This window comes from Tachypleus tridentatus, chromosome 6, assembly GCF_004210375.1.
Source record: "Tachypleus tridentatus isolate NWPU-2018 chromosome 6, ASM421037v1, whole genome shotgun sequence".
NCBI lineage: Eukaryota > Metazoa > Arthropoda > Merostomata > Xiphosura > Limulidae > Tachypleus > Tachypleus tridentatus.
The window spans coordinates 81444854-81562124 of record NC_134830.1 but is presented as its reverse complement, the minus strand read 5'-3'; the positions used below and the strand labels follow the sequence as shown (position 1 = coordinate 81562124).

At 32.8% G+C, this 117271-nt stretch overlaps 1 protein-coding gene across 4 annotated transcripts; it reads right to left on the bottom strand.

Moving 5' to 3' along the window:
• Positions 1–24677: 24677 nt before the first annotated feature.
• Positions 24678–99207, bottom strand: LOC143252913 (cAMP-dependent protein kinase inhibitor gamma-like). Of its 4 annotated transcripts, none has more exons than XM_076505758.1 (3): positions 98411–99207; positions 43502–43688; positions 24678–26938 (listed from the first exon to the last, which is right to left on the bottom strand). In XM_076505758.1, the coding sequence occupies exons 2-3, from the start codon at positions 43677–43679 to the stop codon at positions 26847–26849; spliced, it is 270 nt and encodes an 89-aa protein (XP_076361873.1). In that variant the 5' UTR covers positions 43680–43688; positions 98411–99207; the 3' UTR covers positions 24678–26846. The 4 variants fall into 4 exon arrangements, with proteins under 4 accessions (XP_076361873.1, XP_076361874.1, XP_076361875.1 ...); XM_076505759.1 differs by having other exon boundaries at positions 99050–99205; XM_076505760.1 differs by lacking the exon at positions 98411–99207 and adding an exon at positions 78755–78811.
• Positions 99208–117271: the final 18064 nt, after the last annotated feature.

Sequence of the window (117271 nt, the reverse complement as noted above, 5' to 3'; positions counted from 1 at the left end):
AATGGGAGGATAAGGTAACCAGAAGCACCCAGAATTTGATACTATGTAGTAAAATTCCAAAAAGAAAATGTTACATTAGGTGAATTATCAATAAATCAAAAGTTCAGCCAGGTGTGTAAGTTGAAAAAGGGTCACAGCTGCCCATTTCGAACTACTTATGCTTAGAGACTGAATAATCAAGTAACATTTCTACAGGGTTCACTTGTACTCACGCTCTAATTGCTCATAGAACACATATCTCCAGCAGTTGCGAACTTTTCAGTTTTTAGTTGACCAATAAATTGTTAGGAATACTGTCCCCATCCTGACCATATCCTTTTGGAAATATAAAACTTTCTAGATTGAAGATTGTTATTATGTTTTATATCTCCTTGTCCTGCTGTTCACGCCATTATGTAAAAAGAAAGAAAAGAGGACACAAAAATTATCACTTCCTTTAACAGTATTAAACAACTCAATCAAAATCTCTTTGATATCCCCTATTCTCAAGGTAATTTTAGAGATCTTACCCTGTCTTCATATTATTACCTTTTCATCCCAGGTATCATCCTAGTAGCCCTCCTTTCAACCCTTTTCAATAATTCGATATTCTTCTTAAAGTGAAAACCCCAAGACTGAAGTGTAAAGGTTGTTCAACTTGGGGTATGATGATAGGTAAAACAAAATATGTGGCCTAGCTAACTAATGAATGAATATTCATTGTACCATTATTACATAACTAACATAAGTTACCATTCATTTCTTAGTTTATCACCAAATCTTAACATCCATGTCAAATCCTTGTTTTTATTCCAATGTGGCTTAATAGCTGTATTCATTAGGTAATTGATTGTGTAACACGATATGCGTGTATGACTTCATGTAATGTTTTAACATGCACGTGGAACCACACATATGTATTTGTTTAGACACCTACATTGCCATATACATTCATTACTATTACACATTGTCACATACATTAATATTTTCCAACGTAATTCCTGTAGCTTCCACTACCCAAAGTATTTCATAACTATCTCAGCTTACTTTCCAAAATTACTTCTTAGTATTTGGGGTCTGGTAAAATACTACAACCTGCAAACTGTTAAACTCAGAAGGTTTTATTTTCAGTCATAACAAAACAAATAACCACTGACAGAATTCAGATGAATTGATACTTTCTAACTTAAAAAATATTAAATTATTATCAATATTTGTACTGTTACTATAACATAAATCATTATAACTCCAGCAGAATACCACTCTCGCACTTCTCTTGGATAAGTTATGTACTTTTCAGATGAACGAGAAAAAATCGAGCAAGTAATTTGTAATACTATTCATAGAGGCCTTACCACTTAGCTAGATTAGATGAATAATTCTTGAGAACTGTTTTGAATGTTTTGTCCTGGAAAGAAAAAAATTACAAAGTATTACTGAGTTTTCAAACTTTTAGCTATCATATTCATTTGTATAAACTATCGATGCATTAAGTATTAGATCTGCCTACCTAACTTCTTTGTAAGCAAGTGGAAATCACACATTGTAATTTATGTATTACACGTTTAAAATTACTTGATAGTTTGGGAACCAAAGGCAACTACTTCATTCAGTCATTGATATCTGAAACAAATATCTTTAAAACAAAAAGAAGTTTCTGGGCTTCTTACACACATACCAAAGCCACACCCAGTTTACACTTTGATGCATTTGCTTTCTCACTGTTTTATGAAGCACGTATTCTATTGTACGAAGACATTTTTTCCTGAGATGTACAGATTCATGCTTTTCTGCTAATGTAGACTTTAGCCACTCTGTATATTATTAAGGACGCTGAAGAAGATTTTCTTTAGCTGAAGAACCATATGTCATATCCACACAGGGCAAAACGACTTGGTCAGATACAAACATATTGGTGAATATTCTGTTTATTACTGTTAAGTTGTACAGGATTTTATAAGAGCTCATTCCAGTCAGTTTGGTCAGATTAACAAAACAGCAGTCATATACTTCACAGACTGTAATGCCTATTCACTAAACCATCAGAGTAAGGTTACAAAGGTAAAGTGCACCTAACACTTTACCAACTCAGAGAACACTTTGATGTTAAAGTTAATTTTCTGGTCCATTTGATCTCTTAATTTACTCTTAACTGGGCTATCTAGTACTCTACTACTGCATTAACTATGCACTGTGTAGATGTATCGATCAGTGGTTAAGTCTGAGATAACATTACTAAGTAGCAAGTAATCATGAGTTACAGATGATCTAATTAATACTCTGGGAATTAACAAGTAATATCTAGGATTCTTTTCAGAAGAAAAATGTCAACAATTCTTTGCTGGAGCTTAGTGTGTTTAGGTACACATCATATAGTATTGAAATTAGAGTTGAACATACTCAAATGCAGTAGAACAAAAACCACAGTTAAATATTAACACAAGTGCGTGTAACATCTTGGTGCTCTCTAAGTCCTTGTATTAAACAAAGTCAATCTAATGCCTTAAAGCCCTGGAGGCCACTAACTAATGACCATTGCTCAGTGGTTGATAACAATAATACTGTAACATTTTCCTGCTCGTATAGTCACTCAAACAAATATCAGATGCTATAAAAGTGTGTGTTATGTTTCTCAATGAGCTGTTTCACATTTTATATTATTTCACAGCAAGGGCACTAATGCTAGGGTTTTGTTATTTATTTGCTCTTTACAGAGGTTTTGAGGCATTAATAATGATTTTCATACACTAGTAGAATTTCCAACTTTATGACTCTTATTGCTATGCTAGATATTGCTATGCTAGATATTGCATAAACACTTCAGGATCAAGGTATAAATTAAATGGACAGGCTATCACTGTTTGGCAAGACAATCCGTCTGCACTTATATGCTAGGGACCTACGTAATAATGTATGATTAAATCATATTCCTGCAATTTTGTTATCGAGTGAGTGTACTTCCATTCTTACAAGATTTTAAAAATTCATCAACTATTTCAATGACACGTGGTTTGCTCAAGAGATGAACTTTTTATCATTCAAATAGTGCCAAAATGTTTTATGAAGACTAAAACTACGAGTAATTCTGAGCTTCCACTAAAGCACAATTCAAAGACAAGAATGCTTACTCAACTTTCTCACTCCATTTGAAACGCATCTCTCTCTCAGAAAGAACCAAAGATAACGGCAAAAGAATTAGAAGTTGGCCACAAACCATTGGTAATATAATGCAAAACAAATAAATTGCAGATGTTCTTATTTGGTAACAGGTAAAGACAAATGTAATACTATTTTTATTTTAGCAGGATCCCTGGAGATTCCTTCTCTATTAACAATATGGCTAAGAAATTCCACTTGCGTGAGTTTGTTCTTTTTATATGGTGAAATATTATTCTCAGCCATAAATTTTAATGTGAAACCAAACATCAAGATGTTGTCAACAAAAATTAGGTACTTTTACATTGCAACCCCTTCATTGTCAGTTTAATAGTTATTTGAAATGCTAAATGGGCTAATGCAAAATTTTCACATGATATTTCTCATGCTAAAAGCATTCTTAGTCCTGCTCTAGTCATACATTTAGTTTCTAGTGTCCAGAAACAATATTTAGTGTACTGATTAAATGTTTTGTTGTGGCTGTAATTTGTCCTCATTGGTTATCAGGTCCTATAAACACACTGACGTATTATGCCAACAAGTCACAGAGGTACTGCTGTTTCATTAAAGTTTAAATTTGAGATGTGTTCATATCAATAAATTTATTTTGAGAAGTAGCATGACGAATGCAGCTCTAGTGTTACCATTAACATTAATTACTTTCATGTTGTTTATTATGCCTATTACCGTTCCATATGCCATGTTTTACTTATTGAACCAACAAGCTCCTTCCAAATCACTTAGACATTCATGTATTCATGGTGATGAAAGCAAGTCAGTGAGAATTATCGTGTTTATCTGTCCAAAATCAATGCAGATCCTGGGTACTTTGCACTTCTTGACAATCCCTGTTGGAGTTGACCAAGCACTTTCTGAAAGCTGTATGATTCTGTCCTTTAAAACATCCACTATATTCAACATTGTGTAATCCCAGTCCTCAAGGGAAGTCTGCATAATAATGTTTTTAATTGGCTGTGTCCACTGTAAGTATGCGATATTGTTTGACTGCTACTTGACTTAATCAGCCATCTAGTTTCATAAATACATCGGTATATTTTGCCATAAAATCACCAAATTGCTGCACAATCCCCAACTAGTGATATTAGATATGTCTGTACCAGAATAAATACTTTGAAATGTAGTATGTAATCAGGTGTTACCACTAGTACCAGTTATTTTTACTTTGTATGCCATCCCAGAATTCGGTTGGATAACTTACTACCCATAATTGTTTTATACAGTCTGATCTACAGTATACACCTACTTGAAACACTTCAGAAAATTGTCTAAATTTTTCCTCACTCTACCCTGGAATATCAGAAGAGTGATGTTTTTGCCTTATTCAAGGGGGACAATGATTATGGCCAGATGCCTTCCTTCATAACTTCCTAGCCGCTACTTGAGCAACATGTTCTTGGCCTTGTTGACACAGAGTGTTAGAGGCTGTTAGGGGCCCGAACACTCTGGTGTATGGCAGACCTATGTCCTAGGACAGCAAAATTATGAGATACACTTTACAGCTAATTCGACAGTCCAATTCAACCCCAGGCTTCTCCATAGTTTATGGTTATCTCGGCAGTACACCTCCTATGTTTGGGGAAACTCCTTGTTGTCTCATAATCCACTCACTTCCTATTTGATACCCACTATTGGTATGTTGGTAAGGTAGCTTCAGTTGGTGTATGTTGTCCACCAAAGCCACCTTCAGTCTCTTTCTAATGTTCTTAGGACTAGCTTTAACCAGATATTTGGTTGGATTACTTTCTGTTGTAAGTTTGGGGGTGATATACAAATTGATCCTTTTGAGTTCATACTGATCAGTTGATAGATCATTATGACAATCCTCAGCTGTCCACATTGATCTTACATCAATGTCAGTTCTAAGGAGAAAAATACAGGCAACCATTCAGGGTGCACCAGATATTGGCGTTTATCTCCTAAGTCATTGATTATAGTGATAGATCACTACTTGAGTGATTCAAGTACACAGCAATATGCATACCACTAAGGAAAACAAATGACAAAAACGAAAAATGTTGTAATGCTGCAAAACACCTATTCACATCACTTTTTTGCATAAAAACACGTCTAGCTTTAGTATCTTTGCAACTAAGAGAAACTATCCTCTCGCCTTCAATACATGCACACCTCATGTTTTTCAAAACATTGTAAACATTAAGAAAGAAAGAAGCCATGGACCTTCAAAGTATCAGTGAAAGTCTTACAACAAGGATATAACTTCTCCTAAAGCTGAGAACTTTCAGAAAAACAACAACCTTCTCCCAATGGCCAATTCTTCCTCTTGGTCGTAAGCCCTTCGAATCATTTTTAAACTTATATCACACAAGACTAGGAGCAAAAGGCAGTACACACTTCAGTATATATAGCATATAACACAATATTATATCCCATGGTAATGCCATTAAAATTAAAAACAATAATTTAACAAATTGTAAAAACAACTAATCATTGTTCCTGTATTAACAATAATTTTTGCTATGAGGGGAGTTATGACATGCGCAATATAAGAAAGAACATGAGATTTAGATAGTAAGGTATTGAATGCTGTAGAAGGAAGATGTTAAAAAAGAGCAGCTAAATGCTGGTTTAGCTTTGGGTCGTTTGGATCACTACCTCTATAGCCTCTACACACTCTGGAAAGATCATCGAACATTGCAATGACTGATGGTTTTCACGATTCAGACAGACAGATTTAAAGGTAGCTTCAGAGGGTTCAGGAGTCGAGTATATCTTTAATGTCATATATTGCACTCGATGGAATGCTCATGTATTATTCCAAATACCTTGTATTACTTGTCAATATAAACACTGCGAAAAGAAAAAAAACACAAAATAATAAAGACAACAATCCTAAAATACAATTGAGTAGAATCTAAGATAAAAGTAAACATATGTAGTCTGACACATAACTGAAAAATATTCAAGCAAAAGAAATAAGTATTAACTCTTTGAGATTTGGTTGCATCATTTCGATGTATCTGTTGTTTTATTTGTTAATTAAAATGAGAAACAATTATTGCATGAAATAGTTAGAAATTTCAGAATTACTGTGTAAATATTGTATAGCTTCTACAAATAAAATATCGTATTGTTGTTTGTGTTATTTGTATAAACTTACACTGTATTTTTCAAGTTTCAAAAACATTTCATTTTGAACTTTTCTAAAACAATTAAAATGGGTACTTTTGTTGTAAATTTTAATTGCTGAATTTGATGTCTTTGTAGATTGTTTTAAACTGTTAATAAAAAGGTTTCAATAATATATCTAATGAGTTTAAACCTATTTTACATTTATTTATAAATTTAACTTTTGTAATTCTTTTCAGTGAACACTGAAAAGGTCTAACATAGTGGTGTTGTTACTGAAATTAAACTTGATATTGTAAAGTACAAAATAAATTTAACTAAGCAAACATTATCTGTTACACAAAACATTTACTTTCCTATCATATTTAATTTAATTGAAGCATATAATGTTAAAGCATGTCTTTTGTAACCTTTAAAAAAATCAGGACTATAATCGTAGTACAAGTTGTCCATGGACACCTTTTCTACTGGCAATATATTGCTCTATTCTATACTTTCAATGTTATCATTTAGTTGTTTGCTAGCGAGAGAGCTGCTAAACACAGAAGGTTATAAAAGTATTACTAAAATCTAGAAAGTTCTTTTAATTTCAGATTTTATTGAAAAGTGTTGTATTTGAAGTTGAGAACAGAGATAAATGCGGGCCCCCCGCTAGTACAGCGGTAAGTCTAGAGATTTACAACGCTAAAATCAGGGATTCGATTCTCTCGGTGGACTCAACAGATAACCCGATGTGGCCTTGCTATAAGAAAAACCCAATCCAAATTAATGTGGCTATAGTAAACTTAAAGAAGAAATAAATTAAGTAACTGTTATGTTAACTGGATATTGCACTATTTTTGTCGAGTAATACAAAAATCTTATTAAAGGACAGAACAATGTTACAGAAATGGTATTACAAGTAGGATTACTTTGCTGAATTTTGGTTCAACTTTAATTTACTACTCCTACAGCAGACTAGTTTAGCCGAATAATTTCGCGCAGAGCTATACGAGGGTTATCTGAGCTAGCCGTCCCTAATTTAATAGTGGAGGGTAGGCAGCTAGTCATCACTACCCACCGCCAACTATTAGGCTACTCTTTTACCAAAGAATAGTGAAATTAACCGTAACTTATACCGCCCTCACGGCTGAAAAGGCGAGCATGTTTGTTGTGACGGGGATTCAAACCTGCGACCCTTGGATTACGAGTCTAGTGCCTTAACCACCTGGGTTTTGGTAAGGAAAATAAATTTGTTAAATATATTAACCAATGAGTCTGCTAAATAATAATGGATAATTAAATGTGACGATATATCATATGTTGTACAAAATACAAGAGTCACTATTTGGTGAGGAAAAGGAATTTTTATTCTAAAATGATGTCAGCTCAAAGCTGAGATATGGCCAATTACATCACTTCATTAACTCGAAGGTGAAGGAGCAGTTATTGGTTAAAAATCAATAAAATTGTACTTGCGTTCAAGGTAGAAGAATAAAATAGCGCTATTTTGTTGAAGACTATTATCACTTTTCTTATGGCGTGAATGTTTTTATGTAGGCAGCAAAGCATAATTATAGTTAATTATATTTGTAACAAGACATAGTGTTATGACAACTATATTATGACTTTTCTCTTATGGGCCAACCAATGCCATATTATACTCGCAAAAAAGTCAGGAAATATTTATACACTAATAGTGTTGTTAAGAGTGCGTAGAAACCAGCCAAAAATCAAAACTAGCGATTATTTTTCTTCTTTAAATTTAAACTTATATAGATAAAATACTTGTATTGAATAAATTTTAACCCCGAAGTATTGCATCTTTTTTATGTGGGAGAATGGTTACAGCTTTATTTTACATATTTTTAATCCAATGATGTAATTTTTGTCTTCCGGACAGACTGAACATGAGTGGGCATCAAAACATTGAGATAATTATTCAGTGACTCGGGAATAGCGCAGGACAACCTTTATGACAAACAGTGGCTCAACATAGAACATAACTCAAAGACAAAGATATCATGGGCATAGGGGATTTGTTATTTCTATGAGAAGGCTTTCTGTGTTGGATATAGAACAGTGTATCTACACAAAAAGTATAACCATAACTGGAACTTTTACAGCTACTACTACTACAAGCACTATAATCACAAGTGCTCCACAACCTTAGAATAGGTGGACACTTTGATGTTAAGAAAACTAAAACATTTGTTTGATAGGCAATTAGGCAATGATGACTTTTTGTACTATCCTTAATAAGTATGCTGAATAACCAAATAAGGGTATGAAGAAATTCAGATCACAAGAATATGTACTTAATTGAAAGAAAACTCCACGACTAAAAATATTATAAAGAAAATATCTGCGGTGTATCTAAAATCAACAACTCACCAGAATGTTTAAGAAAGTTTAAGGAGTGGATGAGATATCGCATACAACGTCTGTGAAGGAGTTCAGAGGTGAGGAAGTAATGAAATATTTAAAGGAAACTCAAGTCATAGAAAACAAGATACTTGTGCTTGAGGAATGTATGCAGGCCATAAGTAATGTGTTCTGGATTCTAGGCGTGCCTGGGAATCATCAGTTCATCCCTTAAGTAATGTCCGATTGTAGGTTCATAAAAAGAGAAAGAATTTCAAACGTATTTAATGTTGCTTAATCAATAATGTATGTTCGTCGAGAGCTTCATGCAATGGGTTTCCATGGCGAGAAGCCGCACGCAAGCCTAAGATCACCATGCGCAATGCCAAGCGTCGGCTGGAGTGGTGTAAAGCACACCGCCATTACACATTAGAGCGGTGAAAACGCGTTTTTTGGAGTGATGAATCACGCTTTACTATCTGGCAACCTGACGGACTAATCTGGGTTTGGCGGATGTCAGGAAAATGTTACCTGCCTGAATGCATAATGCCAATTGTGGAGGAGGAATAATGGTCTGGGGCTGTTTTTCATGGTTTAAGCTACGCTCCTTTGTTCCAGCAAAGGGAAATCTTAATGCTACAGCATACAATGACGTTCTAAATAATTGTATGCTTTAAACTTTGTGGCAACAGTTTAGGGAAGGCCCATTTTTGTTTGAGCATGACAATGCTCCCGTGCACAAAGCGAGGTCCATAAAGACATGGTTTGCCGAGGTTGGTTTGGAAGAACTTGACTGGCCCTCACCTCAATTCCATTGAACATCTTTGGCACGAATTGGAACGCCGACTGCGAGCTAGGCCTTATCGCCCGACATCAGTGCCTTACCTCACTAATGATCTTGTGGAAGAATAGGAGCGAATTCCTACACTCATGTTCAAAAATCTAGTGAAAAGCCTTCCCAGAAGAGTAGAGGCTATTATAAAAACAAAGGGAGACCAATTCCATATTAATGTCCATGATATTGAAACATTATGTTCAAGAAGCACATATGGGTGTGATGGTCGGGTGTCCACGTACTTTGGGCCATGCAGTGTATTTCTTCGAAGTTCCTAAAGAAAAACAAAATCAAAATGTAAAATACGAAGACAAAAGTTTTCATCACACGTTCCAGACAACAGTAATAAAAAGTCTTATATGATGGCTCGCTGTGCCCCAGTGGCATAGCTGTATGTCTGTGGAAATATAACCCTAAAAACTGAGTTCTCGATACCCCTGGAGGGCAGAGCACCAATAACGTATTGTGTAACTTTGCTTAACTTCAGTCAATCATGGGTCGAAATTTGTAACGTGGGTGTATATTTTTTCTCTCTTGTGCGTAATGAACCAGCACCAAAATTTGAATTTAAATAAAGCTGTACATGTGTTACAAAGTGGTAGAAACAACGTAGATTGTATTTTGATCAATTATATATTTGAATGTTTCACTACTACGGCAATAAGCATGATATAGACGGAAGCAATAGTTAATGTTGTTTTAATTTATTAAAATTATAATATATAAATGTCAAGGTACAGTGTTTATTCGTATATAATTTAAATATATAATAATTTTTCAACAAACAAAAGATAATGTTATTTTGTGTTATTTCGTGAAACAGTTTCAATGCTTCATAATTTTTAATAGTTGTAATAGGAAATACTTTCACAAAGTGATTCTAGTGGTTTATAAAATTGAAATTATCAATACGCTTACCATTCCTACCGCTTCTCGATGGTTTTGTGGTAAGTTTATGGATTTAAAAGGTAAAATACAAGGGGTTTTATTTCCTGTGGTGAACAGGGAGCAGGTAGTCCATTGTGTAGCTTTACGCTAAAACAAACACACAAACACTTCATACTACGGAAATTGAAAATATTTGATTATTTCCCTTATATATATATATATATATCCAATTGGAGGTAATCAGAAAAATGCACAGGCTATATACATACGAGAATATAAGAATACTTTCAACTAAATACTAAACTTACCGTTAGTACAATACATATTTACAGAAAATGAAAAGTGAAAATTTTGTAAAATGCATTAGATTTTATATTTGGTTTTGATATAGCAGTACATCTTGTTCCGATAAGTTTAATAATAATAATGCTTATATCAGGACTATATACAGGTCGAGCCGTGATTGATCTCTTTCCCCTTTTTACTACTGTTTCAGAACGATTGTTAGATAATGAATCTCTGTCTAAAACGGTCCCCCGCTGGTACAGCGGTAAGTCTACGGATTTACAACGCTAAAATCAGGGGTTCGATTCCTCTTGGTGGACTCCGCAGATAGCCCGATGTGGCTTTGCTACAAAAAAACGCACACTGTCTAAAACGTCTCGTCATTCCGAGGAAATGACATGATATACTTATATCTGTTAGCAGTCAATGTTTCATCAATCTAATGGAGGTATCCCATATCACTGGGTGAGACTTAGATCTGAACGCTTCAATGTTATTATACTGTTCCTTTTAACAATATCGGTACTGTGTTCTTGGTGAATCAGTGACTCTTTCTTGGTTATCTAATAACATCTATGGGTTTTCTTAACATTCAATGTGAATATTTTAATTTATCAATGGCTCTTTAGTTTTTGTTACCCAATCAGTGAACGCTATTTTTTCTCAACATCGCGGTGGGTTGAATAAGTTGGTCATTCAAAATTTATGTCCTCACAATAATTGTATCAAACATTAGTAAATTGTGTATTTCCTTATACTGCAAATAGAAATCACAGACAGATAGACAAGCACGTGCGGCATATTAAAATTCTGCTGCACTTTGGTAGCAAGTTCAACAATGGATTTGATATCATGTTGATTAGCAATAAAATACTATAACCTAATATTGTTGTTGAGAGATTAAGAGCTGGAAGTATAAAGTGACATTATAAACAACGAAATTGAAAAAAAAATGTTGTTTTCTAATTTAGAGGCTTCATTACTTAACGAGGTTTGTTTTTATTATTTAAGTTGCTCCCCGCTAGTACAGCGGTAAGTCTAAGGACTTATAACACTAAAGTCAGGGGTTAGATTCCCCTCGATGGGCTCAGCAGATATCCCGATGTGGCTTTGTTATAAGAAAACAGATATTTATTTAAGTTTAAAATCGGAGGACAAGTCAGAGGGAAGACTACTTTTATAAAAATATTACATTCCGTATAGGAACAACAAAAGTATATAGATTATACTTTTAAGCTAAAATGGTTCAAAATACACGTAGTGACATTATTATCTAGCATAAATCAACCTAATAACCCGAGGAATGATTGTATGTGTGTGTGTGTGCGAGTGACCGTCATAGCTTCAAGAGAAAAGAACCCAGAAACCTGAAGTTTTGCATTAATACTAAGTGAACTTCGAAAGTGTGCGCCTGGATATTATTACTTATTCACATGCATATCTTTTTGTGAAGTAAGCAAGCGGAAAACCATACAGTAAAGAATATGTCACAGCCATAGCTCCAAAAGGTAAGAATCTAGAATCTTAAAATTTTGCACCCATACTAAGTGGACACTTAGGGTGTGCATCTGGATGTTATTACTTATCTATCTGTGTGAGCGTTTGCTTCATTTTTTAATGAAGCAAACTAACGAAAATACACATAAAAAGAGAGTGGTTCATTATATTATAAACTAGCAAAATTATTCGGCTTCGCTCGGATTATTAAGTTGATAGTGTGTGTATTCTGAACCCATTTTAGCATTAAAGTATCAGGTTATTCCTTAAATAATGTCCGATTTTAGGTTCAGAAAAAGAGAAAGGATTTCAAACGCTTTTAATGTTATTTATTGAATAATGTATGTTCCATTATTATTAATTACTTCCTTCTAACGATTCACAAGCTTCTGAATGCCACTTCTAAAAAATTATTGGGGTTTGGAGGAAAAGAATGTAGAGAGGGTAGTTTTGACATCTTCATGCATTTCAAGCTCTTTTCCATCAAGATAGTTTTGCAAACTTCGGAAAAAAAAATGATAATCAGATAGGGCAAGGTCTGGAGAATAAGGAGGATGTGAAAGATTTTTCCAGACTAGCTCTTCAATCTTTGCAGATGTGATCCTTGCTGTTTGGAGCCTTGCATTATCCTGGTGTAACACAACACCTTTACAATTGATCAAAGTAGGCATCTTTTCTTTCAGTGCAAACTTCAAGCACTGTAACTGTTGACAATAGAAGGCTGATCTAATAGTTACATTGAGTAGCAACATCTCAAAGTGAATCACGCCAACAAAACCCCACCAAACGCTTAACAAAATTTCCTAGGGTGGAGATCCATTTTGGATGCCCCCCGGTAGTACAGCGGTATGTCTTCAGATTTATAACGCTAAAATCAGGGGTTCGATTCCCCTCGGTAGGCTCAGCACATAGCCCGATGTGGCTTTGCTATAAGAAAACACACATACACCCATTCTGGGTTGTGCTTTAACCAGTTTACCTGCACTGAGCCATTGTATGCGGCGCTAAATTTTTTTATAAAACATCTATTTTTCATTTCCAGTCACTAACCTGTTCAAAAAAAGTGAGCTACGTTCACGAGAGTTGCTCTAAGATTGGCTTCTGTCAAATCATGGGGACTCATTTTCCAAGCTTGGACACCTTTCCAAGCTGTTGCATTTGACGGTGAACTGTTGAATGGATTGAATTAAGCTTCTGTGCTAGTTCCTCAACTGTTACAGCACAATCGTCATCAAGTGCAGCCATTCATCATTAAACTCAACAGGACGACCTGAACGTGGCGCATCACTTAAGCTACAGTCACTTGATCTGAACTTTTGAAACCATCTTCGAAATTTTCTTTCATTGATAGATTCTGCACCATAGGCACCTTGAATGTTTTGTGTAGTTTCTCCTGCACTATTGCCTTTTTTAAACTCATAAATCATTATATACCTAAAGTGCTCCTCAGACACATCCATCTTCATAAGGGTTTATTTGATCAATGATTTGAAAAAGTGAAGTTGAGCTAGTTTCTTTTATTTCTCTCAACAATTTTATACATTTCCTACTATTTATTTTAGTCATTAAAGCATTCTACAAAGACAAAAATGATGATGCACTTTCTGAATTAAATTTTCGGACATTACTTATGAGATGATCTGATATAATCTATGTATTTTTATTTTTAAGCAACATGGAACGTATTGTTACTAAAAACTTCTGGCTTTTCTATATATTAAAAGCTCTTATATAAGGAACCACTTATTAGCTACTTGGTTTTACACTAGCTTGCCTTATTAAAAAGATGTGCACTGGCATGCGCGAACACATTTGGATAAAATAAGTAATACCCAGGTGCAAACCATCGGGGTCCTCTCATGAGTTCAAAATTTCAGAATTGTAGTTTCTTTCCTCTTATAGTTATGTCAGTCACACATAGACACGCCCTTTTATTTCTAGATATTACAAATGTAAATCTGCTAGCTTTCTATCTTAGAGACTGTTGTGAAAGAAAAAACCTTTTGTACTAGCGTCTACATATTTTCTTCCTATTGTGTTTGTTTTCACTAGAGGTATAAATTTATTTACTGGAAACAATTTATCAAAACCTCTTAGTGTGATGGATTTACTATGATATATCTTTTTTAATACAAATGTTTGTTTAAGTTAAACATACTTAGAAATGTATATAACTTATATTGTTAAATCTGTATTGCGAAATCTCTGCCTATCCATTAAAATTACAGAAGGCCTTCAAGTGTAAGAATTAACAATATATTGTGTATATAAACACTGATGTATCATCTGTATTGTTGTACAAGCTGAAATTGCAAGAAACGCTCCTCATAACCAAAACCACCTGCAAATAAATGGCTTAAGTATAGGCAATCCCATGCCACCAGTTCTGGCCAACATTTTCATGGCACAGATTGAATCGCAAGTGATTAATTCAGCCTTACACACACCACTATACTGGTACAGGTATGTTGATGATACAATTGCGGGATTCACATCTACAGAACACTAGAGTATTTAGTTTTTCAACTACGTTAACTCTTTACACATTAAGTTCACCTGTGAACAGGAAAAAATAACCAAATAGCATTTCTCAGTCTTAAGATCACAAGAACCGACGCACAATTCAAACCAACAGTGAAATCACCCATACTGGACTATACATTCCCTGGAACTCAGCGCATGAAACAAAACAAAAACTCAACATACTAAGAAACCAAATAAACATAGCCATAAAACTTTGCTCATTAGATAAAATTAACGATGAATTAGACAAAATAAAACAATACTTCATCAACATCAATAAGTTTCCTCCACAAACGGTAGAAAACATTATACGCACACACCTAGACAGAAAGCAAAATCAACTAACAAAAGTAAATATATCCTACGAATTAAAAAAAATCACGAAACCATATACTGCTGCATACCATATATTCCCGACATCAGCAAACAAATAACCAACGTTTGATAAAAATTAGTAACAAAATATGAAATTACTATTAATACCAAATTTATTCAAAAACCAGGCACAAAACTAAGGTCCATACTATGTAAAAAGTACACTGACAAACACAACACCAACATTATTTACAAAATACAATACAACAATTGTCACGACTTCTGTGTTGGAGAAAGAAGCAAAAAATTGAAACCAGATTAAAAAGACAAAAAAAAACAACCATCGCACGTTTATGAGCACTGTAAATCAAATAAACACAACATAACCATAGAAGACACCTATATACTAACTAGGGAAATAAACATAAACACACTCAAAATCAAAAAAGCCCTACTTATACAACAACTTAAACCAAAATTAAACCAATATAATGGCTTTATACCTATACTAATTAATAACATATACTGCAATGCCTCCTACAATCCCGCACCCGTTTACACTTTCGTCTCTAAGCTATAAACTCTGTTTGTTAACCTGAAGATGACTTAAGAGGGTCGAATCGTTGTTCTCTATTTTAGTTCCGTAAAAAATTTAATACTCATACCAGGCATCTTGAGATACAATTTTACTTTAAGTGGGTTTCTCGTCATCACGAGAGACACTACTTTTATTGCTTTGCTATAGTTAAGTGCTATAAACCTTGGCAGCTATGACTGTGATTGATATAACGTTTATTAGTCTGGAACTTCAGATATTTGACCACAAACGTTTATAGATTTCAAACATTACAAAACATTTAACTTCAGCGTATTCACATCGAACATTAGTATTTCCAAAAAAACATTACAAAACTTCAGCAGTGGATACCCCTCGGTGTGGATTCCTGTACGTGGTGAGGGGACCTCCCAGGGAAGGTTCTGTTCTGTCTGGTTACCTTCTCTGGGATCTAAACATCCACCCACGTGTTTGCCGTGCGTGGCGACCCGTGAAGGGGAGGAGAGGATCCTGGTGGTTAAGGGGTTTAACCCTAACACACCACTTTGGCCTTGAATTCCTGTAGACGGGCAGCCTTTGGGTGGCTCTCCTTTGGTCAATCGGCTGGTTCACTTGGAGTAGAGTCAACCAAGTACCAGTGTTGAAAGTTTTCAACGGGTGTTGTGGACATTGTGCCTGATGCTGGTGTTTGGGTATAGTGCTCACGAAACTCTGGCTTTGTTACATTGTCCTTGCATGACAATGTAGTGCGTCAACTCGTAGGGCTCCATGGTGGGTGGGGTCAGTGGGTACCGAAATTTTTCTTTTTTCCTTTGAATCCTCCTTCAAAAACTTTAAATAAAATTGTGAAAAACATTCAATAGGTAAGCGACCACGTCTTGAAGACTCGGAGTAGCAATCTTCAACATCTGTAACACACGTACCTCATTTTCTTATATTACATTCTCTTTCAGAAAAACCTTTAGGGCAATTGTTCCCCTTTTTTATTCAGAAGGGACTAGAGGGTCTTGCTGGCTCTCCAAAGTCAGTAAAGAAGCGTCGATCTGGAGATATATTGATTGAAATATCCACATCCCAACACAGTGAACTTCTTTTGATTTCAAAGGCAATTGGGGATGTACCTATTGAGGTTACCCCTCATGCTACCTTGAATTCATCACGAGGAATTATTGTTGAGAGGGATTTGAAGAATGTCCCTGAGTCAGAGATTCTCGCTGGTCTCTCCACTCAAGAAGTTTCTGCAGTGAGGCGCATCTCCACTCGCAAAGATGGAGTTACACTGCCAACAAATACCCTCGTTTTGACATTTACATCATCACGTGCACCTGCCACCGTCAAGGCAGGTTATCTAATTTGCAGAGTACGGCCATACATTCCAAACCCTCTCCGATGTTTCCAATGTCAGAGGTTTGGGTACTCAAAGACATCATGTCGTGGTTCCCTGACATGTGCTTGTTGCGGTGGCAAGGACCACGATGCCTATGAATGTGACATGGACCCACATTGTGTCAACTGCAATGATTCCTACTTTCGTTCTTGCCCAAAATGGTTGGAGGAAAAAGAGGTGCAGCGTTTGAAAACGACTCATAACATTAGTTATCCTGAGGCTCGGTAATTGCTGCCCGCCACTCCATCTCGGACAGATGCTGCTGCACTTCGTTCCACAACTACAGAGGGAGTGCAGACAGAGCTCTCTGTGCCTCCAAGAGAATCGTTTTCAAAACAAATGAAAAGCCTTTTGACCTCCATGGTTAAAAAGGTTGATGAATTGACTTCCACACCCATCTCTGTTCCTCCCATACATTCCAACAAACCTCAAGATCCACATCATTCAGTTTCAAATACAGGCATTTCTTCTGATACATCTTTTTCTCCCACCCCAAGAGGCAAAGCAATCATTCGTTCGCGTCCTTAGTCATTGGAATCCCCTTCCACTAACAAAGACCTGCCCAATCGACCCAGGACAGGATACATGGAGGTTGATAGACCTCCTCCGACTAAAGACAGTAAGGAAAAAAGACGTGGTCGTAAACAGAAGGGTTCTCCAGCCACTTTGCCTACCCGTCATTAAAAATGGCTATCTTGATACAATGGAACTGTCGAGGTGTACGTTCTAATCTGGATGATATCAAAACACTAATTGCTTCCTACCATCCTGTATGTCTTTCCTTACAAAAAACATTTCTCAAACCTGCTGATACAGTCACCATTCGGCAGTTTTCTCTGTACAGAAATGATAGGCTGTGTGATGGACGAGTACATGGAGAGGTGGCACTATTGGTTGATCAGCATGTGTCTACCGTGTCTTTGTCACTCAACACACCCTTGGAGGCCGTAGCCATCCGTGTTTCCTTGGGTCATACCATCACTGTTTGTTCTCTCTACCTGTTCCCTGGAGAGACATATAATCAATCAGACATTGATGCTCTCATTGAACAGTTGCAGTCTCCCCTTTCTACTCCTGTGGGACTTTAATGGACATCATCCCCTCTGTTATTGATGGGAGGGGTCACTCTGTAGAGCGTCTGCTCTCTGATCACAATCTTTCTCTTTTCAATACTGGTTCTTCCACTTATTTTCATGCACCTAGTCAGTCCTTTACCGCTATTGATCTCTTAGTTTGCTCCCCTTCATTATTCTCCCATTTTTCATGGAGGGTTGACAATTATCCACTAGGCAGTGATCATTTTCTTATACTTTTGAGAGATACTGGCCGTGGTCGATGCCACCCTACCCGCGTGCCCCGGTGGAAGCTGGATCAGGCAGACTGGTCCACTTTCACTGCTCTCGCAGAACTTGATCCTGCCATCGTAAATCAGCCATCAATAGACGACTGTGTGGCAGCGGTAACTGGCTGTATTATACAAGCAGCTGCTCAGTGTATTTCTAAAACCTCGACACGTTTTCAACGATATTCTCGTCCGTGGTGGAATCCTGCTTGCCACTCAGCACGGAAGGCTCAAAAACGGGCTTGGGATACTTTTCGTAGATATCCCACACTTTCGAACCGCGTCGCTTTCCAACGGGCCCGTGCACATGCCAGGTGGGTAAGACGTCAAAGCTAGAAGGAATCTTGGATTAAGTTCACAACTAGCATATCTTTTACCACCAGTTCCAAGGTCATATGGGACAGGATTTGAAAGGTCAGTGGGCACTACAATTCTGTCCCCCCTCTCAATCTTACTCTCTGATGGTCAGGAGGTGGCTGATGTCCAGAGCATCGCTAATACTCTAGGTGAAAGCTTTTGCCGGGTATCTAACACTTCTGCTTGTTCCTCTACCTTCTTGGCCATCAAGACTCGGGCAGAGCGTTCACCTGTTTCCTTTCGAACTGACTGTCTCTTTGACTATAATTGTCCCTTTACACTGGTGGAACTGAAAATGGCCCTTCATCGGTCTGGCAGTACATCTGTTGGACCAGATGATGTACACTATGACATGCTGCACTATCTATTTCCTGCTTCTCTTGATGTCCTTCTAATTGTTTTTAACTGGATCTGGCAGGAGAATGTTTTTCCTGATGCCTGGCGTCAGGCTATTATTTTACCTTTCTCTAAGCCAGGGAAAGATCCCAAGATTCCTTCAAACTACCGTTTGCTTTGACGAGCTGTCTCTGTAAGACCTTAGAAAGGATGGTTAATGCTCGTCTTGTTTGGTTCCTTGAATCAAACAACCTCCTCTAGCCCACCCAGTGTGGGTTCCGACTACAGCACTCCACCACAGACCACCTAATTCGACTTGAAACATCAATCAGAGAAGCCTTCTAAAACGCCAACGTCTTGTATCAATATTATTTGACTCTGAGAAGTGTTATGACACAACATGGAGGTATGGCGTTTTGCGAGACCTCCATACATATGGGTTACGTGACCATTTACCCATGTTTATTAAAAAAATTTTAATGGACAGAAGATTCCAAGTTCGTGTGGGTTCGACACTTTCCCGTTCTTTTGTGCAGGAACTTGGAGTCCCTCAGGGCTGTGTTTTGAGTGTCACACTTTTCAGTATAAAGATAAATACCATCACTGAACAACTCCCTCTCACTATTGCGAATGGGCTGTATGTCGACGACTTTCACATCTCATGTTAGTCGTCGAACATGAGATATATTGAGCGGCAACTACAAACTGCCCTCAATCGTGTACTGAAGTGGACCACAGCAAACGGCTTTAATTTCTCTCTCTCTCAAACCGTTTCCATGCACTCCAGATTTTTTGTTCTCCAGATCTTAAAGGCACGTTTAAAATAAAAATTTCCAGTGTTTGGCCCATCTATTGACAGACACATCACAGCAGCACCATCAGAGCTGACACTACATAAAATTTTCACTTCAATACCCTTCTCTGATAACATACTAATGACTTTTGTAAAAATGTTCTCAGCATTAGCTTTGTAAAGCTCACAGATTCCAAGGAAATAGGTCTGTGGTGTCACTGTACCGAACTGATTCATCTCTAGTACACTGATGTAGCTGACAAGGTTCTGCTTTACTGAAATGTCTGTACTTTCATCAATCATGATGCTGAATTTTCCATTTTTGGCTAGTTTGTTTTTTAAATTTTCTCTCAACACTTCTGCCATACAATCTTGGAAGTCACTAATACTAGTGTTGTGTTCATAGGTAGTATGTTGGTCTACTACCAGATACTGGAGCTGTGTTACACCCTAGAATTAAAACAAAAAGAATAAATAATTTGTGGGAGTAGTAACTCTAAAATATGAATACATAAATCAGTAACAAATTTCATCAAGAACAACGGAGAAATTCCACTTGTAAAACATTAGCTGATAATCCTTCGACAATTTAAGAACATAAATATTGTATTATATACATAATAAATAATTTGTGATATTAGTAATTGTGGAACATGAATACGTAAATCAGTAACTATAACAAAATTTTCATTAAGAACAACAAATAAAATCCACTTGCGACAAGAACAGAAAAATTGTATTGTATACATAAAACTTACCTGCATCATACATCGTCTGTTTAGATCTGGAATTAGGGAACTTGGTAGGTCATGCTTTGCTGCAAAGTAAACATTGTGCATTGCAGCTATGATGGCAGTCTCACCTTTGTTTGTGGTTGAGACTGTGGTCTCAGTCATCGCTGTAGACAGCTTGGACGCCTCCATTGCATCTCTATGGTCTGAAATAAACCGTTTATATTGATGCTAGCTGAAGGTTATGTCGTTGACGTTAACAACTGGGTATACTTAACTGTCGTGTACAAATGTGCTGAGTATTTCATGATGCTATGTTAGTAATTATTCTTTTTTTTTTAATTTACCGTGTAAAGCTATTCGAGGGCTATCTGCGCTAGCCGTTTCTAATTTAGCAGTGTAAGACTAGAGGGAAGGTAGCTAGTCATCGCCACCCACCGCCAACTCTTGGGCTACTCTTTTACCAACGAATATTGGGATTGACCGTCACATTATAACGCTCCCACGGCTGAAAGGGCGAGCATGTTTGGTGCGACCGGGAATCGAACCCGCGACCCTCGGATTACGAGTCGAACGCCTTAACACGCTTTGGCCATGCCGGGTCCACTATGTTAGTAATAATGAAATTTTGTTCTCAAACAATGCACTTTTTTCTACCCCATTTAGGCTGTTTTTGAATTTTAAATTTTGTAGAATGTGGGATACCTCCAATACTTACATTTTAAATGTTTATACTTAAGGTTATGATGATTTAAATATATTATTTATTACTTTTGTTATATATGACTTTTAGTTCGTATAGATACCATACTAATGACATAGTTCACATTCATGTGGTATCAGTTTTTCTCGACTCTTTTGCTGTAAATAAATACAAGTTTTTAGGTTTGTTTACAAATATATATTTTGGTTTCTGAGAAAATGATATGTAATATTTACACAAATGTATGTCACTTAATACGCAACCAATTGTAATTAAGATAAAGACAATAAGCATAGTTCACAATTTAATAAAGAGCATATGCCTTGCATCTAACTTATGTTACATGTAAAAATAATTGGTTTATTAAAAATATATTTGCTCATTAAAACTTCATTTTGTGTTTAAGAAATGTTTATTTGTTCATTAATATCAATTCAATTCTCTGAACAAATTCATCTGTTTTTGAGTTATATTGAAAATATGCAGTAAAAATGTTTACAGTTTTTATCGAAACTTTTATCAGGATTCATAATATACTGTGTACGATTATTGAGGAAGTTTTATAAATGACAGCTGCACATTAATCCTGCAAATTTTCAACTTCATAGTATGTTAATGATATGTGTATTAGGAAATTTGAGAAAAAGAAAGAAAGTTTACTGGCATCTTGCCATGAAGTTCATTTTCTTCACTTGACAGCTTTCTAGCAACATACAAATAATGCACATGTGTATCATGAAATCTGGAAAAAAGAATGTTTACAGGTTTATTGCTATCAGGTTACATGTGCTAAAGCTTATTATAAGTAGTAGAGTAACTGGTGAGTGTGAGTTCTATGCAAAACCTAAGAAATATAATAAAAATGCAGAGATCAAAATGACGATCTCTGATATGAAAAGAATCGTTTGTTGAAGTATAGTGGATATTATAGTGACTTTCCTCAGTATCTAGTGTTAGGTCAGCGTTTAAGTTTAATAGTGCAGCACAGACGACAAGAATGTCATCGGAAAGTTTAAGTAAAGATACTGGCGTTGTGCTGCTTAATATTTTGTAAACTTTCAGTCTGCTAACGCCTCTTTCTACATGGATGCGTGCATGAACAATACATCTTGTGGTTGTCATATCCTCGGCATTTAGTTGTGTCTTGTAATTTGTGAAAGCCGGAATGTTAAGTTTTACTCTTCTTGGGAACAATGAGTTATCAATACTAAAACTACTGTCTGTTATAATATTATCTCTAGCAAGAATGTACTTGAAATATGTACTTTTTACTGCAATAAATGAAATTTAAACAGGATTAAATAGGAACAGGTATTATGCAATTGCATATGTATTCATTTTGTGCGATTGTTTGAACAACCATTAATTACGCAAGAACTCCCTCCACCTTTTTACATTTTTCAGCGCTCCCCATGAAAATCATAAAAAGAAAAGATAAAAAAAAAAGTAAAAACAAAACGAAAAAATGATATTGTTTTGCTTACAACACGTGCTTTATCTTTCATTTTTGATAGGGCGGACGTACACGTCATAGATTAATGGCAACGATCATGGAAATTAGGTAGCGCGTGAATAAGTACATCAATAAAATATTAATAAAAAACATATAACTTTAAATGTTCAAAATAATCTGATTTAATCTGGCCGCTTCGGTCCAAGGAAACTCGCAAAACATTGTGAAATATTGTTTTACTACTATTTAAATTAGTTCTAATTGGGTGTCCAATATCCTATTAGCGGTTTGTGTAAACTAGTTTCAGTTCAATTATTTTTGTGGCCATATAAGCCCATCCTTCGCCAAGATGGGTAATAAATCTAATAAATATTGGATTATAAATTAACAATTGTGCACAATGTATTTTTATTTAATTTGTGAACTTTATGACTAGAGTTAGTAATTATGCAACATTCAGTACAGCACCCTACTCAGTTTTGTTCAGGAATCGTTCTTCCTCGATCTCAATGGAGAGCTGGTATAAAAATAATTTACTCTCTACAAAGTCATTATGATTAATTACAGTTCATTTTTATCTACCTGTACATTACAAGTCTATCATTAAGTCCACGGAAAGTAAAGCAAATGTGTTACCAAGTCTCGATAATGTTTTTTCTTCATTATCTTTCTCTTAACAAAGATTTATACATATTAGCAAATTTCGGTAAAAAATATATACATTACCAAAGTTCAGTAAATTTTTTTGTTCTATTCGGAAGGCTACGGTGAGCTAAAATTGATGCATTACTAGGACTAGGCAACGGTTTTTTAATTCTCTTTACAGTAACTAAACTAGATACATTACAAAGTCTCGATAATGTTTTTTTTTCTATACGGGGAACTATACGCATTACAAAATCTCCGTAATGCATTTTTTTTCTGTATTGTTGAGACTCAGTAATGTGTGGCTTTTACTGTAAGGTAGACTAGAGACATTATAAACTTTCAGTAATGTGTGGTTTTATTTTATTCGATAGTCAACTGTAGAAGTCAACTCGTGTCTTATGAAACTTTCAATATTATCTCTTAAACGAAGGAACTTCATTTCATGGTTTTAAAGCTTAGCAAAGTCAAAGGAGGGTGATTATGTCGATCCAATATGACAGAGTGAGTGTGTATTTTCTTATAGCGTAGCCATATTGGGCTATCTCCTGAATCCACCGCGGGGAAACGAACCACCTGATTTTAGCGTTGTAAATATGTAAACTTACGGCTGTGCCAGCGGGAAACTATTGAAATAACTTATGTTGAATAATATATCTTATAACTTTATCTTAGTCTGAGACAAAGAATGTAATATTTTAATATCCAGTATTTTAATTTTAAAATGTCTATTTGTTTCATGTAATCAACACTAAAGTCAAATTAGTCAAGTTAAAAGCTGTCTTTCCAAAGAGAAGAGTTGTCGAATTGTAATGTAATTAATTACTCACAAAATGAAACTCCTAGCGATTATATCTTATTATTACAAAATACAACTAATTTTTCACTGACTTTTATGTATTGTTGATTGATTAATAGGAGAGTTTCACTAACGTATACAACAAGTTGTACTTGTTCTACTTTGATGCAGAACTATTTTCAAGATGGAAGGATTGTCTCAAAGCGATTTCCATGAGCACTCGTAATCTTAATGTCCAATCTTACACAAAGAGATTATTCTTGAGCAATAACATTTTTGGTTACTACAATCATTTTAAAATTAGCTTCAAAACTAAACACAAAATTAAGCAAAATCTAAATGTTCAGTAAAAATCGTGTTTAATTGCTAAACCTATTCATAATTTTAGTCTGAAAGACACAACTTTGTAAAATATCAAACAAATAAAAAAAGTGTGGTGTTCATGTTGATTATGATATATTAAATAAGTGCAGCAAAATCGTATCACAAAAATATAAATAAGAAAAATATATTTAGATACTTCCCTTGTGAAATTTAATAGAAATTATAAAGCTAAGTATATGTCACAATAATAAATATAATATAATGTGTGCAAGTTTTGAAAGTATAATCTTCTTCATTAAGAAAAAAAGTTGTAGTGTTATAGATCACATTATTTGTTTATTCCTCGAATATAATACATTCTGTGACAGTTTTCTGAAAAACACATGATTATTTTACGATGAATAACACTCCAGTAAAAGACAGAAAATAAATAAATACAGGAATTTAAGATATTAGATTTAAAGAATAGTCATGTGTACCACATTACGACACAAAACCCCTACCTACATATAAAACAAGTAATACCCATAGCTATTGGAAATTATAATGTTACAATAAGGTTTATATTGATTTTCTTTTCGCAATACCAAATAATAATTTAGCAAATAGTAATAACGAGAAAACGTTTTTCTTTTTCTGATAGACTAAAATAATTGTAAGTAAAATTTCTAAATTTTTTTATAATATCATTCATTTATACAAATATGAATTACAAAGCATAATTATGCAGTGCTTTTCAGAAGAAACTTCCACTGAGCAATCAGTTAGTGTTTAAATGGCAACAACTTGCGATAATATGCATCAAATTGTTGCACGTAGAAATGTTTCTATACATGAGTACTTCTCATATATATATATATATAGGTTGTAAAATCTTGGAAGATACTAATCTGAGAAGGCGTCTACCTTGATTGGTAATGCAATGAATCTCAATAACATTGTTTATAAATTAAATACATAAAAGTAGTGTTTATAATGGTCGCTAACTTTACGGTTGATCTCTTGCCCGCAATTAGTTGAATGGAAAATAGTTTTATCTAACTAAAATGTTTGACAAAAACTGTTGACCAATTTAAATGATTAAATGAATTTTGAAATTTGTAATGTAAGAGTTCATAATATCTACATGTTATATACACAGGCCTATGCACTTTACTAATACGCAGTATTAATTTTGTATATAACTTCATATCAAACTATTAAACAAACAAAAACACTTAGTTTTATTTATTTATTAAGAAGAAAATTTTAAATGTAGTTCTTATAATTTTCTCTCGATTTATATTGAAATTTAAAAGTTTTATTGCATTCATTCGCATTAAATTTTTATTGAATACCAATAAGTTATTATAACGAAAAGTTAGTTAGAATTTTGATGTTACTGAAATAATAATATTATTGTAAACATGAGAACTGATTACGCTAAAATTTTAGGTTTGATTCTTGCGGTGGATACAATGTAAATAGTTCATTATGAAGCTTTACGCTTCACAACAAACAAACTGTTTTTTATTGCAGCATGACTTTAAAAAAAATGCCTTACTAGAAGCGATGTTCCTATTACAACTTTCGACTTAGAATCGTGCTTGACAACAGTTAATGGAAAACTACACAACATGAAGAGTAAAATGACTAACATGACTGAGGAAAATAAAATAACATTTTTTAATAACAAACCAAAAATCTCACGATTTACAGCTAGAATAAAATCAGTCTTGAAAGTAAGGTTAGATAATTCCATTTTAGTTACTTTACTTCTTTCTATTTTCGAACACCGAATTAATCGAATGAAATACCCAGTCTTTACAAACATTTTATTCTTCATAAATTATTCTTGTGATAACGCGAATTCAATGCAGCAATCTATACAAAATCGCAAGATACTCAACTTATATATAACTTACTTCACAAAGGTATACATTCAACAATGAGAAAAGTATTTTGTAATTCCTCAATTATTTATCTCCCTCGAAAAGCAGACAGACACACGCATCTGAATAAATGTCTCACTTGTAATACTAAAAACCTTCCAACCCATGATTTTTATTGTGCTGTACCATAATAAACATATGTAATGTAACATATTCTTTACGAATGCTGTGGCTTATATTATGTGGTTTCCTTAATTAAATCATTTATTAATTAATAAATAGCTCCAGAATTCCTGTTATGTACAAGTATTCTTGAGTTTAAAACGTCAGTTTCGCAGAAAAAAAGAAATACTCAGAATTTTCTTGTTTTACATTTCGGTTTTGTTTTCAGTGTTGGTCAATAAAAACATCTTGACACAATCACTCCTCTGTGACATGTCGCAATAATTAGTTTTATCTGCAAGTACTTTTGCTGACGAAGGCTTGAAAACTTGGACGATATATTTTTTTTTATTATCAACAAATCTTATTTACTGTATTTTCTTGAGGTACACAAATCAATAAAACAGATGCCAGCCTGAAACGTGTTTCAAACCTAAATGGAACTAAAATGTTTTTTGCTACGATTTTGAAGAACTCTCTGAAGACTTCGTAGATGGCAAAGTTGATGAGCTTGGTTGTTCAATGCCACCTGTAGCGCCTTCTGGTTGATCTACAAAAAAACAACAACACAAAGCTAAATGTCTTTTTTATGCTTTTCTTATTTCGAATTGCACGAAAAATAATCCATATTGTCTACCACAATATGTTGAATGCATTTATTAAAAGTAACAAAGATGGAAACCATTATGTAATCTAATTTTAAAGATCAATTTATAAGGCTTAAGGCATGAGCTTAGGACACGTGATACATACTTAAGATGTTAAATGTATATTTTTTATTATTTTCGAACTTAAAATAACCGCAAGGTATCTAAAGAACCTATTGAATTCAATACTCAACACTTAAGACTTATTTTCTTGAAACAAATAAAATACTCACAATAACTAATTAATTCAAAATAATAAGTAAATTAAATCAACAAGAAAAACGTGTCTTCTACGCAGTCTATTATGATTGTGAAAGTATTACTTATATATTTTATATTCGTATTTAAGTTTTCCCCCAATAATTCTTGGAAGCTCTTATTATTTATAAGGTTCGTGTCAGCGAACTTACAACTCTCAGAGCAAGACAGTTGACTGTTAAATTTTCAGTTTTATTTCTTTTTATTATTAGGAGAACGGCGCCCTCTTCCGTCCCTCCAAGATTCAAGAACCTGAGTCCTGAATTCAATTTCTATGATTAAGTTTGTAGGAAAGTGTTAAAGTATCAAAGTTGTTCTGAAAAGGCTTTTTGTTTTGGAAATGTACTGTTTATGATGTTCAATTTCAAAAGTATTATCCAGAAATAATTTTTATTAGTATGTTGTACATAGATGCAGAGAAAAAAAAATTAAAAAAAAAAAGATGATGAGACATTATATTTGTCCTAGTGTGTAACCGTTGGAAACTTGCATACTCGTAATTTACTAGAAAAGTACACAAACTCTGTTGATGCTCAATTTTCAATTAGCGTAAAGAGATCAAACAAAATTAGTAAATGAGTTGTTTCGAGGAAAAAACTTATGATATCTTCTTTAGAGGACCGTATAAATGATACTATACTTTATTATTGTACATGTTAGTTTCTAAGCTATTGTTACTATTATACCTAAGATATTCATTTATTGTAAAGAATTGAGAGTTAAAAGATAGGTCTACAGACAAACGAACTCAAGTCGTATTAAGCTGTTTGTTTTCGAATTTCGTGCAAATCTTCACGAGATTTACCTGCACTCGGCGTCACTAATTTAGCAATATAAGACTAAAAAAAAGGCAGGTAGTCATCACCACCCACCACTAACTCTTGGGCTACCCGTTTACCTAGGAATAGTGGGATTGAACGTCACATTAACACTCACCTACAGCTGTTTGGGGTGACGAGGATTCGAACCCGCGTCCTCATATTACCAGCGGAGCGCCCTAACCACTTGGCCATGCCGAGCCTTTGTATCAAAATGATTAGGTTAATAACCCTAGCCAAGGTAACGTTTCGCACAATTGGTTTATTTTTGGCTTGTCGTCAAGACAAACCATTTTTATCATCTTTAGGATTATCTAATAAATCACAAACACTTAAACTGATATATTTATAAAGCAAAAACAATGATAACTGCCACGACTTCTATATTGGAGAAACAAGTAGAAAAATGGAAACCAGATTCAAAGAGCATAAAAAGTCACCTTCACACGTTTTCGAACACTGCAAGTCAAATAAACACAACATAATCATAGAAAACACTCAAATACTAAATAAACAAACATAAACAAACGCAAAATTAAAGAAGCCTTACTTATACAACAACTTAAACCCAAAATAAACCAATATAAAGGAACGCCTTTATACCTATATTAATATAATAAAATAAATAAAATTATTCAAACATCTAATACCGCCCTCTACATTTCGACACACAGTTACACAACCCCTTTCAAACATGTGGTCAGCTTCCGGTCAGTTACCTCTTTCTTTGTGAACCTGACGATGACCGAAGAAGGTCGAAACGTTGTTCGCTCTTCTATGTAAAATATTTTCTCAACCCAAACGAGCCGTTTTTGCATATAAATATCCTGTTCAATACTTAGACCCACAACGTATCATTTCTTACTGACTTTCGCTGTTTGCAGCCAGTTGTAGAAACTTCAATCTCTCCTCATATTTTCATAAAGAGGCAGTTGTTAAAAATATTACAGTAGAAAAAATAATTTTCTTTATGAGTTAATGAATTATGAAAAGGACTGGCAATGAAAATGTTTTCTCTTTTTTATAGGTTAGATACTCATAATAGGCATATCGTTGTTTTTTTACAATCTTCTATCACTGTTATATAGTGCTGAATTAATCGCCTATAAATAATTGATGTAACATTTTGACGCCCCCGTAGCTAAAAGGGTGAGCATATTTGGTGTAACTGGGATTTGAACCTGCGATTCTCAGATGACGTGTCGACCGCTCTAAACAGTCATTATCAGGCTAAGGATCCAAGAGTTTTAGGTTTGAGAAGTGATGTCACTGAAAGAGTCTGTACTTTCAATTGTGTCTGTGTTATAAGAGTGACAGTCAATTTCCCTATTGGATTAAGAGTAACTGTGACAAGCTTCTGGTTCTGACGATTGATTGCCTTTTCTCTGGTCTTTAATACACAATTAGGGATGGCCGCGCCTGAGCCATAAGAGTCTCTGATCTGACTATTACGTCCATATGTGCATAAGGTGTAGTTCTCGTGAAGAAATAAACCTTGTCATTATGCATTCTGAGTAATAAGAAATAAGAAAGCTCGGCCTTAAGAATTCAAAAAAATATATTTTCCTCCTATTAAAGTATGTAAAAATATTTTACATCATCACTCCTTGATTTGTACTCATCTCATAACTTACATTTTGAGTATTAGCTTTGACATCTTTCACATTTAATAAAGTAGAATTAAATTTACATAAGTTAATTTTGATGTTAAAAATTGTTACTGTTTATTTGTAAAAGATTTTAAAGTATATAGCACTGTTGTTAAGAACTATATATCCCTAAGAAATTTTTTATAAATGAGATAATAGAAGACACAGTAATATTGCCCCAAAGCTAATAATTAATTTCATCTTTAGCGCAAAGCAAGAACAAATGTTCTTAGTACATGATAAGCGAGTTGCTACTCTCATGCACTGCGAATCAATATCAATATCATTTAAATTAATCAGTGTGAGATGAATGGGAAACCTAAGTAACTGAAGTAAAACATTAACGGCTCAATAGTTTTATATAAGATACATCTTTTTTTGTTATTCTAGTGAACTATATCACCAAATTAAAAAACAACAACAGTATCATTACCGATGTAATTTCTTGTAATGCCATTTAAAAGTAGAATGAGATTTATCTAAAAACAAATTATCGAGTATCACAGTAACTTCAGTAAAAGTATGTCTACTTAACAAGCTCTATAAAAATCAAAGCATACAAAACATCACATAATTCATTTTTAGCATTTTTTCTCAGTTGTTTTACATAAGTACGAACATTTTACGCAGATTTTATTCTATGATTTGTTGAGGATTTGTGTCAGGGTTTTATATATATATATATGTGTGTGTGTGTGGGCTGAGAATTCTTCTGCAGTAGGCGTTTGTGACTTTTTGGCGATAAATCCATCTGTTTTATATTATCGACTGAACAGTAATAAATGTCTTAGTGACTGTGATTTTGTTTGATAAAAAATGAAATATTAATTTATGAAATATCTCATCTGTCAAGTGACAAAATATTTTACACTAATTCAATACATGATAATTACGTACTATTTTTATTACTATATAGACAAAGGTACACGAAAACATATCACATAAATATCACGTTCTAAATATATAAGCTTATTTCGGCTCTTGTATGAGGCACAACATTTCTTACTGACAGTGGTATTACTCTGAAAGAAGTCTTCATTAATCTAAACACGGTTTGCGTGACGTTTTCATACATAAGGACAAGATCGCTACCAATGGCACCTAGATATAACACTGAATGTCATCCTGGTACTATACAGTTTTCAAAGAGTCGTTGAAGTTGATTTAGCCTTAGACCCACGGATCTAACTATTATGTTCAATTATTAACTCTTCCGTTGTCGTCGCTAGGCTGGTATGGTTTCCTGTAAAGTCACGACGATATTTTAATTCTTGATTATTCTATGAAAAGCATTGCATCGAATTCTGGATAGCTTAAGCCAAGTGGCTTTGAATCCTGTTTCGATGGTTATGCAATGAATCTGGGTGAACGATATCTTAATAGAAATTATCTGTGACCGAAACTAGCCTCTCCGAATCTAGTAGAAACAAGTTAGGTTGATGCAAAAGATCTAGGTTTGTTTTGAATGTCACAACAGAGCTTTTATACAATTTTAAATGGGTCTTTGTGAATTTGTATGGTGAGGAAGCCATTTTGTCGTGGGTTTGTCATTCTGTTTAATCCTTTTAATATGCCACCCCTTCAAACTTTCATAGATCCTGTATTGTATCTCAGGACGGCTGGTATGGGTATCAACAACACTTTCTCTTTGTCAAACTGAAGAAGACTTAAGAAGGTCGAAACGTTGTTTCTTGCTTTATTATTAAAAGTGTTAATACCCTTACTAGCCGTCCTGAGGTACATTTTGACTTCAAGTGAGTTTCTCGTCATCAGGAGATCATGTATTGTTTATAACCATGGAAACCAATACCCTGATTCATATCTAAAACATCATCATCAAAACATTGAGGTACTCCAGCTTATAGCATAATAAGGCCATATTTCAGTTTCTTTGGGTTAAATTATTTGGTATAATTGTGCAAAATATAGTTTAGCAAAAATCTGGATGTAAAAACGGCTCGTTTGGGTTGAGATTTTTTTTTTTATGTAGAGAAGCGAACAACTTTTCGACCTTCTTCGGTCATCGTCAGGTTCACAAAGAAAGAAAGAGGTAACTGACCGATAGCTGACCACATGTTTTAAGAAGGTTCTGTAACTAAGTGTAGGAATGTAGAGGGCGTGCTTAGATGTTTGAATATATATATGTATTAATATAGGTATAAAGGTGTTCCTTTGTATTAGTTTATTTTGGGCTTCAGTTGTTGTATAAGTAAGGCTTCTTTAATTTTGAGTTTGGTTATGTTTGTTTCTTTATTTAGTATTTGGGTGTTTTCTATGGTTTTGGGTGTATTCATTCGTGTTAATTATGACTACAGCGTTTCCTTTATCTGCTTTTAGAATTTTTATGTTTTTGTCTTGTTTTAGGTTTTTAATGAATTAATGTATCTTTTTGTAAGATTGTTTTTAGCTTTCTATTTTGTGAAATTATATTGATGGTTTTGTGAAAAAATTCTTTGAAAAAATTGTTTAAGATGTTGTTTTTAGATGTTTCTGGAATATATCCAAAAAATGAAGAACATCCTATCAGACACAAACAAATTTAAACCAATACACACAAATTCAACAAAGACACACGAAACGCAACTAAAGAAAATACTACTAAAAATGAAAAAAGCCAACACAATTTCAAAAACACTTTATTCCTACCAACGCAAAACCGACTCACGCACACCACAAATACCCTGAACCTCATAAACTAGATTGTCCACTATGACCAATAAAATATACATATGAATTGTTTAATTACAATCTTGGTAAATACATAACATGGGCATTCTCCAAATATTTTGTTTTGTTTGTTTTTTTTGGAATTTCGCACAAAGCTACTCGAGGGCTATCTGTGCTAGCCGTCCCTAATTTAGCAGTGTAAGACTAGAGGGAAGGCAGCTGGTCATCACCACCCACCGCCAACTCTTGGACTACTCTTTTACCAACGAATAGTGGGATTGACCGTCACATTATAACGCCCCCAAGGGTGGGAGGGCGAGCATGTTTAGCGCGACGCGGGCGCGAACCCGCGACCCTCGGATTACGAGTCGCACGCCTTACGCGCTAGGCCATGCCGGGCCTTCTCCAAATATGTAGCATCTGTCAGCTCATTCATCAAAGACTCTTTTAATTTCAAGTCTAATCTTAATCAACTTAATCATAAAGCCTTAATGGCCAGTTTCGATGTTATATCCCTCTTTACCGAAGTCTTAACTGCTGAAGCCTGCAAGATAGCTTTGGAACTCTATATCCGAGACCCTAATCCATCACTAGACATTCCCAGCAATAAATTGGCAACCCTCATAGAATTCAACACGATGAAGACAAACTTCATGTTCAACAACCACAACTTTATACAAACAAATAGCATAAGAATGAGCAATCCAGTATCAACAGTTTTAGCAAACATTTTCATGGCACAGATTGAATTGCAAGCGATTAATTCAGCCTTACACTCATCACTATACTGGTACAGATATGTTGACGATACAATTGCGGGACATCTACAGAACACATATTTAGTTTTTCAACCACGTTAACTCTATACACATTAAGTTCACCTATGAACAGAGAAAACTGACCAACTAGCATTTCTCAGTCCTAAGATCACAAGAACCGACGCACAATTCAAACCCATCGAAAAATCACCCATACTGGACTATACAGTCCCTGGAACTCAGCGCATGAAACAAAACAAAAACTCAACATATTAAAAAACCAAATAAACACAGCCATAAAACTATGCTCACCAGATAAAATTAACGACGAATTAAATAAATAAGACAATACTTCATCAACATCAATAAGTTTCCTCCATAAACCGTAGAAAACATTATACGCACTCACCTAGACAAAAAGCAAAATCAACTAACAAAAGTAAATCACGAAACCATATACTGCTGCATACCATATATTCCCGACATTTGGCGAAAACTAGTAACAAAACATGAGATTCCAGTTAATACCAAATTTATTCAAAGCCCAGGCACAAAATTGAGGTCTATACTATGTAAAAATATACACTGAGAAATACAACACTAACATTATATATAAAATACAATGTGATAACCGCTACGACTTCTGTATTGGAGAAACAAGTAGAAAAATGGAAACCAGATTAAAAGAACACAAAAAGTCACCTTCACACCTTTTCGAACACTGCAAAACGAATAAACACAACATAACCATAAAAAACACCCAAATACTAAATAAAGAAACAAACATAAACAAATGCAAAATTAAAGAAGCCTTACTTATACAACAACTCAAGCTCAAAATAAACCAATACAAAGGAACACCTTTATATCTATATTAATATACATATATATTCAAACATCTAAGCACGCCCTCTACATTCCTACACACAGTTACACAACCCCCTTCAAACATATGGTCAGCTATCGGTCAGTTAACTCTTTCTTTCTTTGTGAACCTGACGATGACCGAAGAAGGTCGAAATGTTCGCTCCTCTACATAAAAAAAATTTTCTCAACCCAAACGAACCGTTTTTATATATATATTTTTCTCTACAAGTGGGTTTTCTCGTTATCATTGAATGTTTAGCAAAATTCCTTTTACTTGAATTTACTTCAATGGTGATAAACGATAAATTACCAATAGCGGCAATTACTCAATCATTACTTGAAGTTAAAGTTTACAGCTTCCCATAACCTTCAAAGACTTAAAAATGTATATACATTGGATATTTGTTAGCTAGAAACACTGAAGTCTAGTAAAGTCTGAGTAGTAGATTGAATAAGGATGTCCAAGAAGGGATTACAAAGACAGGTTTTGAAGTAAGATGCTTTCATGAGAAAACTTATATTGGTTTATCTATTAATTTTGAAAGTCCCAAGTTCTTCAAGCTTAAAAATTTGACATTCTAAACCTTTCGTCTCATTAGCAATTTTTCTCTTTTTCAACAAGAACTGCAGAAAGAACAACTTATTTCTTTCATTTCATCAATGGCAATATTCAAACAACTCTGGATAAACTTTCAAGTAAAAAAAATATTTTTCGACTGTAAGTAAACTGAGCATACTGTTGATGTTATCATATATCAGTGACAGATAATTTATCTTAAAGTATCAACTTATACAACTTTTAGAAAATAATATCCACAGGTCATTCTTCTTACTATTTTCAGAAATTATTTCATAATTGCTAACTTTTTTGCATACAAGGACACATTTTCTAACTTCAAAGATCAATTATAGTGTACAAGTATACATTTTCCACGATTCTACAGTGGATAAAGAATCATAATTGAAACAAATATTTAAAAATCATCTGTTAATTATTTTGTTGGAAATTTATACTTTATTGTGAGAATCTACAATGTGCAATAACATGTCTTGACGATGACAAAAATGGCCAATTTGTTATAAATCCAATTCAGTTATATTGTTTGAGAAATGCATTTTTAGGTCAAATTCACTCCTCTGTTTGCATATTTTCTAAGTGAAACATATTGAGAGATGGACTTAAATAGTTGTACATGTAGAATAATGAAATGAAAAGGTACAATTTGTTTTCAATAAACAAAATATCTGAAACACTATATTAGACTGATGGAGTATATTAAATAAAACTGCAACCAATATTTGTATATAAAATTAGATAAAATTCGTATTCACAATATAAAATCACATTTTTATTAAGAATCGTCTAAACCTGTGTAAGTAATCGATCTGTGTTTTGCAACATTGCAATATAGTTGAGAACTGATGATACAGTAAATTATAAAATTAAATACATAATATAAATATTGTAACCTTTAGAATCTCGTGATAATTTCTGTAGAAGCAACAGACAATAATCATTTAGATCTATTCGTAAAAAACAAAACATTCTACGTGTAGGTTTACAGAAAAGTAGCTACTGTATTAAAATTATATACGAAGATCTAATACTTAAATTTTTTTACTATCTTTCGTAGTGTATGTTTTAAATATTTTTACATTGACCCATGGCCAAGCGTGTTACGGCGTGCGATTCGTAATCTGAGGGTCGCGGGTTCGCATCCCCGTCGTGCCAAACATGCTCGCCCTTTCAGCCGTGGGGGCGCTATAATGTGACGGTCAATCCCACTATTCCTTGGTAAAGAGTAGCCCAAGAGTTGGCGGTGGGTGGTGATGACTAGCTGCCTTCCCTCTAGTCTTACACTACTAAATTAGAGACGGCTAGCACATATAGCCCTCGAGTAGCTTTGTGCGAAATTTAAAAATAAACAAGCATTGACCCATATCTCGTGCACATTATAGAAGTAAAAAATACAGAAACATTTTGGTTTATGATATGGTCTTTAAAAAATATTTCAGTCTTATAGACATTTTTCCTAGATATATTAATAAAGTGTTTACTGAAGCTTAACAGTTTTATCAAAACTGAATTTTAGTGGTACCTATTGATCACAAATTTAGGACTGTCACATTAGAAAATGTTATTTATTATTATAGAGTTACATGTTTTATAATTGACTCTTTCTAATGTCACAAGTTTATTTATATTAATAGATTAATGTATAACTATAGCCTTATAAATAGTAAAATGTTTTAATTCGCTCATTGTAATGTTTTGTCGGGGAAATGTTATGGTTCCAAATAAACTAATCTATGTTTATTATAAAAACAAACAAACGAAACAATCCACCACTGATATGAAATGTAGTTGAAATATATATATATATATATTGGAATTGGAATATTTAGGGTGGGCTAAACGTTTAAGTCAAAAAATATGCCTGGGAAGACAGACAGTTAAAATAACCTACTACCATAATGATTTAGTACGATTCAGACACTTTGAACTGAATAACAAAATTAACTGCCACTTTGATCTCGCGCCTATCGCTATCCCTTCCCCCTCCCTAGTGGTACAGTGGTATGTCTATGGATGTGTACTGCTAGAAACTGGGTTTCGATATCTGTGATGAGCAGAGCACAGATAGCCCTTTATGCAGCTTTGTGCTTAGTAACAAAATAAATGTAAAAAACTGAATGTGAAAAACGCATTCTACATTAACGTAAAAATTATATAAGAGGCGATAATCTCACCATAACAAAATCCTATGGTTTACATTTAATTTCAAAACAGAGCTAAGAGGAACTTCCAATGCATATGAGTTATAAGTAGGGAGATATCAAAGTACTATATCTCTGACAGCTTTTAGATATTCCTATTGCTATACTTTAAATAGTGACATTTATGTTTTGTTAAAATAAAATTTAAATTTGCAAGTTCTGATTCAATGAGTTTAAACGATCTTAAAATATAAATACAGTATTTTATTAGCTAGATAGCACCCGATAGGTCAGAGTAAGTTTACAAACTTGCAATGCTAAAATCTGGGGCTCGATTCGCCGTAGTGAACATATCGCATATAGTATGGTATGTAATTTTGTGCTAATAAGACAGACAAAAAAGCAGCTACACATAAATGTTTTTCAATACAAAGTCCATAATAAAAATCTACAGAATGCATTAGTTTCATTTATAATTAAACAGCTATCTCTTTGATGAAAATGTGCCGTTTCGTTCAAATTATAGCAAGGCGATCGAATGAAAAGATATCCAACACGTGATTGTATAACTTCTCAAGCACCAGAAAATACCATTTGCGCGATTATCATTAGGAAATTATGGATTTTGTACGAAGAATACACATCATGCAAAAAAAGAAAAACTATACTGAACCAATAGTAGGTATTAAAACAAACGTATAACAGTAAATCCGTTACATTTTCATAAAAGTTACATAACAGATGATTGTCTTTATTTTACTTAAAAGGTATTTTTCATCATAGATACTTACAAAGCATCAAATAAGGTTAAGCTATTACATAAATGTTTTAGTTGCGAAGACTCAAACCTATCCCCCGCTGGTACAATGGTAAGTCTACGGATTTACAACGCTAATGTCAGGGGTTTAATTCCCCTCGGTGGACTCAGCAGATAAGACGATGTGGCTTTTCTATAAGGAAAACACAGGTAAATCTTATTTGGTTGAAAATATTTGTTTCTTTTAACCAAAAGTGTAAATCTGTCAGTACATAGAGAAATCAACACATATTTTTATCTATGGGCGTGTGTGTTTTAAGATAGTAAAGCCATATCGGGCTATCTGCTGAGTCTACCGAGGGGAATTGAAACCCTGATTTTAGCGTTGTAAATCCGTAGACTCACGGCTATACCCGCGAGAAACTTTTATCTATGGAAAATTCCTAATTCTACCATTATAAACAAGTATTTGCAAATTTTTAGTTAGGAAAATATTTACTAACCAGCTTGTCTCATATTTATATAAAAAGATTCAGTGCCTCTGTGTCATGTAACTCATAAATCGTTGGTCTCATCGACATCTGAGTAGTACCAAATGAATCGTTTCAGTTTCGGGGTTTGCATAAATTAAAAACATTCCACCCCGTTCCTTGGAAAAGACAAGGATTTCTCGAAAACCCTTTCTCTTAAACTGCTGGGCTTACAAAATTTTCAATAATTCTCGGCCACGAAGTTTGCACAAAGGTAAAACTATCCACTCAACCCCTTAGGGAATCCTAGTGTTTCGCGGAAATACTTTTATTGGGATTCACCGAAAGTGAACACTAAAGTTTTACATTAGAACACGTAAATAAATAGGTCTACTAATTACAGCTTATAACTTTGTTAAAAAAGAAACTTGCATTATAGCGGCCCTGTAAATGTGGACCATGGCCCACGGGTTTGCTAGTAAGATAATGGATTTGTGTGCTAACTGAAAGTGTGAGAATCGACATTTAGCCCTTGATTTTTTCTTATTTTTATGCAATATCGCTTGAAAGGAAAACACTAAAAAACTTAAAGGAATTTATCGGAAAGTTACGAAGAATATATGATAAGATTAATCAAGATATGCAACATATTTTTGGAAGCTTTTTAAGTTAGAACTAATAGGCTAAATATATACACCTGCTCATTTGTTAAACCGCTAATGATTAACTATTTAGCTGTAGTTATATTGCACACGGTTAATTTAATATGTTTCCAAATATTTTATAACTCACTTAAATGATAATTACATTACGTATATTGACGTGATACTTGTAAAACGTGTCATACGTAACGCATAAAATTTAACATTCTGTAAATTTCCGAAGCTTGACAACGTTATGTTCTGTCTTTATGTTAACCTTCTTTAACGATGATTCTTTGTTTGTTTTTAAAAGCTACACGAGAGCTATCTGCGCTAGCCATCCTTAGTAGTGTAAGACTAGAGAAAAGACAGCTAGTCATCACCACCCGCCACCAACTCTTGGGCTACTCTTTTACCAACGAATAATGGGATTGACCGTAACATTATAACGCCCCGACGGCTGAAAAGGCAATCAGGTTTAGTGTGACAGAGATTCAACTCGCGACCCTCAGATTACTAGTCGAGCACCTTAACCACCAGGCCATGCCGGGCCCTTTAAAGATGTGATTAAATCACTAAATTAATTGTAAAATATATTGTATTTTAAAATCAATAATCAAAGTCGCAACTCAGAAGCAAAATCTTTTTATTAACTATAAAACCGTTTGAATCAAATATTAATGTAATAATAGTGTCTGTAAATTAGTTTTGAATTGATACTTGTTTAACTGTGAATGTTTATATTAAAATCTTTACTTTAAGATGGTTCTTATAACTAAGAATTACAAATGTTTCATAAACCTAGCGTGTGTAGAAAGATTATTTAAAAGAAAATGGGCATTTTATGGTAATTTTTTTTCTCATGACGACGCAGGTGCAAGTTAGCCACAACAATGTAAGTTTAAATCCCAAGCTTATCTCATAAAGTTAATTTCAAGAAACATATCGAAAATAAAGTAACATTTCTAACTGCAAAGAGTATCAAATTAAAAATTTAGGATTATAAAGCCTAATTCGAAAAATTGCTTTTCGCCATAAATTGTTTTTTTGTGAATTTTGGGAAACCAACATATTTCCAGCATGAGAACAGACTGGTTTAATCTACTTACAGCAGAATCTCTCACAACCAGATCCTAATAAAACCAGAAAATTTTTCTAATTCCTGAATTTTCTTCACGTTTTAATCAATATATGTAAAACCAGTAAAGCAGAACAGCTCATTATCGGAAACAGGGTAAGTTTTCAGATTTTTTATTATTTGTGTTTCAACTGAACTTTCATCCCTGACAACATGACAGTCTTTCTCTGGCCTCAGTTTTTGAAAGCACACATAATTAATTTAAATTATGGATTGTTAATCCATAATACTATATTGGGATCTATTCTCTGCTTTCGCTGTTTCTTCAAACTCGGCATTGCCAGGTGGTTAAGGCACTCGACTCGTAATCTGAGGTTGCGGGTTCAAATCCCTGTCACACCAAACATGCTTGCCCTGTTAGCCGTTGGGGCGTTATAATGTCCCGGCCACTCCCAAAATTCGTTGATAAAAAAGTAGCCCAAGAGTTGGTGGTGGGTGGTGATGACTAGCTGCCTTCCCTGTAATATTACACTGATAATATTAAGTGATTAATTCCTGTTTAATTCATTATTTGACTTATTGTAACTTTGAATTGGCGAGTATCTTCCACAAGATAAGAATAAAAGAGAAAATGTTGGGATAATACATCAGATGTAGCATTTTAGACAGAAAGAACAAAAATTATTAACTGAAATAACAGTTACATCCTTAATTAATTTACCTTTTTTATCATTATGATGCAATAAGTTTTTATAAGTGTGTATCAATTAATAGAGCTTACAATATTTATTTATTTATTTTAGCGCGAAGCCATAATGGGTTTTCTGCACTCTGTCCACCACGGGGAATCAATTGTTGTAAGTCAGTAAGTTTAATGCTGATCCACCAGAAAAAAAAGAAAAAAAGATTATAACAAATTGCTTTATGATATTCAGAAATATTTGTGACATGTATGAAAACCACATAAGAGTACGAGCTGTAATAGGGAGCTTACGTTATATTAATAATTCCATTTGTTTAGCGATGCTTTAATAAGATAAACTAAAATTATAGTATGGGAAGTAGGAAACGTCTCCGAGGTTAGTTATAAAATAATGTTGTATATTTGGTATAAATCTTTGAAAAAGCCTGCATGGAATAACTCAGTCATAAAAACAGAATAGACATGCAACTGAGATAGTGTGAAAAGTATGTTCTACGATAACTAGTAGACAGAACAAATAGCTTTTTCTGATAAGCCTGACTGTTTTACTCCTTGAGGATTAGAAGCTAGACTAATTGCACATTAGCGATGCGAGGGTGGTGGTCTGAAATAAAACTTTTCTACATCAAAGTTTTAACGTTATATACAGCATTTGAAATATTTATGGAAAGAGTAACTAAAATGAGTACAAAAAGAGAATATTCTTGGAGTGCTCCTTCTCTGTTGTGTGAAAACAATCTACATTACAGCACAATCACGTACTGTGGTTGGCTGTTTTCTAATCAGTCAAACAATGCCACATCAATATAATGTTTATACAAAGTATATAATGTTTTCTAACCAGTCAAACAACACCACATCAGTATAATATTTTTAGAAAATATATAATGCATAAGTAGAAATCAAAGTTTTGATTGTTAAAAGCTTCTCTATGCAACAGATTGAAAACAATTTTAGGTTTAAATAGGAGTTGTATGGAAGCTCTAATGAGAGTATGAAAGTAACACTGATGATGATAGTGTTGAGGCAGAAAGCATACAAACTGTCCAAAGGGAATGTTTAGTAACTCAAGTTACAGTCTCTACACGATATACGATAAGCCGATGGCAATTTCAACAATGATATGTGAAATACTTGTATTACCTACAAAATTAGCATGAAGTGGCTCCAGTGGATGTGAACCTGTTCAAAACTCACGGCTAATGAGAGATAACCAAATTAGAGAAAAAACAAACTGAAATAGACATACACCAGGCTTTAAACAATAAAACAAATAGACCTGAGAGAGTATACTCTTTATGGATGAGTCTATATGTTAATTGTTTGGCAAGAATTAACATCAGTTTTTTCAATGATAAGTAAGAGAACGATATCGCTGTCAAAATACATTTAATGAAGCATGCTGGTAGACAGTACAAATATTGGTTGCATTTAAGCCAACAATGTTGGATATCTACATAAAATTGATTACATTCTAACTACAGACAGTACGATTCGATTATTATCCATCCTTTCATTCCCAGATAGGCATGGATTCATCTTGTAGAAAAAGAGTGATCCAAAGCAAGCGATACGTGGAAGAAGTTAGAACATAGATTACAACTAACCGTGACTTGATCTGTACAAAGTCTCTATATGAATATTGGTGAAGCTTTATGAACTTATATGGAAAGTAAAAAGGGTCAAATGAAAAACCAACTAACATGGCTGAATTGCGGGAAGTAATACGGGACATTTGGAACAATATTTCATAATCGTAAATTGCTTAAATTTATGATAGTACATAAAGAGGTTTTCTGCTGTATTTACAGAAAATAGATACCTCGTGCATAACACGACTTATCCGGTTTTTGATATTTTACCTAAGAATTTATTCTAGTAATGATGATTTGAACTATTCAGTTGTAATTACCTATTGTTTTATTACACTTTTACGTGTATCATCTGTGCGTTTCCTTAATTATTTCCAATATTGTACATACGAATATGTGAGTAGTGTATGTCATCTTTTTATCGTAAAGAATAACTTACAATAAATAAAACAAGTAAAGGAAGATATGCCACAATATAAAAAATGTACTGCTAAGTACACTAACATATTCATAAAACTGATTTTATCAGAAGTCGTACACGAAAGAAAGAAGAAGTATGGTCGACACTATTATTTCTTGATATGGAGTTACAGATGTTTAGGTTAAGAAAGCTTTTTTGCGTTCTGAAACATACTGGAACATTTTGACAAACGCTCGACGCGAAATGGTGGGTGTGCGATTTGAGTATTTTATATATTGTTTTGTATGTATGTGTTCTACTGTAGCCTATTTTTCTTGATGTTTTTCGGTTTAATCTTTCTATAGCGTTCTTAAGTTTCAAAAGGGGTTTGTTTTTTTCCAAAATATTTCACTGAGCAAACACTACGCTCAACTGCATATGTGACCGATTAACTGATTAAAGGTGAAAGAGCCATATGATCAAATGAAGATAAAGGTGCTACGTATCTACTTAAAATATTGTGTGATAAGTTTCAATTAAATTTGTGTTTAGTTAAATCCTTTAGGTACACCAGATGTTAAACAAGTAGCGGATTTAAGGTTTTGTGGGCCCTACATCCCATATAATTTTATATAGAATAAAATTATCGATAGACTTACATTAAGACTACAGGCACTGGGGCTTAACATCCTCTAGCCCCTACCTAAATATGCCACTGTGTTAAACTATTATATATACAAATAAAGAGGTTAGAGTAAAACATTACATATCGCCATTTTTCCAATGAACATTTTTCAAGAGTTCTTGATTTTTATACATTAAACACTCAAAAGCTATGCTAATCAAAACATCTAAAACACATTTCAACAAGTATATAAGCTGATTAATTTAAAACATCACAATTTGTGTATTCTCCCTTTCTCTCATTTTTTGTCTAAGACTTCTTGCCAATAATTGTTCGTTTTCCATAAAATGTAGCATTATAATAAAACGCCCATATTATCTAGCTTACTACCTCGCCTACAATTTCAAACAAAATGCTCTTCTTTTTATAAAATAACATACATAATATCAAATAGCTAAAACCGACCTGAACATGACATCTTCTGCATATCTTCTGTGAGTAAAGTTACGCCTGCATGACTCTCCTGACTGCGTATGTCCGGTACAGCGTTTCGTCGACCAGTACGACCAGTCTGAAGAAAAGCGCCAAAGGACGAGTTCTCCTTGGCCTCTGTCCCTGTGCTGGAATCATGGTTGACGTCCATTGGCCGAAGCTGTACAGAAAATAAGAAAATAATATTTTAAATGAAAATATTCAAGATCATTTGAAAATTAATCTAAAATCAGTCAAACTAAAATGTAAGGAAATGGCAACATCACATGACCTGAAATTATTACAATTTTACAAAAAATAAACATTTCACAGAAAAACTAGTTGTAACTTGATTACAAAGACATGTTATTTATCAGATTGCAAAGGGAATTAGAAAATTAATGATTTTTTAACATTCCCTTCGGTAGTTGGATTTCATTTTGAAAATTCAACTTTCAAGATATAAAAGTTTTGTTCCCAAAGAATAAACAACATAATAGATAAAATATTGAATAAAACAGTATTTTGTCAATCAATATGCTGCAGATTTGTATGCCGTCGATTTACTAATTGAGTTTAATGTTTTTCTGAATACTGTTACAAAGTAGAACAATGAATGTATTCATTTGTTATTTATCTCGTTATTGACTGTAAAACGACGTAAAATCAATTCTATTTTTTCAGTGTTCTTAAATCCTTATTTCATATCTATCATAAATGTTGTAGACTTTAGTCTAAAACAGGGGTGGTCAAACCGTGGCTCGCGAGCCACATGTGGCTCTTTCTCATATAATGTGTGGCTCGCGGAATTATGTTGGCTGAACTCCTTTTTGCATAACAATTAATATAAAGAATAAATAAAAAAAATTCAAGCTTTATAATTATTCACTGGATTAAAACGTAAGTTTAATGTTCATGGTGAGTAAATATATTCAAGAATTTAAATCCTTATTTTAATGATAGATTTGAGTTGGGGATTAAAGAAATTTCGGATCAGCAAGGATTACGGAGGAATTTTACTGGATAATCAGTAATCGTACAAGCCGGTTCCGATAATGTTAGTTTTCGTGAGCATGACTTGCGATCGCGGGATTGTGACGTGTGTGGCTGTGTTGCGGGCAGTGAAATTAGCGGAGTGTTAGGGTGATACTGGGCGGTGTAGAGTTTGGTTGCGTTGCGCTTGTTGGAGCTTACTGTTTCTTTTACTTTGTTTTTTAGAAGCGTCTGTGAAAATTCTGTGAAGGAAGATAGTGTCATCAAATTGTAAGAGGCGAAAGTATGAAGATGAAAACAGAAGATTTTAAACCAGAGTGGGAGGAAGATTTTGCACTCACCGTTAAAGGAGGTAAACCTCAGTGTCTTATCTGCAACGTGTTACTCAGACATTACAAAGCCAGTAACTTGAAACTCCACTATGAAACAAATCACCAAAACTTTTCGTCTGATTATTCATCTAAATCAGAATTACAGGAGAAAACAGGTTAACTGTATTAAAACCATCACTAAATAGCCAGTAGACACTGTTGACAACGTTCAGTAAGAAAGTTGATACAATGACTGAAGCTAGTTTTGATATATCATGGTATATTGCTCGTGCTAAACGCCCATATTCTGATGGTGAATTTGTCAAGAAAAATATAGCTAAACTTGTTGCAGTATTAGATCCAAATAACACAAAACGTCAGCGACTAATAGCACAAACACCAGCTTCACGCCACACAACAGAGATATATCTCCCACATCAGTGCTGATGTTGCAGGCAAAATGCAAAATGATTTAAAGAATTCCCTTGCTTAGCCCTTGATGAATCTACAGACATACAAGACAACGCACAACTGGTGGTATTTGTTCGTTATGTTTCCTCTGATGTAATTGTGAAAGAAGAGATGTTGGACTTAGTGGCACTAAAAAAAGAACTCTGGTGTTGACTTTAAAAATGCGCTTAACAGAGCCGTAACAAATGCTAATATTTCACTGGGTAAACTCGTCGCTATTGCAACAGATGGAGCACCTGCAATGGTGGGAAAAAATGCAGGATTAATTGCACTTATGAAAAGTGATCCCAGTTTTTTAGAGTTTCTCCATGTCTGTTGTATTATTTATTAATTGTGAACACAGATACTTAAAGTAAGAAGATGTTATGAAATTTAAGTCAATTTCATAGGCTTAAATGGGAAGACCCACCGACAGTTCAAACATTTTATTCAAGAACTGGTGCTTGAAGATAAACCCAGTGATGTCTGTTTGTGGATGTCTGAATAGGTTTGTGGAGCTGTTGGAACCTATTGTTATTTTACTTGAAGAAAAGAAAAGATTCTATTCTCAACTGGGAAATGATAAATGGATGCAAGATATAATGTTCCTTACTGATATAATGAATCATCTACAAACTCTCAACTTGGCATTCCATGAGAAGGATACGATTGTTTCTGATCTTACTCAGACAATTTTCAGCTTTCAGAATAAAATAAGACTTTTTCAAAGAGACATATTGTCAAGAAACTTCAGTTACTTTCCCAATCTCAAAAGGAGAGTAAATACATTCCCTGATATTGAAATATACCACAAACTGGAAGAATACAAAGATAAAATACAGGGACTGCTTGATAGTTTCCTAGACAGGTTTGAGGATTTGCAGAAGCTGAAGTCCTGCTTCGCCTCTCTTGTAAATCTATTCATGGTTGATGTGATCAATGATGGCTGTCCAATTCTCAAATTTTTGGTTACAAAATTATCTGCTGTGGAAATAGAACTACAGGAGGACTTGGGTTTAAAGATGGTTGATGTTCCTTACTGATATAATGAATCATCTACAAACTCTCAACTTGGCATGGTTGATGCCAAATTCATGGTTGATGTGATCAATGATGGCTGTCCAATTCTCAAATTTTTGGTTACAAAATTATCTGCTGTGGAAATAGAACTACAGGAGGACTTGGGTTTAAAGATGGTTGATGTTCCTTACTGATATAATGAATCATCTACAAACTCTCAACTTGGCATGGTTGATGCCAAATTCATGGTTGATGTGATCAATGATGGCTGTCCAATTCTCAAATTTTGGTTACAAAATTATCTGCTGTGGAAATAGAACTACAGGAGGACTTGGGTTTAAAGATGGTTGATGTTCCTTACTGATATAATGAATCATCTACAAACTCTCAACTTGGCATGGTTGATGCCAAATTCATGGTTGATGTGATCAATGATGGCTGTCCAATTCTCAAATTTTTGGTTACAAAATTATCTGCTGTGGAAATAGAACTACAGGAGGACTTGGGTTTAAAGATGATCTATAAATCCCATTCTAGAATTGAGTTCTGGAAGCAAGTTCCAGAAATAAAATATCCTGAACAGAAGAAAACCAGTGTGCGACTCATCTCAGTTTCAGTACAACATACTGCTGTGAATCACTGTACTCTGTAATGAAGTTTGTGAAGTCGAAGTATCGTGCAATCCTTATAAATCAACACCTGACGGAGCTAATTCGTACAGTCTTGACAACATATCAGCCGGAATTTCAACGACTCACAACCAAGATGAAAACTCACAAGACCTCTACTAACAGTAAATAGCCTGATAATTGTATCAATGTCTTTTTGTGTCAGAAAAATATTATAATAAGACTAAAATTTCGTAAGGTGGTACCTGATTAAAATATCTCTAATTGTATTGTTTTACATATTTTCCTCCATGTTTTGACCAGATATTTACTAAGACAAATAAATATAATTAAAAATATATGTTTTTACCATTTTTATTTTTATTTTCAGCAGTTTCATTTAATGTTAATGAAATGAAAATTTCTATATTTTTCTTAGATGTTTCCATAGTTCACTACCATATTAAACACGCTCAGTATAGTTAAAACAGTAATCAGCCAGGATTTTGAAAACATTTGGTTTATATATATATGTACTTTGTGATTATTGAAACTAATACAAATTAACAGTTTAAAAACTACACACATGAACAAATATTATTACTTACATGTATTTCTTAATGTTTATACATAATTTATATAACAAAATATGCATGTAACAGTAAAAACATGTGTGTAATATCTGTTCATGTCTTGTGACTCTCAAACATCTGAAGTGAATCATATGTGGCTCTTACGTTAAGTAAGTTTCGCCACCTCTGGTATAAAGTCTGGGAGAAAGAAGGGAAGGTTTGATAATAGATACATATTTGCGATGACCAGGTTGTAATATTTAACTAAGTTTTAAAATATCTCGAAGAACTCCAAATAAACTTTAAAGTCCCTTTTATTTTTATTTGCGTTTGTGATATTTAGATAAACCATGAATGAGTATAAAGTTCGGGCACATGTTACATTTAATGTAGGTTTAAGCTGCCGAACACAGGTTAGTTTTTGCAGCATTTATCTCTTAAATAAATCACGTGTAAGTTATTAAAACAAATGATCGATATTAATAAGAAAACTCACAAATATTTGTCCTTGTAATTGACTTACTAGTAAGACCAATGCCTTAAGTTTGCACATACTTTATATCTTTTGAATTCAAAGACCCATAACCATGTTTTAAATCTGAATGACACAACATGTGTACATGAGTTAACTGTTAGCTCAGCGACATCTAGAATTCAGATACAAGCCTGTAACTTTAAACTACTGAATAGAAGAAAAGTAGAACAGCTATCGATACAAGGAATATTTTTGATTCCTTGAACTGAAGAATGAAAATGATTGTTACTCTTATAATTCACCCACATAAAAACGTACCGAGTGTGTTCAGTGAGTCATGAACCTTCTGTCCACAGCCCAGAATGTTAACTAAACCACAACCAATTCTATATTCAACTATGGAACCTTATCAATATATGATTAAGAAAATAAGAGAAAAAAATACGCTTGAAACCTGTCCCGTTATCAAATTAGACTAACGCAAAAAACATCACGCTAATGCACCTCTATTCAACATTCGTTTATCAATTATTCCTTTGATTGTTACTTCCTTTCATAACGAAGTTATCGCATGGTAGGACACACGACATTTTAAATTTTATTTGAAGTAACCATTAAAATAAACGATTTATTACGGTTTTAAATAACAAGAGGATATCGACTTATACATGCTCGTTTAATAAAACTTGACCTATGACGTTACAGGATATGAGCTCTAAACATTATACTATACATTACAATAGCAAGTATTTAAAATATGAAGTGAACATACAACAAAACAAGAGCAATGATGTACCGGGATTTTGTTTGTGTTAGATGTATCTAGAAGAAAGTTAACGCATATTTAACTGAAGTTGACGAACTACGTGCAGGAAACAAACAATTATAGAAAGGAAAAGACGTTCTTGTTAGAGTTTGATGCTCAAAATATATTGAAGAAATATTGTTTACACATTTGCAACCTTGTCAGTGCAGTGAAACCACACCATAATTAAAAACGATGATGATGAATTTATGAAGATATGTGTCCTTTGTACTAAGATGATATTTTATGTTTTATAATTTTATTTCTGAAAAACGAATTATTATTGTGTAATTTTTATCGACGTCAGATCATAAAAATAGTTTGAATGAATTATTAATCAATGAGAATTACCACTTCGCCCTTTTATTTCTTGAGGAAACCTGGTAAAGATTTATACTACAGGCGAATATACCTTAAATATTGGAACGCAATAAACTATTATAAAATACGTATGCAATCAGAAAACAAACAAATGAAAATTGATAAGATACCAACATTTGATTAGCAAGTAAGAAAATCCCAAGAAAAACAAAACAATCTAAACAAAATATTTTAAGCTGATAATAATGAAATTTTATTAAGTAAGTGGTGGAAACCAGAGTGAAGTGGCACAATGATATGTATGTATAAATAGCAAGAACATTATTAAACGACAAATAAAACCAGTTGTTGTTTGTTTGTTTTTTGGAATTTTGCGCAAAGCTACACGAGGGCTATCTGCGCTAGCCGTCCCTAATTTTGCAGTGTAAGACTAAAGGGAAAGCAATTAGTCATCACCACCCACCGCCAACTCTTGGGCTACTCTTTTACTAACGAATAGTGAGATTGGATGTCACATTATAACGCCCCACGGATAAAAAGGGTGAGCATATTTGATATGACGCGAATTCGAACCCACGACTCTCTGATTAGGAGTCAACTACCTTAACCACCTGGCCATGCTGGGTCTTGAAAGAGGGAAGAGTATAAGAACAACATACGGTTCTAATCTCTGACAATGAATATCTAGTAACATATGTTATGAACTTTTCCAATTAATACACCTAAATCAAAATTTAAAGACATGTTATAAATAGAATGGAGGACCACAAATCTGTTTTGATTCATTTATTTAGAAAAATATTATCTAACAGGTTTCATAAATAATGTATTGTCATTTTGATCGAAAGTACCGTGTTAAGTGTTTTACCGTGGGAATTGTACGGGCGTATTTTTTAGTTCTATGGTACTATAACAAGTGAAACTGAGACCGTTATGAAATATGGATAAGTATCACAGAACAGCATATTATTGTTCAGTATTCTACAGTTCACAACACGTATTCGAAATAACAAATTTATCTGGAGAGATGATGCTCACCCGACTTCAAATTCAAAATAATGTCCCAACTTTTGAGAAACGTCACTCCTGTAAACTCACTGTGTGGTTTTGCTAACAATCACTCAAAGTTGAACAACGTTTAATATGTGAAAACGTTGGCTACGAAGGTAGAAGAGAAAAATACTAGCGTAAGGTAAAGCATGGGGTGCAGGCAACGTCACAAACGACTGAATGAAAATTTCCATATTCAAGTTAAGAAAAACATGCGTCTGCGTATTAGTTAAATGCGATTGAAAGCCCATAAACAAAAACTTAGGAACTGTTATAGAAAGTTTATCATAGAATAAGAAAGAAAGAGGGAGAAAAATAGTGGATCCAGATGTAATTAATCAGATGACATAATGCAGTTAGATATAAGAAGTAAAATTAACATTCTATATATTCAGATGTCAAATTTGTGATAATTTTTTTTTCTAAAATAGTTTTCTAAATTTTAACTAGAGAATACGAATAATGTAACATTTTGAAAGTTTCAAAACCAGCGCCTCTACTGTCCATCCAAGTATTACTTTTACGAACAATTAATTACCTTTATAAATAATACAAAAAACCCGAGAAACATGAGTGTAAATGGTTGTAATATTTTAACTCAAATGAATGTTAATATCTTAATTTAAGACTATCTCTAAGCTATATAACACAGTATAGAATGTATAAAGGTGGACATTTTTGCGTTAATTTGTAAAATATATGTATGATAAGTTTCTCAAACTGTGTTACAATAAATCGATATAAATCCTGTTTCAACTGTAACATGTATGGATAAATCTCAGTATTCCAAAACGAAAAGCAATGATATCAGTCAAGCTGAAACCATTTTCGTAATATAATGGTAAACTTTCGTGGATTTAAAAATAGTAATGGGGTACCATAGTTAAGAACACTTGAATTTAGTCTACTATTATATAGGTTAAAAGTAAAGAACGAAGACCATCGTGAAAAATAATTTCTCTACAATTATGAGACTAAGTTATATCGGCCTCATGATATTTTTTTCAGACTGGCAAGGACCATTTTTGATGATAAGGAAGATCAAAGATGTAGTTATCGCATTTCAATAAAATTCAACGTCAAACTAAAAGTTGATAAATATAAGCCCATTTATGGATTTTTCTATGAAGACTCGATATTTTAAACGCATTTTCTGTTTTTTGCAAAAAATTAATGTAAGTTCACTCTGTGGATTATCTCAAATCTGATAAATTTATTTTAGGAAGATCTTGTTTCTTTGTTTGTTTTTGAATTTCGCACAAAGCTACTCGAGGGCTATCTGTGCTAGCCGTCCCTAATTTAACAGTGTAAGACTAGAGGGAAGGCAGCTAGTCATCACCACCCACCGCCAACTCTTGGGCTATTCTTTTACCAACGAATAGTGAGATTAATCGTAACATTATAACGCCCCCACGGCTGAAAGGGCGAGCATGTTTGGCGCGACGGGGATGCTCAGGAAGATCTATCATTATTACCATACAAGGTGTATTTTAAAGAAAAGTGAAAACAACAACAACATTAATTTTCTAAGTATTAGGTACTGTGCATATTTTATTTATTTATTCTTCAGTTTAACATGCATTTTTACAATAAATATCATATAAAAGGGCTTTTTTAACATGGTGCATTCTGACATAGACATGTGTGTGTGAATATTTCTTTGAAAAAAAAAAGACATGAAAACATTTTTTTATTATATCAGTTATAATACCTATACTCTAGATTAATACTGGTTGAAGATGTTGGAAGCAAATCTCAACCAACACTTTTATTTTAAAAAAACAACTGAAAACATATGAAATGGCTAAACCTTTATATCTATATAACTGATAGGGAAGAGAAAACTTAGAATATATTTTAAATTCGAAAAACAAAACGTAAAAGTCAGAGCAATCAGAATTATAAAAAATTAACATTCGAAGCGAATCATAGCTAAAGATATTACTCGAAAAGGAAGTCGATGACTATCTTGAAATAAATTTTTAAAGACAAATTTTCTTTTACGGCTACTGATTTTCAATTTCTTACATCTTCAGATTACTCTCATGAGTAATTTGATGCAGAACGAAAATAATATTGATGGGAAGTTTAATATTACTTTTGACGTGCTATTCTACAAATTAATTCATGAAAGAAACCAGTCATCACTATATGTGCTTAAAGTTCTTCACGTCCTTTTTCTGGAAAAGAGCCAGAATTATCGATTTCATTTAGTACCAGTAACGAAACAGCAAGAGACCGACAATATTAAGTACAGCATTCAAGTGTAAGGCAAAATATTGAGCGTTTGACAAAGGCACGGCGAAGTTACAACTACTGCTACAACTTGTAATCATTCCATTTATAGACAGAAGGAAAACTTTTTTTGGGGTTTATCGATAGCTTGCACTGAAATAGTTTTTCTAGTTTGCCTTCTTAGGTAAACTATAAATAGCTATTTTTACCAGACAAAAAAAAAAAGAGTATTCTGTCATAATTTATAGATTTTACTTACCAAGTACAAAGTTATAAAAAATTCACGGTAATAACGCTTCATGTATATTACAATTCTTCACACATTTGAAAATTCTGATGAATAAAATAAGGCAAACACAAATTACGAAATCAAAATGGCAATTATAAGGAACTTAATACCAAGGCACGCTCTAACGGATTTACCGTTATACATTTATTTTGGTGCCTACGCTTTTTCTGCATACTTTTTCTTTATTACATGTGACGTATATTGTTTGCTGTGTATTGTGCAAGTCCCACCGGTTCTCGAAATTTGTAGAGTTCTTAAAAGTGAGAATTAACAATATTTGTTTACGAAAATGCGTCAGATCATTGTTGAAAATTCTAGAAACTCGTGTGATTGATATAAAAAGAGCTAGCGAGAGACAGATGTATATTATTATTATTGGATGGCTACAGTCAGTGTGCTATAAGGCTTCGGAAGTTGTAATTGTGTTTCACGTCTATTAATCGGAAAACTATAGAGCTGGACCAGAATTCTTTATACGTTTCGAACAGTACAAACATCTGAACTTCAGTGATTAACTTCGGACGTTAACATTTCCAGGAGACATCTGGTATTGTCACTAGTGAAAACTTACCCGTGCTTCAACCTTAGTCAGTCGTTAAAACGTGTATCGATGTATCAACAAATAATATAATTTAACGACTGGCTAAGGTTGAAGCACGGGTAAGTTTTCACTAGTGACAATACCCGATGTCTCGTATCAACAAATAATATAATTTATTTGTTCGTCCTGGACTTGGATCGTCGATAAAATATTCAGTTCTAGAACGGATATAAGTCTCAGGAATATTATAAATAATCTATAAAACTCTTATATATAAACCATCATATGTAATAACTATTAGTGATAACCGTTATTATAAATTATATTGTTTTCGTGTTTGTATATTAAAATATATTTATGTTAAAAAATGAATTTATGTGTATTTTCTAGCTATACTAGACTTTTACATCACATATCAAATGTTAAAACAATCTATTGCGAGTTACTTGATATAAAACATCTCCAATTTTGATTGAATTTCTTCCTTTTATTTTCCTTCGTAACAAAAATACGGCAAAACATACATAGGTTTTATGGATTTTTACTGAATTGGTATACTCATAAATATTATTAACCTACAAATAGGAGCCTCATTTGGTTTAAATATATGCCAGTTATGCAAAGTTATTCAGCATAGACCACTCAAATTTGACGAAAAAATCATGTGAGCTATCGGTCTAACATTTTTCCTAGCAGCTTCACCTAAAAATAAAAATGGACCGTTTATCGTTTTCAAATTAAAGGAGATTGATTTAGAGTATTAAAAATATAGGGGGAAAGGACGTGCACATATTTAAGTATTAGCAAAGTAGATTTGCAGTTTCTAGCTCATGTTTTCAAAAGAATCATACAGATAGACGGTTATTACTGATATCCAGTTCCAATTTTCAACACAAGTTGACTAAATGTTATGAAATTATCCTAATTAAAGAATGTTTGGAGTCATGTGATATTAGCTTATGAAATCAGCATAAATAATGATGCTTGATATGACTGTACCGATTGCACGGAGGTGATTGACAAGACACTGTTAATCTAAATTTCATGGCATTACTTTACAGGAAGCTATTAATATTGTTTTAGGTAGGAAAGCTACCGCTAAATATTTTAAAGAATCTGGTTTGTTTTGTAAAGTAACGTTCCAAATAATAGAGTTGCGATCTAAAGCTAATGTGAGTTACTATTGAGTGTCATTTTCTTATTTACTGTGGTATGTTGGTGTGTAGTGACAAAAAGTCACAATATCTAAAAATACCTTAGGTGTGAAAAAGTTGCGACCAAAAAAGGATTGAGGGTGTGACTTCAAGGAATGAAATCAAAATTGTCAGCAAAACTGGTAGCTATACATCAATGATAAGACTTTTACAGCAAATATCCATTCATTAGTTAGCTAGGCCCCATATTTTGTTTTACCCACCATCATACAAATACCAGGTTTCTTCGAGAATTAAAAAAAATACAAAGTTTGACTTTTTTTTTATTAACATCTGTACAGATTTAAAGGTCCTTGAAAAGGCCGCGTGTAAGGGGAGTTCCAAAAATTAACATTATAATGACATAATCCTTGTATTATATTAATAATGTTGTTGAGCCAGACTTTACAGTTAACGCTATAAATAGTAGTTCATTAGTAGTAACATTATTGCTAAATCTACCTTTACAATTAACGACATAATACTTAATTCATTAGCGGTAATAGTATTGTTGAACTCATCTTTACAATTAACTATGTGCTTCTTTAATTAGCTGTAATACTATTGTTGAATTCATCTTTAATATAAAGATGAAGACGCTAAAGATTTAAAAAGCATTTGTTTTACAGATTATTGTGATCTGTCATTCAGGAATCTAATTTTTTTCATTCGATACTAAGGTTTACGATTAATCTGATGGAATAATGATCAAGGTTAACACTATCTCGTGCGGCTTTTACCTACGTTATCATGAAAAACAGTGGTTGGAAAACTAAAATAAACTTTATACCTTTATATGCAAAAAGTAGATACAATTGTTATTTTTATGATCCTCAACATGTTAGTCTTTTTTTTTCTCCATAGCTTAATAATTAACTTAATAATATAAGATTTACTGTGGAACATAAAAAACATCAATATGCTTTCCTTCAACATTAATTATGCACAAAATTCTGTAAAGCCCACGATTCTCAGAATTTCCATGTATATGCAATGTTGTCAATATCTGAGTTTTTGTGTGATTATATACATATATATATATCATTTATCAGTATGCAAACGTCTTTTATTACCCTTCATTTTGTTTCATTTTTTCAGTGCCTTAATTTTTAATTATCATATTAGTGTCTTGCTTACTAGAAGACGGCAAATATAAAAAAAAAGATAAATATTTAATAACACGAGTTGCAAAGTGGTAAGATCGAAAAAGGTATATTTAATACATCTCCTAATGAGGAGGGTTACAGATCACTGGAGAAAAGTAAAAAACGTTCAGATTTTACAGGAAATTTTTTTCTCCAAACATTGCTACAGATTTTCTAGTACTATTACTTCACACTAGCTTTTCCAGTGGCCTAAAGGTAAATGTCGGGTTTTGATACTCACGGTGACTAGAGTACAGAGATGGCATTAAATGTGAAAACATGTAAGTTTAAAAGTAGAAATATTGTTGAAGAAACAGTCAAACAAAATAAGTGATTTCACGATTGTCATGTAATACTAAAATTTAGCCATTTGATCATATTATTATTGTCAATACTTTTGTTCCCCAATTTTACAATAAAATAAGCTAGATATTTCACACCAAAATTAAAAAGATATACTATATAAAACTCTGTGAATGCGCACTACCTTTTCCAAAGTTAATTATTTTTCTTTGAAATCTAATTTATAAGGTTATTAAAACGTAATGATACCATGTTATTATGAATGCACCTCAAGATGGCTGTTATGGATATTAAAACTTTTGTTAAAGTGAAGTAGAGAACAACGTTCTGACCTTTTAATGTTATCTTGAGGTTAACAAAGATGTTGTTATGAATTGTGCCATTGCACTTGGTGCGTGTTAAATGCGTACTTACACAAAGCCGGGCCCGGCATGGCCAAGCGTGTTAAGGCGTGCGACTCGTAATCTGAGGGTCGCGAGTTCGCATTCCCGTCGCGCCAAACATGCTCGCCCTTTCAATCGTGGGGGCGTTAAAATGTGACGGTCAATCCCACTATTCGTTGGTAAAAGAGTAGGCCAAGAGTTGGCGGTGGGTGGTGATGACTAGCTGCCTTCCCTCTAGTCTTACACTGCAAAATTAAGGACGGCTAACACAGATAGCCCTCGAGTAGCTTTGTGCGAAATTCAAAAAACAAACAATACACAAAACCTCAAGCACAAAGTCACATGGCTCAATAAATAACTGCTTTAAGGAACACGAAGCTTAAAGAGTATATTTTTCAAGCCTATAATTAAAGATTCCAAAAAAGTAAAGAAACAAGGCTGGGAATAGTGTCTACATTATTTTCTCAAGTTATAAATTCATATTTTGACTCCATTAAAATTGAAAAGTGCTGATGATATGGATTCAAAATTAATCATTTTTACTACTTTTGTAGTATTATGTTTAAAAAATAATGAAATGAAAGGGATATTTGTTATCATCTCATTACACGTTAGTCAAGAAATCAAAATATCAGACAAGACTATTGTTTTATTTTAGACAGTAAATTTAGCATCTGGTGACGGTCACATAGGATTTAATGATTTTAAGAACCTGACTGCTAGAAGTGATATCACTATTATTCGTTTTTAGACAGTATCTAGTTTTCTTCACCATTTGTCTCAAATTCCCTTGCAGATATTAACTGTATATTTTATAATGATTTTGTAGAATCTCCAATCGAATTTTACATACAAGTTAATTTTATTTACATATATTAAATTAATAAATAGTGTCTTTTTACTTTGTTTCTTTGCACGGAAGACAAACCTAACGGACCCTCGCTAGCTCTACAGATTTACAACGTTAAAATGAGGGATTCGCTTCCCCTCGGTAAGCTCAGCAGATAACCAGATGTGGCTTTGCTATAAGAAAACATAACGATCGTTAAAATACCTCTTTTTTAATCTAGGTAACAGAAAATGACTTGCGTGAGCTCGAATGGTACTTTTTTTGCTTTTCTTTATGTTTTGAAGTATTTTCTTCGATGTTGTATGGTAGCAGTAGTCAAAACTGAAAATCGATTTTTCGTGTTTTAAGCGGTTTGAGATTTTAAGGACAAGCTAATTGTTTCTGAATTTCACATAAAGCTATACAGGGATTATTTGAGATTCTTAATTTTAAACTAGTATACTTGGAGAAAGGCAGATAGTCAACAGTACTCACTATCAGCTCTAGCGTTACATTAATCGAAAGGCGAGATTGAACTTTTATAATATATCAAAGGCTAGAACTACGGAGAGTGTTTTTTATTCAGCGGCACGCAAACCATAGATCCGGAGATTCGTATTTCGGTACGTAACCACTAAATATTTCTTCGTATTTAAAGAAGCAGAAAGAAATATGGTACTTGATGTATTTTTAAACTCAAGCGTAAAGATAATTTCATCGGTATAAAACAATAAAACTATAATAAACTGAATATTGATTTAACTGCGAAAGCTACCAAATAAATTCAAAGGAAATGAAGAATTTCACAGGCCACCGTATATTTCTTTGTTTATTTTTAACGGAAGATTACATAACGGATTAATAAAGTGGATAAGGGAAACAAAATCAACATTTTAACCAAGTATTTGTTTTGTTTTTATATTTGGATTAAAACCATTAAAATTATTATTTACGCTGTGTCTACTACAACTATAGAACTATCAATTTTAGCATTGTAAGCACTCAAGCTTATCACTCAGTCAGTCAGATAAGTGAACAAAAATTAAATGTATTTGACTAGATAAAGAATAACAATATCAAAAAATGAAAGAAATGGACACTGTTGTGGGTGATATTATGAAATATTCTGGTTTAAAAATGTTAGAACTAATATTATGTGTATTTAGTTATTTGCGTTTTAACAGGTTAATTTGGATATTATATAACAGTAAAAAATTACTTAATGTGGTACTACTGAAACACAAAGTGCTTAAGTACGCAAATATTGTTCTTTATAAATTAAACTCAGCAAGAAAAATATAATAATACAGTTGTATCAACTAAATGACACAAAATATCTTACAATGCATAAGGATATATAGTTTAATAAGTTAATTTAAAGAAAATCAATGAAAATAAATTACAGGGTATTCTGTTTGAAATGCTGCTGTGACATGTTATCATTCACAATCATAGTTAGTGACTATTTGAAATAAAACAGCAATGCACCAAAGAAAGTTTTCCTCTACAAACATGAAAAATATAACGTGCTTTTCATTTTTAACGGCGTCAGTTATATCCAATAGCCTACGGATGTGAAAGTAACATGTGCTTAACCGAGATAATCACGGTTTGTAGAACGTAAAGATATTACTGCACGTAGGAGTAGTTCAATATGAAAGTTGTGGTAGCCTTCAACTTTGTAGATGGAGCGAAAGCTCACAGAAGCGTGAAATAGGTTGGTGAATGTCAGCGTCCTACGACTGACATATACGTCATCATTATAAACGGTTTCAGACTCCACGCAAACCATCAAAGGTGAGAATACGATATTAAACACGAGATTCTGTTTATCGAAGAAAAAGACCTAAACCACTTATAACAGAAGAATATAAGTTTCGTATAATTACATAAAATAGTGAAATACAAGAGAGGAAAAATCTAACAAGCACTAAAATGGTTGAACTAGTTGAGGCAGCATTCTATTACCTTGTTGCTAGCAAAGAACTTCTTGCGAAGTATTGATTTTGGGGTAAAGAAATCATTGTTAGATCATATCGATCTTCTGCCCAGTCCGTAGTCTTGTACTTCATAGAGACTAGTAGGACGCATGAAATACTAAACATGTTGACAGGTGTTTCGTGATTCTTTCTTGTCTTTTACCAAGAATTCGTTTAATTTATTTTTCTTGTAAGATTATCATTTTACAGAATCTTGCCTATCCAGCAATTATAACACACACTAATTACTAAAATATACCAGTGTTATTAAATATATATTTAATTACATCGTAAAAACAAGGTTAAACATCAAACCTAAAATGTTTTAAAATAAAGAAAATAATATTTACTTAGAGTTATTTCAAGAGAGGCTCGTACAACCAATAAATTCAAGGATTCATGGCTTGCGATTAGTTACCGACAAAACGCGCTTCGCAGTTTGGGGGTAGCTGATATGTTTAAAGAGTAATAGTCAGATCGCGCTCTTCAGGCAGACAACAGTAACCTAAGAGTTGAGTTATAATTCTCACTAGTTACTTTTAACATAAATTAATAAAATATAATATACTTACATGCAGGGGCGTAGATTTTTTACACCTGATAGGAGGGATGATTTTTGCAACCACTTATGTGGACTGTTCAATTTGCAAATTGGTAATCTCTGATTACGTGAACCTGAAAGCTGTAAACATGCAGCCACAGAGTAATCTTGTTGCCACGATACTTCAAGGTTTCCATGTAGGTTTGTACAAGTGAGGTGTTGTGAACAGTTTTCAAAATGTTAATAGAATGTGTCACAAATTAACTGCCACATGAATTTATTCCTGCACACTGCACAGTATGAAAGATGGCCACATACTTGACAAGGTTACTAATAACTTTTTTTGCATGAATTACGTTTTCAAATATTAATAAAATTAGTAATTACTCTTGATAAGTTTATATCTACTGAAAAACTGTTCATGTTGTTTGATAAGAATAATTAGAATGTCTTTGCGAACTATTGAAAATTACACATCAATACAATGTAGCACATAATTATTCATACTTTTCATTGAAGTAAGATTCATTTAGTCCTCTAGTCTACATGTTCCTAAACGTAGACCTGCTTTGTGATGATCTGTTTATGAATTCTTTCATAAGCTCTTCTATATTTACCTTGTCGACCTCATCTTTGTGAGTGTGACAAACTGCCACATGGTTGAGGTGGCACTGAGACATAGTTGACCTTAACCACGTCTTCAACCGTATGTAGAAAAGCTGCGTTCACATTCGCAGCTGGATACTGGACATACAAGCAAAATTCTCATGAAAAGAAACACTTCACTAAACATATGCTGGCTTGTTTCATGCATTTTACAGTAAGCATCCTTCGCACCTTTCAGAGATACTGCTTTTACTGTTCCTTTGAACATGGGTAACTAAAACTCGAGCCGTTGTGAAGAAATTTCTGGATAGAAGTTTATAACCAAGTTGTCAATCTTGCCAGATGTGATCATATTCTTAAGTGCCAGATATTGCCTCAGGTCATTGTTGCCTGCATTGAATCTAGTGGTCAGATATTCTATGACTGTGTCCACAAATTCAAAATATTGGCTTCTGTAGTAATCTCTAGCTGTTGCAGAATGGTGTGCTGAGCCATCACCTGTGATCCTTCTGGGGGGTATGCGAATGCGTGGTAGTTCAATAGGCACCAGATCTAAGGAAGATACCTTTTTCTCAGCTTCATCAAATATCTTGTTGTAATTTTCCTCTGTTCGCAATACCCGCAATTGCTCAATTGTCATTGCAGATGCTTCAATCATGCCAGATACTGTCGCTGATTTTGCTTGGAATGCACGGTTTAGTTCCTCTAATGCAGCTAATGGATGCTGAGCCATCAACAATCCTAAAACTGTCTTTTTTTTGTTAAATCTGTCCAGCAGACCTCGTGCTTTCACTGATACATCTGATTTTTCATTTGCTAATTCAGATAAAGAATCAACAATATCACTGTAGTGATCATTAGCACATGTAATTGCAGATAGGCGGCACAACCGGTGTGTTGGACACAGTGGGCGAATGTATTTAACTGGACCATTGTGGCTGTCTGACGATACAATATTTTCAAAGATTGTCTTGTATTTGCCTGATCTCTGAAGCAAGACACCAATTTCATGTACCCACTGGATAGAATCTCGAACACATTCACAAGCTTCAACTGCATGTTGCATTATTAAATTAGCCTTGTGTGCTCCACAGTGAAAAAAAACAAAGTTGACGGTTGCTTCTCTTTTATTTTTGCCTGGCATTCACTGTATGCACCACTCATGTTAGTGGCTCCATCATAAGTTTGTGCTCTTAATCCTGACAGTGGTAAATTGAGTCTAGTCAGTACATCAAGTATAGTCGAGGATACTGTTTCACCAGTTGTATTGGAAACAGTGTTTGTTTCCATGAAATGTCTCATGGACGTCAAAGTTCTCATCTACATATAGTACACATATTGCTTCCTGCTCGGCACCTGTAGCATCTTGAGTGCCATCAACCATTAATGCAAAGATTTTATTTTGCTGCATTTTGTGTGCTATGTTCCTCAGTATTTGATGGCTGAACATCTCCATTATTTCATTCTGAGCCTGAGGTGATGTGAATGTGGTTTTCTTTGACAAGTAGGTCGTCAACTCAGGATCTTCTTCTTCCAGGAGCTTCATTAACTGCAGGAAGTTCCCTTCCGTATCAGTATGTCCACGTAATGCTAAACCTTGACGCAGTCAGAAACATAAACTTCTGAATATTTTGACTAGACTTCTTTTGCATTGTCCCTGCTGCTTCTTTTTTTCCATCATGTAGCTGGACAGTCACTGGAGTTACATCAAGTGAACCTTCTAGAGATATAGCGAATCTGTGCTAAGAGGAGTATTAGTGTTCGTTGAATTTCTGTTTTGCCTTTTTTCAGTTGCAAAAACCGGTGGATATGAAGGTATACTCCACTGGCCTCTCCAATTTCCTTGTAAAAAGGCCTTTATTTTCTGCCTTGGCACAATGAAAGCATATGACTTTTTGAGGCTGATTGTCGAAGTGCAGCCATGGGAACTCATCAAACCACTTGCCCTGGAAGTTGATATTTTGAGATTTTGTTTTCTGTTGTGGTATTAGTTATGCGTCTGGATGATATGACTTTTCACACTGTATCTGTAGAGTGTCAGATTTTTCATTACTGCACAAACGTGTTTCACAACTATCTGGTGGTTCATGATGTGCAATAGTTGCACAAGCATTTTCAGACTCGTCCTCTGATGAACATTGTATTTCCTCTGTATGGCAAGTTTCTATTCCTTTGCTTGAGGTTGTTGGATTATCTGCATCTTCATTGTCACTTGTAGTACTAGTAACTGGCTTGCAGAACTGTCTAATATCGGAAAGTTTCAGACGCTTGCTTGTCATAATTGGAATCTGTTTCCCAGATGACTCAATAGGCTAAAATACAGTCTTTATTGAAAAACTCTAACGTACAGCGAACGAAGATAGAACATAATGGAAGTTGGACTGAAATGTACAATGTATTTAAGTCGAACGCGCGAACCACACAGTGACTGACCTCCTAGGCATTGCTGGGACAATAATGTGTACTAGTTACAACACAAGTAATTGCAAGTTTCTCGAAAAATACTTAAACAATCACAAATATATTATATTCCTGTTAAAGCTCATCAAAAGGCAAACACGTTGTAATATAATGTCTATAAGCATATCTATTAAATAAAAACACCTAAACAAAAACTAGCTATACAATTCGAGTAGTGGCTTCAGGCCGTTGAAATCGCTCCTTTTGTGTTCTAATTATACAAGAAAATACAATATTTTTACTATCTATGATAAGAGAACATATTGTTCTTTTACCATAAAGCAACAGCACTTTATTAGAGGGCAGTGATAATCTGCAATTTCATGGATTAATGAGGGCCACAAACACAGGTCTAATGAGCCCTGTTATAAAATCGAGGCTCAGACTAAAGGGAGCGGAGAGGGGTGATGTAGGACGCGTCTAGATCCAAGCGGCCCGAACCTGTCGTTAACTGTACACTAAAACACACACTATGGTCAGTGACTTTGGCAGCTAAGGAGAGTAAGGCGTTCGACAATAAAACCGGCTAGACATGTATAAAAACAAATGGCGTAAGAAAACCGCACAATATATACATAAGATTGATGCAGCTACAAGCTACAAATGGCCTGCCAGATCTATATCACAGGAGTTTACGCTTGGGAGTAATATTTTCGAATTTCATGCCCTGTTCAATCTGTTGTGATGAAAATTTTACTTAATCTTACACTACGTACAAAACGTAGGTAGATTCTGTGATGGTGCTTGCAAGTCTTGCATGTATACTTAGGCCTACTAACTGATACTTACGAACTATCGCTTAGATCGAAAAGCTAAGCTTAGAAGCACGCCTATATTAAAGATGTACATTTCGGCTTCTGAAAAAGCTTACATCTAGGCCTAATTATGTAATTTGATTGGTAATAACACGAGAATCACAAGAACAAACACACAACTTGTAGGCCTGTAATGCAATAAAACAATTCAACAGACCCAACTGTAGGGGGGGATGATTGTATGCACCATACCCCCGCCTAAAATGAATGGGCGGAAGTGTACAATAAAGGAACAAACAAATAATTAAAAGAATGGCATGTTGGGTTAGTTAATGTAAACAACATGTGTACAGTGCACATAATATCACGAAACTATCAACAATTAAACAATAAAAGTTGTGAAAGTTTCGTGTGTATCTGTGAATGTTGAATAGACAAGTTAGTTTCCAAATTTCGGGACTTTTGATAAATGCATGACACTAATAGCGGTATCTTGCGTAGGCATTTAGTCATAAATAAATAAATCTGCAAAATTATCCACTTCGCATTTAATGTTCTATAAAGGAAGCATTTAAACCCTCACAATTTTAAAACTAGAGCAAGTAACGTTTCATCTTATTTCATTCCATTCAATAATGCTCAAGTAAACTTGGTCAACAGATCAAACAAGACACAGCTGTAGTCCTATACCTTTTATATTGACTGTATGGGTAGAAAAAGACAGTACTTTAAGGCTTAGTGTCTAGCAATATAATTTATAATTTATTTTTATTTGGTTGTTTGAAAAGAGAAGTGTTAGAATAAGGATAAAGTAATAGTTTATTAAGCTTTAAAATTTTCTATTCTTGTACCATTTCCCCTTTTTTTTTCATTATTTTAGCCTACTTCCAAGGCTACTAATGAAAATGATATTTCAAGAATAAAAAAACCTTAGGCTAACATATGTTTTCTTCAGGGTTTTACATTTCATTTTGTATAACACTCAACGACACATACTAATATACGTCCAACATATATAATAATTTTTGCGGAAGACGACTTTTCTGGGATTCGTGTGTCAATGTCATTTAATATTTTTATCATTCGTGAAAGTTTCTTTATGGTTAATTGTCACGAATTCACTTAAACAAACATATTGTCATGAAAATTGTGAAGTGCAGCAGAGTTTGAAATACACGTGTTTATTAATTTTTTCACTGTTATCTATCTTATAACATTATTATCACTTCACTAATAACACTTTTAAGTAGCAGATAATTACGATGTGTATTATATGGAAAATAAATTATACAAAGATAACTCATAAAGTAACAAGTGAATCGATCTTATACCAAGAAGTACAAGAGAAGGAAATGTTTTAAGTTGGAAATACACTAAATTACTTTTGATTTTTCTAAACATTTTGAATTGGTTCAGGTAGTTCTAACAGATAAGTTTTTAAAAGTTTCTCAATGCTCTATCATTATCAAAGGTAATTCGTACATTACTACAGATTTATTCCTCATTTGATATATCTTGTAAAAATCAACTGTTTATGCAAAAAACAACATAAACGTATTATATGATATTTTATTTTATTTAGTGTAAAGATTCTCAGACTGTATTTTACGAATCACTGGTTGGTTGCAAATATGTTTAATAATTATTTAAAGGAAGAGTTTGTAGATTCCTGAGTAAACTCGACGATTGAGAATAATAAGTTACGGTGATTTATTCTTACCTAGATAGTCTTCGTCAATAATTGAAGCAGGTGACTTCCCTAGCGATTTTTAAATTATGAAAATGCTGTACCAAATATGGTATAACCATAATATAACATAACATAATACATGTATATTATCATCTTATATTTCAATAACTAAAATATAACAGCATTTTCACCATCATGCAGTCAACGATGAACAGATTACGCTTTGTACTTTTAAAGTATAATATGCCATTATTTTTAATTTGTTAGTGGTACATATTGATCGTTGACTAATTTACATCGTACTTTTATATATAACGCCGTATTCATGGAAGTTCTTTGTTTCATATCAGTACTAGCCAAGATTTGATCCTGTGTTTTATATATAGAAAGCAAATTGTATCAACTTATACGCAATCTCTTCTTGTAGAACTTCAATCAATTAAATATTTCAGTGTTTTCCCACTAAACATAGTAAGATACTTACTCTAAATATAACTACAACTACTGAAGATACAAGTTACAGAGAGAAAGTAATTGTAATAATAGATAAAGGGAATGCATCATCATTAAGCTCCAAAACATAGCTGAAGATAGTAACTATGTGAAGACACATAGAGAGAGAGAGAGAAAAACAATTCATCAACAAACATCAGAAAAAATCTGGATCACAAACTCTCAACTGACAGTGCATAACAGTACTACGCAATATATCTAAGTACTACCTAAACATAAATAAAGTTAAACCATATATATATCTTGCATATGTCATCATTGCAGAGAGAACACTTCCATATTAAGCGTTCAGCTCAGTTTGTACAAATCACAAAAGCAGCCACAACAATCTCACCAGACACAATGATCAAATTCAATGTAACGAATCTATTCGTTTATGTACAAATAATTTAAACACTACAATACTAAATACTGCGCTAGCCGTACCTAATTTATCAGTATAAGACTAGAGGAAAGGCAGCTACTCATCTCCACCCACCGCCAACTTTTGGGCTACTCTTCTACCAATGAATAGTGGGATTGACGGTCAATTATAGCGCCCCCACGGCTGAAAGGGCGAGCATGCTTGGTGTGAGGGAGATTCGAATCCGCGACCCTTGGATTACGAGTTGAATGTCTTATCCACCTGGCTTCACTTACAGAGCAAAAAATTGGTATATTTTGGGTTACCAAAATAACTATTAATTGGGAAAACTGCTCTCTTTAAGAGTCGCCTTCCGCTAGTACAGCGGTATGTTTCCAGATTTACAACGCTAAAATCATAGGTTCGATTACCCTCGGTGAGCTCAGCAGATAGCCCGATGTGGCTTTGCTACACGAAAAACACACACACACTCTTTAAGATTCATTGAAATTATACTTATTTTCCATGTCATTTGACGACTAAAATGGAATAGAGTTATACATATTTAAATAATGCAGATCACCTGTATAAAATGTGCCATTGGAATAACAAATTAACAAATCAGTTAAGAACTTTAGTTTTTTTGACACATGGAAAGTGATACCTACAAATTTAATCAGGCTGATCCCTCTCTAATAACAAGAAAATTATATTAGTGTTTTGTTATTATGTCAGTTCTTTGTATTTCCTAAAAGAGACCTTGGAATGTCAAATACCTGAAAATAAGTCAATACTAAAATTTTCGTGTTTATGTTCCGAAAGTTTTTGTTAATTTAGTATCCATAGCTGCAGTAGCTGATTTAAAACAAAATCATGTTCTTTTTTATTCAGTACTTTGACTTTTATTTCTCTATGTTTATGTGTAAAGTGTAATGATAATACTAATAAAAGATGCATAAATTTTATTTACAATAAAATGTTGTTGTTTTTTAAAATTATAGACCTTCTGAGTGGTATTTTTGATTATTGCTGTAATTTTCTCATTATTTTCGTTTCAGTTTTAATTTTTATTTCTGGATGCTATTGTTTGTCGTTTACGTAAGGTAGCTGTTCCCAGTTATTATACTTTCATTTAATATAGAACAAAAAACGATGTGCAAGCAACAAGGTAAAAACAAAAACAGCGTAAAAATAACACAAATACATTATTTTTTATTTCATGTGAAAAACGTTTAAAGCATGTTACTCACCTTCTCTAATACCAGTTTATTAATAAAAGTATAAAACTGTATACACTGAAAATTGCACATGTAATTCATCATTCATTTCTCAAACAGAGTACTTTTGTCATATATTTTTGGATCAAAAGAAAACTTTAGATACTATTTTTGTTGAAATGAATAAAGTGAAAAAGTATAAGTTGGACAATGAGATTTTTCTACAGTCTTCAAAGCCGCTACTCACCCTTATCCGAAGGACAATGCACAAACTGTTTTGAAAATGTCATCGTTGCCTTGGTCACCAAATAATACTCTTTGCGGAAGACGACTTTTCTGGGATTCGTGTGTCAATGTCATTTAATATTTTTATCATTCGTGAAAGTTTCTTTATGGTTAATTGTCACGAATTCACTTAAACAAACATATTGTCATGAAAATTGTGAAGTGCAGCAGAGTTTGAAATACACGTGTTTATTAATTTTTTCACTGTTATCTATCTTATAACATTATTATCACTTCACTAATAACACTTTTAAGTAGCACATAATTACGATGTGTATTATATGGAAAATAAATTATACAAAGATAACTCATAAAGTAACAAGTGAATCGATCTTATACCAAGAAGTACAAGAGAAGGAAATGTTTTAAGTTGGAAATACACTAAATTACTTTTGATTTTTCTAAACATTTTGAATTGGTTCAGGTAGTTCTAACAGATAAGTTTTTAAAAGTTTCTCAATGCTCTATCATTATCAAAGGTAATTCGTACATTACTACAGATTTATTCCTTATTTGATATATCTTGTAAAAATCAACTGTTTATGCAAAAACAACATAAACGTATTATATGATATTTTATTTTATTTCATATAAAGGTTCTCGGACTGCATTTTGCGAATCACTGGTTGGTCGCATTATAACTTATGTGTTCCCTACTTCGCGCTTCTGTGTATTATAATATAATGACCTGCCTGCCAATTTGCTTACGAAAGAGAGAGCGCTTGTTAAGAGTTTTATTGTGGCATAACGTTAATGTCAGAGCTTAAAAGTCTGCTATTATAGTTCTGAATTCAGAGAGCTGGAGAGTATCCAGGACTTGTAGACAAAGTAGTTCGTTTTCTGTAGCTGCGCAAGACGGAAGTTTTATCATTTGCAGCCTGGAAGTCAGAATACAAGCAGTATGAGTGTTAAACCTGACAAGAGGCTAAGGCTAAAAACAACTACGCCTAACGTTACAGAACTTTGCTTACAAAAAACAAGTGTACCCATCTTATTAAAACATAAACAGATAAGTCTATGGTTTATATTGATATTTATGCGACTATTCCGTTTTGTTAAATTACACTATTATTACGTAGAACTCTCCCCACCTCCTCACCCTCAAAAAAGTCAGTTGGTGCAGGAGTAAAAGGAATTAGGAAACTGATTAGAAGAATTTTATTTAAACACAAATGAGTAAGCAGAAACGTCACATTTTTGTATTCAAACGAATAAATTTGAAGCAAATAAGCAGCAACTGAATGATATGTCATGCGCTAATAATTAAGTATTTTTATCAACATTAAAATTACTGATATTTCAAACTTGTATGTTGATTATGTGGAAAGTGATACCAAAATAAATTACGATTTTCAGGCCTGAAAATCATTAGAAAACACATCGAAAATTACTATATAGACGTTCTTGAAATAAATTCTAAGTTTTATAATAAAGCATACTTACTATATAGCATTTTTTAATAATATAATACAATGTAATTAAGAATACATGTATTAATGATTAAGTATTGTGAAAATATTTTATCGTATGTAAGTATTTCGGCAGAATAATAGCATATGCTGCACTACAAAGAGATAGTTTGCCATAAGACTGATATTAAATCATTGAGACAGAAAGCTTTATAACAAGTGTGTATCTGAGGGCATTATGGTATGGAATAGTCATTCAATCTCACTTTTTTATGTACATTTGATTCAAGTTAAAAGAGTATTTTCTACGGTTATTCATTCCCATTTTCCTTCTTCAAAAAACAGAGGGGTTTAGATTGATTTATTTACATTCCTAACCTTAATCCCAGATTTCATAATGGTCAATTTTTCCTGACACTTTCTCTACTTATTAGGTTTTCATAAAGCATAACACTTTTCTTTTCATTGGTCGCGCCAAACATGCTCGCCCTTTCAGCCGTGGGGGCGTTATAAGGTGACGGTCAATCCCGCTATTCGTTGGTAAAAGAGTAGCCCAAGGGTTGGCGGTGGGTGGTGATGACTAGCTGCCTTCCCTCTAGTCTTACACTACTAAATTAGGGACGGCTAGCACAGATAGCTCTCGAATAGCTTTGTGCGAAATTCAAAAAACAAACAAACACTTACACAACTTTCTGAAGTCCAACATCAAGACACACTATCGGGTGTCTTTATTCTTTCAAAAACATACTCAACAATATGGATTTTTTTTTTAATTTGGTACACCGATAGACATTTACAACCTATAATTAGGAGTCAAATATGATCTAAGTATGAGGCACAAGTATAAAGTTATTTATTTAATCAAAATTTTTTACACACGCTCATGCAAAATATTTTTACTACAGCTTCACCTAAGAGTATAAGTGGATCGTTTTTAGTTTTTTGTTATTCGGGTTAAAGACGGTTGATTTCGAGCAGCCAAAGTATAAAGTGAAAGAACATACAGATAGATAAATATTTACTGGCTAGGGCAAGCAAACTAGATTAGCACTGGGGCTCTTTTCTGTGGGCGCAATGCTATGTGACATAATATTATTAGGTTATCAGCACCAGAGGGCATGCTCCCAACATTGATCTTTTAAATAGTAGTTCATTAGTTGTATATATTTGCTTTTATAACTAATTGTCTATGTAACCTTTTGGGATACTGAACAACTTTATCAGAATAATGTGTGTCTTTTGTACCTTTAAAGAACAAAAAAAAATCTGTAAACTAACTACGATAAGAGTTACAAAGTTCTTCACAAAATATTTCAATCTGTTGTTTACAATAAAATAAATGTATTTTTCTTTCAAATTTTATAAATCCAAAATTTTTACTGTTTATTATTGAAGGATATACTTAACAGCCAAAATAAACTAGCTATGATAACGAAGAACAAATATTTGTACATCAGTGAGCTTAAAATCAGTAAACCAAATATATCTATTCATGCATAACAATACAAAACGTTAAATATTTTCGTGAAATTCTACATATTTGATTTACATTAGGAAATTATCTTCTGTTTCGGATCTAGAACTTCAATATTTGCCGTTTAAATAACTCACCAAGCATTGTTTTATCAAAATAATGTGCATGTATAATACTTTTTAATATTTCGAAAACAAACTAAATCTGTAAAATAATTATGATAAGAATAAAAAAGTTATTGACAAAGTTTTTCAGTTTGTTGTTTCTTGCGATAAAAGACAAGTAAATACATATATATTTTCTTTCATAGTTTATAAATCCAATATGTTCACAACCAAACCAAACTGTATGTTTACTATATTCTATCTTTGAAAATGAAGAACTGATTTTGTATGTCACAGAGCCAGTAAAACAAATTTAGTTATTCATGCATTTTACAATTTTACATAACTAAATCACTCCATCTATTATTGGAAAAAATACGTACTATGAATATTAAAATAATTGTTTTTCAATATAGTAACATACTTGTTAGTTTTGATATCTCACGACAAAAGATATAGTCTACAAGAAAAGACATATCTATCCTTTACAATAAATAAGTTTATAAGTGCACTCCTGTAAATTTAAGTAAAACAGTGTTAGAAATCACCAACGTGATTAGATTTATCTCTATTCTTGCACTTTACATAACGATACATAAAGCTAAATGTACATTCATGAAATTCTCAATATTTGATGGTACAATAGGAAATTATTTTCTAAGTTATTACTTTCTGTTTTCAGTCTTAAACTCGTCATTTAAAACGACCACTATTTACAAATAAGATTCACAAATTTTTGTACCTAGTATAACTTCTTTAATATGTAATTCTTCAGATATAGCAATTTCAGTTTCTATATCTTGTTGAATCTGTTGATCTTGTCAAAAACTGGGTCATGTTTGATTCCGTGTCCAGGGTCGCTTCTTAACTACTTAGAACGCTAGAAACTGCGTTTCGATATCTTTAGTGGACATAGCACAGATGGCTTTGTGCTTAACTATAAGCAAACAAAAACATCGAATAAAAATATTTTGAATTACTTTATTTCTTAAAACTAGTCATTTGATAGGACAGTGGTAAGTTTCCGGATTTACGAAACTAATATTACAGGTTCAATTTCCCATAGTGGACAGAGAAAATAACTCTTTGTGTAACTTTGCGTTGAAACAATCTCCATTAACCTCTTAAAGTAGTTACTTCTTAAAATTAACTAATCAATTGAGTTAATGTAAAAACCTCTGTTAAGGGTATATAAACATTTTATTATAGTAAACGATTTTGTGTGAATGATTCACAATAATTGCGCTTTTAGATTGATATGTGTATTACCTACACAACTAAGTTATTTACTGATTTGGCTCGTGTTTTCTACGACCACATAAAGATATTAAATGGGAAAGGAAACTGTACATAAATCTTTTCTAGTCGTGTTTAATTACTAAATTATTTCAAAGTCTAGCATGTTATAATTACTAATGGTATTTTTTCAATACAACATGCTTTCCTGAAACAGAAAATAATTACTCAGTATAAGCAATAAAGTACACAAAGCTCAGAGTCAGCCTTTGATGTTGATGTTCAGTGAATATTTCATCTAGAACCAATATACTAATCGTAAAAGCTGTCAAATCACAACATTCGAAGAGTTTTTTTTTTTATATTCAGTTTATGCTTAGTTCATTGTGAAAATAGATATAATTTATCACTGTGGGATCAATATTTAACTTTTCCGATATGAAGTAAAGTAAATACATTATCTTAACAGCAACATAAAGTCTGGTCATTTTCAAATCCAACGAAATTTAAACCTAACCAGACGCAAAGTAAAGATGAGCCCTAGGAATATTTCACACACTTTGGTAAAACACAAATGCACGTGTTATTCATTTGGAAAACAGAATCTTTGAAAATTAAACGTTTTGTTTGTGGTCATAAGCATTTCTTAGCAAATGTCTTTTGTTGTTGGTTTCAGCAGAACATATCTTAAATAATCTAGAAATATCTGAAACGTAACACTTGGAAATTGTATTTAAGCTAAATTTGAGATAAAACTGGGATAATGTTATTGGTTTTAAATATCACATCTTTTTGTTATTTTTTATAACTTTCAAGAGGCGGATGATAGTAGCAACAAAAGAGTATAGAGAAATAATAATGTATAACCTTGTGAGGACAGCTTCAATTGTGCATTAGAAGGAAAAAATGAGGTTTACACCCGCGAATATTTTTTCACTGTAAAACTATATCATCTTTATTTGTCGTTTAATGAAAAAACCGTGTTAATGGTATATAATTATTATCGCTATTTGTTGTTTAATTTAAAAACTCTGTTAAGAGTTATTGAATATGATCTTATAGGAAGTATATTATCATTATTTGTTGTTTGATGTAAAAAAAAACTATGTTAACAGTTTATGAACATTATCTTATAGGAACTGTATCACCATTATTTGTTTTGCTTATTTTATAACGTTCTCAGTGTATATCAAACGTCATTTCTATAGAAATAAAACTTATGTTTTTCACCTGAACATTAGATGGTTGACATTATGTGTAAAATACAGAATGGGTTGTCCATGGGTGTTCATTGCCTAGAATGAAACTCTTATTGCAGCCTTATAAATCTGGAGGAAACAAATGTAACATTAGCGACATTAAATTAAAGCCGATTAATATTACATGAACTTCCATTTCCATTTCTTATTTAGCGTTCATCAGTTTTGTTTTTGTAAGGCCCGGCATGACCAGGTGGTTAAAGACAGCTCGTAATCTGAGAGTCGCGGGTTCGAATCCTCTTCGCATCAAACATGATCGCCATTGCTGCCGTGAGGACGTTATAATGTGATAGTCAATGCCACTATTCGTTGGTAAATAAAAGAGTAGCCCAAGAGTTGGCGGTGGGCGGTGATGACTAGCTGCTTTTCTTCTAGTCTTACACTCCCTAAATTAGGAACGGCTAGCATAGATAGCCCTCGTATAGGTTTGCGCAAAATTAAAAAAAAACATTCTTTTTTTTTTCTTTGGCATTTTGTAGTCTAATGGTTGTTTAAACATTTAATTTATATGAAAGTGCACTTATTCAGACTTCCAAAACTGAAACTTTAAAATATAAACTTAATTCCATGAAAATAAAATGTTCTAATATACAAGAGCTACAGAACATAACCGAGATTTAGCATGTGCGGTAAATTAGTTTTGTTATTCTTTTCCAGAAAATAACGACTATTTGTGTAGTTAATTCTACGCCATCAGCGCGTTTATGTCATCAAGTTATATAATGAACACGAGGCGAGAACACATATAATAAGCTTCAGGAAATGCAAAGTAGTAATTACATCAAAACAGAAGAGGACCATCTCATAAGTGACAAACTTACAAATTCTTAAAGAAGTGATTTTCTTCAGTACACTTACTAAACTAATTCATTACTAAATACGGTATGGTCAATATGACTTTACTATTACTAATATGGTCATAAAGTTTATTTTATCCTAAGATAAAAGAAAAGAGCTGGTGAGCTGGCAAAATATTGCGTAGAATTTACTTACAAAATGTTACCAGAAAGTTATGTTTGTTTCACGTTTAAAATATCTTTTCTTAAAGAAATATTACAAGTTTAACATCTTACATTTTCTTACATCATCCACTTGTAGTTTTTCTGCATACATAATATCCATATAGGCTAGCTGGAACAACAATGTATACTAAAAACGTTATTTGAAAGATTTATTACTTATATAACTATATATAACAGGCTGTATTTGAATAATTTTAATTTAAATGCTAGATTGGTTTGTTGTTTTTAACAATTAGTAACCAAATAGCAGTATCTGCTTTCATAATCACTATTAATTTCGGAACTGACTGCGAATGATATCTAGAAAAGCATATTTTAAACTGCTTCAATATGTCTTAATTCATGGTTCAATGAAGCTATTTCACTGAGTGATCTGACCTATAATAACTTTTCGAAACATTTCTTTTTCGAAGCTAAGGTGTTGCATTTTACCGTGAGATTTCATATCACAAGCTTTCCAAGGTTAAAATAAACATATTGGAGTTACGATAATGATCAATAATGAAAGGTTAGAAAGTCTGTTGGTGATTTCTTGAAATTAACTTTCAATCATTAAGATAGTAAAGTAACCTGAAGAAAAAAATATTAGTTCTTGTGATAGGTACGGTAGTACTTATAGTAGAAATGAAACAGATGTGTAATATATGTTAAAATCTAAAACACACTGCAAACAGTATTTAAACAAAACTTTTATAGTACTTTACACACCCTGTTGAGTTGTATATAGACCAACTATAGGAGAACAAGCTTCCAAACTTTTATAGTACTTTACACACCCTGTTGAGTTGTATATAGACCAACTATAGGAGAACAAGCTTCCAAACTTTTATAGTACTTTACACACCCTGTTGAGTTGTATATAGACCAACTATAGGAGAACAAGCTTCCAAAGTACTTTCGAAACAAATTTCTCGAAACCACAAATTTGTCAATCTAACTGACTGACTAACGTTATTGAAAATACAGTTATCTCCTGCCGTCATTTCATGTAAATCTAAATGCATGTGACTGAATTATGCCACATTAGCTAAAAACGTTTTTCTTAGTTTTGCTTATAACCTTGGTAATAACAAGTAATAAGAACAACCTATTTATAACACTACTAACGAGCCAACAATACCTTAATAGCCATATTACATGACTATGAGCACCCTCTGTCATTTACCAAATAACAATACGCACGGGTGCATTATTGATTATGCGCACGTGCTACGTGATTAACCTGCAGTTGTACCAGCTAAATTTAAAAAAGAAAGAAAAGAAAACGTGAATTGCGTAAGCTTTCTAAATTTAGATTCTAAATGCGATCTAAACAGTTCCAATTCTATACATCTGATATCGAGGGTTCTGTATTGGACAAACCAATTCTCTCATCGTAGTCGGTACTTAAGACGTGAGAATGAACATTACCGCAGCCAAAGGCCGATATAAATTTCTTAAAGTACTCTGGACTAAAAAGAAGAATAAGTTGTATGATTTACCTTTACATTGTTTTCAAACTAAATGTGACTAACTGACACATAAGATTGTACTATAAACAGGACACTAAAGAGAAAATCTTATGTTGATAACCTGAAAAGGTCGAGAAATAGCTTTTAAAAGCTACAAGAATATGCCTAGAGTCCACTCACTCTTGTTACCTAATACAAAACAGCTATAAAAATGTAAAAAATTTATATATGAAAATTAAGTTAAGCAGAAATGGGAGAGTCGCAAAGTGAGGAAACAAACGGGCATGTTAACTTTACAACATTTGGTGTTTTTGACTCAGAGTGTTTTTGGGCATTCTTCTGCCCATTCCTAATTTCCTAATTCGTATTTTATTTTAAACATTGACCTAATTTTAGACTTATATCAGTTTTATCAGTAGCTAGTTTTTTCTAAATAGTCAACAAATTTAAAAAATTTCAAAAGTCAGCGGATTTGATACTATTCTTTTGTCCCACCCCTTACTAGTCACGTAATTATAATGTTTTCCATAAGCAAAGTATGACTATTGTAGTATCCTCTTTCATTTACAACATCAAATGCCCTACCCTTCTCTTATGATGTCATGCATTTCTGTACGCTAACGTAATTTGATTACGTACATGTAGCTGTATTTGCTTGCAGAAACAAAGTTTACAACAGATAAATTTAGCTATATACACCTTTCATTTACTTTGAACAGTTATCAAGCTGCAAAAAAGCACACAAAGGAATAGGTGCAACAATAGTCACCTTGAGTCACCACGTCGAAAATCACAGAGCGTTTTAATGTTATCTTGCCCATTCCTACCTTGTTTCTTGACTTTTTGCACTCTAGTTACTTCCTAATTTGTCGAGTAAAGAGTGACTCACTCTTAATGAACATTTATTACTTTCGTTCTCCTGAGCTCAGAAGATCTAAGATTAGGCCCCCCAGTGGCTCAATGGTACGTCTGCTGACTTACAACGCTAAAAACCGGATTTCTATATCCGTGGTGGGCAGAGCACAGATAGCCAATTGAGTAGCTTGTTCTTAATTCAAAACAACAACTTCCTAGTTTTTATTTAACATTTCGGTTTTTGTTGGCGAGAGTGAGAAAGATACAGACGTGTTCTCTCAACGCAAAAAAGGAAAGTTTGAATAGATAGGCTTCCCCAACTAATACAGCTGAAAAAATATATAATACATTACCAGTGCGATTGACTACAAAGACTACTACTGCAGCGGCGACCACCTGAAGAAATCACTGACAGCAGAGCGGGTAACCGCGTTCAAGATCTCACCTGGAGATTACAATCAGACCAGTACAAACTATGGCAGACGAAAAAAGTGCCGATACCGATCAGGGTATACAGAAAACAAGTCAAGTCAAGTCTTGTTGGTGGCAAATCGAAGAGTAATTTAACTAATTCACCATTATTAGCGCTATGTACTATAGCTAAAAAGTAACTTAGTATGGCAAAAAAACAAACGAAAATAATGTAAGAAAAAGAAGAAAAGTCAAAAGAAAAATTATTAAACTAATTAACTCTACGGAAAATGAAGAAGAAGCAGTTGTTGTTACTAATACCGAGGTAGAGGTAGCTTCTCCTGCAAGTAACATTAACAATAAAATAACTAACAATGTAAAAGAAATAGAAGTAAAAACAAACGCCGTGGATGTTGACAGATCTACCGAAAACACTCAAAATAATATTGTGAAAAATACCACAGACAGTGAGCCAGACACCGAAGATCAAGAAGGCTTTATTACAGTCACATCAAAAGAAAAAAAAAACATTACAGAGAGAACAAAAAATAAGTAACAATAGGGCATAAAAAACGAAACCACCACAATTATCAATCATTATAGAAGGTATTTCAGGCCAGTACAACCAACCCCTACTTGCGACAGAGGTTAAACGCTGCAAGCCGCACGTAAGTATTGTTAATATCAAGCGTCTGCCCAGAGGCGGTGTCCTTGTTCAAGGACAAGTCGCTGCTGACCTGAACAGATTAGTAAAGGAGTGGCCAGCAGATGCTTTCAAACCAGGAAAAATTAAAATCCACCTACCAGGAAGTAAGCCGCAGCCTAAAACCATTGTAGTAAGAGGGGTTCACCAGACCATTAACCTTGAATCAATTATACAAGCTTCAGACGAACACGTTATTCCACATAATAATAACAGCGAATAATCTCAAAGAAAACACAGGCACCCACTAATCTTATACGTATAGACATAGACGACAGTTACAACATACTAAAACTAATAAATAATGGAATAACGCTTTGGTATAAAAAATACCAACTAGAACAGCTTAAAACTCCGGCAATAGCAGTAACACAATGTTACAATTGCCAAAGATATGGACATGTTTCTGCAGCCTGCTTAACAACACCGAGGTGCTGCGGCTGTGGCGGAGAACACCATATCAACCAGTGTAAAAAAGATAAAGAAACACCCAAATGTTGTAACTGTGGTCAAACCCACACAGCCAATTATAAAGGATGTGATAAATACAAACAAATAAAACAACGTATTTATCAGATAAGAACACCATCATCAGAACAAAATCAGCCAAATACAAACAGACAACCAAAAAACAGACATATCAACAGAATTTAATAAAACAACTAAAACCACATATGCAGAAATGTTAAAAGGAAAAGAACCCCACAAACAGCAAGAACAGAACTCAGGATAAGAACACCTTAACACAAACATAAAAGTCACAAGAAAACAGCACCACCATACAAGAAACGAATACTAACACACCAGATAAAACAAGCCTTTTCACAACCATAATCAAAAACATATTTACAGAATTTGTAACAGAATACACAAAACCAAACCAAACAACTAACTGCTACGAATTACTGATTAATATCTCCAAAAAACACATCACACCACGCATACCCTACATAATATCAACACTTACTGGTTACATGCTCACAGCACAATGTTCACAGTAGTATATATCAACATCTAAGGTGCAATAGCTTCCAAGAAACATGAGATCGAAGACCTAATACAAGAAACTAACCCCCCACATTATAATAGTAAGCGAAACTCTGATATACAATAACAATATATTTAAAATACCAAATTATTCAACAATAAGGAAAGACAGAATAAATAAGAATGAAGAAAATAGAGGCATTATGCTGCTCTACAAAATGGAGCTTTCAATAATAGAAATTAAATTGAGCAGTAACAACAAACATGTTACTGTCGATATCCTGCAAAGAAATAAAACAAAAGTAACTGTAGCAGGAATTTACTGCTCACCTAATAAACAAATAGATATAGCATTATTCAGCAACATCTTTTCCAACAACCAGAACTCCATAGTTATGGGTGACTTAAATAGTAAAAATGTTACCTTTGGATGCCGATGCTCAAACTACAATGGTAGAAGTCTATTACAATTCATAGATGATAACAATATAGTTTTATTAAATGATACCACCCCTACACATACAGCGTATGCCACTAACTCCAGTGACACACTAGACCTGTGTGTGGGTACATATAATCTGTGCCAGAAAATAATAAAATATCAAGTGGGAAAAGATGTCGACAGTGATAACCTTCCACTTCTCGCCCCCCCCCATAAAAATATAACATTTAGGAAAGAAAAATTTAATTACAGAAAAGCAGATTGGCAAAATTACAAACAGGAATTAGACAACCTGTTACCTAATAAAGTTATAAAAGAAGTTAAAACACATATTGAAATGGATAACTACTGTCAAACAATTACGGAGTGCCTTCAGAAAGCAGCCAAGTTAACAATATCAAAACAACACCATAAAACAACAAACAACACATGGAAACCCACCACAGAAATAATCAATCTAATCAAAAAACGAAGACAATTAAGAAGACAGTACATGATAACAACAAACAGAGAAACCAAAACGCAAATAAACAACATTAGAAATCACATCAGAACACAAATAAAACAACAAAAACAAGATAAATGGGACAATTACTGCTCTCAACTAAATGATAAAACTGACTCGAAAAAATTCTGGTCACATCTTAAAAGACTCACAAATGAAAATACAGACACAAAGAAATATCCTCCACTTGAACACAATAATACTATAGCACACACAAATAAAGAAATAGCCGAAGCTTTCAAAGATCAACTTCAAAATACTTTTAAAACTCACACTGATCCAGATATGGATACATATTTCTACAATAAAGTCACTAATCACATATTAAACAATAAACATCAATTTGAACCAATTTTTCCAATAAACATAACTGATACAAATACAAGTTCCGACACAGATTATACAAGCACGTTACTAACAAATGAAATATCCCTTCACGAACTACTCGAAGCAATAAAAAACAAAGCACCAGGTGAAGATAAAATACAAGCTATCCTTCTAAAAAAGTGCACTCCGAAATTGTTTGACAACCTAAATTTACTTTTTAACTTATCTCTATCCTCAGGATACATCCCAGTTTCTTCGAAGCTTGCAAATATATTAATGTTCCATAAGGAAGAAAAGCCAGCAAATAAATCTAATAGCTATCAACCAATCAGCCTGACCAGCTGTGTAGGCAAAATTCTTGAAAGAATAATCAGTAATAGACTCTTCACATTCTTGGAGATAACATCAAAATTACCAAAAGAACAAAATGGATTCAGGAAATTTAGACAAACGACAGACCACCTAATCAGATTAACCGAAACCATAATAGATAGCTTCAATAAAAAAGAATGTACTGTCGCTTGCTTTCTTGATATCGAGAAAGCATTCAACACTGTATGGCACCATGGTCTGAGGTTCCGAATGAATGAAATGGAACTACCGCGAGGAATTATTCGCTGGTTATCTAACGTTTTGAAAAATAGAAACTGTAGAGTAAATGTTGAAGGAACATTTTCCGAATACTTTACTCCTGAAGCTGGTGACCCTCAGGGAGGGGTGGTTAGCCCTATACTCTTCATCATGTATGTAAACAATATGCCACTGTGGGATCCAAATCATGGATTTTCTTCACAGTTCGTAGATGATGTGGCAGTCTGGAAAAGTGCCACAAAATTATATATGAATAGCACACTACTCCAGATTGCCCCATCGGCAAAATTTTTAGGTCTGACCTATGATTCAAAACTAACTTGGATCAATCATGTGAACGAAATTAAAAATAAAGTCTGGCAAAGAACTAACTATGCAAGGAGTCTAACTGGTAAAAACAGTGGAGTATCTACAGATAACATACTAAAAAATCTATAAAACATATATTAAACCTGTAATAGATTATGTACCTCCAGCATGAATAACTGTAAGCAATAAAATAATTAAAACCAAACTACAAACAATCCAAAACACACTTCTCACAACTGCGTACACAGTTCCAAGAACTATATCATCTCAGTTCATTCACAAATACTCGAACATACCAACCATACCAGATAGACTCCTACATATTACAATAATGTACTTTAATAAGAATTGGATGAAAAACGAATTACTATGCGAACTAGACAGATACCTCATACATGATGAAGCTAGTCCTAAATATCTCTCCCCAGTTAACTTATATTTTAAATATAAAAATAAATAAAAAAGAAAAAAAATATATAAATTTTAAATAATAATAAAAAATAATAAAAATATATATACATATATATATGTATTAAACAATAAAAAAAATTCCACCAACAAACTTGACATTCTGCTGATAGAATAAAATAATCATTGTATACGAGCCACAATACATGGAGATTGTCCTGAAAAGGATCAAAATAATATCCAGTTCTATAGTTATAAATACCAATCCGTCAAGAACATAAGTACGGGGAAGAGGTCACAGAAAACCTGACCCTCCAGGGTATGAACTTTTCTTACCCAAACACCGACAGACATTCATTTAACATTTCTTTACACTTATATTACTATGAAGTTATCAAGAATTACCTGTTAAAAACGTTCCTCAATGATCTTCTAGTATTTAGAAACAGGTAATTTGTTGTGAATACGGTTTGTCTTTTTTATCATATATTATGGAAGTGTTTTATAAAAACAGTTATGACTTTCGAAATAATCGTGTAATGAATCCAATAAATATAAAATCTAAAGTATCTTCTAGATTTCAGGATAAAACTGTTCTAAAAATATTTGAAGACTTCATGGATGAACACAGTTTTGAATGAAAATTAATTCTTTCCATTTCTTTGGCCGATCTTCCTTTCATTTATCTATTTGCATGAGGTGAATGTGATTAAACCCTTATCAGATGTTTTCCTTCAAGAGATGTTAATCGCACCGTTGTTGTTGGAAATCTATATTACTGAAGCTTCTAAGTCCAAAAATAAACTACTCGATGTTCCTACTGTATTAGTAGATCAAGAATTACTTTGATGGCCGATATTATGACTTATAGCAATAAAATCATACTTTTAGATGGTACGGATGTATTAAAACAGGTTACGAGTAAAGAGTTCATTGTTGTTAGCTAGTAATGCTTGTTTGACTGATTTCAAAATAATTGGATGTGCGATTAATCAATATCGAATTTTTCACGAAAACCCGTACACGTAGGGAAAAACAAGTTCATATGGACAGCTTTTCTCAAAATAAACTTTACGTTAACATCTGCATATTTCCAAAGATACTTATTAGTGAAATTATTTATAAATTTATCAATTAAGATGTTTTTACGTTAAAAAGAGTCTAAGATCTTAAACTTGGCATTGTGAATAAGGTTTATAATTGTACCTATTATTTATTTCTATTGACAACTCTTTTAAGCAATTGTTACGAATTTTGTTATCAATGCACATTGCTAGAAAGATATAATAATAATCGTACGCTATAAAAGATAGTATTAGAAATTTTATACCCTCCTTTCCCTGTGACGTTAACTCGAAAGTATGAATTATAATTATTCACAGATGATTTTGTTGCTGGATGGACAACGTTGATTAACTTTGGTTATTAGGTAATCTACAAGATACTGGAAATGAATTTTATGTTAATGTCACGTGAATGTCGGGAACGATTTGGCCCTGCATGGCCAGGTGGTTGAGGCACTCGACTTATAATCTGAGGGTCGCGGGTTCGCATCCCCGTCACATCAAACATGCTCGCCCTTTCAGCTGTGGGGGCGTTATAATGTAACGGTCAATCCCACTATTCGTTGGTAAAATAGTAGTTCGAGAGTTGGCGATGGGTGGTGATGACTATCTGTCTTCCATCTAGTCTTACACTGCTAAATTAGGGATGGCTAGCGCAGACAGCCCTCGTGTTGTTTTGCGTGAAATTCAAACCAAACCAAACCAGGAACGATTTCTGACATTAAGGTCCTGCAACTCTGCATTTGCCTTGAAAATGTCTCTATCGCTTCTTGAATCTGTGTTCCCCGCTGGGAGAGCAGCAAGTCTATGAATTTACAACGCTAAAGTCAGGGGTTCAATTGCCACAGCAGATAGTCCGATGTGGTTTTGTTATAACAAAATAAACACATATACAAATGAGTCTGTTTTGAAAAAAGATTGTGGCTGAGATCATAAATACAGTAACTGAAGTTCAAGTTGTCTAAAAGTAATTAACATTAATGAGACAGAGAAGGTTATTCCTAAAGTTTATCCACCTTTTTATTACAAAGTAAGTTTGTAGTTAGACAACATAAACCGACACGGCAAAAAATATCACAACTTTTTGTTCTTTAGCCAATATACAAATTTGGTAGTATCGCTTTGCTGTGAAAGTTAAATATTGAATTAAAATGCACATAATGATTAAGCATATAAACAATAGACCATTTTTGGTTAGAAAATACAATGAAATGTAAAAATCATAGGATATTAAAAAAAATGTAAAATTGAAATGTAAAACAAGAGTTGCTATCAGGAGAAATATTGATACCAGTCATGCGAGAACAAATTTCCCCAATATTTGGGCAGAATATGCCATTCTTATTTTACTTTTAATTGTTATTTATACCAGAGAAGTGCACTTCCCGACTTGTAATCATAAACGTATTAATTCTTGACAAGTGGAATTGATGTTCTTTATTATTACGATCTTCTAAACATTACGTATACATACTGAACAATCATAATTATTCGTATTTTATATATAATACTAGTATTTTCAAACTCTATCTGCTCACTAATAACTGGTTCGATTTTATGTTGTTTATAATATTTTTTTGCGATTATAATTCACATACATTTACTGGTCGGTCTCTAATGACAGTTAATCTAATTGCTGAGAAAAATCATTATTTCGCTTCATATGCATGTTAAACTGTTTGTACAAAACACTATGCATGAGTGTGCATATATTTTTAGGCTGTATGAAACATCCGTTCAACAGTCTCTTTTATTTAAAACAAATATTTATTCAGAAGTGGTGGTATACTAAAAATAGAGATTGCGAGCTATTCGTATGCTTGAAACGTGTTATATTTGTTCTAAACTTATGGTTTTCAGTTTCGTACTGCAAATTTTAGTATTGAACTTTTTATGAATTTTCGTGTTTACTTACAGTATTAGGAAGATATATTTATCTTGACATTGATTTACAGTATTTTCATATTTTTCTGGAGAAATGAAGATATGATTAAATTGCATTGCTATAAAAAATTCAAATATTGTTGTTTAAGAAAGTAGAAACATTTAAATAATGCAAACCTAGATAGCTTCTAACAAGTAAAATTAGATTACACGTTTACTGATAAAGATCTGGTCCCTACTACGGTTTTTCAACCTTTTTTGTTACACATTCTGGTAAATTTTATTTTGCACTATAACTCAAACTAAATACATGGATAACAAATATATCAAAAGAGCAATATTCATGAGACAACACCATCTTAAAACAGTGTTTCTAATCTATATTTTTTAGTATGTAATTAAATTAAACCAAAGTTAAATATTTTAACCCTCTTAGCAGTCATTTCTTATTCAGTGTTTCTTAAATCTATTGCCACTGCTAGAAGTGACATTTAGAACATATCATGTTTATAAGTCCTTTTTGCGCTGTATTCTTTCAATCAATATGATCTATAAATATAAGCAAATGAATTGAATTTCAAATTTCAATGTTATTGCAAAATACATACAAGGAGAATCATTTTCACGATATCAGCTGAAGTGATGGAGGTGATACATTCCTAATATGCTAAAAGTCGAGAATCTGCCATAACAGCTGTACTTTAAAAAATAACCCTCCACTGTGCTTTGATTATTATGCTTCATAAAGCTATATAACGATTACTTTTTTGGTCTAAATTTAAAATATTTGGATAATTAGTGCTTTTCACTTGTTTTTATTAACATAATTTTTGTTAGAATATTTTAATTTAAATTACATAAAATATTTTAATCATGTTCGAAGTTATCAGTAAAAATTATTCTGTAAAGTTTGATTATAGTAAAATTTTAAGGACGTTGTCTGAAATCGGCTTTTCAATTTAGGTTTAACATGTTATAATTCGATAAATGGTTTATAAACTGTGAACGTCAACTTTTTAAAATAGTTATTTGAAAAATTAGGCACATTTTAAGGAGATATATAATAATAAACGTCTAAAACTGAGAAGTATCAGACTGAATTCGTATGGAAGATATTATTTGTAAATATATGTTTGAATTAGAAATGAATTTGTTTATATATCCATTTAAATTTTATCACTCTATCTTCATTTTTTATCAGTAGAAATAAAGAAAATTATTTAAAATATTCTTAAGTCAATTTTAATGTAACTGTCAAATGAACCTTTAGTTTAAATAAATGCATCCATGTAATAAAGACACATATCAGTGTCCATAAGGCAATTTCAAAGAACATAAAAATCATATTCAGGTTATTTTGTTCATTCCTGTAAATTGTATGATAATTTATTCATGTTATAATATAATATAAGTTTCTAACCTTAATTTTAAATTTTGCTAATAAATTCAATTTTATATCCTGCTCTTCCTGTTCTTTACATTAAAATATGTTTAATCAGTACTTCAAAGAGTGTCCCATTTATTTTAAGAAAGTAAATATTTTACAACTGATTAAAAACACCCTTGAAAACCTACAGGTTAATAATATTGGGTAAAGCTCAAAATAATGTTTTGAACCACTATTTCGGAACAATATAAAATTAATTTGTATATAATTTTGGAAACTTTAACATGTTCTCTTCTGTCCAACGATTAATTACTAAGATAAACACATAAAGTGCTTATTTCTAACTGAAGTTGCAAGTCTTTTAACAGTATATGACGACCTAGTCTGGATCCAACTTTTTTTTTAAATATTACATCGTTTAGTGTGTAGTGATTCTTGGATAATTGTATATTTACTCATGTTATTATGTGTTAATAAAGGGTAACAATGTAATATGAGTGTTGCATAATTATAGGATTTACATTGTTACAGTGTTCGCTTCTTATTATAATCACCGGATATCTGCTGTGTTCATCATGTTGTGATCATCACATTGTTAGAGTACTTACAATGTGGTGGTCCATGCTTTATCTCAATGTTCAAAATATTATGATTACAGTAGGAACTATGTTTACTATTATCATCCACTAGTCCACGCTGTAATTGCAGTTTTCATCACATTACGGTTACTTATCATATTGTATTTACTCTTTTTCTGGTGTAGAAAGTCTTCTTTTTTCGGTTAATGTTGCATTGCTTTTTACATCATGCTTTGAACACCTTATCCTTGATTATATTAAAATATTATTATTGTATCGCAACAGTGTTCTCTCTGTTGCGCCACCTTCATTATTACAGGGTTCACTATACTGCGACTATTGAATTATGTAGTATGCACCCTCTTATACAGCATTTTCCTTCCAAAGGTCACAATATCAGTACAGTATTCAACATATGACGATTCCATCTTTATGGTTTTCATAATGTTGTTGCCATTAAGTTATTAAATCGTTTATTATGTACTGATTACTCAATCATTACAGTGTACACCACAGTGTGATCACTGCAATGTCCCCTCATGATTAGTCTTTATTATTTATGTTAATCAGTCACATTCACAAAATACGGGGCCCGGCATGGTCAGGTGGTTAGGTACTCGACTCGTAATCCCAGGGTCGCTGGTTCGAATCCCCGTCACATCAAACATGCTCGCCCTTTCAGCCGTGGAAACGTTATAATGTGACGCTCAATCCCACTATTCATTGATAAGAGTTGGCGGTGGGTGGTAATAACTAGCTGCCTTCACTCTAGTCTTACACTACTGAATTAGGAAGGGCCAGCGCAGATAGCCCTCGTGTAGCTTTGGGCGAAATTCAAAACAAACCAAACAAACCACAAAATACGATATCTCAAAGTTGCCATGTTTAAAGCTAATTAGTTCTAAAACAATTGGTTTATTCATGGGGATGAGGAGTTTACTTTTGTTCTGTGGTGAGTAGAAAGACAAGAAAAGTAAGCTCAGTACAGCTAGTAACAGATTAGCATTATTTATTTCTATCACATATCAAGTTGTTAATAGAACAAATTAAATAAATTTTTAATCCTTTTTTCGAATATTTCAGCGATTTTTGGAAGTAATTAAAATAAATTAATTCAGTGTATTTTTTGTGTTTTATCTCTGATTTGATAATGTTTTAAAGTAAATATACTTTTTATTGCACAAAGTAAAGTTTTTATTCTATTAAAATAATAATAATTTCTTATTATATCTCTCGTGTGTTATCACTCCATTCAATAAAAACGATAATTTTGGTCTTCATACCAGTAGAGACTGTGATTTTATCTAATCATTGGTTTTACTAAAATTTCTGGGTAAATCATGTTTGAATGTGTTCACTTTATTACAAAGAATATATGGCATTTCCATGCTCCAGTTACTTGCTTTTTTCTTTATTTTAAGTTCTTTTGCTTTCACGCACAAAAATCCACTTTTACTTACAAAGTCAGAAGACTTCATCATATGCTCATGTGATGCTCATATGATGAAGACTTCATCATATGCTCATACTACCTTTTCAACTATCCGTTGCAGTGTTACAATTAATTCTCTAATGGATCACAATGGATACAATTAGTGTCTATTTTATACGATTCCGCAAAACCATTTCTGATTAAGTATATCATATATTGTGCACAATTAACGAAAAAAAGAGAAAGATATACCGCTAATTGTATAATACGAACTGATGTACTGGTGTATACAATCTCGAAATGTTAAAATTTAAAGACAAATCAACAAAGCAGGATTGATGATTAATATTAAGTGAGATATAACATGGCTCGTAGATAAATATATAAAAAAAAAAGTCTCGTTACGGAAGGAAAGCCAGCATAGTGTGTCAGTTAGAGCAGTTGCCACGGTAAAAATGCTACTATTACAACAGAATAACTTCAGCTATATGCTGAGTTTGGGTATTGATTTCCAATAAATAATGTTTCATAATGTTGCACATAAGCCTTGTATGGAATTAAAGTTATGAACGTTGGATTTTGGTAAGATATGTGTTTTTAAATCAAGGAATGTATGAGGGTACTCTAAGGATAAAAATGAATAGGAGAATTTTGATTACTTTTCTCAAACAAAATACTTTTATTTCTCTTAACATTGCAGTGCAGTAGGTTGAGAACTTTAGCTAAGAGACCACTTCTTAATTACTTGAAAAAAGCACACATTACAATCTAAACTCGTGTTAGTGTTTAAACATAAATATTAATGTTAGTCACGAAAAGCTTATATTACATGAACATTTAGCTTTCTTATATCTTATGGTAACAATTCTTCCCGAGTGTTTTAGTATTCAGCGCGGAAGTTGTATTAATTCCACTTAAGGACCAAAGTGGCCTGCATTATGAACAGAAAGACACAACTCATGTTTTAGTATGAAAAACGTTGAAGTTTATTTTCCTTACTTATTACTTCATCATAATAAATATAAATGTATAATCTATTTGACCGTATATTATGAATTACAATATATTCAATTCACTAAGGAACTGCCCGCAACCTAATTTGTCATATTTCCACTAGATATTCGATATATACTCGAGTTACAGTACCATGTGTTTTACTAAAATAAATTATTCAAAGTGACATGAACCGTATTTATATAAAGTAATATGTACAATCATAGCATGACAGGCTTTTGTCAAGGCCTTAATGAGTATTGTAGAAGTAAATATCAATGATGTTAATATTCGCTATAATTGGTAGCTGTTCCCCAGAAATCTTAAATAAGTAAAGTTAGTAGGAGCTAGAATGTTATGAAAGGTTGAAATCTCCAAAGGCTGACAGTCACGCACTTTTCTTGTCTCCCTTCTTTTCTTATACAGTCTCATCTTCTCATATACATACAAACATATATTTGTATACAGAAAAGTAAAGATAAATATGTATAGACAGATATGGAAGAACGGATCTATAGAGAAAAATAGATAAGATTAAATTTACCTTGAAAACACTGACCTAAAATATTCATTAAAAGCTAAACAATAACAAACGTACGCTAATTTTCAGGAAGCAAGTTAACTTTTTAAATTTTATGTTAATGTCTGTGAAAAAATTTCAGATGTCATTAATTAATCTGATAGCTCTAAAAGAAATAAGTATAAATGCAATTTTTAAGGTAATGAAAAACATTTTCCGACTTCGAGACTTCTTCCGCATTTAAAGAAAAGAAGCTTCTTTACCATATGATTTTGCTTGATTAATTTCAGTTAGCTAGCTTTCGGTAGGATGTAGTTAATGGTCAGTTTGTTCGATTGTGAATACGTGGATGCACCGCTCATGTCTCTTTGTCCAAAAGTCGCACTCTTCATTTTGGGGCTCGTGGTTTCGTCATAAGAGTGAGGTAAAACCTCATTCGATTAGAATAGTCCAAGAATTAGCGGTGGGCGCTAATGACTAACTGCTTCCCCTATAATTTATCAGTTTCCAATCAGACTTTGTGCAAACATCGGTAACAAGTAAAGATCATCTCAAATTACATACTCACCCTTTCAGCCGTGAGGGTGTTATAATGTTACTGTCAATCTCACTATTCGTTAGTAAAGGAGTAGCTCAAGAGGTGGCTGTGGCTGCAGATGACTAGCTATCTTCTCTCTAGTATTTTACTGCTAAAATAGAAACGGCTAATGCAAATAGCTCTCGCGTAGCTTTGCGCGAAATTAAAAACAAACAGTAAAACAAAATTATCTAATATTAGTAAATGGTCCTTTAGTTTATCTAGAATAATTGGAAATTAACTCTTCGTATTAAAAGTGAAATTTGCGCGAAATTAAAAACAAACAGTAAAACAAAATTATCTAATATTAGTAAATGGTCCTTTAGTTTATCTAGAATAGTTGGAATTTAACTCTTCGTATTAAAAGTGAAATTAATATGAAAGTAGAGTTAATGAAAAGTTGTTTATCTCTATATACATTAATATACCCCACAGTGTGGGATACAATATGCTAATAAATTATGAGAATTTTAATAGAGAAAATTTTGTGAAACTAAACTTACTTTGACATTTTCTAGTTAAATACCTGTATCACTGTTGTTTTTATTAATCCTCTGCTTGCTGTCATGCAGTGGCACAGAACCCTTTACTCGATCCAAGAATTTGTCAGGTGAGTTAATAAGATAATGTGATAGTTACCAGGATTATTAAAACTTTATTCGTTAATTGATTTAATATTTATTTAGAGATTTAAGACGTAGTAAGCTTACTTTTAAGGCCCACAGCACGTGAGCAAATAATAATAATTCGTTGATGTGAAGTACGACACACTACGGATGACTTTGATGCATGGTTGAAATAAGGCTGCCGAAAAGTTAAGATTTTACGTAGATCAACAAACTGCAGTTTAATATTTGATATTTGATTGATTGATTACATGCCTAACATTTTGCATATTGATGTATAACACAACAATGCCAATTATTATATTTTAAGAGACCATAATTTGCACTAGAAGAGTGATATAGCTACAAAAGTGATCCAGATGGAAATGAAAGTGTTTATTTTCATTTTTAGAGCTCTTTATTTTAGAATAACCACGTAAAAATAGATAATACAAGTAGCAAGTGATACGTGTGTACTAAAGTGTTTAAAGTATTAATAATTATACAATTTAATATTTGTAAAATATTTATTTGAATCTCTCTTACCAACTTGTCCTGTACAGATAGAAGAGCTTGTTAATAAACGTTATCAGTGTATTCGATTTTCTTTCTAAGAAGCAGATTTAATTCGGCCCGAGTTTGTTACTGCATGATCTAGTGAGTGTGGTGTTGCTATTGGAAGAAAATCAAGTATGTGTCTAAACCAAACATTGTTTTATGTTAATAATGTGTTGTCATCAGCCTCAGATTTCATTCCAAGAAAAGTAATACAAGAATATGTCTGTAACTCGAAACAGAAATAATCGAATATTTTGGTGGTTAGTCTTTCATATAGTGTTTATTTTGACGTTATCTAATGACTTCTAAAATCATGCACGCAAACTTAGTTATAACTTTTTAAAACTAATTTCCATTTGAAACTGTCACATTTACACCATTGCTTTTAACGTTTCTACTTCAGAATGTTATAAACTTATAGTAATTAATAACAATATATTTCTAAATGATTAATAAAAATTGCTGCTAAAATTATATAATTTCTTAAAAATATTTTTAATTAAGAGCTATGATAGCTTTTCCCTGAAATATATATTTTTCATTGAAGTGCAGTTGCCTTTACTCAATAGTATGGAGTCAACACAGAATAAGTCGTAACGAGATGATGCTGAAATTTATCAAGTAAGCGTAAACAAAGCGACAACCGTTAGGGCTTGCAATTAATTCATTTTAAATTATGTTTTTTATTGAAATCTTAAGGTTTTTCATTTATTCATTGTACAAAGCTACAAAAGTATCATACCTACTGAAGGAGCAGGAATTTTATTCAAAATAATATAATATCAGCTCTATGAAAATAAACTTGAGCATTAAAACATGTACAAGTAACATCTTTAAAAACTTTTGAAAGCTTAATTAACTTTTATAGTCTTACTTGGAAGCCAGAAAATAAAAAAATATCTGGTTACAATGTAAACTAATATTTTATATAATAAAATTTGAATTCGCTTAACTTTGCATTGTGACAGTATTTGCAGGATTACAAATTCATATATCATATAATGAATAACTTTAGACGAATAAGTTAAAAGCCTGTATAAAAAAACGAATAATGAGGAGCAAACTAAAACTAATTTAAGCAAAACATTCTGCTTTTGTCGACAACAATAAACAACGAGATAAAAGTATATGCCATTTAAAACTGCTAAGAACCTTAAGTGGATACCTAAACAGAATAATTTAGCAGATGTAATAAATATATATTTCTGAGTATATTCAAAGATTTATCTCTTGATAAATGTAAAATATTGCCACTCAACAATGATCGTTAAGGCACAAAGCTCTCCCTCTTTACAATATAATTATTTTATTTAGACTGTGTGTTTGTTCTGGGATTTTATTTTTATAATTTCTCTTCAAGCTAATTGTTGAGTAATCTGACATTTCTCTCGCAATTCGTCTCAACTGTGAAACAGAAATTCTGCGTGTATGTTTCATGTCTTGTATCTTTGTGATCTCTCTTGCAACTAGTACACGAGTCACCGGATATTCCTCTTATTAGGCCAAAAATCAAGACACTTAACTTTGTTGAAATTAATTGTTACTATATTTGTATTAGTACCAGGCGTAATAATGATATTGTTTTTACTATCCCGGAAAACGAACATAAGCGTCCGTAGTCAATATTTACGCAATTCAGAATATTGTTGTTCAGTTAGCTGTAAAGTGACGTCATGTAGACGAATCAATCTCTTTGTCGGTAAAATAAATATTTGAGTTAAGATTTACATAAGAGCTAGTTGATATAGTCGTTTATTCGTGTTATGCAACTTGCTTCTGCGAAACTATGAAATAAACAGAGTAGTTAAAAGTCTCTCTTCCAGTTTAATTCCAAACTAATAAAGTTGTTAAAAAACTAAATATATTTAAGTCAAACCAAATATTAAGGTACTGCGATTTATTCTTACCTAGATGGTCTTTGTTATATAATTGACGCGATTCTTAAATTATAAAAATGCCGTATCAAATATGGTATCACCATAATATAGCATAACATAATACATATATATTATCATTTTATATTTCAATAAGTAAAATATAACAGCATTTCTGCCATCATGCAGTCAACATTGACTAATTTACATCGTACTTTTATATATAACGCCGTATTCATGGAAGTTCTTTGTTTCATATCAGTACTAACCAAGATTTGATCCTGTGTTTTATATATAGAAAACCTCTTGTATCAACTTATACGAGATCTTTTCTTGTAGAACTTCAATCAACTATATATTTCAGTGTTTTCCCACTAAACATAGTAAGATACTTACTCTAAATATAACTACAACTACTGAAGATACAAGTTACAGAGAGAAAGTAATTGTAACAATGGACAAAGGGAATACATCATCATTAAGCTCCAAAACATAGCTGAAGATAGTAACTATGTGAAGACACATCGAGAGAGAGCAAGAAAAACAATTCATCAACAAACATCAGAAAAACTCTGGATCACAAACTGTCAACTAACAGTGCATAACAGTACTATGCAATATATCTATGTACTAACTAAACGTAAATAAAGTCAAACCATATATATATCTTGCATATGTCATCATTGCAGAGAAAACACTTCCATATTAAGCGTTCAGCTCAGTTTGTACAAATCACAAAAGCAGCCACAACAATCTCACCAGACACAACGATCAAATTCAATGTAACGAATCTATTCGTTAATGTACAAATAGTTTAAACACTACAATACTAAAATACTGAAAAACTGTAGAAATATTGAGGAATACAACTAACTGCCAACATTCATAAGAATATAACCCTAAAACCTCTTTTCAAATCAGCTTACTTTCAGTATAAAGATAAATACTGTTAACAAATATAAGTTCATCCCTATCACCAATCCTCAATAAACGTTACATGGAACATTTAGGAAGCTAATACCGTCAAAATAGTATGTTTTTTTTTTTAAAGATCCAGGACTTATTCGAACCTGCGACTTTGGGATTAGGAGTCGAGTGCCTTATCCACCTGGCTTCTCTTACAGAGCAAAGAATTTGTATATTTTGGGTCACCAAAATAATTATTAATCGGGCAACCTGCTCTCTTTAAGATTCATTGAAATTATACTTATTTTCCATGTCATTTGACGACTAAAATGGAATAGAGTTATACATATTTAAATAATGCAGATCACCTGTATAAAATATGCCATTGGAATAACAAATTAACAAATCAGTTAAGAACTTTGTCCTTTTGACACATAGAAAATGATACGTACAAATTTAATCAGGCTGATCCCTCTCTAATAACAAAAAAAAAAAAAATGTATATATATATATATAAAATACAGGGTTTTGTGACTATGTCAGTTCTTTTTTTTTCCTGAGAAAGACTTTGAAACGTCAAATATCTGAAAATAAATCAATACTAAAATTTTCGTGCTTATGTTCCGAAAGTTTTTGTTATTTTAGTATCCATAGCTGCAGTAGCTGACTTAAAACAAAATTATGTTCTTTCCGATTCAGTACTTTGACTTTTATTCTTGTATGTTCATGTGTAAACTGTAATGATGATACTAATAAAAATGCATGAATTTTATTTATAATAAAATGTATTTTTTTAATTATAGACCTTCTGAGTGGTATTTTTGATTATTATAGTAATTTTCTCATTATTTTCGTTTCAGTTTTAATTTTTTTCTGAATGCTATTGTTTGTCGTTAACATAAGGTAGCTGTTCCCAGTTATTATTATATTTTTATTTAATATATGACAAAAAACGATGTGCAAACAACAAGGTAAAAACAAAACCAGCATAAAAATAACAGAAATATATTATTTTTATGCCATGTGAAAAAAGTTATTTATAAAAGTACAAGATTGTATACACTGAAGTTTGCACATGTAATTCATAATTCATTTTTCATACAGAACACTTTTATCGTATATTTTTTGGATCAAAAGAAAACTTTAGATACTAATTTTTCTTGAAATGAACAAAGTGAAAATTTATAATTTGGACAATGGGAATTTTCTACATCCTTGAAGGCCGCTATTCACCCTCGTATGAATGACAATGCACAAACTATTTTGAAAATATCATTATTGCCTAAGTAACCATATAAAATTCTTTTAAATTTTTAAGGGCTTATTTTTACACGTAATATCAACAGAGTCGTTGGATCATATGTGGACAAAGTTGATATGGCTGTAATCTGTCACATTAAAGGTAGTGAATAAATGTTCTGTAATAAACGAAATGGTATCATTGCTTAATAGAGTGTACGTTAAAACGTACGGCCCGACATGGTTACATGGTTAGGGATCTCGATTCGTAATCTGAGGGTCGTGGGCTCGAGTCCCCGTCCCACCAAACATGGTCGCCCTTTCAGACGAGGGAGCGTTATAATGTTTAGTTCAATCCCATTATTCGTTGGTAAAAGAGTAGTCCAAGAGTTGGCGGTGGGTGGTGATGACTAGCCGTTTTCTCTCTAACATTATACTGCTAAATAATGGACGGTTAGTGTAGATAGTTCTCGTATAGCTTTGTGCGAAATTCCAAACAGACAAACTAAACACGCATTTAAAAGTTTATTGTTTTCTGTTGGGACAAGTCGGTATAACTAGAAATTAAGTCTGTTATATCTTGAAATAACTTTTGTCGGTGTGATGGACTGAATATTAAAGAGTGTTGTTTCTTATGAAATTGGTCTGGCATGGCCGAGCGCGATACGGCATGCGCTCGTAATCTGAGGGTCGCGGGTTCGCATCCGAGTCGCGCTAAACATGCTCGCTCTTCCAGCCGTGGGGGCGTTATAATGTGACGGTCAATCCCACTATTCGTTGGTAAAAGAGTAGCCCAAGAGTTGGCGGTGGGTGGTGATGACTAGCTGCCTTCTCTCTAGGCTTACAGTACTAAATTAGGGACGGCTAGTACAGATAGCCCTCGAGTAGCTTTGTGCGAATTTCAAAAACAAACAAACAAAACTTATGAAATTTTACATTTTTCTGGAAAGAAATTCTTTGCTTGAGTAGTTGAGGCGTAACATATATCTTACTAGTTTTAAGGAGAAGAGAAAATAAAAAATAGAAAAAATAGTTAAAGATATGTAGCATCTACTTACTGATATTGAAGACGAAAAGAAACGATTCTTTTCTGGAAAGCTATTTAAACGGCTACAGAGGAAAACTAGCAGTGACAGAAATAATTTAATTGGGGAATATAACGAGCAGATAAAAGGAAAGAAAAATTGTGGATACACGTGGTTAGGCCTATATGTTGAGCATTAACACTTTATTTCAAAGGACATAAAAATGTTAAGTTCACCGTAAGAAATCAAACAGCGAATGTTAGTTTATAAGTCCATTAACTTCCCGCTGTCTCAGCGGGTGACGCGTTTGTATTCTTTAACATAACATAATGTTTACGAATAACGAGAGGCCTGTTGTTCTATATCGGCTCTCTTGTCCTCCAAGCCAAACTCAAACTATTAAATAGATAAATAGAAAATGTTAAAGCCAGCCCTTATCATTCCTGTATCTAACAAGCTTTCATTCAAACATATTGAAATCTACCGCCTCCATAACATCCAGAGGCAACCTATTTCATAGGCCAACCATCCTATTTGAAAATTAAAATCACCTCGGGCTGAAGATGGCTTCTAACTTAGCTAAGGCTATATTTGTGTCTCCTAGTTCTACAAATCTCTCTGTTAAGTATGAAAAAACGTTGATCCATCAATATTATCAATTCCTTTCAGAACCTTAAAGATTTCATTTATATCTTATCTAACTCTTCTTTATTCAAGAGAAAACCATGTTAATGATCTTCATCTCTACTCATATGACAACAACTTCATTCCAGAAACAATTTTAGTAACTCTCCTCTAAAACATGTCCAACTATTCAATGTGTTTCGTAAGGTAAGGAAACCAAGACTGAACACAATATTCCAAATGTAATATAAGCAGTGGCCTATGCAATGGAATTATAACCTCTTTAAACTTGTATTCAATATTTATGTGGATACAACTTGCAACCCTATTTGTCATACTACTAGCAACTGCACATGGATTCGATGGCTTAAGAGATTATCAACTATTATACCAATATTCTTTTCTTTCATGACATTGTTAAGGTTATTTCCATCCCAATTACAATTGTAATTCATATTATGATATCGTAAATGCGATGTTTTGCATTTAATATAATTAAAACCCATCTGCCATTTATTTGCCAAACTAACCAAATGATTTAAATCTTTCTATAAAGCAGCTGCATTCTCTTCACGGCCAACAACACTCAAGACCTTGATATCATCAACATATTTAAGTAATTTATTGACCATTTCTGGACCTGTGTCATCGATGTAAATCAAAAAAGAGCAATGGCTCTAAGATTGATCCCTGAATATACCACTTGCAACATTAATCCGGTTTGACTGACCTCCGTTTACAACAACCCTCAGCTTTCTTCCATCAAGCTATTCTTCGAGCGAATTAATTAACTTAGTTCCCAAACCAATAGAGATAAGTTTCTTTACAAGCCTTTTATGTGGAACTTTGTCAAGCGCTTTCTGAAAATCCAGATACACCAAAGCTACACCGTTACTCTCATCTAGATATGTAGTAACATTTTTAAAGCATGTCAAATGATTTGTAAAGCAAGATTTTCCTTTTGTTAAATGACTCTGCAAAGTATCTTTTATCAGATTTTCTGAACCTTTTCCCACAACTTGATTTACTCATTTTTAAATTGATAAGCTTAATAAGTCAGAAAAGTATGTTTTCGACATCATTTTTCTGAGTTTTCACTATCACTAAAATGTTTTTTTTTCAAACGTTTCAGTCTCTTCAGTCAGATATTGAATCACTTTTAGACAATTCGAGTGTTGTTCAATTGCCACTCTTAAAGTCCAAATTAAGATATGTTTTAAGTCTTTGTATTTCATGTTTCTAGACTACTTAACAAGGTGTTTCAGTACCGATGTGTTTAATATCTTCATAGAGAATTATAGTTAAGTGTCGTTCGAGTTACGTTCAAACAAAATATTCACGATGCGAATAATCCACCGACCTGAACTTTCAGCATGAAGTGTGTTTCACGAAGAGCATATACATGTATGAAAAAACTACTCCATTTGCTAAAATAAGGTGATATGATAAATGGCATGTTCTGATGAACTCCCGTATACGCGCAATAAGTTCACCTTTTCATGGACTGCCTGTACAAGCATACATGTAACAGAGTAAAATGAAAAGAAAGAACCACATGCACATGGGTAACTGCAGTTCAACCAAAAATATCTACTAAGCTATCAGAACTTCAGAAGTTATAATAGGTAAAAGTACTCATTATCCCAAACATATTTACGTCATCGGTAACAATAATACTCTTTATTTCTAGCTACATACACCGCCATTTAAAATTTTACAGATGAAAATATAATAAACTTCTTCCACTATAATATATTTTAATCTGTAGTGTCAGATAACAATTTTGCATATTTACCTACAATGAAAACATTGTCCTAGACAAATGTAGACCTACGAAGAAATCTATGACGATTTCTTATCTTTAATAAGGATACTCGCTCGATTTTTCATTGGGTTTTCAAGATGTTATGTACCTTCATTTTTACAAAGTATTGTCCTAACGACCAGAAACAGGAACTATATTTTATTCAAATGCTAAAGTATGATTTTATAAGTCTACTTCTTTATGCTGTATTAAAAGCAAAACTCTGCAAACATGTTGTATACCTCACTTTTTCGGCAATTTCTCGCCGTGAAATAAACATGGATCGTTCTTGCACGTATTTACGTCGATTTAAATCATCAAATTATAGCAAAACCATAATATTACTAACTATCAATTGTCAATATGTACTAGTCGTTTCATTGTAAATTTGTTTGAACTACCGAGCTGACATTCTAAAATGAACTTACCTTTACAAATTCAGGCAAAATACTTCTAGTTTCAAGAAAATGCTCAATAATAGCATGGCTGTGATCCACCTTCAGCTTGTGCTCAATTCAAAACAACAACGAGTGATCCACCTTCAATTTAGATGTAAACTTTGTAAACGGGTTTTCTTGAGCTAGCAAGAAAGGTTTATCTTCATGTTTTGAGGAATTATTTCACTGGCCCATTTCAGTTTTTATGCGTTGAATAAAGAGCTATACGTATTTTAGCCTTATTTCTACCATTTCGAAGATTCAAACACTCCGATTAGTTTTGTTTTCATGACAGGTTGATGTAGAAGAAATATATATTAATTTACCACCGATTTTCTTAAACTTATCTGTACTTCTGACACTACAACAGCAGTGATCAATAACCTACAGCGTCTCCTCCTATAGAACCATAAAGTATCTGTGGGAGTTGTTAACGCAGAGAAGATTGCAGCTTTTCTGAGCAAAATCTACGCTATCCAATCCTGAAGCCTTATCATCACTCAAAAGGACAAGCTCGTAGAGAGCAGGTAGTTGAGTCTCTGAGTGTTACAAGGGCTATCCTACAAGCGTTCATAATATTTTTTCACGCTAAACTTAAATGTTACACCTAGCTACGACCTTTTTCCTTACCAAATGTCGTTGCCATGGGAAACGAGCTTTGTCAAGTTGCAACTGTTATGCACATTATATTATCAAAAATTAGAAAGATTTAAATTATGTTTCAAAGGTTCTTCAAAGATAATACACTCTAGTGAGAACTTCAGTTTGCTGTGAGGTATAACTGTGTACTTACAGTTGTTAAGAGTAATAACAGACAATCATGGGTTGAACGACTGCCCTCTAGCAGCGGAAAACAGAAGAATATCAAAAATATGTTAATTTTGTACAGGCGACGTCATTAGTGTTAGAAAAAAGTATGAAGATCTAGTTACAAATTAAAATAATTTTTTATGTGTATATGTGTGTGACTATAGAAAACTTTTGTCTGATTACTTTACACAATAATTATCTAAATATTTTGTCCAGGTCAATTTTATCACTCTTTTCCAATTTTCTGGTCTTAGGCTAATCAAGCCTTATAGTTTACAGTTAGAATTGTCTACTCTTAACTGGTTTCCTCCCAGTGGCGCAACAGAATGTCTGCAGACTTAATACGCTATAAACCAGTTTTCGAAACCTGTAATGGGCAGAGCACAGATATCCCAATGTGCAGCTTTGTGTTTAACTACAAACAAACATAACTGTTTAAGTTTATGTTTAGTTAAATATTTCCATATAAATATATATATACATATATTAAAAGTTAAAAATTATCAATTTCGGTTTTAGAGATATTTACAAGTAAAAACTAAGTTTAAGTATAATTTTAGAACGTGTAATTTTTCATTTTCAGCTGTTAAGCCTAACGAATGCCGCACGAGTTATATGTATATATTGTAAACATTTGTGGTTTAAACTGCAGAAATGATAGAATATATTTTATTCACTTATCTACACAAAAACAAGCTTCTTTGAATAATTTGTTTCAACATGGGAGATAAATAAATAAGGTCAAGCGTGAGATAATCTTTGAGTCATTTGTGAATGAGCATAAATTAATTTCATGGTTGTATTTTAATGCGTTGGAAAAACAAAGTATCTTTCACTGTAGTCATGATTGTAAAACTTTAAAATGATAATACGTTTTATGTTTTACTTGTTATATTTTATATCAGTAACGTTACTGACAAAGATAAGTACATGCTTTTACAATCATACAATTATGCCTAGCAAAAATTATTATAATATGAATGTAACCATCGGAAAATATATAGAAGACATTAGTTTATATATATTCAAACTCAAATATGTTGCTGGATGTCATAATTTTTATGACTTTTAATATTTTAAATCTAAAATTCAACGTATCTAAACGTACACACTTGTGAAAATTAATTGGAACAAGACGGAAAATTTCGATTTTTTCAATTTTTTTGCGTTTTATTTCTGAGAATCCAAAAGTTACTCACAAATCAATACATGATATGACCGTCTTTATTTTTCAGAAGATCGCTAATCCGCTTTGGCATCGAGTCCACGAGTTGACTGGAATCTTAACTAATTTTTGGATCACGGTACCACACCACAATTACGGCCTCAACTAGCTTATCTTTTCTTTCGTAGTACAGTCTTTTCCCCGAAGTCTTTCTTTACAAATCGCCCAAAGATTTTCAATAGGATTTATGTCCGGAGAATTTTCAGGCAAGTCCAACACCTTTATTCGCGTTGCAGTTATAAAATTCTTCACAAAATTCGATGTGTGGCACGGAGCCAGATCTTGTTGAAAAATGCAAGATCCATCTGGAAATTTCTTTTTCAATTCTGGAACGACTCTTCTCTGCAAAACTTCGATGTACTGTAGTCCTCGCATCATACCTTCTACGATATGTAAGCCTCCGACGCCATAGTAGCTGAAAAAGCCCCAAAACATCTTCTTCATGGGATGTTTTACAAACTGATTGATGTGAAATTCTCGAAGTTTCTCACCTGGAGATCTGCGAACATGCAGACTTCTTTGACCCTGTACGAAGAAATGAATCTCGTCACTAAATAACACCTTCCTCCATTGTTCTTGCATCCAGTTCTTGTATTTCAGACCCCATTGATACCGTTTTTCTTTATTGAGTTGGTAAGAAGTTGTTTTTTGACTGGTCTTCTTGCCTTTCTAACGTAATTTCGAATGACGTAATATTCCTCAAAATTTCGTCATATTTCCCAAAAATAGATCAACCGTACTGCAAAACACAGCTAATGACGCCGTCTGTATGAAAAAATGATTATTAAAGGAAATCAGCGGGTCCAGCGAGTCTACACCAGCTGCCATGCTGAAAATATTGTAAAATGACAATTTGTTTCAATTAAATTGCACAAGAGTGTATTTGTTTCGCAACAAATTATCGAAATTTTCGTTTCACAAGGATTCTCATGCTAATTGCTACACATATATATGTATGTATGATATTATTTTACTTGTTTTTATGTTTTTCTTTAATTAGTTCTTTCATTTTCGAGCATTTTATTTAGAAGCAAAACATCATTGAACTCTGTGCTTGTTAAACGTAACACACACACTTATATATAAAAATATATTAAATATAGCGCTACTTCTTCTTTTACCTTAAGTTGAATTATAGCATTAAAAAGGGTTAAGTTATCGGCTACCGATTGTAATTTCTAAGCTTTTACACTTTTTACGTCGCTATCGGTTACATAATAGTGAGGAAACAAGTACTATTTGCTTTTCATTAGACAATAAGGATATTAAGGTATATTGCTTTCTTCACGCTCGAAACTATTTGTACAATATTTTGAAATTGTGAGACACTAACAATTAGTAATTATTGTCTTAATATCATATTCAGGAAATCGTACAGTCAATAAATATTGATGTTACACAAATGTTACATATACATATTGCTTAAATATAATTATAATAACAAATAAATACCAGAAGGTTAAATATATTAAAATAATTTTGAATATGCAAATTAGAAAGTCATGTGAGAACCACAAACGATTTAAAGTTGCGGTGGTATGTCATTTATATTAGTCAGAATATTACATTTGATATTGTTTACTGTGACAAACTTAAAGTTGTGCCACTAAAAATCGATTGCTTTTGGGAAGGAATTGTAATAGCCCTTTCTGGGGCAAAATATTCTTACACTCAGACTATAAAAAATGTTTAGATTGAAGAGTTAGGTTTTCCAATAAGGGAATAATCTTTGTAATTAACGACATTGCAAACAAAGGAATACGGATAAATTATTCATAAAGATACTTGAAATAAGTCGTACCCTAATTGTCGTAAGCAAAATGCAGCATGTTGTGACAGGAATCCACAAACACTAAGGTCAATGGCAGAAGCCATCTTTGTGGGCAACATTACCTAATATAAGCTAACTGGATCTTTGTGTGGAAAAGCGACACAACCCAAAACGTAAGCTGCTTCTATGATAAAACAAGGAAAGGAAGACAAACTGTAGAAAACTATTGGAATTTAACATTGACGGAGGAAAAAGACAGGACATGATGGCACTCAATGTGTAGCCTTGAAAACTGTGACTACTATTTTCTACCAGTCAATGGGTGAAACAATTTCTAAAAGTGACGTATGGCATGTTGCAAAACATTTTAGAAGTAATTCATGATCATCACTGGATGAATTGTGGAAAGCAATCTATGAGAAGAGGTGGGCTTGGGCATAAAAGTCTTATGACGGAGCTTTTCCATTGTAAAATACGCTGTAGAACTACTGAAAAGATGCATGATAGTCAGATGTCAGAAGTGGCGAAATGAACTGTAATGATGTGGGGTAGAGTTTTACATAGATTTATTTTAAATGCCATCTAATTGGCGAATATACAGTTTACTTTGTTTGAAAGATAAATATCATCAGTCACTTTGGCATAAAATTTGATTCTCATCAGTTTTTATGCATAGAGCTTAGAGTTAAAAATTATCCAGAAGAAGTGCACGCAGGTATAAATAGACAGGAGTACCTCTTGCAAAATATTATTGATTGCCTGGTGAAAACCATCTTTTTATAAAATTAAATTATATAAACTTTCATAAAATGAGAAACAATAATGAGTATGTTAATGATTATATAAAGATTTGATTATGATTTAGATTTGAGGAAAAATATAAAAACAAACCAAAAAATAGCATTTTAAATAAACTTTTAGAAACGTCTTTTCTTTAATAATGCAAATCTGTTAAACCCTAAATAACCTGTTAGGGATATATTAGTAATTATTATATCAATGAGTTTTAAATTGAGGATTTAAAATTGCCACCAAAATGGGACGTTTCAGTACATGATTTTTTCCTGGTGACTGGGACGTCATGTAAGATGTAATGAAGATTATTAAGAAGGTGCCAAATATATACATCACTTACACACCATTTTAGTTGTGACATTGTCTAAATGTGACTGTAATTGTATTTATTCATGAAATGTATAAATACATGGGATTTATTTACTTACACCGACAATGTGAAGTGATAATTGCTTATTTGTTTATCTGTTTAGAATATCAAAATATCATTTGCTAAAATGTATTTAATACTCGATTAGAATTAATTATGACCATATTTCATGGTGGACTGGATGGAGGTAACTCGCAGCAGTGGTGTATCAATCGAATTTAAACGTTAAAAAAAGAACCACACTGCATTTCTGTGCATTTTATCAGCAAACACAGCTGGCGTATTGAAAAATTAATAATTTTTCTTGAATTTTGTTTCTTAACAGTTGTTATTATATTGCTATGTGATGTTCAAGTTAGTTTTTTTTCTTTCACTGATTATATTGTATTATTTTCACTTATAATACGTGGTAGCATTGTAAGTAGATAATTTTAAAGCAACCCAACAGTATGCAGCCCATGAAAAAATAGATACTCGCATATTTCTGCATTTCATCTATTGCAATGGTGAAACTATTGCTGTTTACGCGAAGGGTACTTATATTTTTCTTACACTTTGAATGGCTTCAGTGTGATGAGTTATGGACAACGATTGGACCTCAAGAAAATGAGAGTACATTTTGTAAACGAAGTCTACAAAAATTAACGTTATGATAGATTCACTTCAACTTAACGCATTGCGAAGATACGACTCTAAATCCTAAAAAGTGGCTACACCAATAAGTCAAGATGGAAAGTACTATTAGAACATCTTGAGTTGCTTTAAATGTTAGAGAACATGATTTCACTTTCTGAGAAAATGAAAGAAAATACGCTAGAAGCTCTCCACCACCAAGTGTTGCCCAAAGATATCATTTGTATTCACTACCAGACCATTATACGTAAAAGGAAAGCCAGTCAGTTTTAACTCTTGCTCGCCCAGAGAAATGGGATGGCGTCAAAAGGATGACAAGTTAGTGCCAGCTGTAATGTTATTTGAGTCTGTCCCACAAAGCTGGATAGTGATCATAACCTGTAAATGTACATACCTGTAAGGTGCATAACCCTCATGGGTAAAAACAGAAAGTCATACCTCAACTGCATTGAGAATTCTTAACGCCAGGATCAAAAAGTGGAAGAAGAGTCAATGAACAGTTAAATACACTTGTGTGAAAATTGAACACGTGTGACAATATATACTTATATTTGGGAGTACCGTTGATAATTGAATTTGTATGTGTATTTGTGGTAATGTTTGTCTTGTAGCTAGCATTGTTAAGATAAAAACGTAATACAGGTAACATTTAACATAAAAAGCACTGTTATTCCTTTCTTCTCTTATTATCTCATGACAAGAATGTGCACTAATTGTAAAACTTATAATCAAGCTAATTATAGACGATAAACAATTTTAATTTATTATCAATTTAACTAAAACATACAACTTGTTGTATAATTCTTAACTGTTATATTTTTTCAATTTATACTAAGAAAACAATGAATAAATTTAGCTTTTACTTAAACATGCAAATTTGGTTCCTTATATGTCAAAATACATCGTGGGAACAGGCATTTTCACGTTCATCTGGTCCTTATTTATTGAAACTGACTATTCAAATCTTCTACTGAAAGAACCGGATTTTATGAATTTACGTCGAAACCAATCACGTTACATTAATTGTAAGGAATAATAAAACGTCATTAAGATCTCTGTACTTTCATAACATTACAGTTTGACATATGTTTATATAATTACAACTTAATTATTTAAATTACACAGAGTGGTAAATTTGTTACGTTTGGTTATTATTAAAATTTTCCGAATGCATGGTCCTTAATATGGTATTTTTTTGGAGCATTTGTCTAACCCATTTTCTATATTTCATTGTATACTTTTTAATAAATGTTAGCGTTCCTACTTTCATAAGCATTTCAAATGCAAAAAATAGCTTTATATTTTTATCCAATTCCAAAGATTGCTTTCCAGATTCATATCGGGTATTCATGATTTATCCATATACTTACCGTTTCGCTAGTTTAAACTCATAGTTAATGTGTCATTACCTTTATAAACTCCAAAAAAGTAATTTTCATGTGAGAATTATACTATGCTTAAATCATAAGTGTGGTATATATTCATATCCACACTAATCTAAATTCAAATTTATTAGAAACATCATGAAAGCGGGTGATTTATAAATATGCAAAACAGAAACAGTATGTTTATGGTAATGCTGGTCTTGTAGCTCGCATTATTAAGGTAAAAAAATCATGACTTCCAAAATACAGTTCTACAATGTTGCTAAACCATGTTGTCGCTAACAATACTAATAACAAACATCATTCTGATATCATGAAAACTTCAGACTCCGTTAGCTGTTTTACATCAAGTTAAACTCAAATTCTTTAAAATAAAACACATGACAGACGCATACACAACTACAATAGTTCCATTTCTGGGACTAAACCTAGTTTCCAAATGGGCATTGTGCGTTTCAAGGGTGAATAATTTTGTTAAAGAAATCGAAATTCAACGACATTAGCTGTAACCATAAAAATAATGTTACATCAAAGTTTAGCATGGTATTTATAGTGTAGTTTTATATATTATTAAAATTCGCTGTTAATCGGTTTGGAATATTATAAGAAATCGTTTTGTGGCTAAGATATGGATGAATATGAGCATGACTGTTCGATCAACATTGGACGCTGTTGGCTAGTTGCTATGATTTTTAGTGTAAAATTAGGGACGTATACATATCGGGAGTTATTTAAAGCGTGAGATTTTTTATCTAAAAAGAAGTATAAACTTTGTATAACAATACAGCGAACAGTTACGATTATGCCAATTTCAGAACTTAGGAATCTTGATGCCTTATTTTGAATATTTCTCGTTCGTTTTAATAGACTGGTCGATCATTTTTAATTTATTATTTTATATTTCGTTGATTTTTTCTAACTGTTATAAGTTTTCTTGATAACAAATATGTTTACATATTGTTTCACAATCTTCCATACGATAATATGTAACGCTTCAAATAATTTCTTCATTCGCCATCGAAACATTGTTAATTTTCTCTAAAAATGAAACTGTAAGAAAATGTTTATAAAATAATATCAAAACTAGTAATAATGTTGTCTGAAACAACTAAATGAATTAAGACATAGTATTTGAAGTGATCTTGATATCTATTACTATTATTATTTGCTCAGTAAAATATGAAATTACTTTAATGGCGAGATCATGTAAACTGAACTTACAAATATAATCAAATTATTCTTCTGTACTGTCCTGCTAGTAAAATATATTAACATTTTTATCCGTGTTTCTCATTTTATTGTAATAAAATATTATGAAATATCTGCATTTTTAATCAGTGCTTCTCATTTTATTTTTTGTTAATTACTAGATTGTTCACGATAATATACTAAAATGTGTGTTATTTCTATATTAACTAAGAATAATGTACACAATTTTGGTATTACATGTTCATTCTTCGAAGTACAAACATTTGCTGTTATACAAAATGACTTAAAACGTTTTAGTTATCGTTTAACAGCTAAAATAATTTAAAAACACTTGTCAACGCCAACAAACTTGATTGTTAAAAGAGCGGTAAAATAAAATTTTGCAATACAATTGCTAAAACTATTATAACAGCAAATATATCAGTGCTTGTAAAATATTCCTAGTTTTTAATAAGTTATTGTTTACTTTTTAATGACGTAATGTTTTTTTTATGGTTAACGTTAATTAACGGCCTATAATCACCTTGCTTTGTCAGTTTATTTGCTTTTGAATGTAAATTAAAGAACTTTTAAAACAGCTTTAACTTAAATATAAACATTGTATGAGGTTTAAATACTGAAAATAGTTTATACCTACCTCTGGCTTCATTGATCTTAGTATGTATGTCGATAAATATCTTAGAGAAATAAACGTAATAGTGTCTGACAGCTTTGGATCAGAAAATGTTTTATAATTCTGTTCCTTTTTCTGTCACCCTTTTCTGAAGATATCAAGAGAATAATATCTTGGTCTGATTGCTTATCTAATTCTCTTTACTACATTTAGTCACTGAACTGTTACTTAATCTCTTTTTCTTTTCATGGCTTTTGAACCAAGAAAATGTATATATTTTGTTTCTCTTAGCTTATGAAGAAAAGTATTACCGTGCAAATACAATAGATGTTGCATAGTCCTCAGAAAGGAAAGAGAGGGAATTATATTAAGAAATCATCTTTCTGTTTAGTTGCTCGTAAGAACAACCCAATGAGTGGCATTTTAAACACATTTTCTTTTTTTTTCTAATTTTGTTTTTAATCGTTTAGCCTTTGAGTTTGTTTTTTATTTTAATGTTTCGAATATGTTGCTTTTGTTTATTTTGGTCTAATTACTAATTCACTTGAAAATGTATAGACTTTCAACGCTGTATTCTCCTCAATGTTATATTTCTATGCTTAGCATCATGGATATGTTTTACGTTACTTGTTTGTTTCTATGTTTTCAATGCAAATTTTAATCTTTGTTTTCTTGTTTAACAAAATTTACTCAGTAATGGTTTCTCCAAACTGACAGCTTATAGCTACTCTAATATCTTAGACCATGACACAACACAGGGGACGCTAAAATGTTTCTGCTGCCATGAGCAAGATCTATGTGTTCTTTGGAATTGTAAGAGACGTACTAAATCTTATTTCTTACAGTAAGTCTGTGTTTCTTTTCTTTCATATTTTGAAGCTGGAAATTTCACGGTGTCGAAAGTTAAAAACAAATTATGACGGGAGAAGGTAGACTGAAAAAGGTATAAATGTTGAAGAATGTTGATGGCAAAATATTCCAAGTAAAAATAAAACAACTGATCTATCCCAGTCTAATACACTGGGTTTAGAATTCCTGTTTTAACATCGGCTGAATCACGACATCTAGTAAGAAAGTTTTAGAGTCTTTACACAGCTAGGATAGAGGTTAGGCGACTTAAGTAATGAAAAACAACAGTTTTAAGTACACATAATGTAGGCTTAGAAAACAACTGTTAAGATATTCAATCTATGAATCTGTGAAGATCTCAGTTTCAGGTCATTCATCCTGAAATATCTCTTGTACCCTGATAAGAGTTAATTTTGTCCATCTAGGTTCACTATTTTTTTAAATTACTTCCCTGATCTTTATAAACAAACCATCTCAGGAACACTATAGTAAATTCAGGCGTACTAGGAAACTAAATATCTTGACCTTCCCAGCATTAATCCAAAAAACATTAAAGATTTCGCTCCACAGTGTCATAAACGATTCTTCCAGACCTGTCCATGTCTGGTCACGATCATGAATAACAGTTACGTGAGGTGTTTAACACTCCAGTTTTCATTGAGAAAGAAATGAGTTATTTAGGTTTTAACCACTCGACGACTCAGAAGGATAAACTACTGGTACTATAATAAAAACATAGCCCCAGTGGCGCAGCGGAATGTCTGCAGACTTATAAGACTAACGCTAGAAGCCGGGATTTGGTATGTGTGATGAGTGGAGTAGAGATAGCCCATTGTGTAGCTTTGTGCTTAACATCAAACAAGTAATAAAAAGGTAACTTCTGAACATAAAAGAATAAGACTCAAAGACATAAAGTAAACAGATCTGAGTTTAAATAAATCTGTACTGAAAGAACACCCTAACAGCTCTAATTTTCGTCATCCAACAAGTAAGTCAGTCAACATTGCCTATACGCAATAAGTAGTGCCATCATTAGAGTATTTTTAAAACTTACCTACACTGTTTTAGTCATCTGAGGAAAAATCGTCCATTTAACAAAGTGGAAAAGAAATAATGTGAGATAGGTCAAATGTTCTACTCTACTCTTTCCAAGCAATTATAGCTAAAAAATAAGTCTACTTATTTCATGTCTATAGCAGGTTGAATAAAATATTTTACCATGAGTCAAAAGAGGAATTTCAGGATACTTAGCTACAAACCTTGGAATGAAATTTTGATGGAAGTGAAAAATAAACATAATTATCTCTATTTCTTCATAATACCAAAAAAAAACCAAAAACACAACCCAAAAAACAAACGATAGTAGGCTTTTATGGAGAAGCCAAACGTACCGTGATTAAAGCCGAAATGGCGTCTCTTCATTTATATGTGATACTAGGTATAATAGAACGAAGGGCTGCGGGACGAGGACATGCATTATCGATCCATGTGTCGTATTTATGGAAACTACCTACAGATAGCAGCTGGATTTAGTCAGACCAGAGTTATTGATTTTCCATTGTTTTTAATAAAAAAAGGTACAGAAGATTCGAGCAATAATAATGAAATGATTCAGACATCGACAGACCAAAATAGAATCGTATGAAACAATGTTGTATTGTTGTTTGTTTTTTTATTCGAGAAAAAACATAAATAAAAACTTTTGCTTGTCAACGATTAAGCACTCAAGTCTTCAGACTTATAGAGCTTTATACTATCAGATATAAAAGTTTATAATGATGCAACAGTTATTTGCTGATTTAAAAGAAGCCTCATCCAGCGACATTAGAGCTTATCACAAAAACCGCTGGCGTAACTTCGGGATTAAATAATTAATTAGAATAGATAGTGTTTTAATATATGACTACTAGCCAGGAAAGCAAAAAAGTCTTGTAAACACTTGCAATCGAGGTACACTGTCACACTCAGCAAATACGACCTACAAAAACAACATCAGAACGAATAGTTTAACGTAAAAACATGAAATGATACAGACAGTCATTTAAGAATTTGAAAAGTAAAGTACAAAAGTTTGTCAATAGATGTCAGCACAAAACTTATTTTGAAATCATGTGTGTTTGTGTGTTTTTTCTTATAGCAAAGCCACATCGGGCTATCTGCTCAGCTCACCGAGGGGAATCGAACCCCTGATTTTAGCATTGTAAATCCGTAGACATACCGCTGTACTAGCGGGGACGTAAAACATTGATACAGACAGTCGTTTAAGAATTTGAAAAGTAAAGTACAAACGAAATACAAAACCGTTTTTCACCGAGGGGAATCGAACCCCTGATTTTAGCATTGTAGAAAAGAAGTAAAAACATTTTTTTTAAATAAGAAATTTTAACGATTCAGTTATAGTTGTTTCCGTAAAATAAACCAACCCACTTAAACTTTCAGGTATATGGAATTTTATCACTTTAAAGATAAGTAAATTATGATTTTAAAGTAAACTAGTAATTTAAATCTGAACAAGGGCTAGAAAACATCATATTTAAGCTAATGTATTCCATGGAGGAAGTGAAAACAATTTAAAAAAACATTTTAGTTAAACACCATATACATGTTTATTATCCAGCGCCCTAATCTCCTGGCCATGCTGAGCCATACCTTTGTGAGGAATAAAAACATTTGCAGCTTAACAGCAGCATCTAATCTATAGGAAAACCAGTGTATTTCACGTTACACTTGGTTTCTCGAAGTAGAAAAAGTCATAAAAGCCAAAGAGAATTTATTCAGATAAAATAGTTTGATTACTGTTACCCCAGTAACGAGGGTGCAAAGGGGCCGTTAAACAGTGTCATGAAACCTTATAAGTGCAGTGAGTGTTGATATGAAAAGCGTAAAGACGTAGTGTGGGATCACCTAGCCTAGAGCCAAGAGCACAACATTCATGTTGAAAGTAAAAATGTCGATTCAATTTTAAACTCAAATCGTTTGTGAATTAAGGTACTTTCTGTTATATCACCAACGTTTTCAATAAAAAAAATACGAACCTATTTAATCAATGAAGACTCTAAATCAAGAGATCAGCAAATATTTTTCCGGTTTTGTCGTCTACGCATTTCATATTAATCTTTTAATACATAGACTAGCAATAATATTAGGTTATACTTTTGTTGGTAAGCAACAGGACAAAAGCCATTGGTGGAATGTAGTTTTATCAAAATGCACTGGCTTTTATATATAATAGAAGTTGTTAATCTAACTGATTTTTATCAGTAATTATTCTATGAATTTTCTACGAATTTATTTCATGAATGATTTTCATTTTTATTGGCTGACGTTTGGCTGCCTTTTTTGCTAGTCAAGCGTGATTTCGCAAAATGGATTTATTTCAGTCATCTATGATATGAGAGGCTAGGATATAGTAATTTTTAAACGGATATCCGCTAGTATGAAAATATAATCTTAGAAGAAGGATACTGTAAATGACAACCTGGTTTCAAATTCATCACAAATGCAGGTGCAAGTCATATAAATAGGTTTGCTCGGATATACACTGCTGACCAAAATCTTAAGATCAATGAACATAAAGAAAAAATATGCATTTTACATTGTTGGACTCAACCACTTATTTTCCCTATAAAATGCTAAAATGTTTTTTATTTTTATTTTCCCTTTTCTTATTTTCATCTTTCGAAGCTTTACTCAAATAAGTGGTTGAGTCTAACAACGCAAAATGCATATTTTTTCTTTATGTTTATTGGCCTTAAGATTTTGGCCAGCAGTGTATACACACACACACACACACACAAACACACATTTACACAAACACGCATGTTTTCAATATTAAGCAATATCAAACACGCATAGCTTAGAACTATCACACTTTAGCTGTTTGTTTAAGTTCTGCCTGTTTCGATAGTCTTTTACAATATTGTTTATCCTGTATTTCTGACATACTTTTTGAAAACCTCATTAATATCATCAAGTTCTATATTCAATACTTATATATATGTCCTTGTGATTTTGTAAACGTGGCATGCTTTGTCTTTTATTAAGTTTTTCTGGGATACCATTGATACAGGAAACGTGAAATTTAAAATAAAGACCTGCAGATGTTTACACTACTTTTATAATGAGATAACGTGTTTAAAAAAGCATACTAACGTTTTATTTTATGCGAATACTGCTGTTAAGGTGTTCAGTAAAGTGAAATAATTACTTTAGATCAGTGTTTTTCAGCCGGATTTGCCAGACGACCTCCCCTCATTATCTCGACAAGGATAAAAAACACAGTAATTTTATTTATTTATTTATTCAAATGCTGACCCTCCGCAAACAGCTCATGACCTACCTTTTGACAAACACTGTCCAAGATCCATAATGATCGTAAACATATTAACAACAAAGTAAAACACGGGAAATGGAAAATATATTCTTACCTTGTAATTATTTGACCTTTACATGAAGACAAATCTATATATCTGAGTGAAAAGGGAAATAACTTCCCAATGAAAAAATCAGCAAGTAAAATATTAAGATAACACGAAGATGATACCATTGAGATACATACCAGTAAATGTTAAACTTCACTTTAAAATCAAAATTTCCTTTTTGTGATATGTGTAATAGTAATGGAATTGCATCACCTTTTCACATTAAAAAACAAACTAAGCTTGAAACACAAATAGTAGACAACTGCGATTTATTGAAAGATTCCCGAGTTTAACTTTTTGAAATCTATAAATAATACTACACGAGTTGCATTATTTCACTTATGCAAAGTTACATATTTGATATTTCAATTAGAGGTTCAAACAAAAATATTATCGAGATAAAAACAAAAAGCGTAAGTAATAAAAACTGCTCAGAATATCGCATTTATATGAAGAACTAAATACTAAACGAAAACGCAAACGAACTTGGCAGGGGTTTAGTTTAGAAAGAGAGAAGTCTGAAGAATTCTCTCTCCAACAGGGATGGTTAGGAACGTTGTAAATCCAGAAGATCCAGTTACATTTTCAATTCTCTTTCAAACATCAGTGATGCTGTTTGGCTTTGCTTCGTGTATCACTTTTTAATAACTGATAAATTGGTGTGAAATATCTTGAATCCTTAATCTTTGTTTTTCACCAACATAAGTGGCCAGTTGATTTACAAGCTCTTAATTAGAAAAGAAATGAAAGACTACTGTTCTGGTGTTTTCGATTGCAATGATTTGACACCTCTCCACAAGCAAGGTTGATAATGTTTCATTCATGATCTGGATGTAAGTACATAGGAGCTTCAAAATTTTAAACAATTTCATTGAAAAGCTTTCTTTCTAAAGAATATGGTTCCTATGATTCTGGCCATTTATCAACATAATTGATGATCACAGAAACCCATTTTTCTCACCATTTCTTTATGCTAGAGGACCAATCAAAATAATAGAAAATCTCTCATGTGGCACTACAACACAATAGTACCGCAGTTGATCATGTTATTTTATTGTAGGGCTTTCCACTCACAACAACAATACATACAATTTTCACTAATATTTACAGGTTTCTGACATCTAACCCAATATATTTTCAAAATCACAAACTTATTGTTTTTCCATGAAAATATAATAAATTATATAAGAGGTATTGCTTTACTGGTTGGTCTTAATTTCCTTGAAAGTTTGAAAAATGTTTATAGTAAATGTGTGTGAAGACAGTGAAATGCGACTGAACTACAAACAACAACAACAACAAATATACGTATGAAATCCTATTAATCACACGCATAAAACAGTTGAATACCTATATTGTTAGATAGTATTTATTGAAATAGACAAGTAGCAAAAGTAACATATTCTTTAAGATGTGTAGCATATTTGTTTAGATGCTAAGTAATTTATTACACATTATGATTACTTTTTAAACGTCAGATAATGATGATGAGGTGTAATAGTTGTCTGACATCATTAAAGAGATACAGCATAGCTACATTACTAAAGCTAGCCTCCGGGTAACACAGTGGTATGTCTGCAGACTTAAAACCCTAGAATCCGGCTTTCCCTACCAGTGATAGCCGAGCACAAATAGCCCATTGTGTAACTTTGTGCTTAACTTCACTCTATAGCTAAGAAATACAAATACTACTTTTATTCTGACCGAATAATCCAAATATGTAAAATTATTTATCGTTTCTTCAAGCAGTGCCAGATTAAAGCGGGCGCTGGTGGAGCTACAGCCTCAGTCCCACTACGATAAAGAAAACAAAGGTCATGCGTTTTAGAAAATATATGCATTCTTACATCAACAGTAGATTCAGTGTTTCAACAACAACAACAAAAATTTGAAAGTTATATGATCCTAGTTATCTGTGGTCGGCCTAGATTTATTACAGAAGATACGTTACTGAGACGTGTACACAATTTCAGATAACCCCTTAAATAGTATATTATTAAGTGGCTAAAATTGCACGTGACACAAGAATGACGAAATCTTTCTAGCATGTGAGATATACTTCATGTCTTTGAACTTGTTCCTATCAGTAGCGAATACAGGATTGGGGTTCCAGGATACGAACTCTGTCCATTTCGATGCGAGGTGCCTTCAGTTTGTTTTGCATTAAGCACAAAGCTACACAATGGGCTATCTGTGCTCTGCCCACCACGGATATCGAAACCCGGTTTTTAGTATGTAAGTCCGCAGACATACCACTGTGCCAGGGGGAAAAGTGCGTTTAGTACGCAACACATTTATCACTGTTTTTGTATTTTCTAATATCTGGAAAAATAATCATTATAAAGATTTAGAAACAATTTGTTATATAAATTTTATAACGTCATTTAACGTTTGTGAACCCCAAAGTAATTTCTTATTCAATGTTGAAACAAACATTTTATGTTTTTCTTGTATCATTTGAATTGGCCCAGCATGGCCAAGCGTGTTAAGGCGTGCGACTCGAAATCTGAGGGTCGCGAGTTCGCATCCCCGTCGCGCCAAACATGCTCGCCCTTTCAGCCGTGGGGGCGTTATAATGTTACGATCAATCCCACTCTTCGTTGGTAAAAGAGCAGCCCTCGAGTAGTTTTGTGCGAAATTCAAAAAACAAACAATTAACGAACAAATGAAAACTTTTCAAGAACAGGCAGTTTTAGAATAGACAAATTGCATATTAAAGCTACTTAGGATAAACAAATGGAGTTTCATGTTATAATATGACGTTATTCCAGAAAGAAAAAAATAGAATTATTATTTTTGATGGTTACAAAATCGGTCAATTTGATCTATCTTGTATACAGTTAGGATAGTTAAAAAGATAAATTATAAAATTTTACTGCGAAAAAGTTAGAAATGTATTTAGAAGGTTTTAAAGAATACACAAGTGACATTTGAGTTGAAGAAAAATATTTTAATCTTAACATAAAATAATTTTGCACTCGAACTGGTAAAAAAAAGACTCGAGATATTCACAGACAAATTTTCAGTAAAAATACGCTGATTTGTTTTTGTAAAAACGACTTGTAATGTTTATTAAAATTCTGCAGATATTGTGATTATACATTACAGGATTATTTTGTATTAAAACTATATATAAGTAAAAAAGAATGTTCATATGGTCGGTCTCTCAGACCAAGCCTGTATTGTAATAGTTAACCCCCATCCCTACGAATAGATAAAAGTGCGTATTTCAAGACCTTTTCCAGGTATATTCAAAATTTAATTAAATTACTTTATTATGAATAAAGTTGGCATTAAACATAATTTATGGATCAAATTTCAATAACATAAAATTTGAATTTCGTATTTTTAATAACACATATATATAAATGCCAATATTCACTTCCTGTTTATCGCATGATACTTCTTCAGTCTAAACTACTTATTTCAACATTTTCTGCTATTCTCTAAGTCATTGTAATTTTTCATGAAATTTTGCACTTACATTACATGTATCCTCGAAGTAAATTCTCCTTTATAGCAAGCATTTGCCACAGACAGAGATCTTGCTGTTCAAAGTGCCTTTCAAATGCCATACCTTCCATTGAGCATCTCACAGCATCAACAACAAACTATAAAACTTTACACTGCTACATTGCATATATTCCCGATATCAGCGAAAAATAACCAACATTTTGAAAAAACTTATTACAAAATACAACATTCGAGTAAACATCAAATTTATGCAAAACCCAGGTACAAAACCAAAGTTATATTATGTAAAAACTACACCGACAAACACAACACCAACGTAATTTATAAAATACAATGCAACAACTACCACGACTTCTATACTGGAGAAACAATCAGATAAATGGAAACCAGATTCAAAGGGAAAAGAAACAAAAAAATCACCTTCACACTGTTTGAAACACTGCAAATCAAATAAACACAACATAACCATAGAAAACACCCAAATACTAAGTAGGGAAAGAAACATAAACAAACGCAAAATCAAAGAAGCTCTTATTATACAGCAACTAAAACCAAAATTAAACCAATATAAAAGAACACCTTTATATCTTTACTAATTAATAACATATACTGCAACGCCTCTTACAATCTCGCACCCATTTTACACTCTTGTCCCTAAGACATGTGCCCGGCAACCCTCAGTTGTAAACCTTCTTTGTTAACCTGAAGATAACTTAAGAAGGTCAAAACGTTGTTATTTACTTTATTTTAATATGAGTTTTATTACCCATACCAGACATCTTGAGATACATATTTACTTCAAGTTGGTTTCTCGTCATCATGAACTAATTTAGTTTGCTTGGCCTAACCAAAACTTATGTATCAGTTCTTTTACCCTATAGTTTTGCTGCTCTAAATCAGACATTCTTTAATCTAGACGATACAAAAACAAAAAGTGTTTTACTTTTACTCTTAGGTGAAACTGTAATAAATATTTCAGACCAATAGTTCACATTACTTTTTGCGTAGGTATGAGCACACATTATGTTTGAGCTCATTGAGCGGTTATTGTTTATTGTGGCTTATAGGCTGTAACTTATAAACTTACCAGATTTGAAAAGTAAACCCATAAAAGTTAAGTACATTTCTCTATCAAATAAATTCAAAGAAAAGTGGAGATTTTATATCTCGTGTATTTTTTAATGGATTGCGTTAAAATGATATATGCGAAGTTAGGACCAAGTCGAGAATACCCACTAAATATATGTGATAGTTTGAATTAATACATCTTGAGGGACAGGACATAACGTTGACAGCC

Excerpts from the sequence above, each read along its gene's own strand:
- LOC143252913 (XM_076505758.1), bottom strand. The coding sequence starts at position 43,679 with ATGGACGTCAACCATGATTCCAGCACAGGGACAGAGGCCAAGGAGAAC. Across the intron at positions 26,939-43,501 it reads GCAGAAGATGTCATGTTCAG|ATCAACCAGAAGGCGCTACA; the intron begins GTCGGTTTTAGC and ends GTTTTTTTGTAG.